A 143,842-nucleotide genomic window follows, 5' to 3' on the forward strand; every position below is an offset into this window, starting at 1 on the left:
GCTAGCATACTGCTAGTGACTTCCATAGTGAAGACTGAGGCAAAATACTTATTAAGTTTGTCTGCCATTTCTTTGTCCCCATTGCTGCCTCTCTAGAATCATTTTCCAGCAGTCTGATATCCATTCTTACCTCTCTTTTACTCTTTATATATCTGAAAAATACTTTTTGTATCCTCTTTTATATTATTGGCTAGCTTACCTTCAAATTTCATTTTTTCTCTTGTCTTCTGTTGCCTTCAGTTGGTTTTTACAAGCCTCCCAATCTTTGAACTTTGCACTAATTTTTGCTGAGTTATATATCCTCTGTTTTGCTTCTCAGCCATCTTTGACGTCCTTTTTCAGCCATCATCCTTCATTAAGCTTTTCCTTTCTTTGGTGTTGCTCAGGTGATTCTGTTGTAAGCTTGTGTGAGATGGAAGGGCAGAAAAAAAATCAATTTGTCCATCCAATCTATCCTCTAACAACATGATTTAAAATAGTAGCATAACTATTTTTCCCCTACCAATGCCATTAATCTTGCCACCGTAAGCTGATGATTATTTCCTAATAAGGAAATGTTTTCGGACTTCACCTGATGACTGAAGCTAGCTAGGTGGGCAATGTGGTCAACATGGACTCGTTAGGCTGAATGGCCTACAGCTGTGCTGCATTAGTCTATGATTCTACTCTATGAACATTCTCTAGTGGCACAGACCACAAGACAAAAGAATGAAAAATAAAGTTGTATAACTCAATAATTAAAACAGTTTTCAGTGAAAAGTAGTTGTAAGAAAAAATGAATGCAGACATTGATACAGCTCTCTGCTAGATGTGTCTGTGTACAACTAATAGAATGCACTACCAATAAATATGGTCTCAATTTGCCTGCAATCAACAGCTCCTTTCTTGTCTTCTCTTTGTTAATCATTTGAATGCCCTCTTGGCAAAAAGAAAGACTCTGATTTCTTGCCATTTTCTTCAAGAATATTTGCAATAACATCTGATTGGAATTTATGTGAAACTGGTTAAACTGGTTAGGCTTTTATTCATAAGATAATGTAATATCTTATTACAGTAGGTGGTGATGGGGTTATACAATATATTTGTTCTAATATTAATACCTTTTGCACTTCTGCACAAAGACTATCAACATTATATAATATTCAATTTTTGTGTCCATGACAGAAAGTTTAGCATACAATGAGCAATTTTTAAATTATTTGCATTTGCAATAGACCACAAATTTAATTGGAAGAAAATCCTGCACTGCATACTAAAACAAGACAATTTTAATTAATATACACTGATGCAGTTGACAGTGACAGCACTCATGTGGAGTTTGTCTCTGTCTCCAAGCAGACATGGCATAGTACTGCCATGGACAGGTGTAGTAATCAACATGCAAGCACTGCCTGAACCTTTCTTTCTCCTTCACTCTTTATCCCCCGGCAACTAATTAAATGCAGACAAACTCACAAAAGCCCCTGCACAACAATGGCTGGCCATTTCTAGAGCAGCCATCGCCTGAAGGTATGTGGAGACAGGTGTTCCTTTATTTCCTATCTTTTTCATATTATGAAACTAAATGAGGATTCAGGCACAAATCCTGCTGCACCATGGGAATTCAAAGGGTCATTGAGGTTAGAACAACATTGTTGAAAAGAGAAAGAAAAATGATCTGCTTAATGATGCTGCAAATATTAAGAGTGCATCTCTCTGAAGCATGTACCTGCTGATAAATTCTGAGGAGACAGAAGCATAGTGTGCCCGGTGCTGATTGTTCTAATTCTCTCAAATAGCTAGAAAATATTCTGTTCCCAAGTTCCATACATAATGGAACAGGCATATAGCTTTCTGCACTTTCATTGTTCAAGGAAAATGTGGCTTAGCTATATATTACTGCAATAAGGTAAGGTAAGTAGGAGTGATCCAAACACCTGTCAATTTAATAATGAATTAAATGAAGACCCAATAAGGTTCTTGAAGTAGCAGAATCATAGTTGGCATAAAGTAACATTTTTACTAATTATCAACTGCAATATTAATTTCAATTCAGTGGAATCTCAGAAAATACAGCAGTACATCATTTAGATGGTTCCTCAAGGCCTTCAGTGGTCTTTTAGGAGAAGTTTCAACGCATAACCTCCATGGAAGAATGTGCTAAGTTAGTAAAAGTCCAATTAGACAAATTTCTATAAGAATCATTTGTTAAATAATAGTTCAGTAATATAACCATATTGATTGAGGACGACCTGCTAGGAGAAGCCACAATGACCAGGTCTGCAGCACTGAATCTGGCTCTGGGGTTTAGAAGGGAAGGGGGAGAAGAGAAGTGCAGTGGTGACAGGGGTTCAATCACTGGGGGAACAGACAGGACGTTTTGTGAATGTAATGAGACATCCAGATGGTATATTGTCTTCCAGGTGCCAGGGTTGGAGACATCTCAAATCAAGTCCTCAGCATTCTTAACGAGGGTGAGCAGTCAGAATTCATGGTGCATACTGGTAGCAACACTATAGGTAGGAAAAGGGATAGGGTTAGGTAAGAAGCTGAAAAGCAGGTTTAAGGTTAGTAATTCCTGAATTGCTGCATGTGCAAAGCTCCAGTGAAGGTAAGAATAGGATTATTAGGCAGGTGTGAATGGGTGACCAAAGAATTGATGCAGGAGCAGGGTTTCAGATTTGTGGAACTTTGGGATTTCTTCTGGGGACTGTATGACTGGTACAAAAAGGACAAGTTATACCTGAAGTTGAGAGGGACCAATATACTTGCAGGCAGGACAGCTGAAGCTATTAGGAAGGGTTTAAAGTAGTTTGGCAGGCAGATTGGGAACCAGGGTGATAGGATGAAGCAGTTGATCTTAAAGGTAAATTCAGCATGTAGAGAGACTAGGAGGGAGAATAGGCAATGGATAAGCCATAATTGCAGTCATTTGGCTGAGTTGAAATGTGTCTATTTTAATACAAGAAGTATTAATAACAAGGGTGATGAACTTAAAGCATGGACAGTACATGGACCTATGACATTGCTGTTATTACTGAGATTTGGATGTCACAAGGGCAGCAATGGCTGCTGGGTGTTTCATAAAGGACAAGGAGGGACAGGACCCCACTGCCTCAATTCAGCCCGTATCCACCTCGCCGCAACCATCCTGCCCCTTCAAGACGTCAGTTCACACTGAAAAAGTGGCAGGTCATATGAGCATTTAAAAACTCAATTCCAAAAGAGAAGTTACAGGGTATTAATGACAGAGAACATATCTAAGAAAGAGTCTGATTAATACAGTAATTTATATTGTTTAGCTTGATTCACTAGTACCATCTTAAACTGGAAGTGTATCTATATATTCTATAATTTTTTGTTAGGTTGACCATATCTTGTATGATTATATTTCCTTAGCGTTTCTCTTAACTTTCTTGCTTGGGTTATCTATTTTATATTCAATTAAGCAGGCTATTTTTGCTCTGAACATTCCAATTTTGTTTCTTAACTTGTTCTGCCATTTTGGTGTTCTCACTTCATTACTCAGTTTTAGGCTTCTACTAATAATTGCCTCTATTTTGGAGTCATTGCACTGCACTGCTGTTAATGCTACACAGTATGTTAATGTGTGTAGTTCTTCAAATATTTGAAGTTTTCCTAAATATTGTGGTAATATACAATGGTGTTAGAAAGTTTGTGAACCCTGTAGAACTTTCTCTAATTCTGCATAAATATGACCTAAAATGTGATCACATCTTCACATAAGTCGTAAACTAGATAAAGAGAACCCAATTAAATAAATAACACAAAAAACATTATACTTGTTCATGTATTCATTGAGAAAATTGATCAATATTATATGTATTTGTTGAAAAAAGTATGTGAACTTTTGATTTCAGTAATTGGTGTGACCCTCCTGTACAGCATTAACTTCAACTAAACATTTCCAGTTAACTGTTGATCAGTCCTGTAGATTGGCTTGGAGGAATTCTAGGCCATTTCTCCTTACAAAACTGCTTCAACTCGAGGATGCTGGTGGGCTTCCTTATATGAACTGCTTGATTCAGGTCATTCCACAACATTTCTATAAGACTAAGGTCAGGATTTTGACTCAGCCATTCGAAAACACACATTTTCTTCTTTTTAAACCATTCTGTTGTTGACTTACTCTTGTCTTTTGGATGTTTATCTTGTCGCATTATGCAACTTCTATTAAACTTCAGAGGCAGTGGCAAGTGGAATATGGCATTGGGAAATGTATGATAATTTTTTTTAGTAAAAGGAACAATAGTGCAGACTATTACCTAAATGGGGAGAAAATTCAGCTCCTATGTCTTATGGTCTTATGATGATGGGCTGCTACCCTGACATTCTCCCGTAAAATGTCTTAATACAATTTTGAATTCATTGTTCCCTCAACGATTGTAAGCCATCTAGGCCCTGGATCAGAAAAGCAGCCCCAAACCATGATGCTCCTTCCACCATGCTTCACAGTTGGAATGAGGTTTTGGTGGTGGTGTGCAGTGCCCCTTTTCCACCAAACATAGCAATATGCATCTCTGTCAAAAAATTCAACTTCTGTTTCACTTGTCCACAGAACATGGTCCTAGAAGTGTTGTAGAACATCCAGGTTGTCTTTTGCAAACTTGAGATGCACAGCAAAGATTTTTTTGGGGATAAGCTGTTTCTTCCCATGCACACCATCCTTATTTGGTGTTTTTCTTATAGTGGACACATGAATAGAGAATTTGGCAAGCTCTGGAGATTTCTGCAGGTCTTTTGCTGTTACCCTTGGGTTCTTTTTCACTTCCTTCAGCATTGCAATTTGTACTCTTGGTGTGATCTTTGCAGGATGCCCACTCCTAGGGAGAGTAGCAAAAGTACTGAGTTTCCTCCATTTGTAGATAATTTCTCTTACTGTGGACTGATAAACACTCAGATCTTTAGAAATGCTTTTGTAGCCTTTTCCAGCTTCGTGCATCTCTACAAATCATTCCCTAAGGTCCTCTCAAAGCTGTTTTGATCAAGGCATAGTGCAAATAAACAGATCTTTCTTGAGAAGTGCAGGCTCTGTCAGTAATCTGATGTTGTGTGCCTTATTTTAGGGCAGAGCAACTCTGTAACCCATGTCTCCAATCTCATCTCATTGATTGGAACCTGACTCCAAAAAGCTTTTGTAGAAGAGATTACCCCAGAGATTCACATACTTTTCCCAACAAATACATGTAATATTGGATCATTTTGCTCAATAAATAACTGAACAAGTATAATGATTTTGTGTTATTTATTTAATTGGATTCTTTTTATCTAGTTTTAGGACTTACGTGAAGATCTGATCTCATTTTAGGTTATATTTATGCAGAAATAGAGAAAATTCTACAGGTTCACAAACTTTCTAGCTTCACTTAATATTGTTGAGAATATTAACAACTTTTTCAAATTTTGGTGATGTGTTTTGTTTTGATATGTGGCATCTTTTTGTTGGCTCAGTGTCCATGTATTCTGTTAGTGTGATGCTAAATTTTAGGATAATTTTATCTACAAGCTCAGCTTTATCAACAGCATTCTGTGGAGACTCTGTGTTGTTGTTATTACTGCCAGGTTGTATAAATTCTACAAAGTTTTCGTAATTTTTTTTGGCAAATTTCAGGGATAAGTACCTGTGGGGAGATTAGTGGGGAGGGATGAATTGACAGAAGAATCATGGAGGGAGAGATCGCTGCAGAGAGAAGAGGGATGTAACAACATAACCAGCGCACCAGTTGTGAGTTGGAGAGCAGGGAAGGTTCAGGCATAAAAGGGAGGCACTGCCTAGCGGAACAGACATCGACAGAATGATCTGAGGCTGAGTGGCAGGGCTCTGGCTCATTTGAGCTCTGGCAAGGTAAGTGGACTTTGTTTTTCCCTTGCATTTTTTTTGGAGGAATAGAGAGCATGTCTATAGGGTTAGTTCTTTGCTCTGGGTGTCAGATGTGGGAATCCTGGGAATTTTCCAGTCTCCCAGATGGCCAGATCTGCGCCGGGTACACTGAGGTGCAGCTCCTGAGAGACCGTGTTAGGGATCTGGAGCTGCGGCTTGATGATCTACAGCTTATTAGGGGGAATGAGCAGGAGAGAGATAGGAGTTACAAGGAATTAGTTACCCTCGAGGTTGCAGGAGTTAGATAAATGAGTAACTGTCAGGGAAGGGATGGGAAGAGCTCAGATAGTAGAGAACACCCCTTTGGCCATCCCCCTCAGTAATCGTTATCTCGTTTTGGATGCCGTTGGGTGGGGATGACCTGGCAGAGGATGACCACGGCGATCGGGTATCTGGCACTGAGCCTGGATCCATGATACAGAAGGGAGAGAAGAAGATAAGGAATGCGGTAGTCACAGGGGATTCCATAGTGAGGGGAACAGACAGGACGTTCTGTCAGCCTGATAGAGATACCCGCATGGTGTGTTGCCTCCCAAGTGCCAGGGTACGGTATATCTCAGATTGGGTGCAGAGTATTCTGAAGGGAGAGGGTGAACTGCCAAAAGTCTTGGTACATGTTGGTACCAATAGCATAGGTAGAAAAAAGGAGGAGGTCCTGGAGAGAGAATTCAGAGGGTTGAGTAGAAAGCTGAAAAGCAGGACCTCCAGCGTAGTAATCTCAGGATTGCTGCCTGTGCCACGTGTAACGAGTGCAAGAATAGCGTGATCAAGCATATTAATATGTGGCTGAGAGACTGGTGTAGGGGGCAGTGCTTCAGATTCCTGGATCCTTGGGGCCTCTTCTCAGGGAGGTACGACCTGTACAAAAAGGATGGGTTACACCTGAACCCAAAGGGGTCCAATACCCTAGCAGGCAGGTTTAATAGAGCTGTTAGGAAGGGTTTAAACTAATTTGGAAGGGGGATGGGAACTGGAGTGACAGGACAGAGGAAGGGGAAAACAAAAATAAATCGAAGATACTGTGCAACAGAGATGATAGAAAGGACAGACAGGAGATGAGGTATGATCACAGCTAGTGGGATGAGTTACAGGGCAATAGAGACATGGTGTAGTTAAAATTGAAACAACAAATATGGGATTGAAGGTGTTATATTTGAATGCACGCAGTATAAGAAATAAAATGGATGATCTTGAAATTCAGCTACAGATTGCCAAGTATGACATTGTTGCCATCTCTGAAACTTGGCTAAAGGATGGCACCATTTGGAGCGGAATGTCTAAGAATATACGGTGTATCGGAAAGATAGGTTAGTAGGCAGAGGGGGTGGAGTGGCCCTGTGTATAAGAAATAATATTAAATTATTAGAAAGAGATGACATAGGATCAGAAGGTGTAGAGTCTCTATGGCTTCGGCTAAGAAATGGCAAGGGTAAAAGGACCCTAATGGCAGTTGTATACAGGTCTCTGAACAGCAGCCGGGATGTGGATTACAAATTACAGCAGGAGATAGAAAAGGTATGTCAGAAGGGCAATGTCATGATAATCGTTTGGGGATTTTAACATGAAAGGGAATTGAGAAAACCAGGCCAGTACTGGACCTCAAGATAGAGAGTTTGTAGAAAGTCTAAGGGATGGCTTTTTAGAACAGCTTGTTGTTGAGCCCATCAAGGGATCGGCTGTGCTGGATTGGGTGTTGTGCAATGTCTGGAAGTGATAAGAGAGCTTAAGGTTAAGGAATCCTTGATTAAGCTTTCTTTGAAATTTGAGGAGGAGAAACTAAATTCCAATGTGTCGGTATCTTAGTGGAATAAAGAAATTACAATGACATGAGAGGGGAACTGGCCAAGGCTGACTGGAAAGAGGCAGTAACAGGAAGGACAGCGGAACGGCAATGACTGGAGTTTCTGCGAAAGATGAGGGAAGTACAAGACAGATATATTCCATTAAGAAGAAATTTTTGAATGGAAGAAGGACAAGTGAAGTCAGAACCAAAGTAAAAACAAAAGAGAGGGCATACCAGGAAGCCAAAGCTCATGGAAAAATAGAGGATTGGGAAGCTTTTAAAGACTTTCAGCAGGAAACTAAGAAGGTCATTAGGAAGGAAAAGATGAATTATGAAAGGAAGTTGGCAACTAATATCAAAGAAGAAACTAAAAGTATTTTTAAGTATATAAAGGGTAAAAGAGAGTTGAGGGTGGATAGAGGACCAATAGAAAATTAGGCTGGAGATATTGTAATGAGAGACATAGAGATGGCAAAGGAACTGAATGCGTATTTTGCATCAGTCTTCATAGTGGAAGACATCTGCGGTGTATCGGATATTCAAGAGTGTCAGGGAAGTGAAGTACGTGCAGTGAAAATCACGACTGAGAAGGTGCTCAGGAAGCTTAATGGTTTGAGGCTGAATAAATCTCCTGGACCTAATGGATTGCACCCTTGAGTTCTGAAGGAAGTAGCTGGAGAGATTGTAGAGGCATTAACGATGATCTATCAAGAAACAATAGATTCTGGCCTTGTACTGGATGACTGGAAAATTGCAAATGTTATTCCGTTATTTAAGAGGGATGGGAGGCAGCAGAAAGGAAACTATAGACCTGTTAGCCTGACATCACTGGTTGAGAAGTTGTTGGAATTGATCGTTAGGGATGAGATTACGGAGTACCCAGAGGCACATGACAAGATAGGTCAAAGCCAGCATGATTTCCTGAAAGAAAAATTCTGCCTGACTAATCTATTGCAATTTTTTGAGGAAATTACAAGCAGGGTAAACAAGGGAGATGTAGTAAATATAGTGTACTTGGATTTTCAGAAGGCCTTTGAAAAGTTGCCGTACATGAGGTTGCTTAGCAAAATAAGAGCCCATGGAATCACAGGGGAGTTTCTAGCATGGGTGGAGAATTGGCTGATCGGCAGAAAACAGAGTGGAAATAAAGGGATCTTATTCTGGCTGGCTGCCAGTTACTAATGGAGCTCCACAGGGGTCGGTGTTGGGACTGTTGCTTTTTACAATGTATGTCAATGATTTGCACTATGGAATTAATGGATTTATGGCTAAATTTGCTGATGATACAAAGATAGTTGGAGGAGTGGGTACTGTTCAGGAAACAGAGAGCCTGCAGAGAGATTTAGATAGTTTAGGGGAATGAGCAAAGAAGTGGCAAATGAAGTACAATGTTGGAAAGTTTATGGTCATGTACTTCGATGGATGAAATAAACAGGCAGACTATTATTTAGATGGGGAGAGAATTCAAAATGCAGAGATGCAAAGGAACTTGGGAGTCCTTGTGTAGGATACCCTAAAGGTTAACCTCCAGGTTGAGTCAGTGGTGAAGAAGGTGTATGCAATGTTGGCATTAATTTCTAGAGGTATGGAATATAAGCGCAGGGATGTGATGTTGAGGTTCTATAAGGCACTCGTGAAACCACACTTGGAGTATTGTGTGCAGTTTTGGGCTCCTTATTTTAGAAAGGATATACTAACGTTGGAGAGGGTTCAGAGAAAATTCACGAGAGTCATTCCAGGAATGAAAGAGTTACCATATGAGGAACGTCTGGCAGCTCTTGGGCTGTATTCCCTGGAGTTCAGGAAAATGAGGGGGAATCTCGTAGAAACATTCCGAATGTTAAAAGGCCTGAACAGATTAGATATGGTAAAGTTATTTCCCATGGTAAGGGAGTCTAGGACAAGAGGGCACAACTTCAGAATTGAAGTACGTCCATTTAGAACAGAGATTTGGATAAATTAGTTTAGTCAGAGGGTGTTAAATCTGTGGAATTTGTTGCCACCAGTGGCTGTGAAAGCCAAGTCCTTGGGTGCATTTAAGGCAGAGATAGATAGGTTCTTGATTAGTCAGGGCATCAAAGGGTATGGGGAGAAGACAGAGGAGTGGGGATGACTGGGAGAATTGGAACTGCCCAGGATTGAATGGCAGAGCAGACTCGATGGGCCGAATAGCCTACTTCTGCTCCTATGTCTTATGGTTTTATGGTCTTATGTTTGGTGGTGGGTCCTTTTGGAAATGGCAGAAGTTGTGGAGAAGGATGTGTTGGATGCAGAGTCTCATGGGGTGGTAAGTAAGAACAAGAGGAACTACCTTTGTTCAGACAGTGGGAAGATGGAGTGAGAGTGGGTGTTCAGGAAATGAAGGTGAGGGCAGCATTAATAGTGGAGGAAGGGAAAACCGCATCCTGGGAACAGATGTGGCTGTGATGAAGAAACTGAGAAAAAGAAATAGCATTTTTACTGGAGACAGGATAAACCAGAGGAAGAGATATAGACAATATAGCTGTGGAAATCGGTAGCTTTATAAAAGGTGGTGATTGAAGCTTTTCTCCAGAAATGGAAACAGAGTGATTTAGAGAGGGGAGGGAGGTCTCAGAAATGGACCAAGTGGATTTAAGGGCAAGGTGGAAGTTAGAGGCAAAGTTGCTGAAATTGCTGAGCTCAGCATGGGTGCATGAAGCAGCACCAATGCAGCCTTCAACGAAGAGTTGAGGAGCATTACCGGGGAAGGCTTGGAACATGGACTGTTCTATGTAGTCAATGAAAATGCAGGCATTACTGGGGCCTATGTGGGTGCCCCTTCAGTCTGGACAAAGTGGGAGGAGACAGAGGAAACATTGTTGAGAGTGTGGACTAGTTCTGCCAGACAAAGAAGGGTGGTAATGGAGGGGAATTGGTTAGTTCTTTTATTGTGGAAGATAGTGATTAACTTTGTCCCTGTATCCTGCCATGTCAGTCTGAATTCCTGTTACTCGATAATATGCACACATTGTGAATGTCTTTACTTCTAATGACCATTTCATGTGTGTCTTCTTCTCTTAACTGCTTGAGTGGTCTCAGTTGTAAGTGGACTTCGCCCTTGAGAAACACTTGCAGCAGTCGCAGCCTGTGGTGTTGGTGGGCTACTTTGAACACTGTCTGCACCTTGTTTGGGTTTCCCAGTGCCTGCCCACCTATCCAGCGGTGCAACACTAGAGGTTTACTTCATGCCACACCCAGGGCTAACTCCAGGCATTCCCTGGCAATCCCCAGGCAGAGGCCATATCACTCTGTTCTATAGACATCTCTCTATTTCTAAAGCAGAAGGGTATATATAGCTTTTTCTACCTGTAGCAAGGTTTTGGTCTATGCAACCCCTAACATGAAGACAAGAGCACCACCCACTCTGGGTACAACATACCTGGATTTGTTTCTCTTTTGGTCCATGGGTGCCATTTTATTTCTCATCTTCCCAGCATAGCTGCAAAGCTTTCCCTAGTTGATCACCTGGGGTTGCACCCGATGGGGGACAAAAAACCCCTCACAGGGTTTCAAATAATAAATAGAACCATAGAACCATAGAAACTACAGCACAGAAACAGGCCTTTTGGCCCCTCTTGGCTGTGCCAAACCATTTTCTGCCTAGTCCCACTGACCTGCACACGGACCATATCCCTCCATACACCTCCCTTCCATGTATATGTCCAATTTATTCTTAAATGTTAAAAAAGAACCCCCATTTACCACCTCGTCTGGCAGCTCATTCCATACTCCCACCACTCTCTGTGTGAAGAAGCCCCCTGTAATGTTCCCTTTAAACATTTCCCCCCTCACCCTTAACCCATGTCCTCTGGTTTTTTTCTCTCCTTGTCTCAGTAGAAAAAGCCTGCTTGCATTCACTCTATCTATACCCATCATAATTTTATATACCTCTATCAAATCTCCCCTCATTCTTCTATGCTGCAGGGAATAAAGTCCTAACCTATTCAACCTTTCTCTGTAACTGAATTTCTCAAGTCCTGGCAACATCCTCGTAAATCTTCTCTGCACTCTTTCATTTAATAACATTTCAACAATAATGATAATAATAATTATTATTATCGAAACACTCCGGTTCTGTCGGCTGCGTAAGTCTAGGGAAGACAATCTCCAGTCCCGCCAAACGTGTGAGATTGAGGAGCGAGCCCACTGTGAAACCTCTTGATTGTGTGGATGCTGAGTGATTTGCTACCCTGTTACAAATCAGTACCATGAAATTGCAGACAGTACACCGCATACACTTAAATGATGTAGCTTTATAATTCTTAAAGTGACTTAAGGGTTGGTAAAGAAAAAGCAAAAAGAGAAAAGGGCCCATTTTAATGAAACAGTCTAATGTGCACAAGTTGGAGCTCACGGTTTCCCCTCCACCGATCCTCCTTCAATCTCCCTGGGCTTTGTCGAATCATAGCCCCACTCCGGGTCGAGTCCAACGATCTCTTCCCTCCAGCATCTTCTCCCTTCATCTCCCAATCTCCCACTGAACCAAAGACCCGGCTCACACTGGTGTCAGGCACACAACACGAAAAACACACTCCCCTCATTGGACAGCTCACACTCCAAAGCACCAATGATCTCTAACCATAACCCAAACACTGCTTCTGAAAGACCATTACGTTAGCGGTGAAACTTTTCCCAGGGTGTTGTTATAACTATGTTTTCTTTCTTTTTGCATTTTCACAATTTGTCATCTGTTGCACATTGGCTGTCCACCCTGTTGATGTTGTCTTTCATTGATTCTATTATGATTATTGGATTTATTGAGTATGCCCACAAGAAAATGAATCTCAGGATTGTATAGGATGACGTGTTTGTATTTTGATAATATATTTACTTTGATATTTGATCTTGAACTACTATCAATCTCTCAAGGTTGCCACGCAAATTGATAGGGTGTCTAAGAAGGCATATGATGTGTTGGCCTTCATTAGTCAGGGGACTGAGTTCAGTCTCTGTCTGTGAAGTAATGTCACAGCTCCATAAAACTCTGGTTAGACCGACAAACTAGGGACTCACTTTCAAGGACTCTACAGCTCATGTTTTCTATATTATTTATTTTACTTGTTTATTTATTGCTGGTATTTCTTTTCCATTTGCACAGTTTATATTGTTTTGTCAGTTTTTGTGGGTAGTTTTTTTTATTGATTCTATTGTATTTCTTTGTTCCACTGTAAATGCCTACCAGAAAATGAATCTCAGGGTGGTATGGTGACATATATGCACAGTACTTTGATAATAAATTTAATTTGAATTTTGACCACACTTGGAGAATTGTGTTAACTTCTGATATTCTCATTATAGGAAGAATGTGGAGGCTTTAAAGTAAGTGCAAAGGAGATATATCAGGGTGTTCAAACAACACATATCAAAGTTGCTGGTGAACGCAGCAGGCCAGGTAGCATCTCTAGGAAGAGGTACAGTCGACGTTTTGGGCTGAGACCCTTCGTCAGGACTAACTGAAAGAATAGCTAGTAAGAGATTTGACTTGATAGCAGCGTATAAGATGGTAAAAGGAATAGATTGAGTAAATAGCCAGAGACATTTTCCCAAGGCAGAAATAGCTAATATGAGAGGGCAATTTTTTAAGGTGATTGGGGGAGAGTATAGAGGGTATGTCAAGGTAGATTTCTTACATAGAGTGGGTGCATAGACCATGCTGCCAGGGGTGGGGCTGTAGGCATATACTTTAGGGACATTTAAGAGACTTTTAGATCGTCACATAGAAAAAATAAAAATGAAAGGCTATGTGGGGGACGGTCAGACTGATGTTAGACCTGGTTAAAAGGTTGTCATGACATCATGAGCCAGAAGGTCTGTACTGTGCTGCTTTGTTCTATGTTCTATGTTCACAAGAATTGTCTCTCTATTCAAATTTCCATTTGAGACTTACAATTTCCCCAATATACTCAAATTGGCAACAACACCAAAATGGATGTTGAGCACAACTGTGAAGTGCTGGCTCTCCTTAGAGATCTGGCAATTTTGTTGGAGTCAACCTACTTTGAATCCAAAATGCATCCAATTCTGGGCAGCTTCAGAAGTGCCGCATTGTGGAAATGTAGCCATTGAGTATTGGCAAAGATTTTGTCTTTGAAAAAGAGCAGAGGTAATATTCATCTCTCAAACCACACAAAGGAGAAAACAAATTAATCTAATCTGCTGCTTTTGTCCTCCTTTCTGTGCAATAATTGAATCTTGTATTTGACTTCATTGCTGATATTGCTATGCCTCAAAAAGTAATTAATTGTCAGTAAGATTATTTGTATTACTTTTAAAAATGTAAAAACGTTTTTATTCATGTATTTTTAAAATCCTTACAAAAATGATAATGTACAAAGTTTCAGAACTTTGTTCTATACGAGTTCGAGGTTTTATGACAGCACTTCATTCTATAAAAGTCAATGGATCCCACAAAATGAATTGAGAAACAAATGTGATCTGAAGGTGAAAATGAGAAATGTGATCTCAATTTGAAAACCTAGCTGCAGTCAGAGGAATACCATAATAGGGTATTCCAAATCAAACCTAACTGTGTCCCAACTGTATGTTAATAAACATAAATCAAATCATCAGTGTCTATTGCACAAAAGTAGCCAGAGGTATCATTATTATTCAGAGGTTATAGATTCTTGTAACTGAAGATGAAGCCTGAACTGTCAGCTACCCAACAACATCACAAGATCTCCCAATGTCCAAAGCTCTGCTTTGTTACCTGACTTTGTAAAACTTGACTGCTGGCCTTAGACTTCACATCAAAATGTTGCCTTCTCCATGCTCTGAAGAATAGTCTAATCTTTCTACTTCAGCTTCCCAGAAATAGTGACCTTGAGTCTTTTGATTCTCACTTTTTCACCCTGAGAAGAGTTGAACCTTTAGCTTGCCTCGCTTCTGCTTAGAACGTTCTCCTAGGACCTTGGGTTCTGGCCTACTGTGCATTATTTTTGAAACTTCTGCTGGCCAGGATGTCAACATGATTGGCTACCAATGGTAATCGTGGACACAGAAGCAAATCCTTTAGCCCGTCATGGCCACGATGATTCTCAAGTAGCTATCCATAAAATCCCCTTCACCAACTCTTGAACTACAGCTGTCTATCCCTTGGTGACTCAAATGCTCATTTATGTGCTTCTGAAATGTTCAAAGTCAAAGATGAATGTATGGCCATTTATGCAAGTACATGTATGTATGGGTGCAATGAAAGACTTATTTTCAGCAACACCATAAGCACATAGCATCAGATCAGCAGCATTAGAATGAAATAAAATAAATTTATTGTAATGCAAAGTGATCAAGGTGTTGCTATACTGTCTCTATCATCCCCCTTCAGACTGCAACTGACAAATGTCTTCCGTAGAGCTCCTCTAGAACAGAGAGCATAGAACATAGAATAGTATACATTTTGGCCCATGACTTTGCATTGACCCTTTAACCTACTCCAAGATCAATCTAATACCTCCCTCTCAGATAGCCCTCCATTTTTTTAAATCTATGTGCCAATCTGAGAGTCTCTGGAGTTTGGCATCTCTAACCTGGAGAAAAGCTTCTGACTGTCTATCCTTTTAAGGCCTCTCATAATTTTAAAACTTCTTTCAGGTCTCCTGTTAGCCTCTGATGCTCCAGAGAAAGCAAACTCATTTTGCCCAACCTTTCATTATAGCTCATACCTTCAAATACACATAGCATTCTGCTAAACTTTTTCTGCACCCACACCACATTCTCCACAACTTTCCCACAAAGGGGTAACCAAACGATTGATCCATCCCCATGCTTTGGGCTTGTGTTGCAGCCAGAGGCACAGGGAACATTCATTTACTGGTAGAGGGAAGAATGAATTCAATTAAATAGCGGCAAATTCTGGAAGCAAACATCACACCGTCTGTAAAAAAAAAGTCGAAGATGAAAAGAGGATGGCTTCTACAACAGGATAATGATCCTAAACAAACCTCAAAATCCACAATGGACGACCTCGAGGCACAGGCTGAAGGTTTTGCCATGGCCCTCACAGTCCCCTGACCTAAACATCATCGAGAATCTGTGGATAGACCTCAAAAGTGCAGTGCATGCAAGACGGCCCAAGAATCTCACAGAACTAGAGGCTTTTTGCAAGGAAGAATGGGTGAAAATCCCATAAAAACAAGAATTGAAAGACTCTTAGCTGGCTACAGAAAGCGTTTACAAGCTGTGATACTTGCCAAAGGGGGTGTTACTAAGTACTGACCATGCAGGGTGCCCAAACTTTTGCTTCGGGCCCTTTTCCTTTTTTGTTATTTTGAAACTGTAAAAGATGGAAATAAAAAAGTAATCTTCCTTAAAATATTAAAGAAATACGTCATCTTTAACTTTATGCCTTTTGGAAATCAGTTCAACTTCTACTCGCTTAGCTGTTCACAGTAACAGAAATTTTGACCAGGGGTGCCAAACTTTTGCATACCACTGTATGTTCTATTATATTCTGTGATAGTCCTTTACACTGTCCACATCGCCACTAATTTTGATGGCGTTCGTAAACTTGCTAATCTATCCATCTACATTTCATCCAAGTCATTGATATCTGTCACAACATCAGGGGTCCCAGCACTGATCCTTGCAGAGCACCATTGGTCATGACCATCTGGTAGGAATAGCACCTCTGCAGGGCAAATCTCCTGTTTCAGCAGACTTGACTGCACTTCATTCCAAACAAAAGTGAATTTCCTCCATTGTTAATACTACAATCACTGTGTCAGCTCTGCTCACAAGGGTTTGAATTTCATAGAATTTCATGATAGAAAATCGTTTAACAATTTTGAAAGAGAAGTACAATGTTAAATGGCTGTTAATACATTATATATCCTATATACATTATTGCATTAAAATAACCAAGGACAAATATCTACACTACAAGGTCTATGCATTTCCAAAATAAATTGAATCTTTTCTCACATAAGCAACTTGTATTCAAGCCCATACTTTGAGGAGAAGATGTTGCAGTGTCAGCAGAATATTAGTCAGTTGGCTGGAATGAAGAGTTTGGTTCTTAGAATAACTTTCACAATTTGAGATTGCGGGAAAGAATTTTCATACAATGTTGCCGATGGAAATACACAGAAGAGAAAGAAAATGGAACGAAAGGGAATTTCAGGTAGTAGTCTGGGAATGGAAACTCAGTGCATAATTAATAGCATGGGAGCAGACAAATTCTGCTTCATCAGATCCTAGTGTAAAGAAAATCACATCTATAGGTAGAAGGAACAGAATCACAAATTTGCTGATATTTTAAATTTTGTAAGGTATAAGGATAGTGGAAAGACTTTGTACAGAAATATATATGCTAATACAATGTGCAAAATAAGATATGAAATAAATTCATGGCAATGCATTTTAAGAAGCTAAGAGTAAAGATAGACTTACTGAAACTATTGCAAATGCTGTATGGAGAATAATATTTATATATTGAAACTGAGGTTCATAGAGCATTATAACCTTTTGAAAGAGGGAGTTTATCTCAAAGGGTACAGTATCTCCATTCAATCTGTTGCATATTACATTTGGAATATCATGTAGTGCTTAGCATGCTGTTATGAGAATGAAAATTAAAGTTAAAAGCCACAGATTATGTGAGGCATATAGAGATGAAGAGAAGTTTATGACATTAATACAATTTTCACTGGATAAAAGAAAGATAAACTAGATTTTGAGTTTGTGAGGAGTTACTTTAGAAAGTGAAAAGGAAAAGACTGTTGCTGTCAAAAGATAAGAGCATCATTTTTTAAAGATTTTCAACAATAAGCTGTATTATTGACAGCCTGGCTTGCTTTTACTCACTTGGAACCATCGAAGATTACAACATAGAGGAGACAATGACAGTGAGGGGAATTGTTAGGAGAGCAGATACCTCAAATGTAGAATACAGGACATTTTTGAAGAAGAAAGCATTTTTCTTCAGGGTAGGTTCAGTCAGTATCCATAGTAAACGAAGAAAAAAAAAGTTAGGCAGTTCTATTAGTTGTAAATAGTTGTGACAAACATAGCCTGACAAAAAGTCTCTTCTCCAGGCTTAATAACTTCAAAATTGCTAATTGTCTCTTTCGGATTTAAATGCATACCAGTGTTGTTTCTACTCCTTCTGAGCACCTCCAACAATATCTCTTTAAATATGTTTTACCCAGGTGACTTACACTTTCAGGCAAACAAAGGGACAGAACTTGGATCTCAGTACAAATATATATATACATATACACACACACACACACACACTTAGTAAAAACAGTATTTAATATTGGCCCTAATTATCTGTAAAAATCCCGGTCTGACACACCTTGGCACCAATTACAAAGATCTTCACTTGGTTCTTGAGTCCAGGGTTCTTTGCTCTTTACAAGGGTCCTACCACAGGTGGTACTGGTGTCATCTTTGATCCCTTGGTTGGTACCCTTAATATTTGACTGTCTTGTATGTTGACTACCAAGCTTACTGGTGAGGGTTAGTTATACCTGTATTAAGTCTTTCCAAAAACTTCAATGTTGTACTTCTGTTTTGCAATCTATTATTTTAAAACATTTTATTTGTAAATCAAAGTTCTGTAAGTGTGAATTCAAAACCTAGAAAGACAAATTCATTCTGTAGAATGTCAGAAATCAACTACTGTAGTATCAGTACGAAGTCCTGACGAAGGGTCTCGGCCTGAAACGTCGACTGTACCTCTTCCTAGAGATGCTGCCTGGCCTGCTGCGCTCACCAGCAACTTTGATGTGTGTTGCTTGAATTTCCAGCATCTGCAGAATTCCTGTTGTTTACTGTAGTATCATGTCAGTTTGGATCTTATCAGTCTAAGCACAGCTTGGCCAACTCTCCCAAGGTTTCCAGCCACTGTTCTGCTTACACAATGGAGAATAATGCAGCCAGTGCATGGGATAGTGTTTGTAGCAGAGACTAAAGTCAATGGCAGTAGTTTTCTCAATACTTGGAAGAACTAACTGCTCACCTGATAGTGGATGTTAAAAAACAATCTGGGAAGATAGTTTGGGGAAATCAAAACCGGTGTCCCTGGTGTAGAATTGGTTATATTTAATGTACGTGAGGAACTCTGCAGTGTAGTTTGGGTGATGCAGTTAGTGGGAATACACAGATGACGAAGAAAAGGGAGCTAAGGAGAAGTCCAACAATGTTATGGGGCAGAATGAGAAATGCTTAGCAGTGCCTAAATAATGTTTGGGCATTGGAGCAGATGGATGACAGAAGAAAAGTATTGGCAACAAGTAGTAACTTACAGTATTTATATTAAACTACAGAAGTTAATGTTGAGTTATTAATGTTATAGAGTTGCGAGGTGAGATGTTATTTCTTCAGCTTAAGTTTAATTAAAACATCGACCCTGACTAATTTTGATAGAAGCACAATAGAAAGCAACTTATCTGGCTATAATCACAGCTTGGCATGTTAACAGTTCTACTCAATATCAGAGAAAACTGCAAAGAGCTGAGGATACATCACAAAGCCAACCTCCCCTCCATGGCCTCTATCTGCACTTCTCACTGCTTTAGTAAAACAATCAACATAATCAAAGACTGGAGACATTCTCTCATCTTGTTCTTTTTAATTTGGCAGAAGATACAGAAGCTTGAAAATGTGCATCACCAGCTTCTATCAGCCTGTTTGAATACTCTTGAATGTGTAAGGGAGAAATATATGAATCTTTGGTAAGATCATTCCTTGCCAGAAGTTAGAAAGAATCTTTAAGATATAATGAAATGAACAGTGCTTGTGGCTAGTAATTAATTGGGTGAATAATTAAAGATCCTCTCACTGACCTTGCCCTCTTCTGTGTGGTCATTAAATATCTTGCAGCACCCCACCTGGTTCATTGGAGTTTGATTCCTGAAATTGACCACTAAAAATAAGTTGTCCCATTGTCTTCAAGGTTTATGTACAGGTGGTTTTCCAAACCTTAGTAGCTACAGAACATCACTCTCACTTTCTAATTCCCCCACCATGACTTCCAGTAGCATCCAACAACTTCAGAATGCTACCTTCTGCCCTAACTGTAGTGCACCCCTTCTTAAATGATACCATCTCCCTTTAGACAGTGTAGTTTAGCTTTAACTCGAACTAGCCAGTCACAACATTGCCTCCCTGCTGATGTGCACTCTCATTCAACAGCACGGTTAGCACTAGCTTGATAGTGAGATCATTATAGGAGCAGGCAGCATGAAGTTGGCATATTGCCTGCATTGCAATCAATGAGATTGGGTTAATCATGCATTACAGTCCTTCTGTCTGTTTCAGATACTATTCAATTTAGCCTCCAATGCACTAATAGTTACTTAATGTAACCTGCTGGGCAAGTCATGGCACAAATAACATCAAATGCCAGTTGCAGAAAATGATCTATGTTATTTACATTGTATGACGTTCATTCAATGAGATAATTTCATGTTACACTACATTTGCCCTCTTGTCCTTTATCCAGGGAAAAAACGTAAAAAAAAATGTGGTATCACCTACCTTCTTCTGCCTCTTCTCTCAGCTCTGACCTGGACATTAATCACGGCATTTTTTGTTGATGGATATTTATAATTTTTAATGAAATTTTTACTGTAGCTTCTGGCTGAATTTTGTTGATCCTTACAGGCATTCGGGTCAATAACCATAACAATGTTCATTTTACAGTTTATAGTTCTATTTTTTAAACATTAAACTTTTACAAAATTAATTGTCAGCTAGAAATAATATTGCATGCAAAGTAATAATTGATAAACAGCAGTCTGCCGTACGTTTTACTGTTGTCTTGGTGTGCCATAGAGTGGGGAGCCAGTGAGAATGCATTACTCTAGATCTGTTGCGATAGGCTATTTACAACAGGTTCAGGCCCTTGCTCAGGAAGGAGTTAATTCCAGCCATAACAAATCCCTTGGAGCACGCATTTACCATAGACCAGGAGATAGCCATTGAGAGTTCACCATGCTCTTCTTGGTTACTGGTATGATGCTGCCCTTTTGAGCCAAGCAGGAACTTCAAGCCACAGCAGTGAGAATTTGAAGATTTTTTTTAATATATAGACACTCCAGCACACGTTTTCAGTACACAGCCAGATACACCTTGGGGCATGATGTCCTGTGAGGGTTCACCCTCCGGAAGGATATTCTGAGATTTGTCTCTGATATTGAGGTCATAGGACTGCTGGATACTATGAGGATTTGAACAAATACATGTTATTCTCCCTTTCAAAATATGCATGAAACACATTGGGCTCATAGGAAGTGAAGTATCACTGAAATTTATGCTGGTAGGGTTTGTCTTAAAGGAAGTAATGGATGCAAATCCTGCCACAACTGTCATGTAGCTCTAATTTCACATGGAATTGCCTTTTCATTCTCACAATGGCCTTCTGTGCATCGTATCTGAATATCTTGTATGGTTCTGGATCACTGGTCTTGAACACCTCAGATCTAGCCTTTAAGCAGTCTGTGAATTTCCTGCTTCGTCCAGGGCTTCTGGTTTGAAAAAACTCAGTATGTTCTCAATGTCACACACTCATCCATGGAGGTCTTGATAAAGTCGGTGATGGCCATGGCATATTCATTCAGATCCAAAGATAGGTCCCTGAATATGGTCCAGTTCACTCATTCAAACTTAATTGTGTAGTGTTTCTATAATAACAGTGGAATAATGGAATCAGCCAACATATTGAGACCAAAATTACCACCTGTCAAAAATGATGTATTGAATAAAGCTGAAAATATTAGGGAACATTATTTATGCTAATATCTATAATCCCATCTGTCCAGCTTGAAAACTATATCAGTACAGAAACTCACATTATCAATCCTTCAAATGTTCCTAAGACTTTACAAGTAACAAAAAATATCGATCAGAGTAAATATTATGAAATTCATACATTTAGAAATGTATACACAAAAATAATTTGCATGACTGTTTCATTATTAATACAATCACAAATTTCTATTAAGATCAGCCATTAAGCATTAATTGAGAATGTTTTGGCACTGAAGCTCATTATTATTCTTTTTGCTTCTTTTCCATCACATTCTTTGAACCAGAACGTATACATCCAGCCCAAATGCCCCTCCGGTATTTGTTCTGTACATTGTAAAAATGTCGCCCTATCAATCATCTTCCACAGGCAAATAAAAACACCATAGTTTCAATTGCATGTCAAATTTCTGAATGAGGAAATGATTGCGATCCATAACATTCTTTCATTTTTCTGTGATAAGAAGAAATGCAAGTTCTAATGAGAAGTTGTGATGGGAAAACAAAGGAGAACTATTTCTATTGGTAGCAGAGTTAGTAACCAAATTTAAGACAATTGCTAGAAGAATTGAAGAAAAAAAATGAGGAAAATACTTGGTTCTATGACCTGCAAGCATCCGGGCTATACCAGCTGGAAGTAAGATGAAGCAATTTAATATTAATTTTCATGAGCATGCTGTATATATTAGAAAGTAAAAGAACATCTTGTTTTATTTTTACTTTCATTTATGGCAATAGGTCTTGAAAATAATCTCTGCAGAGAAAATTAAATTGTGTCTCCACCAACCTTGGCTGAGGATGTCCAAAGCTGACACATTTCTGGGGAAAATGCACAAGGGTTATGTTTGGGACATGCATACCATCTCTTGATGTCTTTTATCTTTGTTCAGATACAGGGTAAATTCTACGTTCATCTATGTGCAAGGCATTACATCAAGTTGCTCCTGACTATACTGTTCTGGCAGCTTCTGCTCATGTGAATAAGTTCTAGCAGGACTGAAGCGAGACAATGAGCTTCTGCCATGCCCTGTGGTGATGCTATGACCCATCTGTTACTCCTCTTTCCACCCCAGTCCCTGGTTCTATGCAGAGAAATTTAGAAGCAGTCAGGCAGAAGGTACATGGCATTAAAATACTGAGGAGTCTGTGGATAAAACCAAGCTAATGTCGGGGTGGGGGGAATAACCCTGTGATTTTAAAGTTTCCCATGAGAAGCTATTTGGCCCTGGTGAGTAAACTGCGATTGAAAGCAGCCACATGGCAAGGGCTGAAAATGAGTCTCCTTGATCCTTTCTGTGGGATTAAAGGGGAAGTTAACTTTCTAAGCAGCTGTGAAAGGTGCAATCTACCTGAGTCAAGAGGCTGTCACACAGGATTTACGTTCATTATTGCATAATCGCCACAATAACATAAGGAAGCAAATGACTGAAAAGGGATTTTATGTGAACTATGAGCAGCTGTTTTACAATGCAGTGCAGTTTGTCTTCAGCTGAAGCACAAAGTTCAGCTGGAAACACTATTGATTTGCTTACATAATTTCTACATGATTGTTTTCCCACTAAATGTCATATTTCCTTATCCAGTTGTCACTGGAATGAATACAAGTGTTTTTTAAAAATGCGTTATTAGCTATCCATATGCTGGTTTACAACAAAATCTATGTGTGGTAATACCTTATAAAATAAATAATGACGCAATGCTGCCAGCATGTGATTGATTATGGCAGAATTGCTAAAGTGCATCAATTAAAATTTGCATTGCAGAATTTAATAACATGTTTCTTAAACCCACTGCAGAATACTGGTACTGGTTAGGTTCAGCTAAAATATTTCTTGCCTTAAAATAATTGCATTTCCTTTTAACTTTGTATCTTTCATTTTTGTTTTATATTTTCCTTTCCATTATCTCTCTTCATCAGATTGTTAAGGCTACTTAGATCACAAGACCGTAAGACATAGGAGCAGAATCAGGCCATTCAGCCCATCAAGTCTGCTCTACCACTCCATCATGGCTGATTTATTATCACTTTCAAACCTATTCTTCTGCCTTCTCCCAATAACCTTTCACGCCCTGACTAATCAAGACCCAATCAACCTCAGCTTTAAGTACATCCAATGACTTGGCCTCTACAGCTGTCTGTGGTAATGAATTCCACAGATTCACCACCCACTAGCTAAAGAAATTCCACCTCATCCCTGTTCTAAGTGGACGTCCATCTGTTCTGAGGCTTTCTCCTCCGGCCCTGGATTCCCACACTATAGGAAACATCCATTCTGCTAGGCCTTTCAAAATTTTGTAGATTTCAATGAAATTCCTCTGCACTACTAAACTCCGGTGCCTACAGGCCCAGAGCCATCAAATACTCCTCATACCTTAATCCTTTCATATCTGGAATCATTCTCACAAACCTTCTCTCATTCTCCTTACTACTGAAATGAATGCTAACATTGCATTTGCCTTCCTCACCACCGATTCAACCTACAAATTAACCTTTAGGGAATCCTGCACAAGACAACCAAATCCCTTCACACCTCTGATTTTTGAATTTTTTCCTCGTTTAGAAAATAGTCTATGCCTCTATTCCTTCTACCAAACTGCATGACCACACACTTCCCGACATAACATTCCATCTGTCACTTGTTTGCTCATTCCCTCCCCCCCCCGATCTGTCCAAGTGCTTCTGCAGACTCCCTGCCCCTACACCTATCTTTGTATCATCTGCAAATGTGACCACAAAGCCAACAACTTCATCTAAATTGTTGGCATGTAAGGTGAAAAGAAGTGGTCTCAATACAGACTCCTGCAGAACACCTCTTGTCACTGGCAGCCAACCAGAACAGGCCCTCTTTATTCCCACTCTTTGCCTCCTGCCAATCAATCAAACATCCATCCATGCTAGTACGTCTCCTGTAATACCATGGGATCTTTTCTTGTTAAGCAGTTTCATGTGTAGCATCTTTTCAAAGGCCTTCTGAAAATCCAAGTAAACAACATTCACTGACTCTTTGTCTATCCTGCCTGTTATTTCCTCAAAGAATTCCAAGAAATTTGTAAGCCAAGATTTCCCCTTAAGGTAACCGTGCTGGTTTTGCCCAAATTTATCATGTGCCTCCAATTACCCTGAAACCTCATCCTTAACCATGGACTTCCACCTTCCTAACCACTGAAATCAGGTTAACTAGCCTTTAATTTCCTTTAGAACCATAGAAAACTACAGCACAGAAAACAGGCCATTCAGCCCTTCTAGTCTGTGCCGAAATATTATTCTGCTGGTCCCATTGACCTGCATCCAGTCCATAACCCACCAGACCTCTCCCATCCATGTTCCTATCCAATTTATTCATAAAACTTAAGAGTGATCCCACATTTACCACGTCAGATGGCAGCTCGTTCCACACTCCCACCACTGAGTGAAGTTCCCCCTAAACCTTTCCCCCTTTTACCCTAAAGCTATGTCCTCTCGTACTTATCTCTCCTAATCTAAGTGGAAAGAGCCTATTCACACTTACTGTATCTATACCCCTCATAATTTTGTAAACCTCTATCAAATCTCCCCTCATTCTCTACGCTCCAAGGAATAAAGTCCTAACCTGTTCAATCTTTCCCTGTAACTCAACTCCTGAAGACCCGGCAACATCCTAGTAAACCTTCTCTGCACTCTTTCAATCTTACTGATATCCTTCCTATAGCTAGATGACCAGAACTGTACACAATACTCCAAATTTGGCCTCACCAATGTCTTATACAACCTCACCATAACATCCCAACTCCTATACTCAATATTTTGATTTATGAATGCCAGGATGCCAAAAGCCTTCTTTACAATCCTGTCCACCTGTGACACCACTTTCAGGGAACTATGTATCTGAACTCCCAGATCCCTTTGTTCCTCCACACTCCTCAGTGCCCTACCATTTACTGTTTATTTCCAACATTCATTTGTCCTTCCAAAATTACAACACCTCACTTGTCTGCATTAAATTCCATCTGCCATTTTCTGGCCCATTTTTCCAGTTGGTCCAGATCCCTCTGCAAGCTTTGAAAGCCTTCCTCACTGTCCACAACACATCCAATCTTAGTGTCACCAGCAAACTTGCTGATCCAGTTTACCACATTATTATCTAGATCATTAATATAGACAACAAACAACAATTGTCCCAGCACAGATCCTTGAGGCACACCACTAGTCACAGGCCTCCAGTCTGATAAGCAATCATCTACTACTACTCTGTCTTCTCCCACACAGCCAATTTCGAATCCAGTTTACAACCTCTCCATGGATACCTAGTGTCTGAACCTAAGCACCTTCAATAACTCCAAAAGACTGAAGTTTGGTAAAATACTAAAAGGATTTTACTCGCTGTACAATACGACCTCCATGTTGAGTGTCTGCCCCCGGACTGAGGAGGAGGGGCAAGGCGAAACACCTTTGTACAGGATCTGTGGGAGGAGCCACAGGGGCAGTCAGCAGAGGGGTGTGTCCAGGCAGTTAACCCAGTTACAACATATATACATGGTTTACCACATTCACCCCTCCTTTTTTTTTAAAAAGAGTCCGGCGGGGTGAAGTGACTGACAATATTTACAAGAAGTATATTTACAGGTTAAGTCTATCAGGCGGTCGAGTCCGTCGCTGTGATCTACGTAGCACCGGTGGTGATTGCACCGGCGATGGCGGTTGTGCTGGCTCTGGCCTGACTTGAGGTGCCAGCACGTTAGGTGTTGTTAATCCCTCGTGCGTGTGCGTCGCACCCAGTATGGGAGTGTCATGTGGTGTCTGTGTAGGGCTTGGAGTGCGCGGTGTCTCGTGGGTACATACATCATAGAAACCATAGAAACTACAGCGCAGAAACAGGCCCTTTGCCCTTCTTGGCTGTGCCGAACCATTTTCTGCCTAGTCCCACTGACCTGCACACGGACCATATCCCTCCATACACCTCCCATCCATGTATCTGTCCAATTTATTCTTAAATGTTAAAAAAGAACCCACATTTACCACCTCGTCTGGCAGCTCATTCCATACTCCCACCACTCTTTGTGTGAAGAAGCCCCACCTAATATTCCCTTTAAACTTTTCCCCCCTCACCCTTAACCCATGTCCTCTGGTTTTTTTCTCCCCTTGCCTCAGTGGAAAAAGCCTGCTTGCATTCACTCTGTCTATACCCATCATAATTTTATATACCTCTATCAAATCTCCCCTCATTCTTCTACGCTCCAGGGAATAAAGTCCTAACCTATTCAACCTTTCTCTGTAACTCAGTTTCTCAAGTCCTGGCAACATCCTTGTAAACCTTCTCTGCACTCTTTCAACCTTATTTATATCCTTCCTGTAATTTGGTGACCAAAACTGAACACAATACTCCAGATTCGGCCTCACCAATGCCTTATACAACCTCATCATAACATTCCAGCTCTTATACTCAATACTTTGATCAATAAAGACCAATGTACCAAAAGCTCTCTTTACGACCCTATCTACCTGTGACGCCACTTTTAAGGAATTTTGTATCTGTATTCCCAGATCCCTCTGTTCCACTGCACTCCTCAGTGCCTTACCATTAACCCTGTATGTTCTACCTTGGTTTGTCCTTCCAACGTGCAATACCTCACACTTGTCTGTATTAAACTCCATCTGCCATTTTCCAGCCCATTTTTCTAGCTGGTCCAAGTCCCTCTGCAGGCTCTGAAAACCTTCCTCACTGTCTACTACACCTCCAATCTTTGTATCATCAGCAAATTTGCTGATCCAATTTACCACATTATCATCCAGATCATTGATATAGATGACAAATAACAATGGACCCAGCACTGATCCCTGTGGCACACCACTAGTCATAGGCCTCCACTCGGAGAAGCAATTCTCTACCACCACTCTCTGGCTTCTTCCATCGAGCCAATGTCTAATCCAATTTACCACCTCTCCATGTATACCTAGCGACTGAATTTTCTTAACTAACCTCCCATGTGGGACCTTGTCAAAGGCCTTACTGAAGTCCATGTAGACAATATCCACTGCCTTCCCTTCATCCACATTCCCGGAACCCATCGATGGGTACGGGGTCAATAGTTACCACGGATTGTTCAGGGTAGGGGCCCGGTGCTCCTGTAGGCATAGGAGGCATGTAGGCATACTGGGGGTTCGCATGAAGTAAGTGAACCCTCTTGACCGTCGGGGAGTATTTATTGCTCCTCGCATGTTTCCGGAGCAGCACTGGCCCCGGGGACATCAGCCAAGTTGGTAGGGTGGTTCCAGTGGTTGATTTTCTGGGAAAAGAAAAGAGCCGCTCATGAGGGGTGGCATTGGAGGCCGTGCATAACAGGGAGCGGATGGAGTGGAGTGCCTCGGGAAGGACCTCCTGCCAGCGGGAGACCAGCAGTCCCTTTGACCTGAGGGCTAAGAGTGTGGCTTTCCACACTGTGCCATTCTCCTTCTCTACCTGTCCATTCCCCCGGGGATTATAGCTCGTGGTCCTACTGGTTGCAATTCCCCTAGCCAGTAGGTATTGGCACAGCTCGTCACTCATAAACGAGGACACTCTGTCACTGTGGATATAGCATGAGTATCCAAACAGAGTGAAGAGCTTGCGCAGGGCTTTTATAACTGACGTGGTGGTGGGGTCGGGGCAGGGGATGGCAAAGGGGAACCGCGAGTACTCGTCGATAATGTTAAGAAAGTACACATTGCGGTTGGTGGAGGGAAGGGGGCCCTTAAGGTCAACACTCAGTCGCTCAAAGGGGCGGGTAGCCTTGATGAGTTGTGCCTTTTCGGGTCGGTAGAAGTGCGGTTTGCATTCTGCGCAGACTGGTCAGTCCCTGGTCATCGTCCTGATCTTCTCAAGGGAGTAAGGCAGGTTCCGGGCTTTCACCAAGTGGAAAAGCCGGGTGACCCCCGGGTGGCAAAGATCTACGTGTAGGGCGTATAGCCAGTCGATCTGTGCGCTGGCGCACGTTCCCCGGGATAGGGCAACGGAGGGCTCGTTGATCTTCCCAGGCCTGTACATGATGTCATAGTTGTAGGTGGAGAGTTCGATTCTCCACCTCAGAATTTTATCATTTTTGATTTTGCCCCGCTGTTGGTTACTAAACATGAATGCAACTGAGCGCTGGTCAGTTAGCAGGGTGAACCTTTTGCCGGCGAGATAGCGCCTAATAGCTTCCACTATGGCCTGGGCCTCTTTCTCTACCGCAGAGTGCCGAATTTCAGGGCCTTGAAGAGTACGGGAGAAGAACGCCACTGGTCTTCCTGCCTGGTTGAGGGTAGCAGCCAGCGCAAAGTCGGAGGCGTCACTCTCTACTTGAAAAGAAATGGCCTCATCCACCGCATGCATTGCTGCTTTGGCAATGTCCCCTTTTATGCTGTTGAAGGCCGCATGGGCCTCGGATGAGAGGGGGAATGTGGTGGACTTGACCGGGGAGCGGGCCTTGTCTGCATAGTTAGAGACCCATTGGGTGTAATATGAAAAGAAGCCCAGGCACCTTTTGAGGGCTCTGAGGGTGTTGGGAAGAGGGAGTTCCAACAGAGGGCGCATACGATCGGGGTCAGAGCCAATGACTCCATTCTCCACGACACACCCAAGGATAGCAAGTCAGGTGATCCCGAATACACAGTTGTCCTTGTTATAGGTGAGATTGAAAGCTTTGGCCACTTGGAGAAATTTTTGGAGGTTGTTCTCGTGATCCTGCTGGTCATGACCGCAGATGGTGATGTTATCCAGATATGGGAACGTGGCCTTCAGTTGGCACTGGTCCACCATCTGGTCCATTGCCCTCTGGAAGACAGATACACCATTCGTGACACCGAAGGGGACGCGCAGGAATTGATAAAGCCTGCCATCCGCCTCGAAGGCAGTGTAAGGGCGGTCCTCCCGGCGGATGGGGAGCTGATGGTAAGCGGATTTTAGGTCTATGGTCGAGTACACCTTGTACTGTGCTATCTGATTGACCATATCCGCGATGCGGGGTAGAGGGTACACGTCGAGCTGCGTGAACCTATTGATGACCTGGCTATAGTCCACGACCATCCTATTCTTCTCCCCGTTCCGAACAATGACCACCTGCACCCTCCAAGGACTTGTTCTTGCCTCAATGACCCCCTCCCTGAGCAGCCGCTGCACCACCGACTTAATGAAAGCTCTGTCCCCCGCGCTGTACCTCCTGCTTTTAGTTGCCACAGGTTTACAGTCGGGGGTCAGGTTGGCGAACAGCGGTGGGGAGAGGGATCCTGAGGGTGGAGAGGCCACAAGTGGTGTCGATAGTGCGGCAGTTGGCATAGGTTGGGTGGGATGTGCGGGTCGGTGTGTGTGGGTGGTCAGTAGCGGGGTATGTGACGTATTCCTACAAAACTGGGGATTTACGACAGTAATTGGTGGGAGGGGCCCATCATACTCCATTGTCACACTTTTCAGTTGGCTCTGGAAGTCGAGCCCAAATAGCACAGGGGCACACAGTTGAGGTATGACCAATAACGTAAAATCTCGATATTCTGTGCCCTGCACCACTAGCATCACTACACAACCCCCCCGGATGTCTGTTGTATGCGACCCGGAAGCCATGATGACCCTCTGACTTAACGGCCGTATCGCAAGTCCGCAATGCTGCACCGTGTCCAGGTGGATAAAACTCTCCATGCTGCCTGTGTCAAACAGGCAGCTTGTCCTGCGCCCCTCCACCAGGATGTCCATCATTGACCTTGCGAGCTGGTGGGGAGCACTTTGGTTGAGGGTCACGGAGGCCAGGATTGAATCGCTGTCTTGGTCCGGCGTGGTGGGGTGCCCCGTGAGCACCCGTTGGTCATAGGCGGTGGGAGGGGGCGCCGACCAGGATGCCGCCCCCATGTCTCGCACGTGGTGGCGGCGTGCAGGGAAGATGGCGACCCCCACGTCTCGCACGTGGTGGCGGTGTGCAGGGAAGATGGCGACCCCCACGTCTCGCACGCGGCGCTGCTCGATCCAGCTCGCGATTTGGACTTACAGGCCTTGGTGAAGTGGCCCCTTTTTCTGCAGCTAGAGCAGGTTGCTTGTCGGGCCGGGCAGCGTTTCCAGGGGTGCTTCTCGTGTCTGCAGAAGTAGCACTTCGTGGACTCGTGACTGGCGGCAGCCGAGGTCGATTCGCCGGCGAGTTGCAGGGACTCGCGGCTGGCAGCAGCTGTGGTCGATTCGCTGGCGGTTTGTGGGGTCAGCGGCACCCACGAGGCCATCGGGGGATTGCGTGCCTGGAGAGCCTCAGAGTTATGCAGAGTGGCCTCCAGCGCGTCAGCCAGCTCGGTCGCCGAACTTAAGGTAAGATCGGCTTTTTCCAACAGCCGCTGGCGCACATACACTGACCTGGTCCCCGTGACGAAGGCGTCTCTCACTAGGAGTTCGGCATGCTGCGCCACCGTCAGCTCCTGGCAATTGCAGGCCCGCACGAGTGTCTGTAGGGCCCGGACAAACTCAGCACTCGATTCCCCGGACCGTTGTTGCCGTGTCGCTAAGCGATGCCGAGCATAGATGCTGTTTATCGGCCACAGGTATTGTCCTTTGAGGGCACTCATCGTGCCGTCGTAGCTCGGCTGGTCTCTGATCAGCGAATAGACCCGTGGACTGACCCTGGAGAGTAGAACTCTGCACTTCATTACGGGGTCGGTTCCTTTAATCTCCTCTCGGTACGCTTTGAAGCAGGCCAGCCAGAGTTCGAAAGCGTTTCCAGCTTCAGGCGTTTGCGGATCGAGGTCTAACTTGTCGGATCTCAGTACATGTTCCATGCTTTAAAATGTACAGCGAATAAAATTGAAGCACCTTCAATAACTCCAAAAGACTGAAGTTGGGTGAAATACTGAAAGTATTCACTGTACAATACGACCTCCATGTTGAGTGTCTGCCCCCGGACTGAGGAGGAGGGGCAAGGTGGAATCACCTTTATTCAGGGGTCTGTGGGAGGAGCCACGGGGGCAGTCAGCAGAGGGGCGTGTCCAGACAGTTAACCCAGTTACAACATATATATGGTTTATTACACTTCTGAACTAACCTCCCATGCGGGACCTTGTCAAAGGCCTTACTAAAGTCTATGTAGACAACATCCACAGCCTTTCCTTCATCTACTTTCTTGGCAACCTCCTCAAAAAACTCTACAAGATTCATTAAACACGATCTACCACAACACCATGCTGACTATCCTTAATCAGCCCTTGGCTGTCCAAATACTTGTACATCCGATCTCTCAGAACACTTTCCAATACTTTACCTACTGATATCAGGCTCACCGGCCTGTAATTACCTGGTTTACTTTTGGAGCCTTTTTTAAAAAAATTGAACACCACAAGCTACCCTCCAATCCTTCGGCACTGCACCCCTGGCTAAGGACATTTTAAATATTTCTGCCAGGGCCCCTTCAATTTCTACACTAGTCTCTGTCAAGGCCCGAGGAAATATCATGTCAGGCCCGGGGGATTTATCTACCTTTATTTGCTGTAAGGCAACAAGCACCTCCTCCTCGTTAATCTCTATATGTTCCATGATACTACTGCTTGTTTCCCTTCCTTCCATATACACTATGCTAGTTTCCTGAGTAAATACTGATGCAAAAAAATTGTTTAAGATCTCCCCCATCTCATGAGGCTCCACGCATAGACTATCTTCTAGGGGACCAATTTTGTCCCTTACTATCCTTTTACTCTTAACATACTTGTAGAAACACTTTGAGTTTACCTTCACATTATCTGCTAAAGCAACCTCATGTCTTCTTTTTGCCTTCCTGATTTCCTTCTTTAGTATTTTCTTACATTTTCTATACTCTTCAAGATCCTCATTTGTTCCCTGTTGTCTATACCTGCTATACATCTCTCTTTTTCTTAACCAGATCACCAATATCCCTTGAAAACCAAGGTTCTCTATGCCTGTTAACTTTGCCTTTAATCCTGGCAGGAACATGCAAACTCTGCACTCTCAAAATTTTGCCTTTGAATGCCTTCCACATACTGAACACATCCTTGCCAGAAAACAACTTATCCCAATCCACTCTTCCTAGATCCTTTCTCTTCCTCAAAATTGGCCCTTCTCCAATTTAGAACTTTAACTCGAGGACCAGACCTATCCTTGTCGATAATTAACTTGAAACTAATGACATTATGATCACTGGACCCAGAATGTTCGCCTACACATACTTCTGTCATCTGACCTGTCTGGTTCCCTCATAGGAAATCAAGTATTGCATCCTCTCTCGCTGGTACCTCGATATATTGATTTAGAAAACTTTCCTGAACACATTTGACAAACTCTACACCACCTAACCCTTTCACAGTGTGGGAGTCCCAGTCAATATGTGGAAAGTTAAAATCCCCTACTATTACAACTTTGTTTCTTACATCAGTCTGCTATCTCTCTACAGATCTGCTCCTCCAATTCCCTGACTATTGAGAGGTCTATAATACAACCCTATTAGTGTGGTCACACCTTTCCTGTTCCTCAGCTCCACCTATATGGCCTCTGTAGACAAGCCCTCCGGGCTGTCCTGTCTACACACAGCAGTGATATTCTCCATGACTAGTAATGCCACTCCTCCCCTTTCATCCCTCCACCTCTATCACGTCTGAAACAACGGAACCCCGGAACATTAAACTGCCAGTCCTGCCCCTCCTGCAACCAAGTCTCACTAATAGCAATAATGTCATAATCCCACGTGTCAATCCATGCCCTAAGCTCTTCTGCCTTACCTACAATACTCCTTGCATTGAAATAGATGCACCTGAGAAAATTTCTATCACGTACAAACCTTTGATTTCTGTCTATACATGCAGTCCTCACATGACCTTTATCCTCCCCCACTTCACTATCTGCTCTAACACTCTGGTTCCCCTCCCCTTGCAAATCTTGTTTAAACCCTCCTGAGCAGAACTAGCAAACCTACCCACAAGGATGTTAGTCCCCCTCCAGTTCAGGTGCAAACCATCCCATTGGAAGAGGTCCCACCTTCCCTGGAACAAAGCCCAATTGTCCAGAAACATGAAGCCCTCCCTCCTGCATCATCTCCTTAGCCACGTATTTAGCTGCGTTATCTAGCCTCACTAGCACATGGCACAGGTAGCAATCCTGAGACTGCAACCCTAGAGATCCTGTCCTTCAACTTGGCACCTAATTCCCTATACAGGACCTCTTCCTCCTTCCTATCCACATCATTGGTTCCTACATGGACCACGACATCTGGTTGCTCACCCTCCCTCTTGAGAATACTGAGAACTCAGTCCGAGATATTGCGGACCCTGGCACCAGGGAGGCAACAGACCATCCGGGATTCTCCATCTCTTCCACAGAACCTCTCATCTGTCCCCCTAACTACCGAAACCCCTATCACTACTGCTCTCCTCTCTTCCCTCCTTCCTTTCTGAGCTGAGGGTCCAGTCTTGGTGCCAGAGATGTGACCACTACAACTTGTCCATGGTAGTTCATCCCCACCAACAGTAACCAAAACGGTGTACTTATTATTGATGGGAACGGCCACAGGGGTGCTCTGCTCATTCTGTCTATTCCCCTTCCCTCTCCTGACAGTCACCCAGCTACCTGCCTCCTGACTTTTAGGGGTGACTATCTCCCTGAAACTCCTGTCTATTTCTGCCTCTGCCTCACAAATGATCCAAAGTTCATCCAGCTCCAGCTCCAGTTCCCTAACTCAGTTTGTCAGGAGCTGCAGCTGGATACTCCTTTTACAGGTGTAGTCAACAGGGACAATTGTGCTGTCCCTGACTTCCCACATACTGCATACAGAGCACTCGACTGTCCTAACTGCTGCCTCTATTACCTACTCCCAAATTAGTTAAATTAATTAAAGGAACTTACCCAGCCTTACCTTGCTGGGAGCAAGCTCATCCTCAGCGTCTGCTCACCAAAACCTCAAAGCTCTACTCACACACTGCCTACTTCTCTTCTTTCTCTTTTTATTTGTCCCTGCCAATTCTCTCAAGTACTCACTCCCTCTAGTCAACTAATCAACACTCTGTTTAACCCTTCAGTTGCCCTCCATGCTCCTTTTTAAAGCACACTCACCTGAGCTGCTGCCCGGCACCCAGCTCTCTCCCGAGCCCCTCGCTCCTCCTCCTGCTGCCACCGTTCCTCGAGCACCTTTCTTCCGCCTCCCTCCCTTCTTAAAGAGTGATGTGACATTTGCAATTTTCCAGTCCTCCAGAACCATTTCAGGATTTAGTGATTCTTGGAAGATCATTACTAATGCATCCACAATCTCTTCAACTACTTCTTTCAGAACCGTGGAGTGTAGTCCATCTATTCCAGATGACTTATCTACGGTATGTTCAGATCTTTCAGCTTCCCAAGCACCTTCTCCTTAGTAATAGCAACTACATTCACCTCTGCCCCCTTGACAGTCTCGAATTTCTGGCATACTGCTAGTGTAGTCCAAAGTACAGGATGATGCAAAATACTTACAAGTTCGTCCACCATTTTTTTGTCCACCGTCACTTTCCAGGAATTGGGCTGTTTACTATTGTACGAACAAAATATAATACCCTTGGAATTAATGGAAATTTTCCAATTAGAGTGGGAAGAAGAAAGAACAAGTGAGTCATGCACGTAGAAAGAAATCTGTATATTAGTTGTTTATCCAGGTATTTGGGATTCATGATGGTTGGAAGCTAGTTAAGAGAAAAACAGACTGAATTAGCCCGACGCATGAATGTTGGTAGCTGGGTAGAGCCCTCTTAACCATTAAACACCTCTACATGAAACGTTGCCGTAGAAGGGCAGCATCCATCATCAAAGATTCTCACCACCCAGGCCATACACTTATCTCACTGCTGCCATCAGGCAAAAGGTACAAGTGCCTCAGGACTTGTGCCACCAGGTTCAAAAACAGTTACAACCCCTCAATCATCTGGCTCTTGAACAATAAGGGCCAGTAGGCTAGACAAGGGAGATGCAGTGGATGTGGTGTATTTAGATTTTCAGAAGGCCTTTGACAAGGTGCCACACATGAGGCTACTTAACAAGATAAGAGCCCATGGAATTACAGGAAAGTTACATACGTGGATAGAGCATTGGCTGAGCAGGAAACAGGGAGTGGGAATAAAGGGATCCTATTCTGGTTGGCTGCCGGTTACCAGTGGTGTTCCACAGGGGTCAGTGTTGGGGCTGCTTCTTTTTACATTGTACATCAACGATTTGGATTATGGAATAGATGGCTTTGTGGCTAAGTTTGCTGACGATACGAAGATAGGTGGAGGGGCTGGTAGTGCTGAGGAAACGGAGAGTCTGCAGAGAGACTTGGATAGATTGGAAGAATGGGCAGAGAAATGGCAAATGAAGTACAATGTTGGAAAGTGTATGGTTATGCACTTTGGCAGAAAAAATAAATGGGCAGGCTATTATTTAAATGGGGAAAGAATTCAAAGTTCTGAGATGCAACGGGACTTGGGAATCCTCGTACAGGATACCCTTAAGGTTAACCTCCAGGTTGAGTCGGTAGTGAAGAAGGCGAATGCAATGTTGGCATTCATTTCTAGAGGAATAGAGTATAGGAGCAGGGATGTGATGTTGAGGCTCTATAAGGCACTGATGAGACCTCACTTGGAGTACTGTGGGCAGTTTTGGTCTCCTTATTTAAGAAAGGATATGCTGACGTTGGAGAGGGTACAGAGAAGATTCACTAGAATGATTCCGGGAATGAGAGGGTTAACATATGAGGAACGTTTGTCCACTCTTGGACTGTATTCCTTGGAGTTTAGAAGAATGAGGGGAGACCTCATAGAAACATTTCGAATGTTAAAAGGCATGGACAGAGTGGATGTGGCAAAGTTGTTTCCCATGATGGGGGAGTCTAGTACGAGAGGGCATGACTTAAGGATTGAAGGGCGCCCATTCAGAACAGAAATGCGAAGAAATTTTTTTTAGTCAGAGGGTGGTGAATCTATGGAATTTGTTGCCACGGGCAGCAGTGGAGGCCAAGTCATTGGGTGTCTTTAAGGCAGAGATTGATAGGTATCTGAGTAGCCAGGGCATCAAAGGTTATGGTGAGAAGGCAGGGGAGTGGGACTAAATAGGAGAATGGATCAGCTCATGATAAAATGGCAGAGCAGACTCGATGGGCCGAATGGTCTACTTCTGCTCCTTTGTCTTATGGTCTTATGGAACTCCCTTGCCTAGAAATTGAATGTTACCTGTTTAGGAATGTTAAACTGTCGGTTCATGGTGACCCACTGAATGTTTTGTTATTCCCTACTGCAGACTTCAGTAACAGGCCTTCGACTTGTTAAGTGCACTTCAGCATGGTGCACGCAAAGGCAATTAGGTAACCACAGGAACCGATCCAAGGGACTGAGAGAATAGTGAGTTTGTGGGGGTGAGAGGCCATTAAGGGATTGGACATGAGAGTGCTGGATCAATATCATGGGGGCCAGACTGACAGATGTGGGAGAGATTAGGGAAAGGGAGAGCTGCCTGGCATCAATTGTGGGATAGGGGTGGGGTGTCCATGGTTGGAGGGAACAGATGGTCAGCAGATCATTAAATGAGATATTGGGCAGGACTGGTGAACTGGAAGTGGTGGGTCACTAATAGCGTGTGTGTGGGGGGGGGAGGGGTGAATGATGGGGGTCTGTGAAAGGTGTCTGTGGCCAGCTTGCCTTTGTACAACTTGCAATAATTCTTTTGTTTTCCTTTTTTCTTGTCTGAAATTCAATCTCAGAACACAGGTAAATGCTATGATTCAGATCTAGTCATGCATTTCACAACACAATTGATTTCATCTAAATAAATATTAAAACAAGATGTTCCCATGTCCACAAATATTTAAACATATACAGTATACGCTATGGGCACTATTTTCTCATTTTGCTCTAATACATTTACTATATGAACTAGGCATTTTTATTGGTATTAGTTTATTATTGTCAGAAGTACCGAGATACTGTAAAAAGCTTTTGTTTATGTGCCATTTGTTCTTGCAGTGAGGCAGTGAGCAGTTCCCTCAGCTGCCTTCCACCACTGACCCTGGCCTGAGGCACGGAGTACAAGGGATTTACAGTCAGGCTCTAGTGCCTTTAAATCTTCCAATCTTAAAGTCTTGGGCAAGCTGGATTCCTCCACAGACACTGCTTATTTAAACAAGCACAAGTTCTGGAAAGTGCTTAATGGAAACATTTCCCTGTATCTTGTAATTTTTTTTATTATAAACATATCTTGTAAGTATGTCACTAATTTATTATTTTGTTCTGCAAAGGACATGTATGACACTGATAATGAGGCACTTACATTCCAGAATGCCAAGGTGGGTTTTGAACTTATGTCCCTGGATGAATAATGTAGATCTCTTCAGATGAGTTTAGTAACTTAAAATATTACAATTCCATATTGAGCATAGTGTACGCATTAATCACCATTACTTAGAACATTAAATACAGTACAACAATGCAAGCAACAAGTTGTGTAAACGGGCAAAAAAGTTGGCATGTACGTTGTGGGCTGAGTGTCTGCTTCTTTTTTTTGTGTGGCTCCATGATGTATGAGTTCTCCCTCTTTTAGCAGCTTTCTGAGTAGTTGCTGGCATCCTCTGTAGAATTCAGCAACTTGGAAGAACCCTAGAAAGTTCAGAATCAGACTCAGGTTTATTATCAACGGTATGTGTCGTGAAATTTGTTAAGTTAGCAGTTCAATGCAATACATAATAAAAAATAATAATAATAATAAATAAGTAAATAAATCAATTACAGTATACATATGTCGAATAGATTAAAAATCGTGCAAGACAGAAGTAATATATATTAAAAAAGTGAGATAGTGTTCACGGGTTCAATGTCCATTTAGGAATTGGATGGCAGAGGGGAAGAAACGGTTTCTGGATCGCTGAGTGTGTGTCTTCAGGCTTCTGTACCTCCTACCTGATGGTAACAGTGAGAAAAGGGCATGCCCTGGGTGCTGGAGGTCCTTAACAATAGATGCTGCTTTTCTGAGACACCGCTCCTTAAAGATGTCCTGGGTACTTTGTAGACTAGTACCCAAGATGGAGCCGACTAAATTAACAACCCTCTGCAGCTTCTTTCGGTCCTGTGCAGTAGTTCCTCCCCACCCTTCCCGCCCACCAGACAGTGATGCAGCCTGTCAGAATGCTCTCTATGTTACATCTATAGAAGTTTTTGAATGTATTTGTTGACATACCAAATCTCTTCAAACTCCTAATGAAGTATAGCTGCTGTCTTGCCTTCTTTATAACTACATTGATATGTTGGGACCAGGTTAGGTCCTCAGAGATCTTGACACCCAGGAACTTGAAACTGCTCACTCTCTGCTCTTCTGACCCCTCTATGACGATTGGTATGTATCTCTTCATCTTACCCTTCCTGAAGTCCACAATCAGCTCTTTCGTTTTACTGACATTGAATGCCAGGTTGTTGCTGTGACACCACTCCACTAGTTGGCATATCTCACTCCTTTACGTCCTCTCATCAGCACCTGAGATTCTACCAGCAAAGGTTGTATCATCAGCAAATTTATAGATGTTATTTGAGCTATGCCTAGCCGCACAGTCATGGGTATATAGACACACACCCCTGAGGTGTGCTGGTGTTTATCGTCAGTGACACTATAGCATAATCTTAGCAATAGTCACCAGAATTCACAGCAGTTAGTGTGCGCGCTGTGGATGACTTCCTGCTGCTGATTAAGGAGAAATTATTAAACAAGTAGTGACTTCACCTTGCACTCTGATGAAAAGCTGAGTTCCATGAAGGGTTTTGAGAAACAAAATTACAAAGGGCTCTATGTTGTTTATTTAACACAATGCCATTCAATCAGATAATTCCAAATTTTCCCTTCATCAATTCTCAACAGCATTAGGAAAAATTTGATTAGCTTTATTTGTCACCTGTAATTCAAGATATTGAAACATACAGTGAAATGGATGTGTTAACAACAAACGCAGTCCGAAGAAATGCTGAGGACAGCCTGCAAGTGTTTCCACAAAGTATGCCCACGGCTTACTAACTCATGCACCTTTGGAATGAGGGAGGAAACCAGAGCAGCTATCATGCTGCCCTATCTGAGGGCATATATCTGAAGGGATGTATCTGAGTCACAGAATGCGCAGATCAGTATTAAGAAAACAGGCTGTCACAGTGCTTTAATAACTTAAGGAATCATGCCCGAACAGATTGCAAGCCAACAGTTGGAACATAATCTTAGGTAAATCCTCTTTATTTGGTCTGATTACCAGCTTCCCTCCTGATGCCGTAACCACTTCAATTTCAAAAGAGCAACTTACCTACACAATCCATCTGCACCATCGCAGGGTCCTCAGACACAGGTTCCTCCTTGACCACTCCTGTCATCGAGACTAATTGCAAGACCAATTGACTACTGGCCACATACCAGTTCTACCATTAATAACAACCTGCAGTTATCAATATTACTTGCTAGAAACTCTACCTAGGTTATCAACTAACAGTTAACTTACCTTTAAATTTAAAACCTATTCTACGCTGTCCCAGCTAGCAATTCTACCATCTACTGTTCCCAGTCAGCTGGGAAATCCATTACTTCTGTTTCTCTATCACTGGCAAATCCTAATCCTAACCTAAGCACAGCCCTGGCTCCATCCCCAACAGAGCAAAACTTAAGAGGCATTTAGACAGAAAAATGAACTGGCAAGGATTGAGGAATATGGGGCCATGAGCAGGCAGATGATATTAATTTAAACTGGCATCATGGTTGGTCTGTTTTGTGTTGTTTTATGTTCTATTTCAGTCCCAAAGGGACTTTTCTTTGAAGCTTTGTCAAGTGTATGAGTTCCATCCAAAAGAACACAGTGCAGTAGACCTCATGCTCAATTGAATTCTCCAGAACCGACTCTGACAAAATGCATTGGCTGAAGACAAAATATCAGAGTAACATACCTTTAGAAGGTCCAACCTATTTCTAGGTAATGATTATTTTTAAAGTGGCTGGTAACCAGATCCAAGTGCTTTTTTAAAAAAAAATTATGCAAAGACAATTGTAATAAGATTTTAACTTTGTGCTTATGCTTTTTTCTTATGTTCAGGTTTTTCTGGACTGCGAAATGCCCATCTGCAAGTGTCGGCTGTCTACTTGGTGTCAGGCCTACTCAATTAATGAACAGCACCCCTCTTCTCACAGGACTTTCCAGGCAAACAAAGGAACTGAGGCATCTGTTATGTTACCTTGTTCTTTCCCAATATCCGCAGAGTGAAGCAATCCTTCCAGGTGAAACAATTTGCATAGTGAGTTGCATTTAGTGCTAAAAATGTGATCTCCTCTGCATTAGAGAAACCAAGTACAGATTGAGTGACTGCTTTGCAAAACAACATTCTTCAGTTGACAAGGACAACTTTGAGCTTCCAGCTGCCTATCACCTTAACTGACCACCCCACTCTGTCCTCCTTGTCTTTGACTGCCCACATTGCTCCATTGATGTACAATTTGAGCACCTAATCTTACATCTGGGTCATTTGCACCCATTGCGCTTTACATAGAACACAGAACAGTACTAAATACAAAAAAGGTCAACCATGCTGTTGTGCAGGAGAGAAGGAGGGTGAAGAGAAATGCGGTAGTCGTGGGAGATTCCATAGTCAGGGGAACAGACAAGAGATTCTGTGAGCCTGACAGAGATACCCGCATGGTGTGTTGCCTCCCAGGTGCCAGGGTACGGGATGTCTCGGATCGGGTCCTGAATATTCTAAAGGGGGAGGGTGAGCAGCCATTTGTCTTGGTACATGTTGGTACCAATGACATAGATAGGACAAAGGAGGAGGTCCTGAAGAGAGATTTCCAGGAGTTAGGAAGGAAGCTGAGAAGCCGGACCTCCAGGGTAGTAATCTCAGGATTGCTACCTGTGCCACGTGCTAGCGAGGGCAAGAGTAGTCGGATCAGGCAGATGGATGCCTGGCTGAGAGACTGGTGTAGGGGGCAGGGCTTCAGATTCTTGGATAATTGGGATCTCTTCTGGGGGAAGTATGACCTGTTCAAAAAGGACAGGTTACACCTGAACCCGAAGGGGACCAATATCCTGGAGGGAAAGTTTAATAGAGCTGTTAGGGAGGGTTTAAACTAATTTGGCAGGGGGATGAGAACCGGAATGATAGAGCGGAGGAAGGGGAAAACAGAAATAAATCTAAGATAGTGAGCAGTAAAGACGTCAGGAAAGACAGGCAGGTGACGGGGCAAATGTGTAGCCATTGGGATGAGTTGCAGTGCAATAACATTGCAGTGAAATCAAAGCAAAAAGTATCAAATACTGGTCTTAAGGTGTTGTACTTAAATGCACGCAGCATAAGAAATAAGGTGGATGATCTTGTTGTACAGCTACAGATTGGCAGGTATGATATTGTGGCCATCACTGAGACCTGGCGAAAGGATGCATGTCTCTGGGAGCTGAACGTCCAAGGATACATGGTGTATCGGAAGGATAGGAAGGTAGGCAGAGGGGCAGGCGTGGCTTTATTGGTAAGAAATCATATTAAATCATTAGAAAGAGGTGATGTAGGATCGGAAGGTGCAGAATCTTTATGGGTTGAGCTAAGGAATAGCAGGGGTAAAAGGACCCTGATGGCAGTTATTTATAGGCCTCCAAACAGCTGCAGGGATGTGGACTACAAATTACAACTGGAAATAGAAAAGGCTTGTCAGAAGGGCAGTGTTATGATAATTGTGGGGGATTTTAACATGCAAGTGGATTCGGAAAATCAGTTCGGCACTGGATCTCAAGAGAGAGAATTTGTAGAACGTCTGCGAGATGGCTTTTTAGAACAGCTTGTTGTTGAGCCCATTAGGGGATCGGCTGTACTGGATTGGGTATTGTGTAATGAACCGGAGGTGATTGGAGAGATTGAGGTGAAAGAACCCTTAGGAGGCAGTGATCATAACATGATTGAGTTCACTGTGAAATTTGAAAAAGAGAAGCCGAAATCTGATGTGTCGGTGTTTCAGTGGAGTAAAGGAAACTACAGTGGCATGAGAGAGGAACTGGCCAAAGTTGACTGGAAAGAGACACTGGCGGGAAAGACGGCAGAGCAGCAGTGGCTGGAGTTTATGCGAGAAATGAGGAATGTGCAAGACAGGTATATTCCAAAAAAGAAGAAATTTTCGAGTGGAAAAAGGATGCAACCGTGGTTGACAAGAGAAGTCAAAGCCAAAGTTAAAGCTAAGGAGAGGGCATACAAGGAAGCAAAAATTAGTGGGAAGACAGAGGATTGGGAAGTCTTTAAAATCTTACAAAAGGAAACCAAGAAGGTCATTAAGAGAGAAAAGATTAACTATGAAAGGAAACTAGCAAATAATATCAAAGAGGATACTAAAAGCTTTTTCAAGTATATAAAGAGTAAAAGACAGGTGAGAGTAGATATAGGACAGATAGAAAATGATACTGGAGAAACTGTAATGGGAGATGAGGAGATGGCAGAGGAACTGAACAAGTATTTTGCATCAGTCTTCACTGAGGAAGACAGCAGGATACCGGACACTCAAGGGTGGCAGGGAAGAGAAGTGTGCGCAGTCACAATTACGACAGAGAAAGTACTCAGGAAGCTGAATAGGCTAAAGGTTGATAAATCTCCCGGACCAGATGGAATGCACCCTTGTGTTCTGAAGGAAGTAGCTGTGGAGATTGCGGAGGCATTAGCGATGATCTTTCAAAAGTCGATAGATTCTGACATGGTTCCGGAAGACTGGAAGATTGCAAATGTCACTCCGCTATTTAAGAAGGGGGCAAGGAAGCAAAAAGGAAATTATAGACCTGTTAGCTTGACGTCGGTGGTTGGGAAGTTGTTGGAGTCGATTGTCAAGGATGAGGTTACAGAGTACCTGGAGGCATATGACAAGATAGGCAGAACTCAGCATGGATTCCTTAAAGGAAAATCCTGCCTGACAAACCTATTACAATTTTTTGAGGAAATTACCAGTAGGCTAGACAAGGGAGATGCAGTGGATATTGTATATTTGGATTTTCAGAAGGCCTTTGACAAGGTGCCACACATGAGGCTGCTTAACAAGATAAGAGCCCATGGAATTACAGGAAAGTTACATACGTGGACAGAGTGTTGGCTGATTGGCAGGAAACAGAGAGTGGGAATAAAGGGATCCTGTTCTGGTTGGCTGCCGGTTACCAGTGGTGTTCCACAGGGATCAGTGTTGGGGCTGCTTCTTTTTACATTGTACATCAACGATTTGGATTATGGAATAGATGGCTTTGTGGCTAAGTTTGCTGACGATACGAAGATAGGTGGAAGGGCCGGTAGTGCTGAGGAAACGGAGAGTCTGCAGAGAGACTTGGATAGATTGGAAGAATGGGCAAAGAAGTGGCAAATGAAGTACAATGTTGGAAAGTGTATGGTTATGCACTATGGCAGAAAAAATAAATGGGCAGACTATTATTTAAATGGGGAAAGAATTCAAAGTTCTGAGATGCAACGGGACTTGGGAGTCCTCGTACAGGATTCCCTTAAAGTTAACCTCCAGGTTGAGTCGGTAGTGAAGAAGGCGAATGCAATGTTGGCATTCATTTCTAGAGGAATGGAGTATAGGAGCAGGGATGTGATGTTGAGGCTCTATAAGGCGCTGGTAAGACCTCACTTGGAGTACTGTGGGCAGTTTTGGTCTCCTTATTTAAGAAAGGATGTGCTGACGTTGGAGAGGGTACAGAGAAGATTCACTAGAATGATTCCGGGAATGAGAGGGTTAACATATGAGGAACGTTTGTCCGCTCTTGGACTGTATTCCTTGGAGTTTAGAAGAATGAGGGGAGACCTCATAGAAACATTTCGAATGTTAAAAGGCATGGACAGAGTGGATGTGGCAAAGTTGTTTCCCATGCTGGGGGAGTCTAGTACGAGAGGGCATGACTCAAGGATTGAAGGGCGCGCTTTCAGAACAGAAATGCGAAGAAATTTTTTTAGTCAGAGGGTGGTGAATCTATGGAATTTGTTGCCACGGGCAGCAGTGGAGGCCAAGTCATTGGGTGTATTTAAGGCAGAGATTGATAGGTATCTGAGTAGCCAGGGCATCAAAGGTTATGGTGAGAAGGCGGGGCAGTGGGACTAAATAGGATAAAATGGATCAGCTCATGATAAAATGGCGGAGCAGACTCGATGGGCTGAATGGCCTACTTCTACTCCTTTGTCTTATGGTCTTATGGTCTTATGTCTGCACCAACCATGATGACAATTTAATTTAATCTCATCTGCCTGCACATGGTCCCATGTCCCTCAATTCCTTGTCTGTTCATATCTCCAACTAAATGACTCTTAAGTGCTCCTATTATATCCACTTCTATCACCTTCCCTCGCAACGGATTCCAAGCATACAGCACTTTGTGTGAAAAATCTTGCCTTACAAATCTCCTTTAAACTCTCTCCCTTCACTTTAAACCCAAACCCCCTAGTGTTTGACATTTCCACTGTAGGAAATGTATCTAGCCTATTTATGTCTCTCATGATTTTATGTACTTCTATCACATTACCCATTAGCCTTTGACATTCGAAAGAAAACAATGCTTCTGTGCGCTTTCTAAACCCTTCTTCTTTCCTACAGGTTTGTAACCAGAAATGCAACAAAATCACAAAAGTGGCCTAATCAAAGTTTTATACAGTTGTAACATGATTTCACATCTTTTATCCTCAGTGTCCAAATTGGTGAAGACCAATTTTCCCTCTAATTTTTAGTAGTCAGTGTGCGCAAAAATCTTATGTTGTGCAAATTTTTTTCCTGTGACAAAAGTATGTGCGCACTGAATGCACACTTGGCACAGTTTATGTAAGTTTACAAAACATTTGACATAAAACTGCACAGAATAACAACAAAATAACATACATACTTAAGTCACTCAGTTATTTTATCTCTCTCCTGTCTTTGGCATTTACCCATTCTTTATAAACTCTATCTAGACTAATAGAACTTCTATCCAATTGATAGCTTTTGATTCTCATTAATATACCCAAATGGCATTCACCTAAATGGTTTATCAGCTTGTTTTTGAGCTGATTCACTAGGCTAAAACCTCGCTCACAGTCCGCACTAGACACAAGAAAGGTTCCCCCAATGTCCATCAACTGTGCAAGGTCGCAAAACTGTTCATTTTGAAGTACAAATGCCACCATTGGAGCAAAGTTTGAAATTGGTTTGGATTTAATTTTTTCTTGCACAGAAAATTTGAAATCATTAAACTGGTTAACTATTACAATATTTTCAGCTAGAAAATCATGATATTTTAGACATAAGGCATTAACTTGTTCATCGCCAAATGTGAAGTCACAATCTGCAATTGCGGAGAAATCAAAAGCTGACCATTCTTGTACCTCAACTTTAATCTCCTTTGGGTTTGATTGTCTTCACTCTCGCTCATCTGCACTCAACCGTAACATGCATAGCACTCCTGTAACAGGTAATGGCAGGTTCTGTTGCCTGACCTTTTGTACACCATCCAAATGCGATTTACTTGCCAAATGTCGCTTCAAAAAGTCAAGTTTCCAAATATCATCCCATTTCTTTCCACTAGCAAGTTCTCAAGCAACTTTCGCATCACGATGATACAAAGTTTCCGAATCATACATAAATATTTCTCATAGCTGAACGTTCATGACCTCATGAGCTTTCGGTGTAGCAGTTTCTACTATTTTGTTAAGCCATTCAACTTTAAACAAATTTGCAGTTCTTTTGCGCTTCACGCCCTTCGCGTCTTTTGAATTCAACATAGTGAATCAATATTCTTTTCCAATGAAAACTTAGTAAGCTATCTACAGGATTTGAAACAGACCTTTATAAATTTTATGATATGAACACTGTCCGCCAAACATGGCTGCCGCCGTGATGCAGCTGTACAAAGCGGAACAGGATAGGTGAGGTGACGTAAATTTGTGATGTGCATTGTGGTATTTGAAAAACCAACTAACTAGTTAACAGAAACAGTCAGCTAAAATATTATTTTCAGTAAGTATAATTATTAATTACTACATTATTTTAGGTAACTAACTTTATGTGCACACATTAATTTCCTTTGTGCGCTGGTTGAAAAACGTATGTGCATGCGCACATGCGCACAGCTTAGAGGGAACTATGGTGAAGACTTAATATTAACTGTTCTTTCTAGACATGTTGCAGTATGTATCTTTTAATTTGAGCTTTTTATCTATATATGTACATAACTGGCAGCTTTTATAGCAATTTGTCGCCTTGAATGCACACACCACAGATATTTCCTCTGTTCTCTTCATGTTTCCCCTCTCTCAACTTAAAGCATCTTGTTTTTTTTTTCTCCTTTTCCAGTTCTGATGAAGGATTATCAGCTTGAAATATTGACTCCATTTCTCCCCTTACAAATGCTATTTGATCTGCTGACTGCTTTAGCATTTTCTGTTTTTGTTTCAAATTTCTAGCATTTGCAGTTCTTCACCCAACTAATGTTCTAAAAGCCTTAGCACTGCTAAATTAAATCACATGCCATTCCACAGTGTCAGCTTTTCTATAGAAAACTATCCTACAGAATGTGCCTTGGTGTTTTATTGTTTCAATCTATTTTCTCTGTATTGTATATCTAATATGGTTTGTGAACAACAATTGTTCCCTTGAGCTATTGCCACTTTCAGGATTGTTTCACGTGACTAATTGCTCCCTGGGCTGTAGGAATGCACCTAGAGGTAGGCTGTTTTGAACCTTCAATTAAAATGCACATTATTTTTGTGCCTCATGTGAATTAGCCTGTGCACTCTCAAAGTACTTTATTAGTAGTTCAGAATGACCAAACACCTAAAAGTTTTCTCTTCCTGGTGGCCCTGTATCAGCAATATACCAGTGGTAGTGGATCATAGATTATTTCTGTTGATTTTATTTCCCAACTGACCTCCATATGATTTCCAGCATTCATAGAAGGAGACCATTCAACCATTCAGTTTAGCAGCTGACAGAACTACCTCATTCCACCTCCCCACCCCCAACACAACTCATTTCCCCTGTAATCTATTCAGCCCATATTTCCAACATTGTACCAGGTACTTGCAATAAGGGTGACTTACAGCTGTCAATTAACTGATGAACTTGAACCTGCACCTCTAGATTAGGAAGGAAACCAGAGCATCTAGAAGAAATCCATGCAGTTCAGGGAGCATGTGCAAGCTGCACACAGACAGTATTGGCGATGAAGTTTACAGCCAGGTTGCTGGGGAACTGTAAGACCTTCTAGATGTGCCACTCTACTGCAATTGCTACAACTGATATTTTTGACTTGCAGGTTGTAAAGTACCGTACGCACCATGACAGCTGCCTGACAAACCTCAGTGATACTCCTTTGAGGATCTAGAATGATCTAATACATCACTACGCCATTTGTTATGAGCAGTAATTTCTTGTTCACTTCAATGGCTGTATTTGAGCACATGCTTTGGACATGTAGCTGTAAATTAATTTTCAGCTGCATTTGGATCAGAAAAAATTCAAAACTTTTATAAAATTCTTCAGTAAGCGGAAGATAAGCCCCCATTAAACTGTTTGGATACTAAAGCTATCAGCAATAACACCTCATCTCTAAACCTGACTGGAATTACACAATGAAACTGTCAGAAAGGTGAAAGAGAAAACAGCCACCAGTACATTGCTCATACTTGTTCCAGTTCAGCCAAACAGAGCAATAAGGGGAAAATAGATTTGAACAATAACACATATGGGTATACCAAATATATTCCTAGTGACTCACACACATTGTGGAATGTAATGATTATTAAGGATCATTTTCTTGGTCTGTCATACCTTCTGAACCTTCATTTAGATTAACAGCTGTATTCTACTTCAAGAATGCACTGATGTTGTAGGACTCATTCAAAATTGCATTTTCATTGATAAGCAGGAGACGGCAGATAAATTCCTCTGAACCTCCTTTAGTTTACTTTATGATGACTGAACAAATCCATTCTTTTCTTTAAAATTCAAACTGGCAATTTTGTTGCTCATTGCAAATGATGGAGCACTGATTATATTATCTCATTTTGAGATGTGACTTTCTTCACTACATCCGTTTCAGAAGAAGATGGGGAACATTCTCCTTCAGGAAAATGTGAATCTGCTTGAGTGGACAATTTTGATGTATGGTGCAGCAGGGAATTTGCTCAGTGTTTTATCACCTGAACCATCATCAAGATCAACATCAGCCAGAATAACCAGAATTTCAGTTATCCAGATACTTGTGGAATTTGGGCACTCTATAGTCAAATCTTTTTTGTCCAGTTGTGAGTATCATTGCTCTAATTTGGAAATAAACCTTAATAGAAAACCAAATGATCATTTATCTGTATTCGCGACAGCGTCTGTCAGAACTACACTGGGACTGCAGCAACAGCTTTGATGGGGTGTAATGAATAAGGACATATGAATTCAGCAAGACTTACTTAGACAGCTTCTTGCATCTTTGAACATCGCCACCTTGCCTTGAGTCATGGCATCATGCAGAAATACAGCACAAATACAGGTACTTTGGCCCAAAAAATCCATGCTTAGCACAGTGTCCACAAAGTCACTTTCCGCGTTCGGCCTATGTCCCATTCCGTGTACCTGTCCAGTGTTTTTTAAATTATACTGTGGTACCTGCCTCCAGTACAGTTTGTTCCATATACTCAATACCTCCTGCATGAGAAATTTGCCACTCAGTTCCCTTTTAAATTTTTCCACTTTCATTCCTAAATCTATGCCCCCCCCCCCGCCACAGCTTTGGACTTCGTAGCCTGGCCAACCTCTCCGTATAACTCAGGCCCTCTGGTCCTGGCAACATCCTTGTAATTCTTTCACACACTCTTTCCAGTTTAATCGTATCTTTCCTATACTAATGTGACCAAAACTGTACACAGTGCTGCAAGTGGAACCTCACGAGCTTATACATTGGCAACATATTGTCCCAATTCCTCTACTCGGTTTCCTGACTGATGAAGGCCTCTGTGCTTAACATTGTTTTCACCACCCTGTCCATGACGTCTTTTTTAATGAATAATGCACTTGCATTCCCAATTTTCCCTCTTCCATTACAGTTCCTAGTGCACTACCATTCATGGTATAAGTCTGTCGCAGGTTTGACTTTCCAGCGTGCATCACCCTATACCTGTTCATATTGAAATCTATTTGCTAGTCCTCAGCCCACTTCCCTAACTGATCCAAGTCCACCTATAACCCACAATAAACTTTTTCACTATCAACAACACCTCTTAATTACATGTCATATACTTATACTTTTGAATCTAAATCATTTATATAAATGATGAATAACAGGAGTCCCAATACTCGTTCCTGTGGCACACCACTAGTCACCAGCTTCCATTGTGAGAAATAACCTTCAGCCACTACTCTCTGCTTTCCATCTCTGAGACAATTTTGAACCCACCAAACTAGCTTTCTGTGGATTCCACAGAACCTAACCTTGCAGACTAGCCTACCATGTGGAACCTTGTCCAAGGCTTGCTAATGTCCAACAAGAAAACCTCCACTGCTCTAATTTCATCTACCTTTTTGATTACCTTCCCAAAAAGCTCCAAAGGTTTGATAAGTCACAGCTTCCTATGCACAAAGCCTGCTAATTATTCCTAATCAGACTCTGTCCACACAAATGTGGGAGTAAAAGAGTCCTTCTCTGGTTAGCTGCCAGTGACTAGTGGTTTTCTGCAGGGGTTGGTGTTGGGACCGTTTCTTTTATGCTGCATATCAATGATTTAGCTGATGGAGTAGATGGCTTTGTTGCCAAGTTTCCAGATGATACGAAGATTGGTGGAGGGGCAGGTAGTGTTGAGGAAACAGGAAGGCTGTAAAGGACTTAGACAGATTAGTAGAATGGGTAAGAAAGTGGTGAATCAAATACAGTGTTGGAAAATGTGTAGTCATGTACTTTGGCAGAAGAAATGAATGTGCAGTCTATTATCTAAATGGGGAAAAAAGCCAAAAATTTGAGAAACAAAGGGACTTGGGAGTCATTGTGTAGAACACCCTAAAGGTTAACTGCAGTTCAGTCGGTGGTTCGCATTCTAGAGGTCCAGAAAACAAGAGCAGGAATGTGATGCTGAGGCTTTATAAGGCACTGGTGAGGCCTCACTTTAAGTATTGTGAACAATTTTGGGCTTCTTATCTAAGAAAAGATGTGCTGGCATTGGAGAAGTTTCAGAGTAGGCACACAAGAATGATTCCAGGAAAGAAAGGGTTATCATATGAGGAATGTCTGATGGCTCTGTATTCCTTGGAATTTAGAAGGATGTGGGGGGAGGGATCTCATTGAATCATTTTGAATATTGAAAGGCCTAGACAGGGTAGATGTGGAAAGGGTGTTTCCTATGGTGGGGGAGCCTAGGGCAAGAGGGCACAGCCTCAGGATAGAGGGACGTCCATTTAAAACAGAAATATGGAGAAATTTGTTCAGTCAGAGAATGATGAATTTGTGGAATTTGTTACCACATTCAGCTATGGAGGCCAGATCATTTTGAGTGTATTTCAGGCAGAGCTTGACAGGATCTTGATTGGCCATGGCATTAAAGGTTACAGGGAGTGGGGCAGAGGAGGGGAGAAAAAAGGTTCAGCCATGATTGAATGGCGGAACAGAACCGATGGGCCAAATGGCCTAATTCTGCTCCTATGTCTTATGGTCTTATGGTTAAATGCAGGTAGGTCCTGCCCCTCAGAATTACCTCCAGTAACATCCCCACTACTCATATCAGCTGACTGAGCTACAGTTCCCTGGCTTGCTCTAACTATCCTTCTCAAACTATAGAACAATTTATCCTCTTTCCGTTCTTTGGGAACTTCACTAGTAACTAATGATGAAGCAAATATTTGACAAGGGCCTCTGCAATTTTCTCCCTAGCCTCCAACAAAGTCAAGGATGCATTCAGTCAGGCCCTGGGGATTTATCCACCTTAAGGTGCAAATATCTTCGCCTTGGTATCATGGATTTTCTCCAAAGCATTTCCACTAGTTTCCCTTAATTCTTGAACAACAATGATTTTCTCCTCAGTAAACACTAAGGAGCAATATTCATTAAAATTATCCATTTCCTGTGGCTCAAGACACAGGTGGCCCTGCTGATCTTTGAGCAGACTTACTCTCTCCCTAGCCAGCTTTTTACTCTTAATATAGCTATAGGACCTCATGGGATTTTCCTTAATTTCATCTCTCTTTGTAGTACAGTAAATCATGAAGTGGACCTCATGCGGTACTTGAAGATGGTAGGCAGGAACAATTGATACTGGCTGAGTATCACAAAACTAGCCCTCAATGTTATAGAACTAGATCAGATTAAATGCATCTGGCACTATTAATTTGTCTTGAATGAGTCCTTCAGCATTCATCTCATAACCAGAACAGATTATACCTTAAAGGCACACCAAGCTTTTCCTTGATTATATTTCTAATTCTAGAAATCAACAAGATACTGGTCGACCTTCACTAATCCGATCACCTGTAATCCGGTTCCTTCGATAATCCGGCACTGATTATGCTTAATGGGATCCTTCTGTAATTCGGCATTTTCACTAATCCGGCACTCCTCAGGTCTCAATGGTGCCGGATTAGTGAAGGTTGGCATGTACAACTTACTGACTTTTTGTATGTCCCTTTTCTAATTTCTAAACACCAAGCAGTCAACTAGATGACCTATTGTTGTCTATTTAATATTTCAGTAACATTTGAGTAATATTGTAAATATATTGTTTGATTAAGCATTCTTTGTTGTTTACATAATTCATTATGGGTTATATGTAAAAGTACGTGAAAGGCATATGTCATTATGCCACCACATTATCAGAGCAAGTCTCAGAAATGTAAAAATGCAACAAACATGCAACTCCTAGCCCCATGTTTTTCTTTTGATTAGTTTTATGTTTTGGAAGTACAAAACATAATGGTGGTGATGAGTATGTTTTAAAATGAACCTCGGATGAAAACCTACCTGTTGAAGCACAGCAAGATGTTCAAGTAAAAAATGTTCAAGCATGTTTTTTCTTCAAAAGCAGAGAAAGAAACATTCAAGTAAAAAAAAAAGCATAGCACTTTTTTTCTTCTGAAGCGGGGAGGGAAAGATGGTTGTTAAAAAAAGGCTGGATGAAATTCATGGGTTGAAAAACAGTGAGGAGATAGTAATAATAATATTTTTTGTAAGAAACCAGAGATGGCTGGCTACGTTGGAAAGATAGACATGTTCAATCGCACAGCAGTTAACTGGTTTATGTATACGGAAAAAAATTCAGCAATATTTTAAAGGAAACGGACTAGCTTATGAGAAACAAGTGCCAGTTTTACTGAATGCATTAGGTGGGAAAGCATACAGTTTGCTTAGATATTTAATTGCTCCAACCAAATCAGCCGAAATGAATTTGACTGATATTATGAATGTTGATTGCAGAATGTTTTAGGTTTCATAAGCAGAATCAAAAGGAAGAGGAATCCATTTTAGTGTATGTGGCTGACTTGAAGACGTCTAAGTGATGGGCTTAATAATGCCCACGAGAGATTGTTTAGTTCATGGCATCTTATAAGAAAGCATTCAATAAGGGCTTGTAACTGAGGCACAATTCACATTTAAAAGAGCAGATCAAATCACAGTATCAATAGAATCTGCAACCAGAGATGCAATTAACTTGCAGTCAGAAATGAAAGCGAACGTGAACAAAATTACATCTAAACAGAAATCTGCCTGGCTGAACAAGTTGTGTTATCATTGTAACAGGGACTCACATACACCAGACCAATGTAGATCTAAATGAGAAACTTTAGAAAATGCAACAAAATAGGATACATACAAAGATGCATGCCAGACAGACAAAAATAAATGGACTGCAGTGAGAAGAGAAAAAAGCTAAAAAGTTAAGCTGCAGTTTCAAAAAGAGCACTGATCTACATGCTGTTGATGAAAAATCTGATAATAATGAGAGTGACACAGAACTGGGTAGCCTTGAGATTTACAATGTGAAAACTAGCAAGAAGCAAGCAATATGGTTTACACCAGGAGTGAATGGCAAATTCATTAAAATGGAATTGGACACCAGATCAGCTGTTTCAGTCATTACACAAAATGAGATTGAACAGCATTTCAAAGATACTGAGGTGAAGCCTGCAGATAGCCAACTAAGAACTTATACTGGAGAAAAGATAACTTGTTGGAAAAACATTGGAACAGGTAAATACAACAACCAACAAGCCACATTCTGCTTGTATGTGGTAAAAACAGGAGGGCCAGCATTGTGGGGCCATAATTGGCTGAGACAATTACAACTTGATTGGAGATCCATCCACATCCCCTGCAGTAGAATCAATGTAAACTAATTAAGAAAGGTACAGAATGATACCAAAGCAGTGGTCAAGGATGGCATTGGAAAACTCAAACATATTAAGGGTATGCTGTGTACATACATCTACTGATGCTTCTGGAAACATCTTCAGTGAAGTTCCTGGAATCATCGGGTGTTTTGGGTCTTTCAACATCATACAACCTCCTCCAGGTGACCCAGCCGGGGCTGATCAGACCCCAGCTTGTGTCCAGATGGCTAGCTACTTATGACTCCATGGCTCCCCTCTTTTGAGCCACAGCCATCTTAAGGCCCTCTCTGCCACATCGGTGGTACTGCGGATGGCTCTCCTCTTCCTTTCTCCCTCGATACCCAAAATGCTGAAGGCTCTAACTAAAGAATGGGCTACGAATCCCCTACAACCAACCTCCACTGGGAGACACCTCGCTCTCCATCCAGCCTGCTGACAGTTGCCGACCAGTCCTGCGTACTTGGAGAGCTTCCTTTCAAAGGCCTCTTCTAAGCTATCTTCCCGTGGGACTGTCAGCTCCAGCAGCACCACTTGCTTAGTAGACTCAGACACTAGGACAATGTCCAGTCGCAGGGTGGTGGCTGCGATATGGTTGGGGAACTTCAGCTGCCGTTCGAGGTCCACCAACAGCTGCCAGTCCCTTGCAGAGGTCAGAATGCCTGCAGATGTTCTTTTGGCAGGTATTGGCTGCTCCCCAGCTCTGACAAAGGCAATGGTCTGCTTGGAGGGTCGGGACCGCTTCGCCCACTCAACTCCTGCGCTGACAGCTTCAGCGATGGTCTTCAGGATCTGATCATGCCTCCACCTGTACCGTCCCTCACCAAGTGCCCTTGCACAGCCGCTGAGGATGTGCTCCAGGGTTCCTTGCTTGGAGCACAGTGGGCACGCAGATGACTCTGCCTTGCCCCATGTGTGCAGGTTTGATGGGCTTGGAAGCACATCGTACACTGCCTGGATGAGAAGTTGGATGCGGTATGGTTCGGCTTTCCAAAGATCAGCCCAGGTCACTTTCCTCTCAACCGCATTCTCCCATCTTGTCCAAGCTCCCTGTTGCTTCATTCCCACTGCCTCACAGGCTCTCATCTCCTCCACTACTGCTCTCACCTCCTCCTGAACTAGACGACGCCTTTCCTTCCCTCTGGTGTCCATTTGGGGAGTTGGAAAGGATCCTAGCCCAGCTCGGCCTCGTGTGACCACTCCCACCAGCCTCCTGTGACGCAGCCTCGCCTCTGCCTCCTGAACAGCTTCCTCTGCCCTCTACTTCCTGCCAGTACTTACTTGGATCCCTGCTCTAGCCACCTTCGGGTCACTTGAATCCCTATACTGTAGCACTTCTCTGGCTCTTGTTACCTTGACTTCTTCCTCCAAGGATTTGAAGGGCAGTTGCAGTTCGATGCTGCTCAGGCTCTTTGGCAGCCCCAGCCATCTCCTGAGGTGGTTGCTAACCCTCCTCTCTAAAGTTTCGACTGTCGAGATCGGAACTGCATAGACGAGGAGGTGCCACAGGATTCTGGGAAGAATGCCATGCTGATACACCTAGGCTTTAAACTTCCCAGGTAGGCCAGACCTGTCCACAGATTTCAGCCAGCCATCCAACTCAGTGCAGGAAAATAATGTTAAATGAAAGTGCCAAAACCAAATTTTACAAAGCCGATCCAGTTCCTTATATCATCTGTGATAAAGAGGCCAGTGAGCTAGATTGCACGGAGGCTGAATGAATTCTTTCTCAGGATGAGTGAGGCCCATGGGCAATGCCAATCATCCCAGTAGCCAAGAAGAATAGATCTCTCAGGGTCTGTGGTGTTTATAAGATCACCATCACGTTCCCTTACCGCTGCAGAGAAAGATTGCACACGGATTGACAGAGAGGCCTTCAGTCTTGTTTGGGGAGTAAAACTTTTCAGCTAGTACTTGTGTGGGAGAGAGTTTACAATCATTATTGATCATCAACCATTGGTGTCTATTTTCAATCCACAGAAGGATGTTCCACTAACAGCAGCGATGGACCCTGTTTCTTGGAGGAAGTCATTACAAATTTGAATTCAAGAAGACAATTCATCATGGAAATGCTGTTGGATTGTCCCATTGACCCTTGGAGAAATTTACAAAAGAGGACATTCATCTTGATGTATTCTCCCTCATGGAAATCAAAAGTTTCCCTATCACGGCAGAGATGATCCAAAGGGAAAGCGGAAAAAGACCTCACACTGTCCCTGCTCTACATGGCCACTCAAAATGTTTGCAATGTGCACCACAAATCCTCATTTTAATAGCACAGGAATGGACTTACCCTTGACGTGTATCACGTTACCTGGGGATTGAGAGTTGTTCTACCATTCAAGCTGAGAGCTAGTGTTGGAGGAACTATATCCCTTTCATTTAAGCATGGTCAAAATGAAAGCATTGGCTTGAAGCTTTGTCTGGTGGCTTAGGACAGATCAGCAGATTGAACAGCTTGCCATGCACTGTTTGGGATGCCAACACATCCCACAGCAAGATATCTAGAATTGTCAGAACCAATTCCTGCAGTCCCTGACTCAACTCCTGCAACTACCACGGAGAAGGCCCCAGACCTGAGATTGTTTTCACAACCATAGGTCTCACTTGCCAAGTAGAGCGACCTCCCCTTGTCAATAAAGACATTATCCCACAAGAGTAAATCTACAGCGATTAAACCTTTAGACGTGAATGGGATAAATTAAAATTTACTAACCTATAGATGTCTATATAGTAGTTGTATTTTATAGTATGCTGTGTATATAGTTGAGATACATTCTATATTGAATTGTTTTTTTAGCTAAACAGGGCGAGTATGATATTTTAATATATCAGTAATATTTGAGTAATATTGTAAATATATTGTTTAAGCATTAATGTTTGTTTAAATAATTAATTGCAGGTTATATGTAAAAGTACATGAATGGCATACGTCATTACACCACCAAGTCATAAGTGCATTCCTCACGAAAGTAAAAACAAAGTAGGCACATAATTCCTGGCTCCCGTGTTTTCCTTTTGATTTATTTTGGAGTTACAATACATGGCACCTTGGATTCCTGGCAGACCTTGGATCACGTTATCTATTGTTCTCTGTGGAATGTTCGGAATTCCTGCTATCCCAGATGGTAGTCTATTACTTTGGAACAGTCTAAGGTGGACATTCATTATTGAGTACTCCTCTCACCCTTTCTCTGACTTGTAACTATGTGATATGTTGAGGGTTTTGAAGATTGCCTTACTCCTGACTGAGAAAACAAATCATCAATCAGAAAGACGGGGATATCAATTTACCTTTTTCTTTATTGATCACCTTGTCACCACAAATCCTAATAGTCCCATCTATCTTCACTACAGAAACAATCAGGGCAACCTATCAGGTAAAAACAGTTGAATGGCATCTCCTTCTGTAGTCTCATCAACTATAAGTCAAGCTTTTCTTTTGACACTAACTCACAGGTCATGCTGTGGAAAACTGAGGTGGAGCATTCTTTTTAGATGGATCTTGGCTTCAATATTTTGAATGCAGCCAAGTGTACCAAGAAATCCCTCTGGTACTCACCAAGCATAGCTGATACAGGTCCTTCATTCTCTCTACTGGTCTTACTTTATATTTACTAGCAATTCCAACTTACCAAATTTGGACAATTGTTCACATTTACCATTGTTAACTCATGCTTTGTACATACCCTTCACTTTGCTCCTATCCCTATTGTACGTACAAAGGACAATGGGTGATCTCTTCAGCTTCACTGTATCATATGCTTATTCTCAAATAAAGTACTAGCAACATCTCCTTCCAATATCAATGGATTCTGATATATGGAATGGACCCAAATGAACACTCTTCCATTTTCCTTCTTTTACAGCTTCTCAGAACCAAGTATGATGTATTTACACATCAGTTTTGTTGGCAGATGAGGCCAAAGTGGGAACTACAAAGTACAAAGTAAATTTATAACTGAAGTACATATGTGTCACCACATAGAACCCTAAGATTTGTTTTCCTGAGGGCTTACTCAGTCAGGAACCATGAGAGAATCAATGAAAGACCACACCCAACTGACGGACAAATAACCAATGCGTAAAAGACAGTAAACTGTGCAAATTCAAAAAAAAGAAATAAAAATAAACAAATAAGCAATAAATATCAAGAACATGAGATGAAGAGTTCTTGAAAGTGAGTCCATAGGTTGCGGGATCTCTTCAGCAAAGGAACAATTGAAGTTGAGTGAAGTTATCCCCTTTGGTTCAAGAGCCTGATGGTTGTGGGGCATTAATTGTTCCTGGACCTGGTGGTGTGAGTCCTGAGACTAAGGTTCCTGTATCTTCTTCCAAATGGTAGCAGCGAGAAGAGAGTATGTCCTGGGTGGTGGGGGTCCCTGATGATGGATGCTGCTTTCTTGCAACAGAGCTCTGGGTGGATGTGCTCAAAGTTGGGGAGGGCTTTACCCATGACGGATTGGGCTTTGTCCACTACTTTATGCAGGATTTTCAATTTAGGGGCATTAGTATTTCCATACCAGGCTGTGATGCAACCAGTGAAGTTACTCTCCACCACACATCTGTAGAAGTTTGCCAAAGATTTAGGTGCTATGTCAAATCTTCACAAACTCTTAAGAAAATAGAGACACTGTTGTGCTTTCTTCATAATTACATTTACGTGCTGGGCCAAGGCAGGTCTTCCAAAATGATAACGCAAAGAAATTACCCACTGCAGCAGAAGGGACTGCACCATCTTGTGAGGTGGTGTGCTTCATTCCCTTTTACTACAGAACTGCTGTGTGCTCCTGATGAATGACACTGAGATTGACAATACAGTCCCTGATGATGCTTGAAGCATTTGAAGCAATCATGACTAGAGATTCCCAAAAGTTAGTGATGATGTTGATGTTTTTCAAGAAAGCTATGACCACATACTTGATTTTTCTCCTCTGTTTGCCTTGTAGTCTCTTCCAAAGACTGACCTTAGATTAATGTGTCAGCTCAGGCCTGGCGTAGGGCCTGTGGAGTTGTCTACTCAACATAGCTGACTAATTAGGGGTCTCATTGCTGAAGTTATTGGCCTGGAGGAGTTTTAAGTTTATTGTTCTCATGGGTATAAACACACAAGGTGGAACTGCTGATATTCAGATACACTTAATGCTCTAGTGAAAAATACCACCAATTACTGCTGGGGGGAAGCCCAATCAGAGCACAGCAGAGGGAGCTAGGTCAGTGCTACTGTAATTAGCTCTGAGGCTCAGCTAGGAAGAGTATAGTCAGAAGGAGTAATAATAACAAAAGACTCAATTGTTAGAGAAAGAGACAGAAGATTCAGTGACCATGAATGGGGCTTCAGGATAGTGTGCGTCTCCTGGGTGCCAGGATTCAGTATGTTTTGGAGTAGGTGCAGAATATTCTCAACGGTGAAAGTGAGGTCTTGGTTAACGTTGGTACCAATGGCACAGGCAGAAAGGTAGAGAGGGTCTACGCAGAAAACGGGGAGTTAGGCAAGAGGCTGAAGAGTACAAACTTAAATATAGTTATCTCTGGTCCAACATCCTACTCAGGACAGAATAGAAAACTAGAACAGATGGATGTTAGCTAAGGAACTGCTGCAGTGGTCAGAGTTTCAGATTCGTGGATCATTGTAAAGTTTTCTGGGTTAAGGATAATTTGTGTAAGCGGCACAATTTGCACCTTTATTGGAGGGGAACTAATATCCTGGTCAGAAGGTTTGTTAGCACTACCTCGGGGTTTAAGCTACCCTGGCAGGAGGATGGGAGCCTGAGCACCATGTCAGAATGTGGACAAATTGAGAGGAAGGAAGATGTCATGACCAGTAAAAGTAGGCAAGAGCGAAGTAATGTACACAATGGGACAGATGTGTTGAAGAGCAGTAGTCACAACAGAGACTTGGTTTCAGAGAGTTACAGAAATGGATGCTTCAAGTTCTAGGTTTCAGTGTTTTAGAAAAAGAAAGGGTTAAAAGTGGTGGTGCTAATAATCAGGGACAATATCACAGCTGCTCTCAGAGAGGACATAATGGAGGCTCATTCACTGAGTCTCTGTGGGTAGAACTCAAAATGAATAAAGGTGCAATCACTCCACTGGGTTTATACTACAATTGGGACATTGAGCAACAGGTATGCAGGCAGATTAGGGAGAGGGTGTAAAGTTAAGGGTTGTTGTAATAGGGTGACTTCAACCTCCCTAATAGAGACTGGAACCTCTTTAGTGTAAAAGGTTTTGATGGAACATAATTTGTTATGTGTATACTGAAGGGTTTCTTAAATCAACATGTAGATAGTCCAACAAGAGAAGGAGCCATACTGTATCTGGTGTTAGATAATGTGCATGGCCAGGTGACTGACCTATCAGCAGAACAGTTAGGTAACAATGACCACAACTCCTTACATGTTATGATAAATAAGTTAAGACTGGATCTTGTAGGAGAGGAGAAGGGCAAATTCCAAGAGAATTAGGCAGGGGCCAGGGAGGTTAAATTGGGAACAGCTGTTTTTGAACAAGTCCAAATCTGACATGGGGAGGCTGTTTAAACAACAACTGCACAGAGTACAGGACAGATATGTTCCAGTCAGAAGAAAGAAAAAGAATGGCAACGTCAGAGAACCTTGGATGTCGAGAGAAGTGGTAAATTTAGTCAAGGAAGAAAAGAAACGCATGTAAGGTTTAGGAAGTTAAGATCAAAGATCCCTTGGAGCCAAAAAAGTTCAAAGTTCAAAAGCTTAAAATAAATTTATTATCAAAGTACATATATGACATTTATTATCAAAGTACATATATAAATACAACCTGAAGATTCAGGGTTCAAGAAAGGAATTAAGAAAGCTAGGATGGGTCATCAAAAGAACTTAGTAATTAAGATTATAGAGAATTCTAAGGCTTTTTGTACATACATCAAGAGCAAGAGGATAACTAGGGAGTGGTAGCACCACTCAAGGTCAAAGAAGGGAATCAGTGGTTGGAGGTGGGAGATGCGCTTGAGATCCTAAGTGAGTAATTTACAACAATGTTTACCAAGCGAAGGATATGGACGATAGTGAGATCAATGTGAAGAGGGCATTTCAACATGAAGAAGAAGGAAGTAGTGTTGGGGCAGTTAAGGAACATTGAGGTGGTTAAGTTCTCAGGCCTGATGGAATATTTCCCAGGTTATTGCGAGAGGCAAGAGATGAGATTGCTGGGGCCTTGTCCAAGGTAAAGCATAACGGTTAGTGCAACATTTTGCAGTGCCAGTGATCAGTCTTCAGGGTTCAATTCCAGCATCTGACAGCAAGTGTTTCCTCTGGGTGCTCTGGATTCCTCCCATATTCCATAGACGTATGGATTAGTTAGGGTTAGTAAGTTTTCAGCATGCTATGCTGGTGCTGGAAGCATGGCGACGCTAGCGGGCTGCACCAGTACGTCCTCAGACTGTGTTGGCCATTGATGCAAACAACACGTTTCACTGTTGGTTTTGATGTTTCAATATGCACCTGACAAATAAAAATAAACTAATCTAAAATAATCTAATCTAGTTAATCTAGTTCAAGATTCAAGATTGATTAATGTCATTTCCTGTACACAAGTGCAAGAAGAACAAAATAATTGTTACTCCACGTCTGATGCAGATTCAGAAAACACCAAAGATAAAGAACACAATAATAATAATGATAATAATAACAATAAAACAACCACAATAAATATAAATACAGAAATAGCTCATTTACATAGATTTTAATATAATATAATATAATATAATATAATATAATATAATATATTTGTGTCCTCTCTAGTCACAGGCAAGATCATGGAGAACTGGCAAGTAGCTAATGTTGTTCCATTATTTAAGAAGGGAGGCAGGGATAATCTAGGAAGCTATAGACTGGTGAATCTCATGTTAGCATGTCAGTGTCAGGGAAATTATCGAAAGGGATTCTTAAGGATAGATATTAAGGACAGCCAACAGTATGCTTTGATAATCCTTTACACTGTCCACAACTTTAATAATCTTGGTGCCATCTGCATACTTTACCATCTACATTTTCACCTAAATAATTGATATGCAATATATCACAAACAACAGAGGACTCAGCGCAGATCCACTGGTCATCAATCTCCAGGCCAACTACCAGCCTTCCAGCACTCCTCTCTGTCTTTTATAGGCAAGCTAGTTCTTGCAATTTACCCTGAATCCCATGCATTTCTACCTACTGAACCTGCTTACTCTGAGGGACCTTATCAAGTTCCTAACTAAAGTCCACGTCGGTAACATCCACTGCCTTACCCTCATCAAGGTCCTTTGTCACCTCCGCAAAAAAACTCATTGAAACTTGTAAGCCTGGCATGTCCTGTGCAAAGCCATGCTGACTATCCCTAAGCAGGACATGCCATTCCAACTGCGCATAAGTCCTGTCCCTTAGTATCCTCTGGTAAAGCTTCCTTTCTACTGACGTGAGGCTCACTGGCCTATACTTACCTGCATTATCTCCATTTTCCTGAACAAAGACACACAATTTCCTGCTCTGCAGTCCTCTGGAACCTTGCCTCTTGGTAGTGAGGACATAAAGATTTTTGTCAAAGCCTCAGCAATCTCCACATTTGCTTCTGTCAATATGCTGAGATATATGTCTACAGGCTTGGGACTTATCCACTTGATTGAACCATAGAACCATAAAACATTACAGCACAGAAACAGGCCTTTTGGCCCTTCTTGGCTGTGCCGAACCACTTTTCTGCCTAGTCCCACTGACCTGCACCTGGACCATATCCCTCCATACACCTCCCATCCATGTACCTGTCCAATTTATTCTTAAATGTTAAAAGTGAGTTACCACTTCATCTGGCAGCTCATTCCACACTCCCACCACTCTCTGTGTGAAGAAGCCCCCGCTAATGTCCTTTTTAAAATTTTCCCCTTCACCCTTAACCCATGTCCTCTGGTTTTTTTCTCCCTTTGCCTCAGTGGAAAAAGCCTGCTTGCATTCACTCTATCTATACCCATCATAATTTTATATATCTCTATCAAATCTCCCCTCATTCTTCTACACTCCAGGGAATAAAGTCCTAACCTATTCAACCTTTCTCTGTAACTCAGTTTCTTAAGTCCCAGCAACATCTTTGTAAACCTTCTCTGCACTCTTTCAACCTTATTAATATCCTTCCTGTAATTTGGTGACCAAAACTACACACAATACTCCAAATTTGGTCTCACCAATGTCTTATACAACCTCACCAAAACATTCCAACTCTTATACTCAATACTTTGATTTATAAAGGCCAATGTACCAAAAGCTCTCTTTACGACCCTATCTACCTGTGACGCCACTTTTAGGGAATTTTGTATCTGTATTCCCAGATCCCTCTGTTCCACTGCACTCCTCAGTGCCTTACCATTAACCCTGTATGTTCTACCTTGGTTTGTCCTTCCAAAGTGCAATACTTCACACTTGTCTGTATTAAACTCCATCTGCCATTTTTCAGCCCATTTTTCCAGCTGGTCCAAGTCCCTCTGCAAGCCTTGAAAACCTTCCTCACTGTCCACTACACCTCCAATCTTTGTATCATCAGCAAATTTGATGATCCAATTTACCACATTATCACCCAGATCATTGATATAGATGACAAATAACAATGGACCCAGCACTGATCCCTGTGGCACACCACTAGTTACAGGCTTCCACTCAGAGAAGCAATCCTCCACTACCACTCTCTGGCTTCTTCCATTGAGCCAATGTCTAATCCAATTTACCACCTCTCCATGTATACCTAGCGACTGAATTTTCCTAACTAACCTTCCATGCGGGACCTTGTCAAAGGCAATATAGAAGTCCATGTAGACAATATCCACCGCCTTCCCTTCATTCACTTTCCTGGTAACCTCCTCAAAAAACTCTAATAGATTGGTTAAACATGACCTACCACGCACAAAGCCATGTTGACTCCCCCTAATAAGTCCCTGTCTATCCAAATACTTGTAGATCCTATCTGTCAGTACTCTTTCCAATAATTTACCTACTACCAACGTCAAACTTACCGGCCTATAATTTCCCGGATTACTTTTAGAGCCTTTTTTAAACAACGGAACAACATGAGCTATCCTCCGATCCTCCAGCACCTCACCCGTAGATACTGACATTTTAAATATATCTGCCAGGGCCCCTGCAATTTTAACACTAGTCTCCTTCAAGGTCTGAGGGAATACCCTGTCAGGTCCTGGGGATCTATCTACTCTGATTTGCCTCAAGATAGCAAGCACCTCCTCCTCCTCAATCTGTATAGGTTCCATGACCTCACTACTTGTTTGCCTTATTTCCATTGACTCCATGCCAGTTTCCTTAGTAAATACAGACGCAAAAAAACCATTTAAGATCTCCCCCATTTCTTTTGGTCCCATACATAGCCAACCACTCTGATCTTCAAGAGGACCAATTTTATCCCCTACTATTCTTTTGCTCTTAATACACCTGTAGAAGCTCTTTGGATTATCCTTCACCTTGACTGCCAAAGCAACCTCATGTCTTCTTTTAGCACTTCTGATTTCTTTCTTGAGTATTTTTTTTGCACTTTTTATACTCCTCAAGCACCTTATTTGCTTCCTGTTTCCTATACATGTCATACATCACTGTCTTCTTCTTTATCAGAGTTGCAATATCCCTTGAGAACCAAGGTTCCTTATTCTTATTCACTTCGCCTTTAATCTGACAGGAACATACAAACTCTGCACTCTCAAAATTTCTCCTTTGAAGGCCTCCCACTTACCAATCACATCCTTGCCAGAGAACAACCTGTCCCAATCCACGCTTTTTAGATCCTTCCTCATTTCTTCAAATTTGGTCTTTTTCCAGTTTAGAATGTCAACCCAAGGACCAGATCTATCTTTATCCATGATCAAGTTGAAACTAATGGTGTTATGATCACTGGAACCAAAGTGTTCCCCTACACAAACTTCCGTAACCCGTCCTAACTCGTTTCCTAATAGGAGATCTAATGTTGCATCCTCTCTAGTTAGTACCTCTATATGTTGATTTAGAAAACTTTCCTGAACGCATTGTACAAATTCTAACCCGTTTAGACCTTTAACAGTATGGGGGTCCCAATCAATATTTGGAAAATTAAAATCCCCTACTACCACAACTTTATGTTTCCTGCAGTTGTCTGTTATCTCTCTGCAGATTTTCTCCTTCAGTTCTCGCTATTGGGTGGTCTATAATACAATCCCATTAATGTGGTCATACCTTTCCTGTTTCTCAGCTCCACCCATATGGCCTCGGTAGACAAGCCCGCTAATCTGTCCTGCCTGAGCACTGCTGTAACATTTTCCCTGACAAGCATTGCTTACCCCCCACCTTTCATTCCTCTGCCTCGATCACATCTGAAACATCGGAACCCTGGAACATTAGGCTGCCAGTCCTGCCCCTCCTGCAGCCAAGTTTCACTAATGGCTATAATGTTGTAATTCCATGTGTCAATCCACGCCCTCAGCTCATCTGCCTTCCCCACAATATTCCTTGCATTGAAATAGACACACCTCAGAAGATTATTACCACCACACACAACCCTTCTAATTGTGACTTTGCATGAACTTTTAGCATCATTTATTTTCACCCCCGCTCCACTATCTGCTCTGGCACTCTGATTCCCATCCCCTTGCAAATCTAGTTTAAACCCTCCCCAAAAGCACTAACAAACCTCCCTGCAAGGATATTGGTCCCCTTGTAGTTCAGGTTTTCAGATGACCCAGCACTGCTTTCTCCTTAATCTCACCTCCTTCTCCTTGGTAAATATTAATGCCAAGTACTCATCTCATTTAGTACCTCAGCCACTTGCTGTGACTCAAAGTACAAATTCTTCCTGGTAGCCCTGAGTGGATCTACCCTCTTTTTATTTACATATTTTTCTAAGTAAAGTTTAAAATGTCCTAGTATTCAGCTTGATGCTGCTCACCAAGAACATTTCATGGCCCCTTTTGGATATCCTAATTGCCTGCTTGAGCACTTTCCTGTTATCTTTATATTCTATAAGGGCCCAATCTTATTTTAGCGTCCATATGTTTGCTTCCTTTTTTCTTCCTGACTATATTTAACACCCCTCAGGTCATCCAAGGTTCCCTTACCTTACCATCCTTGTCCTTACTCCCTGCTGATTATGAACTCTGATCAGCTGTTCTTTAAACGTATCTCTTGTGTCGGACGTGGCCTTGGCTGACCGTGGCTGCTCCCAGTCAATGCTGCTTAGCTCCTGTCGTAACCTCCTTCCTCCCGTTTAGTACCTTCCCACAAGATCCAGTTTTACCTTTACTCATAATTACCTTAAGGCACAATGAGTTGTGGTCACTATTCCCAAATGTATGCCCACTATCACGGTCCTGTATGTTTTACTTTCCATATAGTTTCTGGAACCCCTCCTGGCACTACCAAAGAAATGCCACCCAATTTAAAGAAGTTACAATCAATTTTGTGAATGTTATTGTCTCCACTCTGACAACCCTGCTGTTTCTGCACTCTCTCATAACTTGCCCACATAGTCTATAGTATAATCTCATCATCATGATTGCATCACATAGCATATAGTATAATCCCATCATCATGATTGCATCTTTCTTATTTTGGGGTTCCACCTTGAGCCTGTGCTGCTGAGTACCCTCTGGGATCTGTTGTGACATTCTCAATAGTACAACCCCTCCACCCCTTTTAACCCCCTCTCTATCCCATCCAGCACAATTAAAACTAGAAATGCTGAGCAACCAGTCCCTCATGCAACCAGATTTCTGTAATGGCACCAACATCATAAACTCAATGTACTGACCCAGCTCTGAGTTCAGCCTCTTTACCCATAATATTCCAATCATTGAAACAAACACATTTTAACCCATTGGTCCCACCATGTTTATTAGCCTGTCCCTTGCAGTCCTTCCTTTCAGTCCACCTGCACTGAAGCGAGCCCTATAATCCATAACTCTGAAGTGCTCCTGCATGCACAGGCTTCTCAGTCACATCTGGGATTGTACTACGTACCTATTTCTCAGCTGACCAGCACGTGGCATGGGAGTGTTGGGTTTTTAATATTTTAGTTCTATGTGAGTAATCTGGTATAAATATTGCTTGCTTAAGCAGTCTTGTTAACTTAAATGATTAATTACAGGTTATATGTAAAAATATTTGAATTGCATATGTCCTCATGCTACCACACAAAGTAAACATGAAGCTAGATCTGCATTTTCAGACTCCTGTCTCATCTTCTGAATTAGTTTAATGTTTTGAAGTTACAAAACATAATAGATAGAAATCTTGAGATGACACTGCCGTGGAAATCCTGCTTTTTAACTTTCTAGCTCTCTAAAATCCCTTTGCAGGACCTTATCCCTGCTCCTGCCTATATCATAAGACCACAACCTCTGAGTCTTCACCCTTCCCACTCAGGATGTCCTCCATCTGCTGCAAGACATCCTTGAGCTTGGTACCAGTGAGATAACACACTATCCTGGAGCGTTGATTGTGATCACAGAAAGGTCCAACAGCCCCCTTACTATCAAGTCTTGTATCATTATCATGGTGCCTGAATTCACTGTTCCTCAACTTGTTCAGATTTGCCACTAACCCAGCTACTGGTGCTGGCCTCTGAAAGGTCATCTCTCCAAAGTAAGCAAAGGGGTAAACCAGCTACCGAGGAGAATGGCCACGTTCTGCATCCTCCACTTAATACTCCTGGTGATCACCCATCCATCTGTAGCCGACAGCTGAGGTGCAACCACTTCACTAAAACTCTCATCCTGAGTACATGCCCTCTGCACTTCAAGTTCCTTGTGCTGGTCGTCTTTACAGATGGAGATCCAGGGTGTGGAGCCTTCCGTTGCTGGGTCAATTCAAACACTGGCCCAGATAGACTGAAAAGCCAGGATGTCAGACAGGACAAGAGCCCATTTCACTTGCTCTCCGCGATGGTTACTCCACTCTCCATGGCGCTGAGGCTATGAAGACTGCTCCAGCTGCTGTGCTCCATGCCCACTAATATGATGAGCTGATAAGCAAGCCTTTGGGCCTACTCCAGGCTGCTCCTGGTTCAGATCTGAGGACTCAGTTTTGGTTTGGAATGCTGTTCTTATTCACTGCAATTGTTTGCATGATTTTTTTTCCCTTCCTCTTGCATATCAAGTGCTGGTGTTTTATTTCTTATTTTTATTCTTTTTTTTGAATTGGGTTATTTCAGGTTTCTTACTTTGTGGCTACCTGTGAGCAAGCAAATCTCAAGATTGTATTATTTATACATTATTTGATAATAAACTAATCTTGAATCTTGTTGATGCAACTGGGTACACTTTCCACTGATGAAGCCTTGAGGGAGACTACAAGATTCCTTGATTTCCCACATTTTTCAGAAGGAGCATTACCATTTTGTCTATAGTAAGTCAAAGGTCATGGATCAACATGAGAATAAAAACCTTGATCAATACACACAAAATACCAGAGAAGTTCAGTGGATCAGGCAGTATCTATGGATGAAACTGAATCATCAAAGTTTTCGGCCAAGACACTTCAAGGGACCTGTTGAATAAAAACTTTATCTGTTCTTACATGTGCTTCACCTCACTGAAGCTTCATTTCCTCACTCTTAAATTGGCCCATACTTCCAGTGGCTACCCTACATTCATTTTATTGGCTTAGTTGTCAAACACACACAATTTGTCAATAAAATTCCTAGGCATTGCATTCAGGCTCCCAGAACCTTTAGGCTATTAGGCTGAAGACCTCAGCTCCCTGTGGATATGCTATACCCCAGTTTTTCTCTTTCTTTGCTGATACCCCAAGTATAGAGGCTACTCCCAAAACCAGCTGCAACTTCAATTAAACTTCACTTTAAGAGGTGGAAACTGGCTCTGAGTTGTGCATTCCAGCGTTAATTTATGCTGGCAAACAAACTGTGCACTGTTTGCAATCTTGGCTGGATTGCAATTCCAGTGCCATTTTTTTGTGGCTTATACAATTTAGGCACCAATATTTTGTTAAAGAAAACTTCTGCGATGCTTTTTTGATAGATTTGCTGTTAGTTCCATAGACATATAACCTTCAGCTGAACCATTCCATCTGAAGTGCAAGTAAAACTTTTGGAGAAAGATAAAGTGGGTGTGTGGGAGACTTCTGCTTTGTCTCATGTTCTGATATCTCTGAAATGTGGTCCATATGCAGTTCTCAGTAAGCATGAGTGAACATACTTCAAAATCAAAGTAGCTCTATTTCCAACTTGGGAAAGGGTGGGAATGGAGTAAATGAGCAAAAGAAGCACATCAAAGGACTTAAACCTTAAAGTCAAATCTGAATGCTCACTCATATTTAGTCCTGAAGTTTATTTCAAAATAATCTCTCTAACGAGAAAGAGGAATGGGAACTGGAGAGTGTTGAATATATTAAACATTTCTCACAATGATAAGGGTCACAGTTTTTAAGAAGCATGAAAGGAACGAAAAGAGTTTCACTGGTTTATGCGATGTTTTGTGTACAATTTAGAATTCTCAGTGTGATTATAGAAGTTATGATATCAAAGATAGTAATCCACACTTGAACAGCTTTGGGGATATCCCATTCTCTCCCTTTTGGAGTACCAAGTTATTTATTACCTACCATCTCCTGTCCAATGAGGGTACTTGAAGAGTCTGACAGATAATTTGGGGCAAGGCTGGAGTGTCTGTATAAAGGTGTAAGGACAGATCATTAGTCATCTTATTCCTCATATAAAAGTATTAGAAGTATTATTTAAATAAAAAGTAATACTATTCAAGGCTATAAAGTTTAATGCGTTTTCCATTGATTTTCTGCCTCAAGATTATTTGAATATGATTTCCAATAAGAAAATTTAATCCTTGCAAGCTTTAATTCCATGTGCTACCCCAAATGACAATGGAATACAAACAAGAAAATAAGTCCTAAAGATGTTTATTACTCTTCATTGAAGAGGAGAGAAATATGTTGGTCAGGCAATTCCATGTCTTTCGTGTTACTGTGCCTTTACAAGCTCTTACACTTGTAGCTAACTGTGAGCTTTGCCTAAGTGGCATTTAAGTGTCCAGAATTCAGGAGGCAGCCAGCTGCTTACTGTCACTTAAGCCCTTATGGGAAAAATGTGCCTGTTTCCTCTGGCAGTTACTGCTCAGATAAGAATGAGTTACAGTTTGCATCTCTGCTGCAGACAACTGGGCAGCCTTGTCCTGCTTCTGCAAACCAACATTTTCAGTCATCTGAGAAACCTGACAAAAAGATTCATTGGACTAGCATTCCTGAGAGGATGCCTGATCCTCAGAAGATCTATTTGTAATGCTATTGGGACTGGGGTTGTTTCTGAAAGGCCTCACTTCTGCCTTTGTCATGTTGCCGCACTCATTTCCATTCTGCTACATGTCACCATTATATTAGCAAGCTTCGTTTTGTGGCAAAGGATCCACATTTGTAGCTTAAAAATTCTATTCTCTCTCAGACTTCAAACCTCAGGATGCTTGAATTGTTGAACTTTGATTCTGTTAGCAATTCAAAGACATGCAGAGGAAAAATAAAGACAAACTTGGAAACAAAATCTATTTAAAAGCACAAACAACAGGAATTCTGCAGATGCTGGAAATTCACATCAAAGTTGCTGGTGAACGCAGCAGGCCAGGGAGCATCTCTAGGAAGAGGTGCAGTCGACGCTTCAGGCCGAGACCCTTCGTCAGGACTCTTACTCACTCTTCCTTCAGTTGGTCCTGATGAAGGGTCTCGGCCTGAAACATCGACTGCACCTCTTCCTAGAGATGCTGCCTGGCCTGCTGCGTTCACCAGCAACTTTGATGTGTGTTGCTTTAACAAAATCTATTACCAACCAAAGCTAAAATACTAAAGAGTAGAAAGATATAAGGCAAAGAAAAGAGCAATCAAAATATAACAAGACTATAGAAGCAATTCAATAAGTGAAATTTGATATATTATATCCACGTTTGCCTTGACCTTATGCCTTTAACATTAATTACTAGTACAGACAGAATAATATTGTGAAATTGCATTCCCAGAATAAAATATAAATATAGAACTTTAGTTATAAATTATACATACTAATTTAACATAGATTAACATTAATCAAGACCCAAATATTTTACTTCTCATGGATCTATAATTTTAGAAGTATTGCTGATATAAAAAGAATCTTTTTACAAAAGGATGATTTTTCTTAAAACCAAAATTTATTGTGCTCTCTAACAATAGGCAACAGGGTGTTTCAGTGAATGCCAAAAAGGTACAGTAAAGACCATAACACAAAATAGGGATAGTGATCTGCACAAATGGAGAGTTACTCAGCACAGATTAAAATAATGAACTCTTAATATTAATTCTAAATGTTTCTAGAATGAAAAAATAATCAAATTAAATTGATCCTTGGGGTCAGATTTCTCCCATCAATTCAATCCTTTAGATGAGACATTGTTTTAGATGTAAGGTTGTCAGGAACTCCAAAGCAGGGACCAAGTACTGTGCACATTGTGATATTTACTAAGTAGCAAATCCCGGGGGTTGGGGGTGGGGGCAAAAAAGTCAGCATCAAAGTTCAAACAGAGATCAAAACATCCAGAGAAATCCAAAAACCAGAATCTGGAAATAGGCAGATGGATAGAGTACAGATATGAATGCTAGAAAGGCTCGGGAAGATTCATTAGCACAATCTGGCAACAAACAGGTGAAAACGCAAGACTGAAATACACTGAGCAATAAACAGAGAGGCAGATGATAGGTGGAGCACAATGAGGCACAAGTGGCAGCAAAACAGGTAATAATGAGAAACCAGTGAGAGACGGAGTACTCAGTAATACAGGGGCCAGAGTAGAGCAGGAGTGGGGACAGGAGCACACGGGGCATGAAAACAAACAAGAGCACATGGCAATACAAAACCACAGACTGACAGCTAGGAGGAAACGCACAAAAAGACAGTTCAACTGAGGTACTGACAAAGGTAGAAATATGAAGTGGTGATGTATCTCACAGCAACTGATTCAGTACCTGGTTAGGATGAAATAAATTATTATTAACTAATTATTAAGTTATTAAAGTCTTTAGATAATTTATTGCTTAGAAAGATGAATAGAGTTAGACATTGCATGTATACAGGATTAGAAATATATACTGAGTAATTCTGTGTGAGAATGTGAATGTTTAAGATAATAGCAATTGGACAATATTGGCAGGCAACCAACAGACAACATTATGTGGCACATGTATTTTGCTATATTATACACCCTCCCCTTTGCTTTTATGCTGTCTTTGATTTTCATTGTCAGTCATGGTTGCTTCATTTTCTCTTCAGAATGCTTCTTCTTTAGGATGAACCGATCCTATGTCTTAAAAATTACTCCTAGAAACTTCAGCCATTGCTGCTCTACCACTATCAGCATTGGATAACTCTTCTCTCATACCGCTGTAGTTACCTTTACTCAAATGTAATGCCAATACATATGATTTTAGCTTCTCCCTTTCAAACTGTGAGCTAAGTTCTATTATGTTATGGTCACTGTCACCTAAGGGTTCCTTTACCTTTAGCTCCTTAATCAAATCTAGTTCATTACACAATACTGAATCCAGTATTGCCTTTTCCCTAGTAGGTGCAACCACAGGCTGATCTAGAAAGCCTTCTCATAGGCATTCTACAAATTCCTTCTCCTGGGATTTGGCACCAAAATGATTTTCCCAATCTACCTAAATATTGAAATCCCCCATGATCATTGTAAAACAGCTTATTGAATATCTTCTGGAGGTCCAAATACATGGCATTTGCCCACTCCCTTTTATCTGCACTATTTGTTATATAGTCAAAGAACAATCATAAATCTGTCAAACACGAACTCCCTTTCATAAACTTGTATTGACTCTGCTTGTTAATTTAATATTTTTTATATGTTGATATCATCTTCTTGACAATAGACTCAGTGATACACTGAGATATTGTTAATGCAATATCTAATTAGCAATCATGCAGCAGCAACTCAATGCATAATAACTTGCAGACATGGTTAAGAAGTTCAGTTGTTGTTCAGACCAAACATTACAATGGGGATGGAGTGATCTAAGTGACTTTGGCTGTGAAATGATTGTTGGTGGCAGATGGGGCTGGTTGTGTATCTCAGAAATTACTGATCCCCTGGGAATTTCATACATAAGCCTTTAGTGTTTACAGAGACTGCTGCGAATAACAAAAATCATCCAGTGAGCGGCAGTCCTGTGGGTGAGAAAGCCTGTTTATGAGAGAGGTCAGAGGAGGATGTCCAGACTAGTTCAAGCTGACAGGAAGGTGACAGTTACTCTTGTGTTACAATGGTGGTGTGTAGAAGAGCAACTCTGAATGCACAACATATCACTTGTTGATGTGGATGGGCTACAGCAGCAGAAGATCACAAACATACACTCAATCCCGCTTTATTAGATACAGGAGGTATTGGTCAACGAGTGTAGATTCCAGTATTTTCTGAATGACCAACACTAGGTCTATAGTTTCCTGCTTTCTGTCTCACTATTTTCTAGAATTAGGCAACACACAATTTCTCTTGCAGTGTGTATCGGAACTGGCCATTTCTGCCTGCCATTGCATTAGCACAGGTTTTCATTTTGTCTCGTCAGCTGGATAGCACATCACGCAGGCAGGAAAAGAGGATGTGCCTTCAACTGCCATTCTCACTCATTTACAGATATTCCCATCACTCCCTCATATTCTCTGCCGTTGTAAACTAACATATTTTTTCCTCTTCCTCAGTTCTAATGTATGATCTCAGACCTAACATGTTGACTGAGGTGTGTCCTGTTCCAAGGTGTACAGTGACCTGTTATCTGTTTGCTTAGAGATAACTGGATCAATGATGCTGTATTTAAAAATGGTATGAAGATACAAGGATATTGCCAGGACTGAGTGAAATTCTCATGAGAGGAGATTGTTTGCTAGAGTTGAGAGTAATAACCAAAATTCTAATCAACATTCTTGTTCAACAATAACTCATGGGCTGTAAAATATCTTAAGATGCCTTATGGATTTCTGCAAATTGATATTTAGAGGTTGTGAAAAATACAAGATAAAAAACAGACCTTTTTTTAATTTTCCTCATTCTCCGTACGAGACAATTCGATGGGTGCATCACATCAGTAAAAGTTTGTGAAAGCTCAGTCCATTTTAGAGCCATGTCAAATGGGTACCTCACTATACCATACGAAACAATATGTTGGTCTTCATTGTAACTCTGAAATTATAGAAGGTCCTGTTACAGTTGTACTCGGAATTATTGTGTACAGGTTTGGTTTGCTTATAGCTACAGGTTTTGCTAGCTATAGTGGGAGTACAGTTAAGGTTTTCCTGTTTGATTTCTGTAATGGTAGATTTGTCATATCAGAGATGTGATGGACTAAAGTTTATATGAATAAATAGTGATCTTATTGAAATTTATAAAATTCTTCTTGGACTTCACAAAAGGGATGATGATTTCATGGTAGAGGTTTCTGGAACCTGGCCTCTCAAGTCTCAGAAAGAGGAGTGGCAGCAAACGATGAGACTGAGAACAAAAATGTGAAAAAATTTCTTCGCCCGTAGGTGGTAAATTTTGGAATTCATGACCTAAGTGAGATGTAAGGTTTTGTCTGCTGAGTGTATTCAGTCTAAAGGCTGACAGATTCTAGGATTTTAGGGGAAACAATACTGATGGATTTAGTACAGGACTGAGGTAAAAGATTACCCATCATCTCATTGAATGGCAGAGCAGATGCAAGGAGATGAACAGTCTGTTCCTGCTTCTATTTCTTCACACATAATGAAGCAGGATAGAATTTTGACCTTCCAGTGAGGGCATGGTGAGTGAAAGATCTGATTCAGATTTCTTGGTTTTAATTAGCTACAGAAAGAAAAAAAAAGCACATAACAATTTTTTTTGTCTACTCCAGCTGAAAAAGTTTAAACAGCATCTGTTTTGAATTTTCAATCCAGCTTACAGCCTGGAATTCTTTTGTGCACATCTGCATTATTGGGCTTACTTATTCTAACACACGTTTTCCCATAAAACTAAAATGGCATTTCACACAGAAAGGATTTTCACCTAATTATGCAAACATTAGACATCAACAAATATGTAAAGTTGTATGATTATCTGTGGAGTCAGGTTTAACTTTCTCAGTGATGGCTTTCTTGCAGGATAATAAATAAAACAGACTAGGAAAAGGAAACTCAGCATTAAATAGAGTTTTGTTTTTTATGTTCAGGAATTTGATTCATTGCTACAGCTGTCCTTGGAGTTGAACTGATGCATCCAGTGTACAAAAAGAAAACAAAACTTAAATTTGAAGATGTACTTCACTTCCAATATAAATTAATTCTACTTGGCAAAAGTGCCTTAAGATTTATTTTCCGATTAATATGAATAGAGTAAGCAACTAGAAGGCAGAAATTAGCCCAGGGTTGGAATTGATGTAATATGTGCCTAACCTTAAATACCCCAACAAACTTAAGTATGTTCATCCTCAAATAAGTCCCAGGAGTGGCATGGGTTGTGGGGTTTCTGTGTCAGAGTGTGGAGCTTAGCGAAAGATACCCAAGGAGCTTAAAGAACACCACACTCCTCCTGTTTCCAGTGAAAGATATTTTGAAAGAAATTAGACTTTCTATCTCAGCATCCTTTCTGTCTTAGGTACATTTTGCCTAAAACGTGCCAAATCAGCACAAAAGGCTAAAACCAAATTATGTCTCATGCAAATTAACTTTCTGTAAGTGCTGGCAGATCATATTAAACAGTGGTCCCTTCCACAGGGCTGACAATAACCCTAAACAAGCTCATCTTCTGTGTGAGTTTGCATTGTGGGATATTGTGATTCTGTATATCCTTTTGAGGAAGGATCTTAAATTGCTGGGTGTAAGGTAATATTCGACACTTCTTAAAAGTTTTCATATATATTTATCTGATTACAGTACACCATCTCAGTTGCTTAAAATTGAGTAAATCTTAAGCAGAGAACTAAACAAAGCATATCAATTTTTTAAAATATTATACAATTGAAAAACAGGTCATATATTGAGGTGGGGGCTGTTAATGAAGATAGTTGAAGGGGTGGATGGATTGTGGCATTAATCTAGATGTTGGGTGCTTGGAGTAATTGGGGAATTGAGATATTTGGAGAGTTGGAGCTAAGAACAGTGACACAGAAAAGTAAATGATGGAGATGAAGTGGGTGCCTTAAGGTGAATAATGGAACCCCAAGCTTGAAGTAACTTAATTAAAAGCTGGTTACTCAATGAATGTCAAAGGATGGGCATTCCTTGGAAAAATACATTACTTACCACAGTCAGTCTGTGAAAGTAAAGAGAATGTAACCACTGATGCAGAAATTGGTTAAACTGTGCAAGAGTAATTCAAACAGTTGAATTAACAATTGAACACAAGTGCTGACATAAGCATACTTCAAGTTTCTAGGCCTGAATTTAGTTGAATGTTTCTGACATTTAAAAGTGCATAAAATTGGTAACTTAATTCAGCAGCAGTGATTCAGAATATATACTTGGTCCTTTGCCGAATACAAGTGGAGGAGAAAGTTATTTGGCAAATTTCCTGCAAAAGTGGAGGGGAATTGCTGAGCGGTTGGCCTCCATGTAAAGCCCAATTTTGGTGCACAGACAGGAAAATGCTGGCAAAAGCTGTCATTACGCACGAGACTTCTGTGAGGGCTGGTAGATGTGGAAATCCAAAACAAGCAGTTACATACAGAAATCTAGCATCCACAAAATCACAAGCGGGTGTCTAAGTTAACCAACTTTACAATGGATAAATATTTAGGTCTCTTCAGCCAGGTTGAATAAAGAATCTGAAAAAATAATTCTCAAAAGCATTTGTGAAACCATTTATTCTGCCTTGGCGTTTTGACAGCAATGGCCTTGTGAACAAAGAACAGAGATCTATGCGGTGGGTAAGAATAAAGAGAACTTCCAGAGTTCTCAGTTGCAGATTGGTATATTATTCCGGAGCCCCTTAGGTGAACAGAAACGACTGGACATCATCATCCTATCAGCTCAGTGTGACACAGAGAGCCACTTGTCTCTGATGAAGTAAATAGTAAAGAATGAATCTGTGAAGAAGCTTTCATCAGACACTCAGCACACAGTCCACTGGAATAGGCCAATACATTATTTGATGATGCAGTCAAATAGCAGCCTGTTATTCATTGCTTCCATTCCAGATGCTGTTTCTATTTCAGAAAAAAAGCCTTGATAAAGAACAGAACATCGTCCCCAGTTAGGATGCATCTGGAACAGATATTCCAGACAAATGATAAGGATCATAGAGTAAGTCCCTGTGTTTGTAAAAATTACACAGTGCACTTCAAACCGTATAACCTACAAAATAGTATTACACTGAAAAAAATGAATAACATGACATCAATAAAGCAAAATTACTAGAGTATATTAGCATTAAAGGATAGGCAAACATCTATTTCAGCTAAAGATGGATTGAATCAAAGATTTACTTTTGTAAAAACTACTAGAAATTATTATTTAACTGTTTATAAAAGAAAATACAGTAGGACTTCTGGAGATTTCAAGAAATCTCTTATCTCCCTAACGAGTGATTAAATTTCTATTTGTGCCAAACCACTCCAGACAATTGATAACAGAGATGTGGTTATTCAGAAAGTAACACCGCTGGAAATTTTTCAGATTAGCCTCCGTGCTGTTCAAAATGGCAGTCATAATACGTTGTCATTAAGATGTAGAGTCACACAGCATTAATATGCAGACATACCAATTTTCAGATCCTTAGTGCCTTCAAATTTTTCAGTAAATATTTGACACAAGCAATATTAAGTGTTTAATTCTTTGGCTATGTTGCAGAATTTTAGCTGAGATCTCATAGTGGGTGGTTTGAAGATGCCTGAACCAGCTAGGAATTCCCTTTTTCATTGTTATCTTGTAACATTTGCTTAATGTTCTAGATGTGGAACAGATAGAATGCAGCTAGCTGTTACACCCCTGTGATCAAATAACTTCTTGACCCTCATTTCCTAGGATCTAACAGCACATTTATTAATTGCATGAGTTCACAATGGATCTGAATCCACATGAGCCATACCCCACAAATAAATCAACTTGGGGAGAGATGACAACAAGCAAGTAAAATAATCTTCCTAATGCTCACTGAAAGGATCTTGATGCATGGTCACAGCACTTTATTTTGCTAAATCTGGCAATTCAGTCATTCCTGTGAATGAACTCTTCTTAATCCTGAACAAGAGAAAATCTGCAGGTGCTGGAAATCCAAGCAACACACACAAAATGCTGGAAGACCCCAGCAGGCCAGGCAGCATCTATGGAAAAGAGTCAACAGTCCATGTTTCTGGTCAAGACCCTTCATCAGGACTGGAAAAAAAGATGAGGAGTCAGTGCAAGGAAGTGAAGGGAGGAGAAGGAGAAGTATGAGGTGATAGATGAAACCAGGAGGGGGGAGGGGTGAAGTAAAGTGCTGGGGAGTTGACTGGTGAAATAGATACGGGGCTGGAGAGGGGGGAATCTGATAGGAGAGGACAGAAGGCAGAAGAAAGGGGGGAGCACAAGAGGGAGGTGGTAGGCAGGTAAGAGAAACTTCTGGTATTGCACCCCCCCCCAACTTCACCATTTCCCTCTCTCACTCTATCTCCTTACCTGCCTCTTCTGTAGATACTGCCTGGCCTGCTGAGTTCCTCCAGCATTTTGTGTGTGTTGCTCTTCTTTACCCTTGCTAGACTTGGGCTCAGTAAAAGAAATGAGGGGATGGGTTTGGTGGGATAGCTAATCTTGTAGTTGGCTGATAAAACCCAAGTCCTAAATTGTTGGTTTTCCAGTCTGCTCGTCATACCAGTGAAAGAGCTTCATGCTATTTGTGCTGGCAAGACACATCCCACAAACCAAAAGAGTAATAATTCAAGTCCCAGAGAGAGTCAGTCCTACCTTTCCCCAATCATTTAGGTACGAGTGTGATGCAACACTTGTGCCAATTATTAGTTGACTTACAAGTAATTTTGAGTAACTCAGCAGGCCAGGCAGCATCTAAGGAAACGAGTACAGTTACCGTTTTGGGCTGAGACCTTTGATGAAGATTGGAAAAAAAGATGAGGAGTCAGAGTAAGAAAGTGAGGGGAGGGGAGGAAAAACCGTAAGATGATAAGTGAAAGCGGGGTGGGGGCGCAGATGGAGGGGTGAAGTAAAGAGCTGGGAAGTTGGTTAAGTGAAAGTTACAGGGCTGGAGGAGGGGGAGTTATTGTGCCAGGCAGTTTAATGCACTTAAATTAGCACAATTAAAGCAATAGTTACAGAAATATCCTACATTAATAAATGCATCTGTGATGAGGTTGTTTGAGTTCCCTCACACTGCCAGTATTGCTTCAAACAAGTTGGTTTGATTTTATGACTACTCACTATTTCCAAAACAATAAGAGAAGATTCATTATGTACAAGCAACAATGCAATCAGAAAAGAAATTTTCTTTGACAGACACATACTACTAGAAAATGTGCAAGCATATTTCTTGTACTATTTTGATAGAACATTGAAAAGTTCTTGCCCACATTCATGATGATGTTGCAAAGACATTCATTCTTTATCAGCTGGACTGTTTCAGATGATATTGTCGATACTGAGGAGGGTAGTTTTCTGCCTTGGGGTGTTATTGATGAATTGGTAAGATGGGCAGAACAGTTGCAGATGGAATTTAATTCTGATAAACATGAGGTCATGAATTTTGGAGAAGTAATAAGGCCAGGACATGCACAATGATTGTTGGGATCCCAGGGCTTACTGAGGTACAGAGGGACGATGTAGAAGTAGACGGCCTCTGAGGGTAGCGGATAAGAAATGTTCGACATCTGCCTTCATTAATCAGCGCAATGAATGTGTGAGCAGGAAGGACACGGTACAGCTTGATATAAGTAGTTCAGCCACAACTGGAGGACCATATTTAGTTTTAATTGCCGCTCTGTAGGAATGTCATATTTGCTCTGGAGCAGTGGACCCCAACCACCAGGCCGCGGACCGGTGCCGGACTGCAAAGCATGTGCTACTGGGCCTTGAGGAAACGATACGATTTGGCAATATGAGTCAACTGCACCTTTCCTCATTCCCTGTCACACCCACTGTTGAGCTTGAACGCACGCGAGGTCATTACCCGCGCGTCATCCATGTCAGCACGGGAAGAAGATCAACTCCGAGCTTGCAAATGACGGCGGGCTGAAAAGTATGTTTGACATAACATCTCTGCTGGCATTCTGGATCAAAGTCAAGGCTCATTATCCTGAGAACGTTGCTTCCATTTCCAACATCATATTGCTGTCAAGCGAAGTTTTCTGCAATGAATGCAACAAAAACTAAATTGTGGAATAGACCAGACATATGGAACCCCCTTCGAGTATCACTGTCTCCCATCACCCTTCGATGACACCGTCTCGTTGAAGGAAAACAAGCCCAGGACTCCCACTGATTCAGTGATATTGGTGTGTTGCAATGATTTTATACATTCATATGGGGAAAATATGTGCTGTGTGTTTAATATTGAAATGTTATTTAAAATGTTATGATGCCATTGACTAATAAGTGACTTATAATTGACATATCACAATATTCATGTGCTGTTAGATAAAACCTAAAATAACACTAACATATAGTAAAAGCAGGAATGATATAATAAATACACAGCCTATATAAAGTAGAAATAATGTATGTACAGTAGTTTCACTGAACAGAATTGCCAAAAACGATTTGTAGAAAAAAATCAGCATGTACACGCGTGCGCACACAGGTGCCTGTGTAAGGCTTCGTGGTCATGGTAGTCTTTCTCGGGGTAAGCACAACGTATTTGACTGCTACTCTTGTCCGTTGGCAACCCTACCCTCCCCCCTGACTGGTCGGTCCGCAAGAGTATTGTCAATAATAAACTGGTCCGCGGTGCAAAAAAGGTTGGGGACCCCTGCTCTGGAGAGGGTGCAGTAGAAATTCTCCAGAATGTTGCCTGGGGTGGAACACATACATTTCGAAGAAAGAGTGGAGTAACACTCACAAAATACTGAAAGTAAGAAGTAGAAAATCATCTAGGAAAAGAGTACAGTCAATGCTTCGGGCCAAAACCCTTCGGCAGGACTAGGCCCAAAATGTCAATTACTCTTTTCCTAGATGCTGCCTGGCCTGCTGTCTTCCTTCAGTATTTTTTGTGTGTTGCTTAGATCTCCAGCATCTGCAGATTTTCTCCTGTATGTTTTTCTTGGCGTAGAGGAGATGAAAGTTGACTCAATGAGATATGCAAAATTATGATGAATATCAATAAACTAGCATGAAACTTTCCTCACAACAAAGATGTATAAACATAGAACATAGAATAGTACAGCACAGTACAGGCTCTTCGGCCAACATTGTTGTGCCGACCCTTAAACCCTGCCTCCCATATAACCCCCCCACCTTAAATTCCTCCATATACCTGTCTAGTAGTCACTTAAATTTCACTAGTGTATCTGCCTCCCCCCCACCACTGACTCAGGCAGTGTATTCCACGCACCAACCACTCTCTGAGTAAAAAACATTCCTCTAATATCCCCCTTGAACTTCCCACCCCTTATCTTAAAGCCATGTCCTCTTGTATTGAGCAGTGGTGCCCTGGGGAAGAGGCGCTGCCTATCCATTCTGTCTATTCCTCTTAATATCTTGTATACCTCTATCATGTCTCCTCTCATCCTCCTCCTCTCCAAAGAGTAAAGCCCTAGCTCCCTTAAACTCTGATCATAATGCATACTCTCTAAACCAGGCAGCATCCTGGTAAATCTCCTCTGTACCCTTTCCAATGTTTCCACATCCCTCCTATAGTGAGGTGACCAGAACTGGACACAGTACTCCAAGTGTGACCTAACCAGAGTTTTATAGAGCTGCATCATTACCTTGCAACTCTTAAACTCTATCCCTCAACTTATGAAAGCTAACACCCCATAAGCTTTCTTAACTACCCTATCTACCTGTGAGGCAACTTTCAGGGATCTGTGGATATGTACCCCCAGATCCCTGTGCTCCTCCACACTACCAAGTATCCTACCATTTACTTTGTACTCTTCCTTAGATTTTGTCTTTCCAAAGTGTACAACCACACACTTTTCCGGGTTGAACTCCATCTGCCACTTCTCAGCCCACTTCTGCAACCTATAAATGTCTCTCTGCAATCTTCAACAATCCTCCACACTATCCACAACACCACTAACCTTTGTGTCATCTGCAAACTTGCCAATCCACCCTTCTACCCCAACAACCAGGTTATTAATAAAACTCACGAAAAGTAGAGGTCCCAGAACCGATCCTTGTGGGACACCACTAGTCACAACCCTCCAATCTGAATGTACTCTCTCCACCATGACCCTCTGCCTTCTGCAGGCAAGCCAATTCTGAATCCACCTGGCCAAACTTCCCTGGATCCCATGTCTTCTGACTTTCTGAATAAGCCTACCATGTGGAACCTTGTCAAATGCCTTACTAAAATCCATATAGATCACATCCACTGCACTACCCTCATCTATATGCCTGGTCACCTCCTCAAAGAACTCTATCAGGCTTGTTAGACACGATCTGCCCTTCACAAAGCCATGCTGACTGTCCCTGATCAGACCATGATTCTCTAAATGCCCAGAGATGCTATCTCTAATAATCTTTACCAACAGCTTTCCCACCACAGATGAAAGGCACGCTGGTCTATAAATACCCAACTATCCCTACTACCTTTTTTGAACAAGGGGACAACACTTGCCTCCCTCGAGTCCTCCGGTACCATTCCCCCGGTACCATTCCCATAGACAATGAGGACATAAAGATCCTAGCCAGAGGCTCAGCAATCTCTTCCCTCGCCTCATGGAGCAGCCTGGGGAATATTGCGTCAGTCCCGGGGACTTATCCGTCCTAATGTATTTTAATAACTCCAACATCTCCTCTCCCTTAATATCAACATGCTCTAGAACATCAATCTCTTACTAGTGCTTCTTTCAGTTAGTCCTGACAAAGGGTCTCGGCCCGAAACATCGACTGTACCTCTTCCTATAGTTGCTGCCTGGCCTGCTGTGTTCACCAGCAACTTCTTTGTGTGTTGCTTGAAATACCAGCATCTACAGATTTCCTCGTGTTTGCGTCCAGAACATCAACCTCACTCATATTGTCCTCACCATCATTAAGTTCCCTCTCATTGGTGGATACCGAAGAGAAGTATTCATTGAGGACCTCGCTCACTTCCACAGCCTCCAGGCACATCTTCCCACCTTTATGTCTAATCGGTCCTACCTTCACTCCTGTCATCCTTTTGTTCCTCACATAATTGAAGAATGTCTTGGGGTTTTCCTTTACCCTACTTGCCAAGGCCTTCTCATGCCCCCTTCTTGCTCTTCTCATCCCCTTCTTAAGCTCTTTCTTGCTACCCTATATTCCTCAATAGACCCATCTGATCCTTGCTTCCTAAACCTCATGTACGCTGCCTTCTTCCATCTGACTAGATTTTCCACCTCACTTGTCACCCATGGTTTCTTCACCCAACCATTCTTTATCTTCCTCACTGGGACAAATTTATCCCTAACATCCTGCAAGAGATCTCTAAACGTCGACCACATGTCCATAGTACATTTCCCAACAAAAACATCATCCCAATTCACACCCGCAAGTTCTAGCCTTAGAGCTTCATAATTTGTCCTTCCCCAATTAAAAATTAAAAATTAAAAATGACCCGATTTGTTACCTAATACTAGATCTAGTATGGCATTCCCCCAGTCGGCCTGTCAACATACTGTGACAGGAATCCATTCTGGAAAACACTTAACAAATTCTGTCCCGTCCAAACTCTTGGAACTAATCAGGTGCCAATCAATATCAGGGAAGTTAAAGTCACCCATGATAACAACCCTGTTATTTTTGCACCTTTCCAAAATCTGCCTCCCAATCTGCTCCTCGGTATCTCTGCTGCTACCAGGGGGCCTATAGAATACCCCCAATAGAGTAACTGCTCCCTTCCTGTCCTGACTTCCACCCATACTGACTCAAAAGAGGATCCTGCTATATTACCCACCCTTTCTGTAGCTGTAACAGTATCCATGACCAGTAATGCCACCCCTCCACCCCTTTTCCCCCCTCTATCCCTTTTAAAGCACTGAAATCCAGGAATATTGAGAATCCATTTCTGCCCTGGTGCCAGCCAAATCTCTGTAATGGCCACTACATCATAATTCCATGTATGTATCCAAGCTCTCAGTTCATCACCTTTGTTCCTGATGCTTCTTGCATTGAGGTACACACACTTTAGCCCTTCTACCTTACTACCTTTACACCCTTTATTCTGCTTCTCTTTCCTCAAAGCCTCTCTATATGTTAGATGTGGCTTTACTCCATGCCTTTCTTTCACTGCTCTATCGCTCCGGGTCCCATCCCCCTTGCAAATTAGTTTAAACCCTCCCGAACGATGCTAGCAAACTTAACCTGCAAGGCTAGAGATTATAGGTTTAAGGTAAAGTCTATGAGGTTTAGATAGTTCCATATTGTTGTTGTTTTCATTTGTTCTACTTCAACGCACCTTGATCTGTATGTACAGTATGCAAGACTGTATCTTGGTACACGTGACAATAATAAACTAACTCCAATTCCAATTCCATTTCCAACAAGTAACTCAATGAGCACCTGAATTGCCAAGGCATGGAAAGTTATAGGCATGTTTTGTAAGTGGGATCAGCATAGTTGGGTGTTTGATGGTAGGCCTAAACACAGTGGGTGGATGGGGCTGATTTTGTGTTGTTTATCATTATGACTTCCATTGATAGTCAGCCATATTGACATCCTGGCTGGCAGAAGTTACAAAAATAACAAGCAGGAGGCCACATCTAGGGGGACTGCTCTAAGAAGTAGAAAGGTAAGCTAAGGTACTAAACCTTCGTCAGAGTGGAAAGGTGAAGATCAAAATCCTCAAGGTTTTCTTGTGAAGCTTAAGGCCAGCACTCTGGCTAGTCTTGGCCAGCAGGGACAGCTAATAAAGCAGAGCTTTGACAGTTGCAGGCATTTGCTTTATATTAGTGCTGGACAGCTGACACTTCAGGCTTCATACTTATTTACAAGTAGTTTTGACCAGTCTCTGTGAGTTTGGCAGAAAGTCAAAAAATCCCGTATGTACTATATAAACAACATTTGTAACCTTCTTTTCCCCAGGCAAGAAACTGGACCTATTTCTGTATGTTTTTCACATGCAACACACATATAAATGTGGCTTTAGAATTTTAGAGTGATGGAGTCATGCAGCCCAGAGTGACAGAAGCATCTCCCTTTCTTTTGTCTTCCCTCAACTCCACGGCAATAAGTCACACTACTGAATTTAAAGACCATGAATGTAGAAGTTTTACACTCATTCTTCTACTTCATGCATCATATATGTTTTATTATGAATAAAGTGTATTTTTGAAATAAAAAAAATATTGGCATGACATTCTTTCCTGCAGCTGTCATGACAACTGTACTACTTCAAGTTCTGACTCACTTTCCCGAGGTCAGAGTGAAACAGCCTTAAGTAACTTCAAACTCTGCATGCATATTCTGACAGGAACTGCACAGAATCTATTTTAGCAAATAAATCTGTGTGCTATTCACTAGTCTTAATACATTTTTTACCAAACTGCTGGGTTCCTGCGCAGGTGTTAATACTATATGCAACATTTGTTTAGTCCATCGTAACAGCAAGAGCTAGTATCTGTGCATAGATTAGCTGATCTGGAAACTTGTAGAAGTAATTCTTAATAGTTGTCTCCAGTCAAAAAAGGGACTAAGGCAAAAAAGCTGAAAAACCATCAAAAATAAACAGGTTATTGAGCTAAGCCATTCAAAATTCTTTGTAACCTTTATAAGATGCAATAAGGTCCACATGGTCCTTTTAAGATTCCATTCATTGCTTCAACTCATCACTTTCAGATGCAAATTCCCATCTCTGTTTTGGTAATGCTTTAATTTTAAGCAGTGAACCTTAGTTCTAGAATCCCCTACAGCTAAGTAAGTATGTAAATTTATTATCAAAGTACATATATGTCATCATGTACTATCTTGAGATCAATTTTCTTGTGGACATTCATAGTAAGTACTAAGAAACAATAGAATCAAGGAAAAACTGCACACAAAGATGGACAAGTAATAAGAAGAAGTATCAGCTTTACATCCACTCTATCAAGGCTCTTCAGCTTTTTGTAAGCTCCCTTCTAATTCTTCAGAACTCCAGTGAATACACGCCTAAATTCTCTGATCTATCCTCATAAGATAACTCACCTATTCCAGGTGTCACTCTAGTAAACTTTCCCTGAACCATCTCTGGCTTTATTTACAGCATTTCTTAAATAAAAATTCATGAACCAGGGTGGGTTGATTCACTTTCCAATTATTGATGCCTATGGATAGATCTGCTTCCTTTGTTCAGAGTACCTTTTGATGGATCTTTTGAGATTTGGAACTCTCTGCATACTGAACTCACAGTAATGAATCAAAGTTGTTGCTGCTTTATAGCTACAGTATATTCATGCACTTGCATATTGATTACCTTTATGATGTGCAGTTTGCTTCACCTCAAAACAAATGATCAAAGGCCTACATGGAGAAGCAGTCATCTGCTGGAATCTTTGGGAAAAATACAGTTATCTGATTTCCTTATTTTTAATGCTTCAATTGGTTTAAATCACTGAATTGTTAATGATGTAAAATTTCTTTTATATGTCATATCTTTGGCACATCCATCGCTTGATCCTACCACACTGAAATGAGTTCACTCTGCACTGCTGAGAAAAGATATAACATTATGGTAATTTCATTCTTCGACTGAAGGACTATCAAAGAGTCAAGAAGCCTGAAGCACATCTCTCTCTCTCTCTCTCTTACACATCACATTTATCAAAGCTTCTTTTCATGGGTCAAACATTGACAGATTGTCAGTTACAGATTTGTCTTTTCCAGTGCATTGAATAAGATGAAAAATATTCAGACAGAAAAGTGAAAAATGCTGTCTCTGACACTGTGTTTTCTTGCACTTCATTCTCATCTTTTCAAAATAAGATATTTGGCACGTTTAGCAGAGTAAAAACATGGTTAATAATCTTCCATTATACATTTGAATCTTATTTCCACATGTCCAAAGTGAATGAATCTTGCCTTACTAATGATCAACCTTCAAATATTCAATTTCCTTTACTCCAGGTTCCTACTACGATACGATAAATTGTCATTCATCCAGATTAGTTTACCGTAATAAGCAACAAAGGTTAGATTGTTGCCTATCACTTCTGACAGTACTACATGTTTCAATGCAGAACTAATAAACATTTACTCATTTAAAATATTTCACAGTGGACAGATCTACTTTGCAAAAATTGGTTAGATACTCCTAAACTACAGGGAAATATTAAAGGGCAATCCTATCCTATATGTACAGAAAATTGCCAACATAATAGGTCAGCACTTCAGATCTGTCACGATAAATAAGTTTTTTTATTCTATCAAAACCTACATGATTTTCAACATATCTGTCACGGTTTCCTTTAGCTTCTTTAAGATGAACAACCCCAGTTTCTCTGATCTCTACATGTAATAAATGATTTTCATCAAAGGTATATTTTGCACGCCACAGTTCCCTTGGAGACATTTGATTGTGTAGTGGGAAAGAAATTTCAAAAAAGGTGAACAGGTGCAGTCAGTGCATGCCAGTTTCTTTAGAGACGCTGGATTGTGCATAATTAGGCGGTTGGCAAGGGCCAATAAAATGAAATTAAGTTTAAGCAGAGCATCCATTGTATGAGTGGGCCAGTGCTAGAGTGAGGAGTTTAGGCTTTGAATCATTGAGGCTTCAGCAAGGAGAGGCAGAGTCTGTAGGTAGATTATTGTTTGTTTAATTCTTTATCTTTCCTATTGCACAGTTAGAACAGTGGGGATGCCAGGCAGGATAGTGGAATGTTCCTCTTGCAGGATTTGGGAAGGCAGGTAGATCTCCAATGTTCCTGATGACTACACCAGCAAGAAGTACATCCAGCTGCAGTTTCTTTCAGATCATGTTAAGGAATTGGAGCTGGAGCTGGATGAACTCTGGATCATTCAGGAGTTGATCAATAGAACATAGAGGGAGGGTGCAGGACTGTCATCAAACCTTTGGATCAATAGGAGGCCCCCAAGGGCTCCAGACTTAGGCACTCTACTTCACTTGAATATCATTAGTTTATGTAATTGTGGCTTGTGTTATCTGTTAATTGCTCCCTGAAGTTATTTGGTGCTGTTGATTGGTAACTTTCTAGTGTGACCCTATACTATTTAAGTTATGCATGCTGAGCACGTTTTGCTCAGTCTTGAAAAGGCCTTTCCAAGAGATGATTGTTCTAAGTTTCCTGTGTGTTATGTTTGTTCTTAATAAAGACAAACTCAGTGTGTGTAAATGCTAGAACATTTTATTACTTAACTGTTGCTCAACGCTGAGCACACGTGACTAGCTCATCATCTAAGCTGTTATGAGTTTCTTGAGTTACATCAGGTAAACACCCGCGCCTCACAAAGACGGCTGCGCACTCTTCCATGTGTGTTGGGTGGTCATCCTTGGTCTGTGAAGCCGCTACGAAACTCTTTTCATCAGGTTGAGCTTTTCACATGAACTCAGACCTAATACTAGCTGTACTCTCTTTTCTGCAACCAGTAGCTGTGCCTTTAGGTGCTGCCTCCTGTGCTTGCAGGTCACTATACAGCCACCTTTACTGAAACATTCACTCCAGCATAGCCTGACACTTTTAATTTCACTGGGTAAATCTTGTTCTTTACTTTGAGTGTCTTGTAATCATCCATGGATAACAGATTCTCCTGAGCTCCAGTGTCAAGCTTCAAGGGAATTACTGTCTCATTCACGGTCACTGGAACAATCCATTCTCTTTTACCACCACCAGCAGTCTATAGACAATCCACAAAGACTTCCTCCATTTTCTCAACAGTGTGCACCTTTCTCTTGACAGCCCCAGTTTTGCAGCCCTTTGAAGATGATTATTCTTTCCAAAATTATTTCAGGACTTTCCATAAGCAGGATGCTTCTTTGGAATGTGACTATCTCCACACTTGCTGCATTTGCCGCTCGAGTCTTCCTTTTTGCTTTGCTGATGCTTTAGGAAACATTTTGTGTGCTGCCCCTCTGTTTTCACAGCATGCACTGTTGTGTCAGCCCTATGCACCTCCCAAGCTTGTGCTTTTGTGGTTTCTGCTGCCCTACACATATCCACAGCCTTCTCCAGCAACAAATCTTTTTCACGCAGCAATCTTTCTCTGAGCTCATTATCTGGGATTCCACATATTATTCTGTCTCTGACTAGCGAGTCTCTTAAACCTCCAGATTCACAGTACTCAGTGTGTGAAACTCAGCATAGTATCGGTCAATGCTAACACCTTCTTTCTGATCACAGGAAAAAAAAACTGATATCTCAGAAACGTGACGTTTTTACTTGGGACAAAGTACTCAAACTTTGTCATTGGAGTAAACGATGTCTCTTCACTTCAAAAGCAGTTATAGATGTCCACAGTATCTTGGCCAAGTACATGCAGAAAAATAGATGCTCATCAGACCCTCCAGCTCTGCTAGCTGCTAAATATATATTGAATCATTGTTTGAAGCATTTCCAGTTATCAGTTAAATTGCTAGTAAACGGCAGAAGGACTTAGGTTATCCATGCCTCTCACCCACATTTCTTGGTGAATTCGATGAGCTTTGTGACACAGTGTGCTCTCTTGCCTCACTGGCCAGATTTTCTCCATTATAGCTTCTTTCTCAGTCGCTCACACTATTTATTTACTGTCCACATTTAGACCTCACGCCGACCTCTGACTCCACGTTATGTTTGTTCTTTATAAAGACAAACAGTGTGGGCAAATGCTAGAAAATTTTATTACTTAACTATTGTTCAACACTGACCACGTGCGACCAGCTCAACATCTAAGTTTCCAAATCTGGCTGAACCACCAGCATTACCTACCGGGAACTGAAGTTCTTTATTATACACACATAATAGCACACTGTGTATCTTCATTGATTCCACCGTGAATAAACTCGTGGCGATGTTTTATATTCAAATCTCCTGTTACTCTGTGGCTGGGTTCACTAACCTGAGCTCATCATTACAAGGATATGGTTAACTTGGTGACCATCGGGGGGGGGCGGGGGGAACGGGGATAGGCAGTGAAGAGTACCTCTGTGGCCCTTCCCCTCAATAACAGGTATACCACTTTGAATACTTTTGGAAGGGGGAGAGGAATGACCTAGCAGAGGAATGCCACAGTGATCAGGTCTCTTACACTGAGTCTGGCTCTGTGGCTCAGAAGGGAAGGGGGGAGAAGAGCTGAGCTGTCGTGTTGGGGGAACTGACAGGAAGTTCTGTGGAAGAGAATGAAATTTCCTGATAGTATGTTGCTGCATAGGTGCCAGAGTCAGGAACATCTTAGATCAAGTCCAGAGCATTCTTAAATGGGAGGGTGAGCAGCCAGGTGTTGTGGTCCACATTGACACTAATGATATGGGTAGGAAGCATATGAACTTCTACCTGAGGAGCGACTTAGACCTGCTCCAATTTTCCCACCATTACAGCAAGTCAACATCAGATGCCATTTCATTGCCTCTCCACCCTAGCTCTGGGACATCTGGACAGCGAAGATGCACACATCAGGACACTGTTCATTGACTGCAGCTCTGTATTCAATACTATCATTCCCTCAAAACTGTTCAATACACTCCACAACCCTGGCCTCATACCTCCTTGCGCAACTAGATCCTTGATTTCCTCAGTATTAGTCCCCAGTCACTTTCGATTGGCAACAACATCTCCTTCACAATCATCTTCGACACAAGTGCACTACAAGGCCATGTGCTTAGCACCTTGCTCTACCTGATTTATACTTATGACTGTGAGACTAAGTTCAACTCCAATGCCATTTTTAAGTTTGCTGACGACGCCACAGTCATTGGACAAATAACAGGTGGTGGTGAATCAGCATATAGGAGGGAGATTGAGAATCTGGCAGAGTGGTGCCACAGGAACAACCTCTCACTCAACATCAGCAAAACCAAAGAACTGATTAATAACTTCAGGTGGAGGAAACCACAGGTCCATGAGCCAGTCCTTACTGGGGGATCAGAGGCGAAGAGGATCAGAACCTCTTTTATGTCACAGAGAAAACAGATCTCTACAAAGTGATTTAAACTAATTACAAATATCAAACGCAAAGTAATTGATTTCTTTAGTATCACCCCCTTCAAGTCAGTATTGCTTTGGCAGCAATTACAACTTTGAGTCTGTGTAGATAGGTCTCTATCAGCTTTGCACATCTGGACACTGCAATTTTCACCCCATTCTTCTTTACAAAACTGCTCAAGCTCTGTCAGATTGCATGGGGATTGTGAGTGAACAGCCCTTTTCAAGTCCAGCCACCAATTTTCCCTTAAGGAAACCCATGCTGCCTTTGTCCTGTCTTGTCCCGTGTCACCAAGTACTCCATAACCTCATCCTTAACAATTGACTCCAACACCTTCCTAACCACTGGGGTTAGGCTAATTAGTCTATAATTTCCTTTCTGCTGCCTCCCTCCTTTCTTAAAGAGTTGAGTGACATTTGAAAGTTTCCAGTTCTCTGGCACCATGCCAGAGTCCAAAGATTTTTTGAAACATCATTTCTAGTGCCACCACAATCTCTAACGCTACCTCTTTCAGAACCCTAGTGTGCAGTTCATCTGGCCCAGGTGACCTATGCATCTTTAGGTCTTTCAGCTTTTTGAGCACCTTCTCCCTTGTTATAGTAACTGCACTCATTTCTCTTCCATCACACCCTTCAACACCTGGTACACACTGTCTTCCACAGTGAAGACTGATGCAAAATACTCATTTAGTTCATCTGCCATCTCCTTGTCCCCTGTTATTACTTCTCCTGATTCATTTTCTAGTGATCCTATATCCACTCTCATCCCTCTTTTATTTTTAATAATCTTGAAAAAGTTTTTCTATCCACTTTGATATTGTTTGCTAGCTTGCTTTCATATTTCATTTTCCCTCCTAATAATTCTTTTAGTTGCTTTCTGTAGGTTTTTAAAAGCTTCCCGATCCTCTATCTTCCTGCTAATGTTTGCTTCATTGTATGCCTTCTCTTTTGCCTTTACATTAGCTTTGATTTCCCTTGTTAGCCATGGTGCACTATATTGCAGTTTGAATATTTCTTTGATTTCTGGAATATATCTACAGTATCCTGCAACTTCCTCATTTTTCACAGAAACTCAAGCTATTGTCATCCCTGCCAGCATCTCCTTCCAATTTACTTTAGCTAACTGCTTTCCCTTACCCCTGTAATTTCCTTTACTTCACTGAAATACTGCTATGTCAGACTTGCTTTCTCCCTGTCAAGTTTCAAGTTGAACTCAATCATATTGTGATCATTTGTTCTTAAGGGTTCTTTTACCTTAAGCTCCCTAATTGCTTCCAGTTCATTTCATAACAGCTAATCCACTTGGACTATGAAGGATGTAGATATCAAACAGCCTTTTTCCACTGAGGGAGATTTGATAGAGGTATGCAAAATTATGAGGGATCTAGACAGGGTAAATGCAACAGATTTTTTCTGCTGATGTTATGTGCAACTAGGAGTGGTCATGGGTTAAGGGTGAAAGGTGAAATATTTAAGGGGAACATGTGGAGGAACTACTTCACTCAGATTATGAAATGAACTACCAGCAGAAATGTAGATGCTGGTTTGATTTCAACATTTACAAGAAATATGGATAGGTCCATGGATGGGAGGGGTATGGAGGGTTATTGTTTGGGTACAGGTTGATGGGCCTGGGCAGATTAATATTTTGGCCTGGACTAAATGGGCCAATGGGCCTGTTTCTGGGCTATAGTGTTCTGGCAGGATAGATTAGTGGATTCGTCTAGAGAGGCTACTTGGGGAGAATTGAGGATAGGAAAGGTGTAGTGATGCTTGTAGGGGTGTATTATAGACCACCTAATAGGGACCCAGAATTGGAGGAGCAAATTTTTAAGGAGATAGTAGATATTTGTAGTAAGCACAAGGCTGTGATTGTGGGAGGTTTTAATTTTCCACACATAGACTGGGAAGCCCATTCTGTAAAAGGGCTGGATGGTTTGGAGTTTGTCAAATGTGTGCAAGATAGTTTTTTGCTGCAATACATAGAGGTACCAACTAGAGAAGAGGCAGTGTTGGATCTCCTGTTAGGGAGTGAGATAGGTCAGGTGACAGAGGTACGTGTTGGGGAGCATTTCGGTTCCAGTGATCACAATACCATTAGTTTCAATATAATTATGGAGAAGGATAGGACTGGACCCAGGGCTGAGATTTTTGATTGGAGAATGGCTAATTTTGAGGAGATGCGAAAGAATTTAGAAGGAGTGGATTGGAACAACTTGTTCTATGGGAAGGATGTAATAGAGAAATGGAGGTCGTTTAAAGATGAAATTTTGAGGGTACAGGATCTTTATGTTCCTGTTAGGTTGAAAGGAAAGGTTAAAAGTTTGAGAGAGCCATGGTTTTCAAGGGATATTGGAAACTTGGTTTGGGAAAAAAAGAGGGATTTACAATAAATATAGGCAGCTTGGAGTTAATGAGGTGCTCGAGGAATATAAAGAATGTAAAAAGAATCTTAAGAAAGAAATTAGAAAAGCTAAAAGAAGATACGAGGCTGCTTTGGCAAGTAAGGTGAAAATAAATCCAAATGGTTTCTACAGTTATATTAATAGCAAAAGGATAGTGAGGGATAAAATTTGTCCCTTACAGAATCAGAGTGGACGGCTATGTGCGGAGCCAAATGAGATGGGGGAGATTTTGAACAATTTCTTTTCTTTGGTATTCACTAAGAGGAAAGATATTGAATTATGTAAGGCAAAGGAAACAAGAAGGGTAGTTATGGAAAGTATTACAATTAAAGAAGAAGAAGTACTGGCACTTTTAAGGAATATAAAAGTGATTGATGGAAAGTATTCTTAGAGATGGTATATAGGATTATCTGGATAGACAGGGTCTGATCAGGAACAGTCAACATGGATTTGTGCGTGGAAGGTCATGTTTGATAAATCTTACTGAAGTTTTTGATGAGGTTACTAGGAAAGTTGACGAGGGTAAAGCGGTGGATGTTGTCTATATGGACTTCAGTAAGGCCTTTGACGAGGTTCCACAGGGAAGGTTAATTAGGAAGGTTCAATCGTTAGGTATTAATATCAAAGTAGTAAAATGGATTCAGAGGTGGCTGGATGGGAGACGCCAGAGAGTAGTGGTGGATAACTGTGTGTCAGATTGGAGGATGGTGTGTAGTGGTGTGCCTCAGGGATCTGTACTGGGTCCAATGTTGTTTGTCATATATATTAATGATCTGGGTGATGGGGTGGTAAATTGGATGAGTAAGTATGCAGAGGATACTAAGATAGGTGGAGTTGTGGATAATGAAGTAGGTTTTCAAAGCTTGCAGAGAGATTTAGGCCAGTTAGAAGAGTGGGCTGAAAGATGGCAGATGGAGTTTAATGCTGATAAATGTGAGGTGCTACATTTTGGTAGGACTAGTCAAAATAGGACATACATGGTAAATGGTAGAGCATTGAAGAATGCTGTAGAACAGAGCGATCTAGGAATAATGGTGCATAGTTCCTTGAAGGTGGAATCTCATGTGGATAGGGTGGTGAAGAAATCTTTTGGTATGCTGGCCTTTATAAATCAGAGCATTGAGTATAGGAGTTGGGATGTAATGTTGAAATTGTATAAGGCATTGGTAAGGCCAAATTTGGAGTATTGTGTACAGTTCTGGTCACCGAATTATAGGAAAGATGTCAATAAAATTGAGCGAGTACAGAGGAGATTTATTAGAATGTTGCCTGGGTTTCATTTCCTAAGTTACAGAGAAAGGTTAACAAGTTTGGTCTTTATTCTTTGGAATGTAGAAGGTTGAGGGGGGACTTGATAGAGGTGTTTAAAATTCTGAGGGGGATTGATAGAGTAGACGTGGATAGGCTTTTTCTATTGAGAGTGGGGGAGATTCAAACAAGAGGACATGAGTTGAGAGTTAAAGGGCAAAAGTTTAGGGGTAACATGAGGGGGAACCTCTTTACTCAGAGAGTGGTAGCTGTGTGGAACGAGCTTCCAGCGGACGTGGTTGAGGCAGGTTCGATGTTGTCGTTTAAAGTTAAATTGGATAGCTATATGGACAGGAAAGGAATGGAGGGTTATGGGCTGAGTGCAGTTCGGTAGGACTAGGTGAGAGTAAGAGTTCGGCATGGACTAGAAGGGCCGAGATGGCCTGTTTCCGTGCTGTAATTGTTATATGGTTATATAGTTATTTCTCTATTAATTCACATCTACTAACTGAGGCATTGGCACCCTTATTAACACATGGTGTCCAGAATTGGCAAAGACCTAACAGAAACAGACATAGAGTTGTATGCACAGAAACAGGCCCTTTGGGCCACAGTTTCCATGACAACCTTTTTCGGCCACCCACATTAATGCCATTTACTCTCCTGTTACATCAACAGTGCTAAAATCAAGGGGGTTGAAAGCTGCAGGTTGCAAGAAATAAACATCACCAATAGCCTGCCCTGGTTCAACCACATGATGCCATGGCAAAAAACTCTCTATTTCCTCAGGTAGCCAAAGAAATGAGGCATGTCGTTTTTGACCCTCATCAATTTGTATTGATGCAACATAGAAAACAGCCTATCCAGATTCATCACGGCTTTGTATGGCGGCTGATCCGCCCGCAACTACAGAGAGTTGTGGACACAGCTCAGCACAGCGTTGATATCTGCCTCCCCTCCGTGTACTCTCTCTATACTTCTTGTAGCCTCGGCAAAGCAGCCAACTTAATCAAAGACCGCAGCTACCTTAGACATTCTGGCTTCTCCTCCATCCCGTCACGTACCACCACGCTCAAGGACAGCTTTTCTGCCTCTGTTATAAGTCAATTGAACAATCTCCTAGGATTATCCTCTTGATCTCATAAACTACCTCATTATGGCCTTACACATCATTGTCTGGCTGCTCTGTACTTTTTCTGTAACTGTAACACTATTCTGCATTCCGATATTGTTTTCCTTTATACTACTTCAATGCATCGATTTATCTCTGGTTGCTAGTGCGGTTCCCCTTTAAGACAGTGGAAGCGAGGATGTGTATGGGTTTATATCTTCATTTAAGGAGAAGAGGTTCCTGACTTCACTACCATCTATTCTGCAGGCAGTCATATAGTCTCTGGTAAATAAAATCGAAGACCTCAGAGGAAGATTGCTGTACCAGATGGACATCAGGGTCTGTTGTGTTTATTGCTTTACGGAGACTTGGACATTCCCAGCCTTTCCAGATGCAGCGACACAGCTTGCTGGCTTCATGATTCACTGCCAAGATAGGATTGCTGAGTCTTTCAAAGGTGGAGTATGCTTTATGATTAACTCCTTGTGGTGCACAAACATGGCGGTTCTGTTCCAGTCCTGCTTGCTCAATCTGGAACATATCATGATCAAGTGTCATCCATTTTATATGCCACAGGAGTTTGCAGCTATCTTTTTGGTAGCAGTCTACATCCCACCTCAGGCCCATGTCAAACAGGCTCTAAACGAACTAAGTGACCTAATCAACAAGTATGGAACAGAGCACTGTGATGCCTTCCCCATCATTTTGGAGGATTTTGACCAGACCAGCTTAAAAAATTCTCTGTAAATAATTATGATCAACGTATCACTTGCGGAACCAGAGAAGCCTTCACACCAGACCACTATTATACCACCATCAAGTGTTTACCATGCCATTCCACACCCACACATTGGTCATCTGATTGTATTTCTACTCCCTGAGTATAGGCAGACACTGCAAACTGCAGCACCAAGAAGGCATGGACAAGAAAGACACAGGAGTGCTTATAGGACTGCTTTAAATCAGTGGACCGGACTGTATTCAGGAATTCATCTTCAAGTCCAAATGAATGTGCCACAGTTGTCTCTGACCATTAAAACCTATGTGGATGAATGTGTGCCAATGAGAACATATTGTACATAGCCAAATTAAAAACTGTGGATGAACCAGGGGATTCATTATCTGCTGAGAGCTAGATCTATGGCTTTCAGGTCTGGTGATTCAGGACTATCCAAGGAGGCCAGGTACATCTTACAGGGGACTATCACAAGAGCAAGAGAGCAATTCCAATTCAGGTTAGAGGCAGAATCGGATGCATGTCAGCCCTGGCAGGGTTTGCAGGCCATTACTTCCTACAAAGCAAAACCTAATATCATGAATGGTAGTGATGCATCACTCCCAGATGAGCTCAACACCTCGCTTTGAATAGGAGCATAAAACTACAGCTATGAGGATCCCTGCAGCATCTGGGGACCCAGCGATCTCTGTCTTGGAGACAGAGTCAGAACGTCTTTCAAGAGGGTGAACCCTTGCAAGGTGACAGGCCCCGAAGGTGTAACTGTGCCGACTACCTGGTGGTGTGTTCAAAGACATTTTCAATCTCTTTTCGACAGTCAGGGGTTCCCATCTGCTTCAAAAGGGTAACTATCATTCCAGTGCCCAAGAAGAACATGGTGAGCTGCCTTAATGACTATCGTCCAATAGCACTCACATTTACGGTGATTAAATGTTTTGAGAGGTTGGTTATGGCTTGAATCATCTCCAGCCTAAGCAAGGACCTGGACCCACTGCATTTGCCTATCACCACAATGAGTCTACAGTGAATGCAATCTCATTAGCTCTTCAAGCAACCTTGGGTCACCCGGACAATACTAGTACTTACGCCAGGCTGCTGTTTACTGACTACTGCTCAGCATTTAGTGCAATCATTCCTATATTGCTGACCATAAAACTCCAAATCCTAGGCCTCTGTGTCTCACTCTGAAACTAGATACTCAACTTCCTCACCAGAAGACTACAGTCTGTGTGGATTGGAAATAACATCTCCACCTCACTGATAATCAAGCCTGGCATACACCAGGGATTCTCTACTGTCACTATACCCATGTCTGTGTGGCTAGGCATAGCTTATCTATAAATTTGCTGATAACACAACTGCTGTTGGAAAAATTTCAAATGGTGACGAGAAGGCGTACAGGAGCAAGATATATCAACTAGTTAAGTAGTGTCATAGCAACAACCTTGCACTCAACGTCAGTAAGACTAAATAATTGATTGTGGACTTCAGAAAGTGTAAAACACACCAGTCCTCATAGAGAGATCAGAAGTGCAAGGGGTGAGCAATTTCAAGTTCCTGAGTGTTAACATCTCTGAGGATCTATTCTGGGTCCACCATATTGATAAAGTTACAAAGAAGGCATATGACAGTGACTATATTTCATTTGGAGTTTGAGGAAAAACACTCACCAATTTCTATAGCTGTGCCATGGAGATCATTCCAGCTGGTTCCATCGCCGTCTGGTATGGTGTGCACAAGATCGAAATAAATTGCAGAAAGTTGTAAACTCAGTCAGGTCCATCATGGGCACCAACCTCTCCAGCTTCCAGGTCATCTTACTGTAATTTACAATAATAATAATAACGTTTTTATTATTATGTATTACAATGTACTGCTGCCGTGTCACGACAAGTTTCATGACATATGCCAATGATATTAAACCTGATTCTGATTCTGTAGTGAAATGGCATGAAGAAACAACTTTTCTTTACAGTACCTCATTACATGTGACAGTTATAAACCAATCTACTAATTTGCCATTGATAGCCTGATCCAGATGCCTCACTAAAGCACATAAAGGAAACAGCTTCTGCTCTGCCTTCATCAGTATTCTCAGGTACCTCTTCAAAAAGCTCTGTCAAATTAGTAATATGGGAAAATGGTATCTATTTCTGATCAACCCTGCCTTTCTAAATGTACATTAATCCTATCTTGATTTTCTCCAATAATCTCTGCCCCACACTGAAGGTTCACAGTCTTATAGTTACCTAGTTTATTCTGTTCTCCTTAATAAATAATCTACATTCTGTGCTTCTGGAACCTCACCTGTAGCTAATAAAAATGCAAACTTCTCCATTACAGCCCTAGCAATCACTTACTTTGTTTCCAACAGCATCCTAGAATAGCTCTCATCTGGCCCCCCGGGCTTACTAACCCATGTGTCCCACAATATTGAATACGCCTTCCTACTTAGCATTGATTTACTTCAGATTATCCACATACCCTTCCCTGAAATCACTATCGTTAATGTCCTTCTTGTTCATAAAGTGCCCATTAAGGACTTGGCCCTCATGTTGCACCTGATCTACTTAAGAATGCTTTTGGATCCTCCTTAATCTTATGTCCCAGAGATATTTTATGGCCCCTTTTCCCCTCCTAATTTCTTTCTTAAGTACTCTCCTACACACTCTAGTGACTCCGGCAATCCCAATTACCTATGCCCATTGAGTGTTTCTTCTTTTCTTCCTGATCAAACTTTGAATATCCTTTATGATACAAATGTCCTTAATCTTAACATATTTGTCTTTCCTGCTTACCAGAATGTACCGGCTCTGAACTTTTACTGACTTTCTTTTAAAAGACTCCCAACTATAATTATCATTTTATGCATACATACAGAATCTGCCTCCAATCTACTTCAGCAGGTCTTTTTTTTTGTTACAATATTAAAATTAACCTTCCCACATTTCAAGATCTCAACATGAGGAGCAACGTTATCCCTTTACATAACTACCATGAAAATTACAGAATTGTAGTTACTATTCCCAAAATATTCCCTCACCAATACTACCACCATCTTCCAATTTCAGTTCCAGAGTTAGAATAGAAAAAGATTCACCACATATTGTCTCAAAAAAACTTTCCTGTAAGCCTCTAGCATTAAGTGCAATCCCAGTCAAAATTCCTTCACAACTATAACCCAAAAATATTACAATTCTCCATGATCTGCTTATATTTTTATTCTTCTAGTTCCTACTGAATGCTGGGAGACCTATTATATAAGCCCAACAAAGTACTTGCTCCTCTCTTATTCATATGTTCCAACTATACTCTTATTAGTCGATCATTCCAGGATATCCTCTCTAAATTCTGCTGTTATGTTCACCCTAATTCGTAGTGCAACTCCCTCCTCCTCTTTTGCATTCCCTTTTACCACAGCTGAAATATCTAAACCCTGAGATATTACGCTGCCAGTCGCATCCTTCCACAACCAGTGATCCAACCTTTACGTTCATCTCAAAGGATGTTGTTTACCTTTCTTGCTTTTATAATCTATTCTTTATTTATAAGACATAGATTCTATCTATTCTTTTACCAATCTTCTCAATTTCTCCTGTAATTTTCAAAGTCTTAGTATGAATGATCCTTGGTCTTCCTGACTTTAGTATTTGGTAATTTATTTTACATGATCCCTCTTCATCTTTTTCTGCTAATTATTTCATGTTTAACATTATACACCTTCCTCCATAATAAAGGCAACTATTCATCCTGTTCCAAGCTTTTTAGCATGAACTTGCTATTCACATTTCTACTGCCTCTTTCAATTTGGCTTACAATACTAATTTGGAATACCTTATCAAATGCTTTTTGACTATAATATACACAGAACCAATCATGTTCTATTTATTCTCTATCTCTATTACATCATCAAAGAATTCAATCAGGTAAGACAAACACAATTTGCTCTTGTCAACTAGATACCAACTTTCACTTACTAACTAAACACAAGAGATTCTGCAGATGCCGAAAATCCAGACCAACAGATACAATGTTGGAGGATCTCAACAGGCCAGGCAGCATTAATGAAAATGAATCAATGTTTCGGATGAGACCTTTCCTCAGGACTGAGAGAATTATCAATATCTATTTGTCAACCGTCAATTAATTAACTGCAAGATTCAAAGTTTCCCTACCATGGAATTTTGAATAACTATTATGCAGTTGGCTGATATATCCTTCTTGAATATTTTCATAACATTTGTGATTATCTATTCCTCTAACTGTTATCTATTTCAGGTCATTTCTAATTAAGGTAAAGGAACCCTGAGGGGCAAGTGATCATAATATGATCGAATTCACCCTGAAATTTGAGAAGGAGAAGCGAAAGTCAGATGTATCAGTACTACACTGGAGTAAAGGGAATTACGGGGGTATGAGAGAGGAATTAGCTAGAATTGATTGGAAAAGAAAACTGGCAGAGATAACGGCAGAGCAGTAATGGTTGGAATTTCTGGAAGCAATTCAGAAGGCATAGGATATATACATCCCGAAGAGGAAGAAGTATTCTAAAGGAAAGATAACCAGCCACAGCTAACAAGAGGAGTCAAAGCCAACATAAAAGCCAAAGGGAGGGCATATAACAGAGCAAAAATTAGTGGGAAGTTAGGGGATTGGGAAGATTTTAAAAGCCAACAGAAGGCAACTAAAAAAGTCATTAAGAAGGTAAAGATGGAATACAAAGTTAACTAACCAATAATACTAAAGAGGATATCAAAAGTTTCTGTAGACGCATAAAGTATAAAAGAGAGGTGAGAATTTTGGGCAAATACATAGACTGCATGGAAATATTTAGAGGAATAAGGGCAAGTATGGACAGTATGGGCAAGCTGGGCTGAAGAGCCTGTTTTCTAAGCTGAATAGTTCTACTCTTTGACTCCGTGACTCTGGGGAGATCTATCTTCAGATACACTTACTTTCATCACTTTTAGCAAATCTCTAGCATAGAAATACTTTTTCACTTAGAAGGCCAGCTATCAGTTACTTAATGCAAATATTGCCACTCTATCACAATCAACTGTACTTCTCGATTGGCTGATCAAATGAAAATCAATGTGAACTACAAATGCTGTGAATCTGAAATTAAAAGAGAAAATGCTGGAAAAGCCCTGCAGGTCAGACAATATCAATAGAATGGTTAATGTAACACACATCAAAGTTGCTGGTGAACGCAGCAGGCCAGGCAGCATCTCTGGGAAGAGGTACAGTCGATGCTTCAGGCCGAGACCCTTCGTCAGGACTAACTGAAGGAAGAGCTAGTAAGAGATTTGAAAGTGGGAGGGGGAGGGGGAGATCCAAAATGATAGGAGAAGACAGGAGGGGGAGGGATAGAGCCGAGAGCTGGACAGGTGATTGGCAAAGGGGATATGAGAGGATCATGGGACAGGAGGTCCGGGGAGAAAGACAAGGGCGGGGGAACCAGAGGATGGGCAAGGGGTATAGTCAGGGGGACAGAGGGAGAAAAAGGAGAGTGAGAGAAAGAATGTGTGTATATAAATAAATAACGGTTGGGGTACCAGGGGGAGGTGGGGCATTAGCGGAAGTTAGAGAAGTCAATGTTCATGCCATCAGGTTGGAGGCTACCCAGACGGAATAGAAGGTGTTGTTCTTCCAACCTGAGTGTGGCTTCATCTTTACAGTAGAGGAGGCTGTGGATAGACATCCCATTCCCATCTTACAAACAGCTGCTCACAGGCTCGTGTTTAAGCATTGCTGGTGAGAATGCAGTTCCGCATCTGGGGAGAGCGGATGCTTGGGGCGCGCTCTGCCTTTTATCGCGCTCTGCTTTTTTTTTCGTAACAGTGAAAATATCTTCTGAAAGCGAAAACAGGGTACTAATGTAGGTCTTTCATAACAGTGAGGTTTCATAAAGCGAACATTCAAAAAGCGGGGGACACCTGTAATGGCAAGACTCTTGGCAGTGAGGAGGATCAGAGGAATCTTGGGGTCCGAGTCCATAGAACGCTCAAAGTAGCTGTGCAGGTTAACTCTGTGGTTAAGAAAGCATAGGTGCATTGGCCTTCATCAATCGTATAATTGAATTTAGGAGCCGAGAGGTAATGTTGCAGCTATATAGGACCCTGGTCAGACCCCACTTGGAGTACTGTGCTCAGTTCTGGTCACCTCACTACAGGAAGGATGTGGAAACCATAGAAAGGGTGCAGAGGAGATTTACAGGGATGTTGCCTGGATTGAGGAGCATGCCTTATGAGAATAGGTTGAGTGAACTTGGCCTTTTCTCTTTGGAGCGACGGAGGATGAGAGGTGACCTGATAGAGGTGTATAAGATGATGAAAGGCATTGATCGTGTGGATAGTCAGAGGCTTTTTCCCAGGGCTGAGATGGCTGCCACAAGAGGACACAGGTTTAAAGTGCTTGGAAATAGGTACAGAGGAGATGTCAGGGGTAAGTTTTCTACACAGAAAGTGGTGAGTGTGTGGAATGGGCTGCCGGCAATGATGGTGGAGGCAGATACGATAGGGTCTTTTAAGAGACTTTTGGATAGGTACATGGAGCTTAGCAAAATAGAGGGCTATAGGTAACCCTAGTAATTTCTAAGGTAGGGACATGTTCGGCACAGCTTTGTGGGCCGGAGGGCTTGTATTGTGCTGTAGGTTTTCTATGTTCTATGTTCTAAAGGAAGCAATTTGGTCCAGGTAGTGGAGAAAATGGGAAAGGTAATAGGTGGACTAAAGGCAATGTCTGTGACAGGGTGAAATAATGTACCTCTTAAAGAGTAGTTGCAGAACTCAAATTTACTGTTTCCAGTGTGTCTTTTTTTCTGTTAATATAGAGCTAGTGTTCTGAGAATGGTTCCAGAGTTAATGGTATGTTCCTTGTGTGAGATGAGGGAACATTTGGAGAGCTTCAGTCTCCCTAATAACCACATCTACATGAAGTGCACTACTCTACAGTTCCTTAGAGACTGTGTTGAAGAACTGGAGCTGCAGCTTGATGACCTTTGGCTCGTATAGGAGAATGAGGAGGTGATAGGAGCTACAGGGAGGTAGTTACCCCAAAGTTGCAGGAGGTATGTACCTGGGTGACTGTCAGGACAGGGAAAGGGAATAGGCAGCCAGAGTAGAGTAACCCTGTGGCCATCCCCACAATAATAAGTATACTGCTGGAAGAACGAGCTGCCCGAGTGAATCAGCAAGCAGGTCTATGGCTCAGAGTCTGGTTCTGTGGCTCAGAAGGAAAGGGGGTTAAAGATGAGTGCAGCAGTAATAGGGGATTTCATAGTTAGAGGAGCAAACAGGAGATTCTGGGGATGTGATAAAGACGCCTGGATGGTATTTTGCCTCTCAAATGCTAGGGTCATGACGTCTTGGATCAGGTTCCCAGCATTCAAAATAGGAGGGTCAGCGGGCAGAAGTTGTGGTACTTATTGGCACCAACGACATAGCTGGGAAATAGGAGAAGGTCCCGAAGAGAATATAGGGAGTTAGGCAGAAAGCCAAAAAAAAGGGTTGTAATCTTTGGATGCTGCCTGAGCCACATGCCAGTGAGAGTAAGGATAGGATAATTTGCCAGATGACTGTATGGCTGAAGAATTGGTGCAGGGGACAGGGTTTCAGATCTCTGAATTATTGAGATCGCTTCTGGATAAGGTATGACCTGCAACAATAAGAAAAGTAGGCACTTGAACCCAAGGGGGACAAATATCCTTACAGGCAGATTTGCTAGAGCTGTTAGAGAGGTTTTAAACTAATTTGGCAAAGGGATGGGAACTGGAATGATAGGGCTAAGGATATGGCAGTTGGTATACATGCAGGATGTAGTGAAACTGTGAAGAAGGACAGGCAGATGATAGGGAAAAATTGCAGTCAGTGGGATGAATGGAGGCAAAATGAAAAGGGTTATGAATACAGGAGTAAAGGTGTTATATTTGAACACTCGCAGTATACGGAATAAGGTAGATGATCTTGCAGCACAATTAGAGATTATCAGGTATGATGTTAAAGGCATCACTGAGTGGTGGCTGATAGAAAATCATAATTGGGAGCTTAACATACAAGGTTGCACTTTGTTTCAAAAGGACAAGCTGGTAGACACAGAGGGTGGTTCTGTTGGTAAAAAAAATAAATCAAATCCTTAGAAAGAGGTAAACAACAGGAATTCTGCAGATGCTGGAAATTCAAGCAACACACATCAAAGTTGCTGGTGAACGCAGCAGGCCAGGCAGCATCTATAGGAAGAAGCGCAGTCGACGTTTCAGGCCGAGACCCTTCGTCAGGACTAACTGAAGGAAGAGTGAGTAAGGGATTTGAAAGTTGGAGGGGGAGGGGGAGATGCAAAATGATAGGAGAAGACAGGAGGGGGAGGGATGGAGCCAAGAGCTGGACAGGTGATTGGCAAAAGGGATACGAGAGGATCATGGGACAGGAGGTCCAGGAAGAAAGGTGGGGGGGGGGACCCAGAGGACGGGCAAGAGGTATATTCAGAGGGACAGAGGGAGAAAAAGGAGAGTGAGAGAAAGAATGTGTGCATAAAAAGGAGTAACAGCTGGGGTACGAGGGGGAGGTGGGGCCTAGCGGAAGTTAGAGAAGTCAATGTTCATGCCATCAGGTTGGAGGCTACCCAGACGGAATATAAGGTGTTGTTCCTCCAACCTGAGTGTGGCTTCATCTTTACAGTAGAGGAGGCCGTGGATAGACATGTCAGAATGGGAATGGGATGTGGAACTAAAATGTGTGGCCACTGGGAGATCCTGCTTTCTCTGGCGGACAGAGCGTAGATGTTCAGCAAAGCGGTCTCCCAGTCTGCGTCGGGTCTCACCAATATATAAAAGGCCACATCGGGAGCACCGGACGCAGTATATCACCCCAGTCGACTCACAGGTGAAGTGATGCTTCACCTGGAAGGACTGTTTGGGGCCCTGAATGGTGGTAAGGGAGGAAGTGTAAGGGCATGTGTAGCACTTGTTCCGCTTACACGGATAAGTGCCAGGAGGGAGATCAGTGGGGAGGGATGGGGGGGACGAATGGACAAGGGAGTTGTGTAGGGAGCGATCCCTGCGGAATGCAGAGAGAGGGGGGGAGGGAAAGATATGCTTAGTGGTGGGATCCCGTTGGAGGTGGCGGAAGTTACGGAGAATAATATGTTGGACCCGGAGGCTGGTGGGGTGGTAGGTGAGGACTAGGGGAACCCTATTCCTAGTGGGGTGGTGGGAGGATGGAGTGAGAGCAGATGTACGTGAAATGGGGGAGATGCGTTTAAGAGCAGAGTTGATAGTGGAGGAAGGGAAGCCCCTTTCTTTAAAAAATGAAGACATCTCCCTCGTCCTAGAATGAAAAGCCTCATCCTGAGAGCAGATGCGGCGGAGACGGAGGAATTGCGAGAAGGGGATGGCGTTTTTGCAAGAGACAGGGTGAGAAGAGGAATAGTCCAGATAGTTGTGAGAGTCAGTAGGCTTATAGTAGTATATAGTACTTATAGTATTTGTCTACTATAAGCCTACTGACTCTCACAACTATCTGGACTATTCCTCTTCTCACCCTGTCTCTTGCAAAAACGCCATCCCCTTCTCGCAATTCCTCCGTCTCCGCCGCATCTGCTCTCAGGATGAGGCTTTTCATTCTAGGACGAGGGAGATGTCTTCATTTTTTAAAGAAAGGGGCTTCCCTTCCTCCACTATCAACTCTGCTCTTAAACGCATCTCCCCCATTTCACGTACATCTGCTCTCACTCCATCCTCCCACCACCCCACTAGGAATAGGGTTCCCCTGGTCCTCACCTACCACCCCACCAGCCTCCGGGCCAACATATTATTCTCCGTAACTTCCGCCACCTCCAACGGGATCCCACCACTAAGCATATCTTTCCCTCCCCCCCTCTCTCTGCATTCCGCAGGGATCGCTCCCTACACAACTCCCTTGTCCATTCGTCCCCCCCATCCCTCCCCACTGATCTCCCTCCTGGCACTTATCCGTGTAAGCGGAACAAGTGCTACACATGCCCTTACACTTCCTCCCTTACCACCATTCAGGGCCCCAAACAGTCCTTCCAGGTGAGGCATCACTTCACCTGTGAGTCGACTGGGGTGATATACTGCGTCCGGTGCTCCCGATGTGGCCTTTTATATATTGGTGAGACCCGACGCAGACTGGGAGACCGCTTTGCTGAACATCTACGCTCTGTCCGCCAGAGAAAGCAGGATCTCCCAGTGGCCACACATTTTAGTTCCACATCCCATTCCCATTCTGACATGTCTATCCACGGCCTCCTCTACTGTAAAGATGAAGCCACACTCAGGTTGGAGGAACAACACCTTATATTCCGTCTGGGTAGCCTCCAACCTGATGGCATGAACATTGACTTCTCTAACTTCCACTAGGCCCCACCTCCCCCTCGTACCCCAGCTGTTACTCCTTTTTATTCACACATTCTTTCTCTCACTCTCCTTTTTCTCCCTCTGTCCCTCTGAATATACCTCTTGCCCATCCTCTGGGTCACCCCCCCCTCGTCTTTCTCCCTAGGCCTCCTGTCCCATGATCCTCTCGTATCCCCTTTTGCCTATCACCTGTCCAGCTCTCGGCTCTATCCCTCCCCCTCCTGTCTTCTCCTATCATTTTGCATCTCCCCCTCCCCCTCCAGCTTTCAAATCCCTTACTCACTCTTCCTTCAGTTAGTCCTGACGAAGGGTCTCGGCCTGAAACGTCGACTGCGCTTCTTCCTATAGATGCTGCCTGGCCTGCTGCGTTCACCAGCAACTTTGATGTATGTTCCTTAGAAAGAGGTGACAGGTGAAGATAAAGTTGGTAAAGTTAAGAAACTGCAAGGGTAAAAAGACCCTAATGGGAGTTGTACACAGGTCTCCAAATAGTAGCCAGGATGTGGAATACAAATTTCAACAGGAGATAGAAAAAAAGTAATGTTACTATAATCATGCAGGATTTCACTATGCAGGTATTTCGGGAAAATGCTTGGATTTATTTCAGGCAACCTCAAGTATAATTGTTCCAAATGATTCATTCAAAGTATACAGGATAGAACATAAGAGTACAATCATCATCAGTGATCATTTGTAGATGAATATGTTTCTTCTCCTGGTGGTTCATCTGGTCATTTGTGGGTCTTGAGATGACTGAAGAGGCTGATCCGTGATCCACAAGTCTTATTGCAGTGTTGGCAGGTGGAGGTCATTGAAGTGATGGTGGATGTAGCTGGTTGGACCTTTCCCAGTCCCTCCTTACATTGAAGCCGCTTTGTCTCAGCAGCACGGTGGAGGTATTCTTCGAGCTGTGCAGTCCCCTTATAGACAGTCCTCCTTCAGCTTTTCCTATCCTGTGCTAATTTCTCCCATCCATTCTGGCTCTTCATCAGGTGGGTCTTGATGGTGTCCTTGAACCACTTTTTCTGCCCGCCAGGAGTGTGCTTTGCATCCTTGAGTTGTCCAAACAGAAGTTGTTTAGGGAGGCAGGCGTCAGGCATAAGGATGACGTGGCTGACCCATGGCAATTGGTGTTGAGTCATGATTGTGGCTATGGAGTTTATATTAGCTTCCTCCAGGATGCTGGAGAAAGCTCATCTATTCTTCCAGCTAGTGCTCAGAATCTTTCGGAGACATCTTTGATGGTAAGTTTCTAGGAATTTTACGTGCCTGCTGTATGTTGTCCATGACCCCAATCCGTACAGCAAGGAGGAGAGGGCTATAGCCTTATAGACCAGAAACTTAGTGTTGGTCTTGGTATCCTTCTTTCTCAGCTTGCCAAAAGCTCTACCTCCACAGCCTATTCTGCAGTTCATTTCAAGGTCAATGTTCACGCCGGCACTTGAAGAAACGGGCTGCGCAGATATGGGAAATGATCAATGTTCTCCAGAGGGATGATGTCATCTTGGATAGCTGGAGGTTTAGGAGCTTGATCTGGAGCAGATTGGTGCAGATCTAAACATGAAGAAAACCCAAGTCCTGCACCAGCCTGCTCCTGATCAGGCTCCTACATCTCCAAAAGAGTACAACACTGTACAAGCCACTTGGTCTACAATTTTGTGCCAATACTGATGCCAATTTATATTAAATATCCTCATCCTGTGAATAATCTTTCTTTCCTTCATATTCATATATCCATCTAAAGTCCTCTTAAATGCCACCAAACTGCTTGATTCCACTCCTACCCCAATAACGTACTGCAGTCACCTATCGTTGTTTATGTAAAATAGTTGCCCCTCATGCTGCTTTTAAATTTCCTCCCTTTAAACTTAAAAACATGTCTTCTGGTATTTCACAAAAAAACAGAAAATCTGCAGAGGCTGGAAATCCAAGCAACACACACAAAATACAGGAGGAACTCAGCAGGCCAGGCAGCATTTATGGAAAAGAATACAGTCGATGCTGCCTGGCCTGCTGAGTTCCTCCTGTATTTTATGTGTGCCTTCCGGTATTTGAGATTTCTATTTTGGGGAAAAGTGACTTGGAAATTTTCTTCTATCCACCTCCTGACTTGTGCTTTTCAAGAACCTTTTCATGGAGTTGCTTGGCGTGTCCTTTTGTCTTAATGGTGTAGATTTTGCCAGGATACTGACTCACCAGCAGTTGGACCTTCCAGCTACAGGTGTATTTTTACTACAATCAATTGAAACACCTAAACTGCACACAGGTGATCTCCATTTAACTAATTATGTGAATTCTAAAACCAATTAGCTGCACCAGTGATGACTTGGTATTTTCATATTAAAGGGAGTAAATACTTATGCAAACAATTATTTTGTGTTTTATATTTGTAATTAATTTAGGTCACATCTGTTTTCACTTTGACATGAAAGAGTCTTTTCCTGTTGATCAGTATCAAAAAAGCCAAATTAAATCCACTGTGATTCAGTGTTGTGAAACAATAAAACACGAAAACTTCTAAGGGAGGCGAGTACTTTTCACAGGCACTGAATTTTGCAACAGTCTCACTGTCAAAGACACTAGCAGTACAGTGGAAATTCCAGGGCATGAAGTGTGTGAAGTTACCATTACCATAGAGAAGATTCTTGGGAAACCTAAATGTCTGAAGGTAGATAAGTCACCTGGATCAGATGGTGAAAGTGGCTGAAGAGATTGCAGAGCATTAGTAATGATCTTTCAAGAATCACTAGATTCTGGAATGGTTCCAGAGATTGAAAGATTGCAAATGATACTTCACTCTTCAAGAGGGGAGGGAGGCAGAAGAAAGGAAACTATAGGTCAGTTAGTCTGACCTCGGTGTTTGGGAAGATCTTGGAGTCAATTGCTGAGCATGTGGTTTCCGGGTACTTGGAGGCACATGATAAAATGAGCCATAGTAAGCATGGTTTCCTCACGGGAAAATCTTGCCTGACAAATCTGTTGGAATTCTTTGAAGAAACAACAAGCAGTATAGACAAAGAAGAATTGGTTGATGTTGTGTATTTGGATTTTCAAAAGGCCTTTGACAAGGTGCCAAACATGAGGCTGCTTAACAAGCTACAAGCCCTTGGTATTAAAGGGAAGATTCTAGCATGAATAAAACAGTGGCTGGCAGGCAGAAAGCAAAGAGTGGGAATAAAGGGGGCCTATTCTGGTTGGCTGCCGCTGACTAGTGGTTTTCCTCAGGGGTCTGGCTTGGGATAGATTCTTTTTACATTATCTGTTAATGACTTGGATGATGGAATTGATAGCTTTGTTACAAAATTTGCAGATGATATGAAGGTAGGTGGAGTGACAGGTAGTTTTGAAGAAGTTGAGAGGTTACAGAAGGACTTAAACAGATTAGGAGAATGGGCAAAAAAGTGGCAGATAGAATACCAAATCCAGAGTGTATAGTCATGCACTTTGGTAGAAGAAATAAAAGGGTTGGCTATTTTCTAGTTAGAGAGAAAATACAAAAAACTGAGTTGCAAAGGGTCTTAGGAGTGCTTGTGCAGGATTCCTGAAAGGTTAATTTGCAGGTTCAGTCTGTGGTGAGGGTGGCAAATATGATGTTAGCAATTATTTCAAGAGGACTAAAATATAAAAACATAGATGTGATGTTGAGACCTTATAGAACACTGGTGAAGCCTCACTTGGAGTATTGTGAGCAGTTCTGGGCCCCTTATCTTAGAAAGGATGTGCTGAAACTGGAAAAGACTCAAAGTGAGTCCACAGAAGTGATTCCAGGTTTGAACAGACTGTTGTATGAGGCATGTTTGATGGCTCTGGGCCAGTATCCACTGCAATTCAGAAGAATGAGGGGTGACCTCATTGAAACCTTTCGAATGGTGAAAGACATTGATAGAGTGAATGTGGAAAGGATGTTTCCTATGATGGGAGAGTCTAAGAACAGAGGAGACAGCCTCAGGACAGAGAGGCATCCTTTTAGAATGGAGTTGAAGGGGAATTTCTTTAGCAAGAGAGTGCTGAATCTGTGGAATTCTTTGCTACAGGTAGCTGTAGAAGCCAAGACTTTATTTATATTTAAGGCAGAGGTCAATAGATTCTTGACTGGTCAGGGCATGAAGGGACATGGGGGGGAAAGTAGGAGATTGGGTCTGAGAGGACAAATAGATCAGCCATGATGAAACGTTGAAGCAGACTCAGTGGGACAAACTACCTAATTCTGCTCCTATATCTCATGGTCTTATGGTCTTACTACTGTCCTTGTTCTTTCTCCTTACCAGAATATTCTGATCCTGAGCTATGCTCAGCTGCTCTTTAAACAACTCCCATATGTTAGACGTGAACTTGACTGACAATAGCTGCTCCCAATCAATGCCTCTTCATTCCTGTTTTCTTCTGTCATAATTTGCCCTCCCCTATTTTAATACCTTTCCAGAAGATAGTCTTTAATTTCAGAATATCTTCTAAGTAGGCTCCAGCAAAGGGATTGCTTCAAATTAATTTGATATTCAATATAGTATACTTTCTGGTTTAAAAAAAACATTAGAACAAAAACATTCAAATCATTCCACAAGGAAATCCAGATGAAGAGAGTTTCCAGATGGATTGTGGAAACGTGACTCATGCATAGGTGCTTACCTGATGTAATCAAACTCAGTAATTGCTTCCGCCTTGTCTAATTTATGTTTGTATTTGAAATTTGGAAAATAGGAAGGAATTGATTCCACACAGAGGCAAATATTTACAATGTGTAGTACATATCTAATTTTTCTTAGAGTATGATTTTAAAAATAATCATTGTTCCCTTTTGCATTCAGTTATTAATGCACCTAAGGCATTTGTAATAACAATCAAACATTGTCATGTATTCAATGTAATTAATAATTGTTTTTCAATATCTTATTGAATTATTTTCACTACAATTAATTCTGAAGGCAGAAGGGTGGGGAAGTGAATGATGTGAGAGGCTGGGAGGTGATTGGTGGAAGGCCTACCAAGCGCTAACAGAGAAGGAATCTGAGAGGTGAGGACAGTGAACTGTGGAATAAATGAAAGGAGGTGGGAAACAGAAGTAAGACTGTGAAGCTGATGGGAAAGTCATCAGGGCATGGGAAGGGAAAGAGAAGGGGTAAAGGAGAATTCTGCAGAATTCCTGTTGTTTGGGTAAAGGAGCCTCTTTTTTTCAGAAAACTCTGCTCCCCCTCCACTGCTATCAATGCAGCTCACACCTGTACCTCTTCCATTTCCCAGATGTCTGCTCTCAACCCCTCCCCCCGCCCCCACCGCCACCACAAGGAGAGAGATCCACTTGTGCTCATCTACCACTCCATGAGCTTTTGTATCCAAAACTTCCACCATCTCTAATGGGACCCACCACCAGACTACCCACACTTCCACTCTCCACTTTCCACAGGGATTGTCCTCTCCACAACTGGCCTGTCTGCTGGTCCCTACATACTGATAGACTCCGGGCACTTATAACTGCAATCATGTGCTCTTAAGGAAATAAAGCACTGTTAAAGGCGCCTTCTTTTGAGGGAGGCTTTAAAATGATGTCTTGTCTTCCACCTTGGGACTTAGTAACATATCCTGTTGAACTTTTGAATGCTAGACTTTCCTAACATTTATTCCTCAACGGGCACAATGAAAAACATATTTTTGGTCCAAGTAGCTCATCACTGTGCAGCTGCAGTAAATTATCTACCATGTTTCCTCACAACAGAAGTGACTATACTTCAAAAGTATTTTATTGGTCATGAGGTTCACTGGGATATCCTGAGATTATGAGATTATATATATATATATATATATATATATACACAAGTTATTTTTTTTATCTAATTCATTTGCAGTGAATTAGATATAAAGAATAACAGGTATGTTGAAGTGATTATGATGAGTTCTGTCTCCAGTGCCTGTAACCTAAAGCTTGCAATCAATTATTTTTATGACAATCATTTGTATCTACCACTTACTGCTTTAACATATGATAATATAGTAGCATTATTTTTGTACTGAAGTTCGACTGGTTGTAGCTGTTATCTGTATGGAAGGTGTTTCATTTCTTGTGTTGATATCATCGTTGACATCAATGGGCTGTGTGCTCAATTCAAGGTTTGGCTGATATACAACTCAGACTGAAAAACTGGATTTGTGAAGAAATGCTGCAAGATTGCTGGGATTTATTTTTAAATTAAAAAAAAGTGGTACAGTTGTACATCAGATTTTACAGTTGTGCAAATAAAGTTCTTGATTTTACAGAACTGAAGTAGTAGGAATTAACATTAACAGAAACATTTGGAAGCACTCAATGAATTAGATAGGATATGCAGAAAAAAGTGAATTAAAGATCAATGAAACCCTTCATCAAATAACATTAACCTAAATTTTCTTGAAATTAGTAGATAACCAATTAGCTTGTGTCCTGAAGTTATGCAGAAGTTTCTCGATGAGGCAATCAATTATTATTGTTATTGTGGAAAAAAACTAGAGCAACATCTGGAGAATGCACTTCTCCGCAAAAGTGGGATGTGGTCTGCATGGATTTTCATAAAACATTTGCAAAAGTGCTTGACCCTCATGGTAGGCTGGTCCAAAATATCAAGTTAAATTGGGTCCACAGTGAGTTGAGTACAAAATTGCCTTAGTCATAGAAAGCAAACAATCATGGTGGAAGGTTTTTTCTCTGTCTGGAGGTCAGTGACTAGCAGTGTTCTGTAGCTGCCAGAGGTAGGACCTTTGGTTGTTTGTGATATACATGAATAATTTGGATGGAATTGTAGATGGTCTGATTAGTACATTTGCAGATAACATGAAAATTGGTAGAATTGTGGATAGTGAGGAAGGTTGGCGAATGATACAGCAGGATATAGAAATATCAGATGGAGTTTTATCTGGATAAATGTAAAGTGTTGCATTTTGGAAAATCAAATGCAAGGGAAAAGTATACAGTAAATGGCAAGGTCAATAAGAACATTGATATGGGGTACAAGGTCCATGAAAGCAGAGGCACGCTTGCCCTCTTTGAACATGGCACTGAGCAGATAATTCAGGAAGACATATTGCAGCTGTATGTATAAAATTTTAGTTAGGCCACGTTTAGAGAATTTTGTGCAGTTCTGATTGCTGCATTATAGTAAGGATACAGAGGTTTTGGAGAGAGAGCAGAAAAGATGCCTGTACTGAAGAGTATTACCTATAGGGAGAGGATGGACAACTTGGATTATTTTTAACGGAGTATCAGAGGCTGAGGAGAGAACTAATATATGTATACAAAAGTATGAGCAGTATCTATAGGATAGAAAGTCTTTTATCCCATGATACAAAGGTCTAATACCAGAGCACATTGCTTTATCATGAAAGGGGGAAAGTTTAACGGAGATTTGCAATACAAATCTTCTTCCAGAGTGTGGCAGGTGCCTGGAACATTCTACCACAGGAGTGCAAGAAGTAGACTCAATGGTAATGTTTAAGAGGCACCTAGACAGACATATGATCTAGCAGGGAATAGAAGGATACAGACCATGTACAGGCAGCTGGGATCCGTTATACTGGTAATCATGTCAGTACAGAAATGATGGACCATAATGGCTTTTCCAACACTGTATGTTCTATGTTCTAAAACGCTGAAGATGCCATTCCTTCAGGTTTTTAAAATTCCAAGTCCTTTCAAAAACAGTAACATCCATTTTGCCTTATTTGTTAAATCTTATTTTAACTTACTTTCTTTACTGAGTCTTTGCTTAGCCATCTTGATTGGCTAAGCTGGGTGATTGATACTTTAAACCAACTGATGAAACACAGACCACAAGGACAAAAGCGGCTAGCATATTACAACACTATGACCTGCACAACATCCTAACATGGAATATAGTGTCTTTGTTCCTTTATTGTCACTGATCATTAACTTAGAGCTCCCTATCCAATACTATTGTGGGAGTACCTTCATCAAAGGCTTGAGGAAGTTGAAGAAGGTGCCTCATCACTACCTTCATGAGGGCAATTAGGGGTGTTATTTTCTAAAATTAACATCAGAAGCAATTAAACTTATCGAAAAATGCCTACCAAAAATATCACTCAGTCATTGCTGACGCCTATCTTCATGGTCAAGATCATCTTGCTTCTACCCATAGTCCAATAAAGCTAACTGTCAGTGTTCAGCTATATTTTTTGCATTTATAGCTAAAATGCAATGATCTTATGGGAATTAAAATATGTGATTATCATTCTTCACAATTCCATGAAAGATAATTTTATTAATGTGTTGTTTCATTCGAGATCCAAAGTGTGGCACTCATTCAAAGTACACACAACATTCTTTGTGGAATTGGTCACCTTGCTTCCATACAGAACACATCATAAAATTGATCACAGAGAATTCTACTGATATAGTCAGCATGTTCGCTAGCTCGGGTGCCAGTGCATAGTTAACAATCATGACATTTGCAAAGAAATCTATTCACTTTAAGATATTCTGCTACTAGGTCACCAGTGCCATTGTATCTAAGCCTGAATGGCACAAAACTTTGAGAATACAGCAGTCCTGTGAATGCCTTTTGTATTAACTTGGAGGAAGAGAGGAATTAAAAGTCAATTTCCTCTTGTTTCTTAAGAAAAGGCAACTGTAATCATATGCAGAGGAAAACGGGCAGAGCAAGAAGATACAGCAGAAGACACTTGGTATATACCGTATTACATTTCTATCTGATTGAGGGATCCCATAGATGTAAAAATGCACAGGTCTCCTGTAAAATCTAATCCACTATTTGTTTGCTGTCGACAGCCAATGTTGAGTGACTAATTTTCAGAAATCAGGAAAAAAAGAAAGCTACTTTGTGTAGCACCTAAAAATTCAATTAATTGACTCACAGAGCATTTTGTGCAGTACCTACAACAATTTCAATCAGAAATAAACAATAAAAAAATCAGTACTTACTGATGAAGTCTGTTTTTTACCCTTCAAAATTCATATATATCTATCAGGTTAACATAAAGAGAATCTCTGATTCACACTATGGCATCTGGCAGTGTGCATTTCATATCTGAACACCATTTCTATGATTTTAATCCATATATCCATAGCTGGCAGATGATAAACCCAAGGGATAGAGCAGATAATGGAAATCCAGAGCACCACACAAAATGCTGGAATAGCTCAGCAAGTCAGGCAGCATCTATGGGGGGAGTAAACAGTTGACAATTCAGGTTGAGGCCCTGCTCCAGGACTGGAAACTGAAGGGGAAGTAGGCAGAAGAAGAAGTTGGGGGGGGGGGGGGGGAGGGGAGGTAATACAAACTGGCAGGTGATCCATAAAACCAGGTGACAAGGAATTTGTGTGGCTGGTGGAGGAGGTATGAAGTGACAATCTGTTAGGTGATAGATGGAAAAGGTAAAGGGCTGGAGAAGAAGGAATTTGATATGAATTTGATAGAAGAGACAGGAGAGAGGACCATGGGAGGAATGGAAGGAAGAGGGCCACCAGAAGGAGGTGTTGGGTAGCTGAGGAGAAGGAAAGGGATGTGAGGGGAATTGGAATATGGAATGGAAAAGAGAGAAGGGGGAGGGGTGAGAAATTAATTAAAGTTAGAGAATTCAATGTTCTTGCCATCAAGTTAGAGGCTACCCAGGCACAACACATATAAGGTACTGCTTCTCCAACCTGTGGCAGTAGAGGAGCCCAGTGTCTGGCATGTCAGATTGGGAACGGGGAATAGAATTAAAATGGGTTGTCACTGGGAAATCCTGATTGTTGTGGCGGATGAGTACATCTCAGAACACTGAGTCCACCTCCAGCAATTCATATGCTAACATCCTGCAATGCCCCTTCCATATCCCAGTACCCTTTACTTAACTCTAGACACGCTTTTCAGCTTCTAGTCAACTGAAATACCACCTCTCCCGCTGGACGCCGCACCAAACTTGATATTCCTCTGCAGTAGATCCATTGCATGGCTGAGTGCACAAAGATACAGTTCTTAGGCACAGACTGTATATATAACTTGGGTGCATAAGACTTTGTGTAGTACTGCAGTAATTTTATGGATTGCACTGTCCTGCTGCCACAAAAAACAAAACAAATCTCATGACTTATGTGAGTGACTTACCTCATGACTCTGATTCTGATATGTGTCTCTATGGTGGACTGAGAGTAGAAAGGGGAGATGGAGAGGGGAGGGGAAGGAAGCACCAGAGAGATATTCTGTAATGATCAATAAACCAATCGTTTGGAATCAAATGACCATGCCTGGTGTCTCAGGGCTGGGTGTGCCCGTTCACCCCAAGCACTCCTTCTCTGCCACCTGTCCCACACCCCTCCTGAGGTGCTCCGCTCTCACCATTCCCAACATCAATGCTTCCACCAGATTTACATACTTAATCTCTGCCCTACATTGACAAATGCAGTACTGTGCAAAAGTATTATAGTCATCCTAGCTATAAGGTGTAAAGCTATAATCCTAGCATCTACGTGCTTATATACTTTGTAATGGTGGTACCTTAACAAGCTCAGGCCTAAATTTATTGCCATACGCGGGTATAAATGCCATGCAAATGAGCTTTTTTGCAACGACAATACCTAAAAAGCCTGATAAATATAAATTACATAAACTTATATCAACCCATACCTCACAAGACAAAATAAGCAAAAGTAATATAACATTAGTACTATTTGAAGAAAATATAGTCTGAGGTAGAATTACAGTATTTCAGGTCAATTCAAGAACCGAAAGGCAGTAGGAACAAAGCTGCTGTTCAGGTGTTTATCTTCAGGTTCCTGTACTTCCTGCCTGATGGCATCAATGAGTAGGTTGTGTAACGGTCTTTGCCCCACTGACCCCCTTTGCCTAGGGTGAATAGTCGTCAACCCCGCCAAACAGTGCAACTGCTTTGGTGCGGATAAGGTGTGAGTCGCCCAATGATCAGCAACAACACAAATATGAAACAATATACAAAGAAGTGTGAGTAAAGGATTATACTTTATAGCAAATTTTTGGTAATGGGTTAGTAGCAACAACTACACGAAAAGGCGCCACATAAGTAACTTATCAGTCTTGTGCACATAATATTTTAATATGTTGGAGCTCACGCCTCCGATTCCATCCACAACTTCCTTCTGAGACTCCGACCACCCTCCGAACCCCCGAGGTCCGGTGTCCGCCACCTGGGAACCACCGTCCGTTCCTCACACGTCCGTCCTTTCTGCTCGTCTCCCGATAAAGCCCGTGCTCCTCAACTCAGCACACATACACAAGATATCAGAACATGACTTCCATTGGCTAACAAATGAATACAATTTCCATTATCACTCTGTATAACCCAAACATTGCAGTTACAGAGAACCCCTTGCTCAGCAGTTAACATTACGAGAAGCCACTTTAATATAACACTTCAGAGAAGCCATCTTGGTAATAAGCGATCAACAGTTAACAGTCCACCTATTATACTGAGAGCCCTACATTCTACCCCCACCGAAATAAGTCATGCCCTCATGACGCTCAGATAATTCACCATCCCTTCCTGCAGAGCACACAGCCCAATCCACGTGCAGAAAGCAATGATCTGACTCCCCAGCATAGTAGAGATCACACCTTGTTCCCTGGGTGCTACATTGACCAACCTCTCTGGGGGTTTCCAACTCCTCTGAGGTCTATGCACCCCCTCGTCTACCCATTCTGCCTCGGACACTACAGGGGACCCTTTGAAACTACAAGGCAAATCCTCTCCCGAGTAGTCACCCAAGCCCCTCTGCACCTCGGAACCCTCTATCTCTGGTTCAGGCCCTACATCCTCTCCTCCAGCATCCTGCGGTGCCACGGACTGCCCCTCAGTAGCCCCTTCTAACCCAGTGCAGGAAAGGCCAGGAGTCTCTTCCTCCATCCCGGGAGCATCAGCGAACAGCAGAATATACCAACCATCCCAGTCATCATCTTCTGAATCAGTATCCCTCACAGGGGTTGGGCCCGGGCCCGTCTCTCCCAGGGTAGGCACATCCTCCACTCTGCGGGGATGCAGAGTCTTGGTACTGAGTGCAGCCGCCTCGTCAGGCTCCCGATCTACCTGCACATCTTGCCCCGGGGCAACAGATGATTCCGATAGAGAATCTCGACAGGCCCCTTTCCATCCTCAGGCCGTACCCGGATGAGGACCCGGTCTCCCAGCAGGAGTTGAGACAACTTTACTTTCTGGTCGTATCTCCTCTCATTACCTTGATTCTGCTAGGCGGCAGCCTCCGCAGCCAACTTGTAAGCTATTTTCAGTCCTTGCCTCATATCAGACACATACTTCAAGTAAGGCTTCAGTGACACCTCACCCGCATCAGTCCCGAAACAAAGGTCAATGGGCAACCTTGCCTCACTCCCAAACATAAGATAATAGGGCAAGTAACCAGTAGCTTCATTGCGTGTACAATTGTAACAGTGAACTAGATGCCCAATAAGTCGACTCCAACGATTCTTTTTGCTGATCTCCAGAGTCCCGAGCATGTCTGGTAGTGTCCGATTGAACCTTTCCGGCTGGGGATCACCCTGCGGATGATAGGGTGTGGTCCTTGACTTCTCAACCCCCAGCATGCCCAGCAACTCATAGATGAGTTTGCTCTCAAAGTCTCATCCCTGGTCACTATGGATCCGCTGAGGAAGACCAGAATGCACAAAATACTTCTCCCAGAGCACTTTTGCCACTGTAGTCGCCCTCTAATCCCTACACACCAGGTCCAAAGGCCCCGCACTCTGCAAGTGGGACAAAGGGGCAGCCTGCCCGGGCAGCGTCTTCTGTTGTATGCAACGAATGCAGGACTTGCAGTACTCTTCAACCTCTGTCCTCATTCCGGGCCAGTACAACCGATCCTTGAACAATCCATAGGTCTTTTCCACCCCCAAATGTCCAGAGTCATCATGGAGGGTCTTCAACACAACCTTCCGATACTTCTCCAGCAAGACCAGCTGCCAGCACCGAGGTCGGTCCGGGGATGACTGTATAACCCAAACATTGCAGTTTCAGAGAACCCCTTGCTCAGCAGTTAACATTATGAGAAGCCATTTTAATATAACACTTCAGAGAAGCCATTTTGGTAATAAGCGATCAACAGTTAACAGTCCATCTAGTATACTGAGAACCCTACAGTTGCATGATCCAGATAGGTGGGGGTCCTGAATGATAGGTGTTGCCTTCCTGAGACATTGACTCTTGCAGATATCCTCGGTGGTGGAGGAACATAATGGAACTGGCTAAACTCATTACTCTCTGTAGCCTTTCGTTTTGCTGTGCATGGTGTTCCCATACCAGGTTGTAATACAACCCAACCATTGAACATCTGGAAATGTTTGTCAGAGTCAGAGCAGAGTGTAAAACCAGCCATATCTCGTCCGCTGTAGACCTGCTGTGGAAGAAGGCAAACTGAAGTGTGTCCAGGTCCCTGCTGAGGTAGGAGTTGATTCAAGCCATAACCAACATCCTGAAATACTTTATTACAATGGATGTAGGCACTAAAGGATGGAAAGATATTCACAGGCCCACTGCAAGCCTCCAATTCCAAATGTCCTCACAAATTTGATGGAAATATATCTTTTTCTGTTCAACCGACGTTACTCCATGTAGATTGGATCCAGAACTGTCTTCAACATACAAGTTTCCCTAAGTGTTCGAAATAGACTGATGTGGAGCAAAGTGAGTGTTAGATTGTGAGCTCCAAATAAACAATGTCTGTCAGGGACTTCAATAAGTACTTCTCATGAAATGCATTACTTAAAGGAGCTGTAACCAGTTCTGCAAATAGATATAGTTGCCAGTATACTTGCAGCAACAAGAGTGACATGTATTTAGAACAGAGATGAGAAGGAACACACAGAATGCTGGAGGAACTGAGCAGACCAGGCAGCGTCTCTGGTAAAAAGTACAGTTGACGTTTCCAGCCGAAACCCTTCAGCAGGACTCGAAATATCGACTGTACTCTTTTCCATAGATACCGCCTGGTCTCTTGAGTTCCTCCAGCATTTTGTGTGTGTTGCTCGGATTTCCAGCATCTGCAGATTTTCTCTTGTTTGAGAGATGAAGAGGAATTTCTTTAGGCAGAGGGTGGTGAATCTGTGGAATTCATGCCACAGATGTCTGTGAAGTCCAAGTCGATGAGTTGAATAGCCTGATTGTGCTCCTAAGTCTTATGGTGTCCTGGTCTTATGGTCCCATAATTCGCAAAAATCACCACCTACTCAGTTTTTGGTGATATTAGTGAAGGGGAAAATGATGATAAGAAGAACTTTCCCCTGCTTTAAGTAAGTTTTTGACTATAGGCAGTTTCCTTATTTGTTTTAAGTACAATTTTAAAGGAGAAAGCAGCTAAATAATTCTTACCCTGCTACTTCTGATCTGTCCATAAGAAAATGACCAGCAAACCTCACTTTTTCTCCTTGTACCCTGATGGCTTGTCATCAATCATGAAGAAATTGCCCTGTAGCAGGGCACATGATGTAACTTTGATTAGACACAACTTGTTCTATCACTAAGCTGCCTCATTACCAAACTTTCTACATATTTCACAGTACTAAGTTTAAAAGTTATAAGACCATAATTAGGAGCAGAGTTAGGCCATTCAACCCATTTGATCATAGCTGATTGACATCCCCTCTCAATCCCATCCTTCTGCTTTTTCTCTGTAGCCTTTGGCACCCTTATAATAAGAACTAATCAACCTCCCATTTATGAGGGGTGATTGATAAGTTTGTGGCCCAAGGTAGAAGGAGTCAATTTTAGAAAACCTAGCACACTTATTTTTCAACATAGCCCCCTCCTACATTTACATACTTAGTCCAGGAGTTGTGGAGCATACGGATCCCTTCTTTGTAGAAGTCGGCACCTTGGGCTTCCAGAAAGTGGTCCACAGCAGGGGTGATTGATTAATTCGTGGCCTAGGGTAGAAGAAGATGAGTTATTAACTTCAGTCTTTCTGCATAATCACTCAAAGAGTTGAACTGCACATGCATGTAACGAGAGCTGTATAACTCATCTCCTTCTACCTTAGGTCATGAACTTATCAATCACCCCTGCCATGGACCACTTTCTAGAGGTCCAAGACACCAACTTTTACAAAGAAGAGATCCATATGCTTCACGACCACCGGACTGAGTGTGTAAATGTAGGAGGGGACTATGCTGAAAAATAAATGTGCTGTTTTCTGAAATTGATGCCATCTACCTTAGGCCACAAATTTATCAATCACCCCTCATAAGTATGCCCAATGACCTGGCCTCCATAGCCGTCACAGATTTACCACCCTCTGGCTAAAGAATGGGACAGGCTAAAGGGAAGTCATTCTACTCTCAGTCTGTGTCTCCTAGTCCTAGATTCCCCAACTAATGAAAGCATCCTCTCCACAACCACTTTGTCTGGGCATTCCAATATTTGTATACTTTAATGAGATCCTCCCCTTGTTCTTCTAAACTTTCTTTCTTTACAAATCTTTTTATTATTATTATTATTATCCAAAATTAACATGAGTACATCGAAGTAAGCAACACTTACAATGTCTCAAGAAAAAAAAAATTTAAAGATCGAAAAATTTTTGGTGATAATAAAACAAAACCCTACTAAGCAAGTTCTTCTAAACTTTAATGAGTACAGACCTACAGCCAACAAAAGCTCCTCATACATTAATGCTTTCATTCCTGGGATTCTTCTAGTAAACATCATCTCCATTAACAGCACATCCCTTCTCAGATATGATGGCCAAAACTGTTCACAGATTCCAATGCCTTATAAAGTCTCAATATTGCATTCTTGCTCTTTATGTTGTGTTTTTATTACATTTTCCTAACCTAATCTGTGCCATACAATTGGTGAATCTTATCTATATTTGAGAGTACAACCTTCTGTTCATGTTTAACAGTAATATATGTAAACCTACAGTTCGGGACTCATGTTCATATTTACTACCATTAGTAAGGTGTGAAATTTTATAGTCTGTTGGATTCCCTTCATTACAAGTCATCAACAACCTGTGCATACTTTCTAGATTATAATTTGTACAATTGTCAAAACATCCTCTTTACTGAATTTTGAAATGACATTTAGAAGAGTACAGTCCAGAAACAGGTCCTTCAGTCCCTAAGATTGTGTCGAACAAATTAAAACAGTGATTAAACACCTTGCTAAATGAATCTCTTCTACCTACACAATGTCTACAATCACTCTATTCTCTGCGTATCCATGGGCCTTTCTAAGAGCCTGCAAAATATCTCTACCATGTTTGCCTCCACTATCATCCTGAGAGAGTATTTCATGATCCCACCACTCCCCCGTATGAAAAACCTGCTCTGCATATCTCCTTCAGATTTATCCCTTCTCAATTTAAATATATGCCTTCTAGTATTTGACACCAACTCTGGGACAAAGATACTGTCTGCCTACTCTGTCTAGGCCTCCCATAATACTACAACCCTCTATCAGGTCTCCCCTCGAGCTCCGCCACTCCAAGGAAAACAACCCAAGTTTAACTAACCTTTCCTTATAACACATGCCCTCTAACAAAGGCAGCATCCTGCCAAATCTCTTCTTCACATTCTCCAAAGCCTCCACATCCTTCCTATAACAGTGCAAGCAAATTCAATGCAATAATCCAGATGCAACTGAACAGGAGTTTTATAAAGCTGCAACATAACTTCCTGACTATTGAACTCATTGCCTAGATTAATAAAGCCAAGCATGCCATATGCTTTCTTCACCACCCTATCAATCTGTGCAGCCACTTTCAAGGAGAAATGGGTTTGTACCCCAGGATCCCTCTGTATATTAGCACCATTAAGGATCTTGCCATTAATTGTGCATGGTCCCTTTACGTTTGATTACCCAAAGTGCAAAATCTTCATACACCATTTCTCCACCCATAGCTACAACTTATCTATATATTGCTGACTGTTTTTGCATTTTTCCACAATAGCTACAGAACCACCAATCATTGTATCATCTGCAAACTTATGAACCCACCCACTGATATTTTTATTCATGTCATTTATGTACGTCACAAGCAACATAGCTTGCAGTTCAGATCCCTGCAGAACTGCATTTCTCTTCTTATTTGTCTGATAATATAAGATATATTCTTGTTCTCTTACTTGTCCTATGAATTTAAATATTTTCTTAGAAACTATTTTCAAGGTTTTCATCAATAATTCCAGATACCACCAAGTTTTTCTCTCAGGTTTTCAAATTTTGTTTTACTTTTTCCCACAAATGAGTGGATCAACTAACTGTGTTTTCAGAAAACATAAGCCAACCATAAACAACAAAAGGAATTTCTAATGAAAGACCTTCAACCTAAAACAACAATACTGTTCCTGTTTCTAAGAGATGCTGCCTGAGCTATTGAGGTCTTCCAGCATCTCTTTTTTTGATATTTCAGATTTCCAGCACCTGCAGTTCTTTGTTTTTCAAAAAGCAGCACTTTTTGATTTTGTTATTTTAATTTAAGGTGCAGAAAATATTGAGTAATAGCTAAAATAACTCTCTTGGTTTCTGTAGGAGTAACATTGTGGTAATTGAACACCTCTCTAATATGTCCCTGTGGTGATTCAACTGGTTGCTTTACTTTGCTGAAGCTGTTAGTTCCTGACCAGGGAATTTCAATTAAAAGAAAAATAATGTGAATAATATAGAGTTGAAATAACTGGTTCTTTGTAGCAAAATTCCACCATCCTTCAACCCTCTGTATCGATAGCCTATTGTTATGTTCAGTTATATAAAAGAATTGCCTTAGTTTCCTTCTAAGTACTGACAAAAGTTGTCAGCCTATCACTTTGAATGAACTTTTGCTCGTTAGGTGCTGGAGGACTTTTGGGCATCTTTTTGGGTTTTTATTATGGGCTTTACATGAGTCTCCAGCATAAATTTGAGCAATTATGTGGAGTGTATAACATGTGACTTGAGCCTCTTAAGAGAGAGGATGATGGTGATCGACCCATCACTGGAAACAGATGCTTGTTCTTAGCAGAAATAAACTTTATATGGTAATGTGAATAAATGTTTAACTCTTAATCAATTTACATTACAGTTAAACACTTAATCCTGGGGAACTTTAGTTTCAAGTTTAGCTCAATCAACTTTATTAATCATCAAATGTTTATGTAAATGTAATAAATGAACATGCCAAAATCCTTACAAAAATGCCATTTGTTTCAATATATAAACAGAGCTGCAGCCGTTGCTTATTTGCCATCTGGTTTACAGTAAGAAGTTACATTAGTAACATGTCAGCTTTGAAAAAGAATAATACTGATCTTTAACACAAGGAATATTAAATGAAACATCTGTCTGACTACAATGAATAGTTGGACTTGAAGATATCTGGCCGTTAGGATTCTTCAAGAGTGTTTCTGACTTGCTGATGTATGCAGTTATGCTTGGTGGAAGAATATCTGTCAAGACATGTATTTAGAAATCCCATTTGGTTAATTCAGACTGAAACATGACAGCTAGCTTTTTTTTACATTTGAGGAAGAAATAAAAGACAGATAGCTATTTTGTAAGCAGTACAAGATTTGTAAAATCCAAGGTGGAAGGCTTGGAGTTAGACTGATCCATTAAATTTATTTTCAGAAGCAAGTAGAAAGTAAAATGATGCAAGTGGTAAAATCTTGATGATAAAACATAAGGCATTCTGTTTTCATTTTACTTCTTTGAAGTAATTAAGTATGGCAAAATCTGTCTGGATGGCATGCAAAACAAAAGAATTTCATTCTGTCTTGGTGCATGTGACAGCAATAAACTGGTATCAGCATGCTGGAAATGCAAAAGCAGATTAAGCAAGATACAGAAAAAAACAAGACAGTACTAAAATATTTCAGCAGAAATTCAAGCTTGGTTACTTGTGGCCAATGCATAGAATAATGTTGACTGCTCATTGTACTCTGCATCCAAAATCTGGCTTCATTAACTTTAATGAAACTAAATTTCAATATTGTATATGATATCCTTTAAAATAGGATATGTAACCAAGAACAACTGCTAATGCATTGACTTTTATTTCCTCTGTTAATAATGTTCTCTGTTTTTTTAACATTAAAAGAAATTAATTCATTCAAATATAACAGATTATTTGGGTAACAGGGTTGGGAATGGATGGGTGGAAATTTTATTTATTTTATTTAGAGAAATAGCGTGGAACAGGCTCTTCTAACCCTTCAAGTCACTCCGACCAGCAACTAACTGATTTAACTTTTCCTAATCATGTGACAATTTACAATGACCAATTAAACTACTAACTGGTACGTCTTTGCTCTGTGGGTGGAAACCGTAGCCCCTGGAGGAGACCCATGCGCATGTGGGAAGGAATGTAGAAACCTGCTTTCAGAGGAGACTGGAATTGAACTCCAAACTCTGGTGGTCCAAGCTGTAATAGAGTTGCACTAACATGGGGCTTTCCCTGCTGATCTATTCTGGAAATTCAGAAATTACAATGGATGAAGAAGAGCCCCTTTGGCTGGGCACCTGCATATATTCATATAAGACTTGTTAACAAGGAAGTATTAAGTTAGCTTTACTGTGAAACAGTTAAAACTAGCCATAAACAAAGAATATTTGATTGTGTATCACATTTTAGCTTTGAAGGTACTGGATAAAAGGTTAAAAGGAACTGAAAGCTGACCAAAATCATTGGCATTGAGTGATACAAAATCCCCACCAAGAATTTTAGCTTTCCATTAAGAATTTGCAAGTAACAAAGGCCTTTGAAGCCACAAGAAAATATCACAAAAGAAGGCAAGATAATCTGAATTCTTAAACCCTTTTAAGATATTCCTTGTGAATTTGGAGCAGAATGTGTTTATTATTTAGTCCACATGAGCTTGTCTATAATAAATAATATCTGCAATCTTCCAGCTTCCCCATCACTCATCTCCCACCCAACAAAGACTCCTCTGTCCACGCTCGGTCCACTCTTCTACCCACAACCACCAGCTCTGTACTTCCGTTCAAAACTGGAATCCCAACCATTCATTTAATATTTCCTTTCTGGTGTGCAACCACAATGTTCATTTTGTCCCTTAGTAAGATACAGGCAAAATGAGCATCCTCCTAATTATTCACATTATAGTACAGTTTCTTCCTTGGGTTCCTTGTTTTAAGTTTGGCTTCATCCGTTAAGCCTGCTCTTCATGTGCTATGGCAGGGCAAATATCCATTCTCTCATTCTCCAATGCAGCAGCATCTACTGGAGTCCAGCAACACTTCAGCAAGTGAATGAATTCTGTGATCTGAAATCCAATTAAATGATATGTTTTGGAGAGTTTCCTTAGTTTTTCCTCTTGAACTGAGAAATATTTCTATGAGCACTTCAGTTACATAACATTTTACTATAGCAAAGCATGCAAAGCACTCCAAGGGAGACATACAAAGGGAAATGAGGACAACTGAGGTGAACCTTGGTAGAAATGTAGGATTCAAGCAGTATCTTAAGGAAGAAAAGAATGTTTGGAAAGAGAACTCCTGAGTTACTGAGTGAATATACACGCAGCTACCAATGAAAAGGGATTACAATTGCAGCTTGAACAAAATAACAGAATCAGAGGAGTATGGTTATCTCAGAAGCAGAATACTGTCAAGTCCAGGGAAAGCTTTAACAAGGAGAAATTTAAACTCAAGTCATTGCCTCACCAGGAGCCAATGCAGGTAAACAAGTGCAGGGATGTTGGGTGAGTGAGACCTGAATGGTAGCAGACATCTAGTTGACCATTTTGCCATAGAATGAACAAGGGATGCTGAAATTATGTGTGCTGGGAGCTAGTGGTCTTTGAGCAGAGTTAGAAAATGGAAATAGATGGGCTTAGTGAAAATGCAGACTCCTGGTTCAAAGTAGAACAAGATCAGTTGTTTCTAAACAATCTGGTTCTTGTTTTGGATTTGCCTTCCAGTAAATACTCAGTTGGACTAACCCCTCACTTGTTTTGCCTTTAGGAACAACTCATGTGTTAAGTAATGAAAATGATACAGGTCTGCAGACTATAAGAAAAATTGCTGTTTGGTTGGTAACTAATGTCAGCTCATTTGCCAAAAGCAGCACTGAGTCCTTTCACAGGCATAACCCCAACCCTATTCACCACTTTTGTTTGTCTAACTAAATGTTGGAGAATGAACAAAATTGTTGTAACAACATTGGCCACTACCGAAGAAAGAAAGATAGCTGCTAATTTTAACAACATGCTTTCCATTATTCTTGTCAGCTCAGGGTCCAGATAAATACTATTTCCAGCTTTCAGGAAAATTTTGTCATAAAGTAGCAGAAGTAAGTCGATTATGATTGCTACCACATGTACTGTCCTATCAGGTGGTCACCCAGTGTCCTTTTAACAAAATCGAAGTACAATATGCATACCAAAAATGGTAAAGCATCTCCAAGATGTCACTGTGAGCTGCAGAGAGTCAGAGCTAAAAGAGCTGATTCTTTACAGTTTCAGCGACCCGATTCACTCCTGCTCTCTGTGAGGACTTTCTATGTTCTCCTTTTGACTGCAATGGGTATCGAATGGGTGATCTGATTTCTTCCCACATCCCAGTGACATGGAGGTTGGTAATTTAATTGGCTACTCTCAATTATCCTAAGTGTATTTCAATGGGAGAATGTGTATGTGGACAGAATAAAAATGTAAATGTCTGTAAATGGGTACTGAATAATTGGCTTGGAGAAGGTGCGCTGAAGTGTCTGTTTCAATGCTGCATGGCTCTGTAATATTCCTGTGAGATAATATATACAAAAGGAAGACAATTCCCTGGAAATCCATCCCAGTAGGATATTGTCATTCTCTTCAACTCAGTCTAGGGAGCTGCATTTCAAAAGCAGAATACAAAGCAATGTCAGTTTTCCATAAGAACACTTTGTGTTACCAACTAGGACAAATTATTTTCAGTCAAGATGTGGTTTGGGTAGTGCCAGAATTAGGGAGCTAGACACGTTGTCAATCAAATTAACAGAAGTAATATATTAGAATAAAATTAAACAACTGCATGTGGAAATCAGTGGGTTAAGCAAAATCTGTGGAGGCAAAGGGATATTTGAGGTTTCATGTCATGATCCTGCATCAGGTTTGTACATTGGTATAACAGACTGTACAGTTTTGATTTCACCTTTCAAAGAGACATGCTCCATGATCTTGTTCGTGCTTTTCTAATTATGAAAATAACAGGCATCTTTTTCTTTTCTGTTCTATAGTTTATTTCACACGAATTACTCTGTATCTATCTGGTTCTTGTTTGCCTTCTTCCTTCTTTTTTGTGGGTCTGAACCTCAAACAATTGCATACACTGCAGTGGCTGTGAGGTCACCCTGACGTGCTGTGAAGACTTCCATAAGCTCATTCCAAGTGGAGAAATATAGAGATAATATCAAACCCATTTTTAACATCCACTAAAGCCCTGCTATATGGAACATCCCCGGAATATGCCTTCAGCATGTTGGTTATATTGTCATATTGGCAGCAAATTGTTCTCGCATAAGGTTCCACTTCACATTCCTTTCAATGCACACTAGTGTTATTCACAATGCAGCTGCTGTAGGTCATTAATAACAAAAGTCAGAGCTCCCAAATGTGCTACTGTACTTCAAACTTCACAAAACAGCTTAATTTACACTGAAAGAGCCAAGTGCTGAAAATGTCTCATCATTTGCAATACAATTTAAGTTTCTATCATTTTAAGTAAAATTTGCAAAGATTTATAATACTTTACAAAAATTTAGTAAAACTAAACTTTATTGATTATATACTGTATATTATATTTAGCCTGACCATTTTGGTAACCTGGACTACCAAGGCTGGCAACAAAGCTTTCATTTCTCTTTTTTTGGTGGTGATGAGTGAGATGTGCACGTGTTAGTGACTCAAAGTCAGTTTCAATGGTCTGAAAGTTCTTGGGTGACTGCTCTTAACAAATTCACCAGAATTAAAATATTGCAGATGCTGGAATCTGCAACAAAACCTCTGGAAATATTGAGCAGGCCAGCCAGCTGAACTGTGAAAGTGACTAAGGTTGGTGAGGTGACACGAGTACACTTGTCCTGCACCAGAGAAGGCTCTATCTGGAAGAATGAGAGAAAGAGAAATAATTATGCTAGAACTGAAGTTCACCAACACACAAAGCTGCTGGGCATCAGAAATAAATAAACAAATCTGCTGGAAGCACTTAGCAGATCAGGCAGAATCGATGGAGAGAATAAGGTAATGCAGCATTACAGGTGAATACTCTTACATCAGAAGGCCTGTATAGTCCCTATACGCTTCTATCCCCCACCAAGAAGGCCTCAAAGCTCTCCGCTCCTTTCTTGGCAAAGGAACCAACCAATCCCCCTCCTCCACCAACACCCTCCTCTGCTGGCAGAACTGGTCCTCATCCTGGACAATTTTTCCTTCATCTCCTCCCACTTTCTCCAAACTCGAGGGGTTGTAATGGACACCCGCATGGACCCCAACTATGCTTGCCTCTGTGTTGACTGTGTAGAACAGTCCATCTTTGAAGCCTTCCATGGTTATACTCCCCAACTCTTCCTACACTACATTGACAATTGCATTGACACTGCTTTATGCACCCATGCTGAGCTCGTCAACTTCATCAACTTTGCCTCGAACCTCCACCCTGCCCTTAAATTCACTTGGCCCATCTCTGGTACTGATTCCCACAGTTATCTTGACTATAACTCTTCCCACCCTATCTCCTGCAAAAATCCTATTCCCTTTTCTCAGTGTTACGTACCCCGTAACTGGGTTGCCAAACCAGCAGAAATGGATCACTCAGTTGGAGTCTGGAGTACTAGAACTAAGAAAGTTTTATTAAAGAAACAAGCAACACAGTAATCGAAAGGATAATAAATGCAACAATTCAACAATGATAACCACACATGTGCACAGAATTAAGAAAACAGCATCAATCAAGCTCTATCGTTGTCTAGGGGTAAATGACCAATTTCAAAATGACTCAAAGTTCAGTCCAGTTAGTAGTTCAGTTCGCAGTAATCGTTGCCATGGCGGTGGACAACGTGGGGGAAGAGAGAGATAGAATAGGAACAACTGATCATTCAGAACACTGCTTCACTCACAGACCAGCAAGATGGCTCACAAACAGCTTTTGGGCGGGTCCTTGGTGATGTCACCTGAGGTCACCGACTGTGACCCCTCCTCCAGATGCGGTCGATCCTCTGCAGTGAACCCGGCACCCAGGCAAGGGCGGACACACACCGGGTTCCCGCTGATCGTACCTTTCCACCCTTGTCGTTGTCTGGCACTTCTCACCCACTCGTGAGAGGCGCACCGCTTCCAGGGTCTCGTTACCTCGGGTGGCGTGTGTGTCTGTCTTAGCGAACCTGTCCCTTTTTATCCCCCTGCTGGGGTATCGCCTGTCCATCACTTCAAACAGTTCAGGGTTCAAAGGGGGAGCCGCTCCAGACAGCTCCCTCTCCCACGTCCCTCCATTACACATCTCCATACGCTGCTCCATTGTTCCTTATCTCTCCTTCCCCTGAGGGCAGGTGGCAGACCAACTGCTGATGCCACTGATGCTAGCCCAGGCCAGCAAACATCTTAATTTTATGTGTATTCTCGTAACATCAGTTTCTTTGCATCTGTTCCCAGGACACAACTTTCCATTCCAGGACATCAGAGATGTCCTTCTTCTTTAAAGAATGGGGTTTCCATCTCTATTATTGATGCTGTCCTCACCTGCATCACCTCTATTTCTCATACATCCATGCACACCCCATCTTCCCACCACCTTACTAGTGATAGAGCCCCTCTTGTCCTTACCAACCACCCCATCAGCCTCCACATCCAACACATTAACTTCTGCAACTTCTGCCATCCTGCCACTAAACATAACTCTACCACCCTCTCTCCACTTCCCACAGGGAGATTCCCTTGTCCTCTGTGATTCCCTTGTCCATTCATCCCACTAATCTCCCTCTAGACACTTACCCTGCAAGCAGCCAAAGTGCTACACGTGCCCGTACACTTCCTACCTCACCTCCGCTCAGGGCCCCAAATGGCCCCAAATGGCCCTTCCAAGTGAAGCAACTCATCACCTGTGAACTTGCTGCGGTCGTTTGTTGTGTCGGGTGCTCCCGATGCAAGCTCCTCTGCGATGGTGAGACTCGTTGCAAATTGTGGGACCACCTCATCGAGCACCTCTGCACCATCTGACACAACCAGGACTTATCAGTGGCCAAACATTTTAATTCTAGTCCCCACACCCATTCCAAAGTGTTGATCCATAGCCTCCTCTTGCGCCAAGATGAGGCCACCTTCAAGGTGGAGAAGCAACGCCTTGTATTCAGCCTGGGTACCCTCCAACCTGATGGCATGAATATTGATTTCTCTTTTTGGTAAACAAATTGCCACCCCCCCGCCCCACTTCCCACTCTTACCATTTTCTTCTTCTCATCTGCCTATTACTTTCCCTTGGAAACCCTTTCTCCTCGAGTCCACTCTCCTCTCCTGTCAGATTCTTCCTTCTCCAGCCCTCAACCTGTTGCACCCACCTGGCTTCACCTGTCACCTTCCAGCTGGCCTTTCCCCTACCTCCATCTTTTTATTCTGCCATTTGCTCCCTTCCTTCTCAGTCAGTGTTGCTTTATATCAGAAGTGGTCAGCTTTTCTCTTCCCAGACTTACTATCTGACCTGTTGAGTATCTCCACCTTTGTCTGTTTTTGTTTCACATTTCCAAAATCTGCACCATTTTGCTATTCAACCGATTTTACAATATAGTCCATTAGGCATTTTTGTAGTCAGTACCTTTCTGAGAATTGTCACCTTGTCGTGGTGCTGAGGTTTGTGAGTTCCTTAGCTCAATAAGGCGTGTACTTAGCCCACTGCTCAACTCTCTCAACACCCATGATTGTGTGGCTAGGCATAGCTCAAATACCATCTATAAATTTGTTGATGATACAACCATTGCTGGTAGAATCTCAGGTGGTGACGAGAGGGTTTACAGGAGTGAGATATGCCAACTAGTGGAGTGGTGTCGCAGCGACAACCTTGCACAATGTCAGTAAGACGGAAGAGCTGATTGTGGATTTCAGGAAGGGTAAGACGAAGGAACACATACCAATCCTCATAGAGGGATCAGAAATGGAGAGAGTGAGCAGTTTCAGGTTCCTGGGTGTCAAGATCTCTGAGGAACTAACCTGGTCCCAACATATCGATGCAGACAAGACTGCGGCTATACTTCAGTAGGAGTTTGCAGAGATTTGGTATGTCAACAAAAACACTCACAAACTGCTATAGATGCACCATGGAGAGGAACTACTGCAGAGGACCGAAAGAAGCTGCAGAGGGTTGTAAATTTAGTCAGCTCCATCTTGGGTACTAGCCTACAAAGTACCCAGGACATCTTGAGGGAGCGGTGTCTCAGAAAGGCAGCATCCTTATTGAGGACCTCCAGCACCCAGGGCTTTTCTCACTGTTACCATCCAGAAGGAGATACATAAGGCTGAAGGCACACACTCAGCAATTCAGGAACAGCTTCTTTCCCTCTGCTATCCGATTTCTAAATGGACATTGAACCCATGAAAACCTCCTCACTTTTTTAATATATATTACTTCTGTTTTGCACGATTTTTAATCTATTGAATATACATATACAGTAATTGGTTTACTTATTTATTTTTTTCTTCTATATTATGTACTGCATTGAACTGTTGCTGCTAAGTTAGCAAGTTTCACGATGCTTGCCAGTGATAATAAGCTTGATTCTGATACTGAATCTGATTCCTGAGAGCCCAGGAGATAAGCTGTATGTAGCAGAGAAAGGTCTCCAGTCGGCTTGGAATCTGTGCCACTGGACCCTGACCCCGATCCGTCAGGGACTGTGTGGTGGCTGCCCCTGCAACAGACCGTGCATGTTAAGCAAAGTCACGCACGGGCATTCTCCACTAAGGGAATCCATCTTACCATCCTGGATTAAGTTTCATGGCGATTAGCAAGTAGCAAAGGGGGTGGGATCGTGAGGTCTGGAAGCCCCTAGTCATGAGCTGTCACATTGGATAGTGGGTGGTTGGTGCAGTCGTGGACTCTTGGACTGAGGGAGAAAGGGCCCTTTGGCAGCTGCACCCATGACTGAACTGCCTTATTTAGGATCCACTCTGCTCTCCCCACTAGGGGAAGGGGCTGGAAAAGGTGCTTTAAAAATAGCCTGCACTGAATCCTCCTGAATAGAATACTACATCCAGACTGAATACCATACGCAGCCAGAAACAAAGAAACATAACCTTTGGAGCCTGGAGTGTGTGCACTCAAATAGATGCAAACAGAGATCAACCTGCGAGGAGAGCTGTGGTCATTGCCAGAGAACTGGTAGACAAAGGACAACTGTAGCAGGGGAAGGGTGGTTACACATTCTTCTGGAAACAGAGGGCAGCTAATGAGCCCAGGATTCATGGTGTTGGGTTTGCAATAAATAAATAAATCTGCTTGTCAGTCAACTCACTAAACTTCCCGTGGGGTTCAGTGAACCATCCTGAGTACTTATGCACTAACTCTGGACTCACATGAATATGAGAAAGAGACCTTCAAAGCTCGCCTAGAAACGGCATCCTCAAGTACCCCTAAGGAGGATAAGATAATTCTCTTAGAGGACTCCAATGCCAGGATTAGTTGGGACTTCAAATTTATGAAGGGCACCATAAGAGAGACAACATTGCAACATCAACTGAAGTGGAGTACTGTTTCTCACCGTATGTACTGAGTACTATCTTACCTTTGCAAACACTCTCTTCTGCCAAAGAACAAATTCAAGTAATCTTGGCAGCATCCCCAAACTAAACAGTGGCATCTGATTGACTATGTTATTGACCGAGCCCATGACCACCATGATGTGCATATCGCAAGGGCCTTGATTGGCACAGATGACTTCTGAACAGATCATCGACTGATCGACTCCAGCATATCCATCAGACTCATGACAAAGTGGAGGATTCATAAAGAACTGACCAGACCAAAATTAAAACTTGAGAGTCCATTTGATGCTGCCATGTAAGAGCACCTTCAGGCCTCCTTTGAAAAGCCTCCAACTGGAATAGCCAGAGGATATCGAAGAACACTGTGGATAGCATAGAGGACTAGTGAAGAATACAGTGAAATATACATCATTTGCAGATATGAGCTGGGAAATGACAGGGTGGTTAATGTTAAAACCAGGGTGGAAATGGCAGTGAGCGTGGTTAGCCAGTCAAATGTGAAGTGCTGCACCTCGGGAGGTCAAATATAAAGAGACAGTCCACTGTTAAGATCCTTCACAGTGTTGATGAGCAGAGGGATGTTGGGGTCCATGTTCACAGCTCCCTGAAAGTGGATACACAGGTTGATAGGGTGATTCAGTTCAAGTTTAATTGTCATTGAACCATACATGAATACTCATGAATACAGCCAATCAAAGGAGTGTTACTTTGGGGTCAAGGTGCAAAACACAGTACCAACAGTCATACGCAGCACAAGGAACACACAAGATAGCAAGCACAATGGTATCACTACCACACAAAAAAGAGTCAAAAATTCAGGCCATCAATCCACAGACGACCATAATAGAGCCCATCTCCTGCCGAGTGAACACTTGGGCACGTACAAGACAACCACCCATACAGAATATCAATAAAAATACAACTACACAAAATATACATGTATATTATCCAGACCCCTATCTCATCAGTTGAGAAACATATGGCATGTTTGTTTCTATTCGTCAAGGCATTAAGTTCAAAAGTCAGGAAGTTATGTTGAAGCTTTATGAAACTCTACATTTGAAATATTGCATAAAGTTCTGATGGCCCCATTACCGGAAGAATGTCAAGGCTCTGGAGAGCGTGGAGATGAGGTTTACCAAGATGCTTCCTTGATTAGAAGGCATGTGCTATAATGAGAGATTGGACAAATTTGGGTTGTTCTTTGTGGAGTGGCGGAAGCTGAGGGGACGATCTGATTGAGGTTTACAAGATTATGAGAAGCATAAATAGATTAGAAAGGCAATATCTTTTTCCCAGGGTTGATATATCTAATACCAGTGAGAGGGGGTCATTTTAAAGATGTGAGAAGCAACCTACATTGGTGACTTTAAGAGATATTTAGATAGGCACATAAATATGATGAAAATGAAGGGGTATGGAGATTGTGTGGGCAAAACAAGTTAGTTTAGTTAGCCATTTAATTACTAACTAGACAACAGGGTGACCCATTGGGGCACCCTTTGAGAGAAGAGTAGTGCAGTCTGATGTGACCAGAATGAACATTAAATTTTCCTGAATGCTATTGGTATCGCTTTGCTTTGGAAATTGAGAAGAAAACCTCAGTTTATTAAAGAAGAACGATGCGTAGCAAGGCAAATATGGCTCCTCCTCATTTAACGAAGGACACTTTTGATGGCATTATTTCTGGTTGATCTGCCACCCTTGTGCCTCTCATTGTCATTCTGGAGACGTGCAGTCCTTTCATCCGCCGTCTCTTCTGCTGTTTACTCATTGTCTCTGATCTTGGAGATGTGCATTTCTCTTCTCCTTTGTCTCTTCCTCTCTCCTCATCCTGTGCCTGTTTTTGTCATTCTGGAGACATACAGCCCTTTCATCCCCCATCTCTTCATCTCTTCTGCTGTTTGTTGTTTGTCTCTGATCCTGGAGACGTACATTTCTCAACTCCTTTGTCTTTTCATCTCTCCTCCTTCTATGCCAGTTGTTGCCATTTTGGAGACGTGCATGCCTCTCCTCCTCTGCCTCTTCTTCTCTCATCTTTTTTGTCCTGACTCTTTGATCCTGGAGTCGTGTGACCCGGGCCTCATTCGATTCTTGTTCTCTCCCTCTCCTTACCGCTTCCTGACGACATTTGGCATCATCTCTTGACCATAATGTCCCCCTTCTCTTTCCACGTGGCATAATTAGGCTAACCATTTTTTTTTACCCTAATGCTGAATAGAAGATACGAAGCACTAACACCAAAGCCTCCAGGATGCTGATTATTCTTGATGATGTGGTTGGCGCTCTCCTAAATGGACGTGATATAGTCACCGCTGTCTTTTGACTGCAACAAAGGGCTTTATGAGTGTCTCGAAGTTCGTCATTACAATAAGATTTAATTATCTCTTATTGATGGGTTTCAGTTTGATCTGTCCCAATCCTGCACATGCTGATGATGATTAGCAGAAAGGGAGTGCTCGAAATAGAACTGCCCTGCCCTTTTGCTCCAGTTGGTCTCGCTGCTGTGAGCATAGTGAGTCGCTCCTGAAGCTGACCGTGAGCATGCGTTGTTGTGTCGCGTCGCGGTTTCCTTCATGGCTGACATCGGCTTTTGGGTGAAAGCGGGGCTGTTGATTTTGGCAAGTGAGCAATTTTATACGAATATATAACCCTGAGCTTTGCCTGCATTCTGTAAATTAGCGCATTTTAAGTCAATTTAGCCAAAAATAGTGCTGCTGTAATGCACCGTTTGCACTAATTGGAGGTGACAAACAAACAGAGCATAAGAGTTTTAGTAGTATATAGATTTAATTGATTCAGCACAACATTGTGGGACAAAAGGCCTGTTCTTATACTTTACTGGTCAGTGTTCAATGTTCTAACTCTGGGATCTGTTTAAAACCACATCCTCGATACCTGCAAAAATACCCTTAGGTACAAGTCCAGAAAACATCAGGATTGGTTTGATGATAACAACGTAAATTGAACAACTCATCTCCAAGAAAAAGGAAGTCTTTTGTGCCTGGCAGAACGACATCAGCAGCAAGGGCAAAAGAGGTGCTTAGTCCAGATCCAAGACTAATGTCTAATGAAGGGTGAGGGAGCTGAAGAATTCTTGGTGGACTGAGAAAGCCATGGAAATCCAGAGACTGGCAGACTTAGCTAACACGACAGGCTTCTTCAGTCCCACCAAGTCCAAGTTGCTGCAGCTTAAAGGGCAGGAAACAGACCAGGAGGATATCAACCCCAACAACATTGCTGAACCAGAGGTTACCTAACCAAATCCTCCAGAGACCTGTGAAAGAAGACATGGGGGAACCGCCCAGTATGAAGGAGATCTATGATGGCATCAGGAGCCGGAAAAGCAATAAAGCCATTGGTCCTGACGGAATCGCAGCAGAGAATCTCAAGGAAGATCGTCCAGCACTCTGGCACCATATAGATGTCCTGCTCCTGAAGGCCTAGGAAAGGGAGCTCAGGGATACTCTAATAGTGACAATATTCAAGAAGGGAGACAAGGCAGACTGTGGCAATTACAAAAGCATCTCTCTCCTGTCAACAACAGGCAATGTGCTTACACATAACCTCCCTGCCAACCCACTCTTTCCACTAGCTGAAGTAGTACTCACTGAATCACACTGTGGTCTCTACCCATCTAGACCTGATCTTCACAGCATTTTCTCTTAAAGAGCAAACATCGACTCAGAGATCAAGATGCCAGATTGTTTAATGTGATTTCCAGTACGCAAATGAAAAGGAGAATGAAATAATTGTTACCTCAGATCCAACGCAGCATATAAAAACACACTAAGGTAAAGAACGCAGTAATAAAAGACAATAAATATAAATACATAAGACACCTTATATACTTTGATTGATTATATGTACATAAATTGACATTAGGTATAGGAATGTCTGTAGAAAAGGTGACTCTGATAAGGTCGTGGTGGTGGGGGATGTGGTAAAGTGGGTTACTGGGTAGAGGTGAGAGGTGTTGATCAGCCTTGCTGCTTGGGGAAAGTAACCATTTTAGAGTCTGGTGGTCTTGGCGATGATGCTAGGTAGCATTCCCCCGAGGGGAGTGGGACAAAAGTCCATGAGCAGGGTGGGTGGAATCCTTCGTGATATTGCTGGGCATTTTCTGGCACCTCTCTGTATATACGTATGTCTTTGATGGCTGGTGCTGGTGATGCGTGGGGCAGTTTTGATGACCCATTTTAAAGCCTTTTTCTCTCCTGCAGTGCAGTTTTCCATATCATGTAGTTATGCAGCATGTTAGGATGCTCTCTACTTCACATATGTAAAAGATTATGAGTATTAGTTAGTAAGTTTGCTGATGACACAAAAGTTGGGGGTGTTGTGGATAGTCTGGAGGGTTGTTAGAGGTTATAGTGGGACATCGATAGGATGCAGAACTGGGCTGAGAAGTGGCAGATGGAGTTCAACCCAGATAAGTGTGAATTGGTTCATTTTGGTAGGTCAAATCTGAAGACAGAATATAACATGAATGGTAAGACTCTTGGCAGTGTGGAAGATCAGCGAGATCTTGTGGTCTATGACCATAGGACACTCAAGGCTGCTGTGCTGGTTGACAGTGTTGTGAACAAGGCGTATGGTGTGTTGGCCTTCATCAACCGTGGGATTGAGATCAAGAGCCATGAAGTAATCTTACAGCTATATAAGACCTTGGTCAGACCCCACTTGGAGTACTGTGTTCAGTTCCAGTCACCTCATTACAGGAGGGATGTGGATACTATGGAGAGAGTGCAGAGGAGATTTACAAGGATGTTGCCTGGATTGAGGAGCATGCCTTATGAGAACAGGTTGATTGAACTTGGCCTTTTCTCCTTGGAGTGATGGAGGATGAGAGGTGACTGATAGAGGTGTGTAAGATGATGAGAGACATTGATCATGTGGATGGTCAGAGGCTTTTTCCCAGGGCTGAAATGTCTAACACGAGGAGACAGTTTTAAGGTGCTTGGAAGTAGCACCAAGGAGAAGTCAGGGGTAGGTTTTTCACACTGAGAGTGGTGAGTGCATGGAATACACTGCCGGTGGCAATGGTGGGGGTGAATACAATGGGGTCTTTTAAGAGACTCTTAGATAGGTACATGGAGCTTAGAAAAATAGAGGGTTATGCGGTAGGGAGATTCTAGGCAGTTTCCAGAGTAGGTTACAATATTATGGGCCAAAGAGCCTGTAATTTGCTGTAGATTTCTATGTTTCTATCGATGTGCAATAGCTCTCTTCAGCCTCCTCAGAAAGTAGAAGCATTGGTGAGTTTCTTGATTGTGTAGGATGTGTTCTGGGATGATGAGAGGTTGTGGACGATGAGCAAGTGTACAGCAGTGGGTTCAGCACACAGCCCTGAGAGGGACCTTTGCTGAGCATGATGGGAGGGAAGAGCAGTTCTGCATCCTGACTATCTGAGGTCTAAATCACCATCTGAGTAGTTCTTGTGGTTCCTATGCAAGAATAAGGAAAAGAGCCTTTGAAGATCATGACCTACAGGTCCAAACAAAACTTTGGGTTTATAGAGTATGGAACCTTCGATCACCTACAATGCATGGAGTTTAAGAAATAAGGTAGATGATCTTGTTGCATTTTTACAGATTGTCAGGTATGGTGTTGTGACCATCACGGAATCCTGGCTGAAGGATGGTTGTAGTTGGAAGATGAATGTCCAAGGTTATACATTGTATTAGAGGCATAGGAAGATAGGCAGAGGGGGTGGTGTGGCTCTGTTGGTAAAGAATGGCATCAAATCATTAGAAAGATGTCACATGGGATTGGAAGATATCAAATCCTTGTGGGTTGAGTTAAGAAACTGCAAGGGTAAAAAGACCCTGATGGCAGTTATATACAAGCCCCAAAACAGTAGATGGGATGTGGACTACAGATTGCAATGAGAAGTAGAAAAGGCATGTCAAAAGGGCAATGTTATGATCGTCATGCAGGTAGATTGGGAAATCAGGTTGGCAATGGATCTCAAAAGAGTGAATTTGTTGAATGCGTAGGAGATGGCTTTTTCAAGCAGCCTGTTGTTGAGCCTAATAGGGGATCAGCTATACTGGCTTGGGTGTTATGTAATGAACCAGAGGTGATTAGGGAATTTAGGAGTAAATTATCACACTATGATTGAGTTCAACTTGAAATTTGATAGGGAGAAAGTAACATAGTAGTATACTTTATACTTTATACTTTATTGTCGCCAAACAATTGGTACTAGAACGTACAATCATTACAGCAATATTTGATTCTGCGCTTCACACTCCCTGGATTACAAATATTAAATATTAAAAATACTAAAAATAGTTAAAATTAGTAAATATTAAAAAATTTAATTATAAATCATAAATAGAAAATAAAAAAATGGGAAGTAAAGTAGTGCAAAAAAAAACCGAGAGGCAGGTCCAGATACTTGGAGGATACGGCCCAGATCCCAGTCAGTATTTTGATGGAGTAAAGGAAATTATAGTGATATGAGAGAGGAATTGGCCAAAGTACATTGGAAGGAGATGCGGGCAGGGATGACAGCAGAGTAGCAATGGCATGAGTTTCTGGAAAAAATGAAGAAGGTGCAGGATAGATGTATTCCAAAAATAAAGAAATACTCAACTGGCAAAATAGTACAACTGTGGCTGACAAGGGAAGTCAAAGTTAATGTAAAAGCAAAAGAAAAGGCATACAACAAAACAAAAATTAACAGGAAGATAGAGGATTGAGAAACCTTTGAAAAACTACAGAGAGCAACTAAAAGAATCATTAGGAGGGTAAAGATGAAATACGAAAGCAAGCTAGAAAACAGTATCAAAGTGGATAGTGAAAGCTTTTTCTAGTATATAAAAAATAAAAGAGACATGAGAGTGGATATAGGACCACTAGAAAATGAGGCCAGAGAAATAATATCAGGGGATAATGGCAGATGAACTAAATGAGTATTTTCCTTCAATCATCATTGTGAAAGACACCAGCCGTGTGCCAGGTGTTGAAGACTGTGAGGGAAGAGGAGGAAGTGCTGTCACTATTATAAGGGAGAAGGTGCTCAAAAAGCTGAAAGATGTAATGTACATAAGTCACTCAGAATAGATGAACTGCACCCTAGGGTTCTGAAAGAAGTAGCGATAGAGATAGTGAAGGCATTAGTAATGATCTTTCAAGAATCATTGGACTCTGGCATGGTACCAGAGGACTGAAAAATTGCAAATGACCTTCCACTCATTCAGAAAGGAAGGAGTCAACATATAGACCAGTTAGCCTGACCTCAGTGGTTGGGAAGGTGTTGAAATCAATTGTTAAGGATGAGGTTATGGAATACTTGATGACACAGGGACAAAGTCAGCATGGTTTCCTTAAGGGAAAATTTTGCTGATGAACCTGTTGGAATTTTTTGAGGAGATTACAAATAGGATAGATAAAGGGAATGTAGTGGATGTTGTACATTTGGACTTTCAGAAGGTCTTTGACAAGTTGTCACAATGAAGCTTCTTACCAAGTTAAGAGCCCATGGTATTACAGGAAAGTTACTGGCATGGTTAGAGCATTGGCTGTTTGGTAGGAGACAACACGTGAGAATAAAAGGATCCTTGTCTGGTTAGCTGCCAGTGACTGGTGGTGTTCAGCAGTATTGGGACCACTTCCTTTTATGCTGAAATAGGTGGCTTTGTTGCCAAGTTTGGAGATTATACAAAGATCGGTGGAGGGGTAAGTGGTGTTGAGGAAATACGAAGGCAGCAGACAAACTTGCAGACAGATTAGGAGAATGGACAACAAAGTGGCAAATGAAATACAATGTTGGAAAACGCATGTTCATGCAGTTTTGTAGAAGGAATAAATGCTCAAACTATTTTCGAAACGGGGAGAAAATCCAAAAATCTGAGATGCAAAGTGATTTGGAAGTCCTTGTGCAGAACACCCTAAAAGTTAACTTTCAGGTTGAGTCAGTGGTGAGGAAGGCAAATGCAATGTTAACATTTGTTTCAAGGGGTCTAGAATATAAGAATAGGGATGTGATGCTGAGGTTTTATAAGGCTTTGGTGAAGACTCAGCTTGAGTATTATGAACAGTTTTGAGCTCCTCATCTAAGAAAAGATGTACTGGCATTGGAGAGAGTTCAGAAGTTGTTCGCAAAGATGATTCTCTGAATGAAAGTGTTATCATATGAAGAATGTTTGATGGCTCTGTGCCTGTACTCGCTGGAATTTAGAAGGATGGTGGGGGGGGGGATCTCATTAAAATCTTTCAAATGTTGAAAGGCCTGGACAGAGTAGATGTGGAAAGGATGTTTCCAAAAGTAGGGGAGTCTAGGACAAGAGGGTACATCTTCAGGATAGAGGGGCATCCATTTAAAACAGAGATGTGGAGAAATTTCTTCAGCCAGAGGATGGTGAATTTGTGGAATTTGTTACCACAGGCGGCTATAGAGGCCAGGTCACTGGGTGTCTTTACAGTAGAGTTTGATGGGTTCTTGATTGGCTACAGCATCAAAGGATATTGGGAGCAGGCCAGGGAGTGGGTGGGTGGGGGGGCGCGGTTAAAAAGGTCAGCCGTGATTGAATGGTGGAGCAGACTCAATGGGCCAAATGGCCGAACTCTGTTCCTATGCCTTCTAGTCTTATGGTCTTATGGTCTTACAATAGCCACCTGAATGACCTGAAACAACAGTACTAAAGATCCTTACAAAGTATTTTGAGGATCATCTGGAAGGACAGATGCACGACCAGCAGCATACTGCAATAGGCCGACAGGAGCAGCATCTCCACCATGATAAAGCAACACTAACACTGATGGGAAAGTCATGTCATCCGGATGCCTAACTTACATCTCCCCAAACTCATCCTTTTTTCCCAGTTGAAGGAAGATCAACAGGCCCCTGGTGGGCAAAGAAAACACCTCAAAGATAGCACCAAAATCAGCCTGAAGAAATTCAACATTACATCTAAAAACTGGGAAGGCATTATACCTGGAGGAAATCTGTTCAAGAGGGAGCTGTGCTAGATGAGAACAAGCAGCAGCTGCAAAAGGAGAGACCGAACAACCAAAGGACCCAGCTACTAACCAGAGCCTCCACTTACTCACGTCCACACTGCATTTTAATATACGTATCCTGGATTGGCCTTCACAGCCATCTGAGGACCAACCAACAGACAACCTCAAAGGAGAACATCATGTTTGACTCAAGTGATTGCACTATTACCACAGTCAGTACTGTTATGTGATAAATGCTGGAGTCAGTTTACACACAATAGGGTCCTGTAACCAGAAATTAATTGACCAAGTTGAGTAGTGAACAGTGAGATAATACCATAGAATTTCTTATGCTCACATGAAATGATAAAAGATGCTTTATTTTAGCATCACTTCTGAAAGTGATTCATCCCTCCGGATGAACCGGAC

The 143,842-nt window shown here is 41.8% G+C and overlaps 1 long non-coding RNA gene across 1 annotated transcript; it reads right to left on the minus strand.

Moving 5' to 3' along the window:
* Positions 1-37,863: 37,863 nt before the first annotated feature.
* LOC134342719 (uncharacterized) lies at positions 37,864-121,670 on the minus strand. The gene is made up of 3 exons (XR_010017083.1): positions 121,563-121,670; positions 98,077-98,226; positions 37,864-37,992 (listed from the first exon to the last, which is right to left on the minus strand). It is a non-coding gene; the product is annotated as an uncharacterized LOC134342719 (long non-coding RNA).
* Between the last annotated feature and the right edge of the window lie 22,172 nt (positions 121,671-143,842).

Source organism: Mobula hypostoma, chromosome 1 (genome assembly GCF_963921235.1).
Source record: "Mobula hypostoma chromosome 1, sMobHyp1.1, whole genome shotgun sequence".
NCBI lineage: Eukaryota > Metazoa > Chordata > Chondrichthyes > Myliobatiformes > Myliobatidae > Mobula > Mobula hypostoma.